Source organism: Vicugna pacos, chromosome 33, assembly GCF_048564905.1.
Source record: "Vicugna pacos chromosome 33, VicPac4, whole genome shotgun sequence".
Lineage (NCBI taxonomy): Eukaryota > Metazoa > Chordata > Mammalia > Artiodactyla > Camelidae > Vicugna > Vicugna pacos.
Window position 1 is genome coordinate 20093518 of NC_133019.1, and position 115684 is coordinate 20209201.

The 115684-nt window shown below is 41.2% G+C and overlaps 2 protein-coding genes across 4 annotated transcripts; both read left to right on the top strand.

The window, feature by feature from the left end:
* The first annotated feature begins 6395 nt into the window (after positions 1 to 6395).
* SLC35F2 (solute carrier family 35 member F2) lies at positions 6396 to 58199 on the top strand. 3 transcript variants are annotated; one of them, XM_031676116.2, is made up of 8 exons: positions 6396 to 6564; positions 41354 to 41529; positions 46244 to 46371; positions 50101 to 50260; positions 51264 to 51420; positions 51970 to 52022; positions 53239 to 53393; positions 56966 to 58199. In XM_031676116.2, exons 1-8 carry the CDS (start codon positions 6449 to 6451, stop codon positions 57149 to 57151), a joined length of 1131 nt encoding a protein of 376 aa, XP_031531976.2. In that variant the 5' UTR covers positions 6396 to 6448; the 3' UTR covers positions 57152 to 58199. The 3 variants fall into 3 exon arrangements, with proteins under 3 accessions (XP_031531976.2, XP_072810032.1, XP_072810031.1); XM_072953930.1 differs by lacking the exon at positions 6396 to 6564 and adding an exon at positions 33628 to 33702; XM_072953931.1 differs by lacking the exon at positions 41354 to 41529.
* Positions 58200 to 102602: 44403 nt separating this feature from the next.
* On the top strand, positions 102603 to 107166 carry SLN (sarcolipin). The gene is made up of 2 exons (XM_031676111.2): positions 102603 to 102697; positions 106553 to 107166. Exon 2 carries the CDS (start codon positions 106628 to 106630, stop codon positions 106721 to 106723), a length of 96 nt encoding a protein of 31 aa, XP_031531971.1. The 5' UTR covers positions 102603 to 102697; positions 106553 to 106627; the 3' UTR covers positions 106724 to 107166.
* The last annotated feature ends 8518 nt before the right edge of the window (positions 107167 to 115684 follow it).

The following is a 115684-nucleotide window of genomic DNA, read 5'->3' on the forward strand; positions in this document are numbered from 1 at the left end:
ACTCAATGTCAAAAAAAAAAAACAAACAACCAAATCACAAAGTGATCAGGAGACCTAAGTAGAAATTTTTCCAAAGAAAACATACAGACAGCTAACAGGCACATGAAAAGATGCTCAATGTTACTAGTTATTGGAGAAATACAAACCAAAACCACAATGAGGTATCACCTCACAGGGGTTAGAATGTCTGTCATCAAGAAGTCTACAAATAATACATACTGGAGAGGATGTGTAGAAAAGGGAATTCTCCTACACTGTTGGTGGGAATGTAAATTGGTGCAGCCACTATGGAAAACAGTCTGGAGGTTCCCTAACTAAAAATTGAGCTACCATATGATCCAGCAATCCCACTCCTCTACATATCCAGAGAAAACAAAAACTCTAATTCAGGAAGATACATGTGCCCTAATGTTCATAGCAGTGCTATTTACAGTAGCCAAGACATGGAAACAACCAAAGTGCCCATCAATAGATGATTGGTTTATGAACTTGTGGTATATATATATAGTGGAATATTCCTCAGCCATAAAAAAGAATGAAATAATACCATTTGTAGCAACATGGATGGACCTAGAGATTATCATATTAAATAAATCAGACATCGAAAGACTATAATAACAGTTATATCTGGAATCTAAAAAATAATACAAATGAATCTATATACAAAACAGGAACAGGCTCATGGGCATGGAAAATAAACTTTGGTTACCAAAGTGGAAAGGGGGGCAGGGCTAAATTAGGAGTATGGGATTAATGCATACAAACTACTCTACATAAAATAGATGAGCAACAAGGATCTATTGTATAGCACAGGGAACTGTATTCAAGATATTGAATCACTTTGCTATCCACCTGAAACTAACACAATATTGTAAATCCACTATGATTCAATTGAAAAAATGACTTTATCTTAAACATTGATTCTAGCTTAAGGGAGTCAAGCATTGATACCTGCTTTAGAATTTTTTTTGTCTTTTTGATCCTTTTCAATAAAAAGTTGCATTTCATTATTAATATGATATTTTTAGTATTCAATTATACCTCACAAAAGAACACAACTTTAAATCATAGACACTTAGAACTATAATCTTACGTGTTTTGATTGATGACAATCTTATGATGACACTCTTAAATATCCGTAATGACTTTTATTATGTTGTGTTTGATGAGATTTAAAAGTATGTTTATTTACAATTATTTTTGTAAACAGGGGAAGAAAAGGTAGTGGGAAAGAGGCTCATGCATGCTTGTCAGTTAAATCACAGAGGCAAGCTAGTGACATTGATTTCAGAGCCAGTTACCATTTTGAAGATGATGGGCAAGTTGCTTAATCTTTCTGAACTTTAGGTTACTCATCTCAAAAAATAAGCCTGGCATTTTGGAAAGCATTTGTGGCCGACTCTATTTTTCAAAGTCGGCTGCAACGATGGCTCCCATCCCACACAGTCAGTCCCAGGTGACTGCGACACGTCTCCTATGGAGAGGTGGGGGTTGCCTTGGTCTATTTGAACCGGTTTAACAAATTACCGTAGACTGTGTGCCCAAAACAACAATCCTTTATTTCTCACAGTTCTAGAAACTGGAAGTCCGAGATCTGGCTGCCAGCATGGTTGGGTTCTGCTGAGAGCCATCTTCTGGGTTGCAGACTGCTGACTTCTCCCTGTGTCCTCACATAGTGGGAGAAGAGCAGTCCAGCTCTCTGGTTTCCATGAGCGCTCCAGTCTTATGACCTAATTACCTCCCAGAGTCCCCACTGCCAAATACCAACACATCGGGAATTAGACTTCAACATATGAATTTTGGAGGAAAATAAACAGTCAGTCTATAACAGAGTCTATACTCAATTCTCTTGTATCTGGAGGGGTACGGTGAACACAATGCTGTGTGACTTCCAAGGTTAGGTCATGGAAGAAGACACTGAGAAAGAAAAAAAAAAGGCAGTCTTTAACATTTGGAAGCTGGCCTGCCACTCACAGCTAGGCCATATCTTTCTCTTATTGGACATAAACAATCTCACAGAGCACCACTTTCAGACAAGATTACTCTGAGACCATGATAAAATGAGACAAAACCAGGCCACTTCATAATTTTATCTAAGCACAAAACATGGTCACCTCACTATGGTACCCACAAAATACCAACTCTCCTTCTCTTTTGATCAAAATGTTTGACTGCTACTTCTTTATCAGTTGCAGTTATCCTCGCCCTAGTCTGATTTATTGAGATACCAATCAGAATTCCTTCCAATCTGACAGCATTCAAGCCAGGGTGAATCAATCTGTGCTTCCTTAAGCCACTAAACCAAAGCCTGAATCCTAGAATAGGTTCTCTCTAACGTCCTTTTCCTGAGACATCCAGTAATTCTCCCATGGGTTTGTTCTCCCTCGCGGCAAGGAGTAATAAATTCAACTTGCTTAACTACATGTATATTCATGGTAGTCTTTGGCTAGAGGACACCAGCAATGGTTTGGCTTTTTTCTCTTAGGACACTTGCTTGGAAGGGAAATTGGCTGCCATGTTAGCAGACTACCCTAATGTCACCAGGTGGTGAGGAAGACAGCTGTGGGGTTGTCAGCACGCGGTAAGAGATCGCATGGCACTAAGTGGAGAGAAAGATGCTGCAAGCTTAATGCTCCCTCATGTCCACTCCCTTGCCGTCTAGCTGCAGCTGCCTTCCGACTACAACTGCATGAAAGGCTCTGAGCCAGAACCGCCTGGCTCAGACCTTCCAAAATTTCTGATCCACAGAAACCACAGGAGATATAAAATGATTAACCAATTTTTTGAAGCCACTAAGATTTGGGGTGATTTGATATATAACAATAGATAGCTGGGACAGTAATGTAATTGAATTGATGTGATTGAATGTAGTTGAAAATTACATCAAGTATTTGGCTCATGGTAGGTGAGTAGGTGCTCAATAAGTGGTAGCTGTTTTTTGGGTACCTGTGAGAAGTAAGATTATTACGTGCAAAAATCTCCAACACTTAAACAATTTTTTCCAGTAAATTTCCTTTGACAAAAAACTTGTGGATTGTTGCCCACAGATCCACTCGATGCATTTTAATCCTGATACCTAAATAATGTGGACTGATCAATAATCCTGTGAGGACGTGAGCTCAATTTGGAGCAATGCCAGAGCAATACTCCTATGGCTACTTTTTGAGCATTTCCTGTTTAGAAAATACATATAACTTTGTCCATAACTTTAGAATCCACGTCAATGGTTGGCTATTTCCTGGCCCCATTTTCCTGTGGGGGTAATTTGTTGAATATGTTGAGTCAAGCAGACTTATTGAGAAATGCCTTTTTTTTTTGGCACGGGGAGGTAATTAGGTTTGTTTGTTTGTTTGTTTTTAATGGAGGTACTGGGGATTGAATCCAGGACCTTGTGCATGCCAAGCATGCGCTCTGCCACTTGAGCTATACCCTCCCCCCAAAAATGTCTTAATTGAGTATTTTTCAAATTGTAACAGTAATATATGCCCATAGTAAAGATGTATAAGACAATCCTCTCTTATTTCCCTCCACAAAACCCCCTACTCCCACCACCCTCATGACTTAAACCAGTATCATAGCCTGGTGTGTATTCTTTTACACCCTTCTCCTTGCTCATATAAACATGAGAGTATAAGATATGGATATAAACATCTGTGTTTCTATAAAGATATTAAGTTACTTTGTTGGTGGTTTTTACTAAAATGGAATCATACCAGACAATTATTCTATAACTCTGCAACTTTTTGCACTTGACAGTGGTCATGATCTCTAAAGTTAGTGTTTGTACACCTGCATTTGTTTCTTATGGCTGCTGTAGCAAATTACCACCAGTTTAGTGGCTGAAAACAAAACAAATCTATTCTCTTACAGTTCTAGAGGTCAAAAGTCTGACATCAGTTTTACTGGACTATAGTTAAGGCTGAAGTCAGCAGGGCTGCTTCCCTCTCAATGCTTTAAGCTTCTGCTGCTCTTATTCCTTGGCTGGTAAAGCCTCCTCTATTTTCAACGCATATCACTCCGATCTGGGCTTCCATCACCGGATCACCTTCTCTTCTGTTGTAAATCTCCCTCTGCTTCCCTCTAATAAGGACGCTTGTGATTACCTGATGGCCCACCAGATAATTCAGGATACTCTTCCCATTTAATCACATGTGTGTAATTTACTCACATCTGTAAACTCCTTCTATATAAGGCGACATTCTCAAGTTTTAGGGATTAGGGACTGGATATTTGGGGGGGGCATTATTCAGTCTGCCACAACACCTAAGCTCATCTTTTAACCTCATGTATTTATACAAACACACTTTTGTATCACACATGCTGGAGGAATTTTTTTTAAGTGAAGTTTTCTTTTTTCCTATTTCTGCATCCCTTAACTTTTTAAGGATTACTTTTGATGACCCTGGATGAACTGCCACTTTTTAAAAAAATATTTTATTTTAAAAAATTTTTGGTGGGGGGGAAGTAAATTGATTGATTGATTTTTTAATGGAGGTACTGGGGATTGAACCCAGGACCTCAAGCATGCTGAGCATGCACTCTACCACTGAGCTATGCCCTCCCCCGCCTCCTATACCCCCACCAACCCCTACACCTCTCCCCCAACCTGTTTCCTATGACTTAGACATTTAAATTTCTTAGCACTTTATAGTTTGTCGGTATGTATAATATTTGTATTAATAAAGCTGTTTGTTTAGCAGAAAAAAAAATGCTCCATGCCCACATAACCATACACATATTGTGAATAAGAAGTGAATCTGATTTAGGGGAGACTTGAGGATTATTGCAGCAAGAGGACGGAAACTCTCTCCTGCGGGGGTGGGGGAGGGGAAGTGGAATAAAAAGGTGGCTTGATTGGATAGTAGACTAGAGAATGTTTTCCCTGAGGCGAGGCCTGTTAAGGAGGGGTTACACCGCTGGCTCAGGCAGAGGTGGGTGAGCATTTCTAGGCCTGGAAGAAGATAGGAGTTTAACCAGTCTGGTTAACAGGCATTTTGCTCTGATTGGTCAGTGGGGACAAGCAGTTCAGCCAATCATTTTGAGGCAAAGGATGGGAACTTGGAAGGTCTGTGTCTGGCCTTGTCCTAGGTGAAAAAGACGGCATCTCTGGGTCTCACCTAGTCATACGGAGTGTTTTTTTGCAGTATGCCACTTCAAAGAAGACAGAAGGGTGGGCGGTTTCTTAACCACTACTACTTTCCAGGAGCACAGGGCTCAGGTAAAATTAACATTATCAATGTAGGAGGTTTAATAGGCTTTACAAAAATGACGTCATACTAAATGTACTTTTCTACATCCTTTTTTTTTTAACTCAAAAATACCTAGAGAAAGAAAATCCTTCCAAGTTCTGGTACAGCTCTTTCCCGTTCTTTTTAATGTCCTCATGTTTGTTTCCCTTCATCTCACTTAAACAGTTAAAAAGAAAAAAACATTTCACTTAAATTTGGGAGTTTCTGTAGCTGCTAAACTTGGGGTTCCTAAAGCTACATTTAATTTTGCAAAATATATTTTTTTTCTTAGAATCTTCTCACAACCTGCCCCCCACCCCGAGCCTACCCTGGGAAAGAGAATGTTCGCGACACCTTTCCCTTTGTCTTCCCGGTCGAGCTCCTTTCCGGAAGCAGAAGTCTACCAGACCCACCCACGTTCTTCTGTCAGTGAGAGTCGGGAACTTTTAACTCCAGTTCCTCGTCCCTCCTTGGTCCGCAGAAACATCATCGGAAGGGGGCCCTAGGGGAGCGCCAGGGGTCGGCATCGTCTCCCTCGCTAGCACTTCAAAAACACCTCTGAATATTGAAAGGCAAACCGAACACATCTGTAAGGAACGAGACATACCACAAAGACATGTTTCCAGGATCCTTTTAAGGATAAGAAACAATAAGATTTTACCTATGTTTTTTGGGAAAAAAGAAACAGAACTAAAGCGCCTTAGTCCTTAGATGGGAAATACCTTTTATAAGTTAGTCGAAGGGAGGGAGATTCTAGGTCACGGGAGGGGGTCAGCCGATCCTCCCCAGTTAGCAAGGTTCAGGCAGTAGCTAAATGTTGGTTTAAGACACGCTGGCATAACCCCGAGTCACCTCATTTACTGATTTTAAATAAGGAGCCATAAGAATTTGAAATGCACATTGGGTGTCACCCTAGCCTTGAAGGTCCACTGCCAAGGCGGAAAAAAAAAGGAAAAAAAAAGCGCCCTTTCTCCTCCTGGTCCTGGCTCCCGGAGGTGCCAGGCTGTAATCTGCAAATGTATTGTCTGGCCCCAGGGGCTTGACAGTTAATGATTTGCCGCAGACCGAGCCCGCGGGGCAGAGGAGAGAGGGGCGCGAGCGAGCGCGGGAGCGCGGGCGCCGGGGCGAGCCGAGCCTCCACCGGCCGCACAGGCGCCGCCTCCCGTCTTCCGGACCCGACACTTCGAGGGGTTCCGGGCGCCGGAGACCGCGGGGCTCCCATGGAGGCCGCCTCGCCGGGGGGACCCGGCGCCCCGCCGCCGCCGCCGCCGGAGCAGGGAGCGGCGCGCGCATCGGTCGGCCTGCTGCGCCGGGTCAAGGGCAAACTCTGCACCTGGTGCGTAGGGGCCGGCGGGGCGGCGGGGCGCGCGGGGGCTCGCACGTGGCGGCCGCGCGGGCGGGGAGCTGGTCCGGGCGGCTCGACACGTGCGTCAGGGATGGTGCTCTTTCCTAGCTTTAGGAAGCGCTCGGTGCGCCTTCCCGGGCCCCCCCTCTTAGAAATCTTGGGAATGCATTTCCGAAGATCTGGGGGACATTCACCCTGTTGGCATTGTTGGGTCGATCCCCGGGGGCCTCCCAGCCGAGAGGGGACGAACTGCCCTGGGATGCTGTGAAGGAGGGGTATCCACCCTTGGGCTTGGGAGCGGCGAGGGCTCCCCTTCCTGGCGCCGGCGCCCACCTTCCTCCGCTGCCGAGCCCGTCAGACCCGGCGGGCGATCCTCACTAACAGTTGCGTTCATCCCAAGTAAGAAATCTGGGCTGAGTTTTGTGGTGCCGCCCGAGGTGGTCCAGAGCTCGCCTCCTTCCCGGGCCCCGCGAAGCGATGTAGCCGCCTTTGGGGCTGGGATCCAGGGAAGCCTGCTTCTGTTGTCACTGTGCTCTGCGGGAAGAGGAAAAGTGCTCCAGGGATTGGCAGCGGCCCTGGGACGGGGAAGGCATTTCTGAGGTTACTGGACGACTTGCATTCTGGAAATTCAGACAACTCAGGACCTATAAATAATGAAAGCCAACCTTTATTGAGCATTCACTGTGGCGGGTACTGTGCTTAGCAGTTTGTATGGACAACATCATTTAACCCTGAGCACTTCAGGAGATGGCACAGTTGTTACCCCTACTTTGCAGGTGGAGAAACAAAGAAGGCTGGACAATTTCCCCAAGGCCGGTAATGGGTGGCGCCTGCCAGCCCTAGTCGAAACTGGCCTTAACTACTCCTGGCCGCTGGCACCCCATGAAACACCCCATGAAAATTACATATATGAGCTCTTTTTTTCATTAAGATTTTCAGTCCCCCCTCTGGCAACTGTCCAGACACAAATTCTGGTTAGCAGTTTCTCCTTGTCTAACCCAGCAATCAGAAAAATGTAGTTTACCAGATGTCCAATTATATACATATAATTTATTATTTTTTATATATTTTATATATAATATATAGAATTCTTTTTACATTGCAAAGAGAATTTTCTGTTAAAGGTTGTGAAAACCATGTCTTAAGAAGTCATACCATTTCCAAAACTAGAACAGTAATGGTGTATGTATTTCTGTCATGTAAATAAACATAGTTTTAAACAGCTGCGTGCGGTTTAAAGGGGAAATTTGGCCAAAAATCACGTTGTATCATCCAGCTATATACAGTATGTCCTGCAGTCAAATGCTCTACCCCCTGAGCTATGTATCCCTCCTTGCCTTACAGTATGTCCTGATAAAGTTAGTCATAAGTTCTCAGCTGGGAGACAGTGTGGTGTGAAGGCTAAGGGTACAGATTCTGGACTCACAGCTTGCTTGTGCCTCTTACTGGGTGACGTTGGGCAAGTCACTTAACTTCTCTGTGCCCCAGTTTTTCTACTTGTAGAATGGGGATATCAGTACCTATTTGTCAAGGATGTTGTGAGGATTAAGTGGCTGACTACACAGGAGTGGCAGACAGCCAGGCTCATGGTACTACTCTGTTCAGGTCAGTTGTCCCCCACCATCTGGCCCCCATTCCTGGATGATAGAAAGATGTGTTGTTGGTCCAGGAGGTGGTAGCAACCTTGTTGATGGGGCAGGAAATATGGCAGTTCAGTTTAGCAAGACATGACAAGGATTAGCAATGAATTTTTTTTTTCCCTGAACGCTCTAATATTTTCAAAATCTGGTAATGTTTTTACTGGGAATCCCAGTCAGGAATATCTAGTAGCTTCCTAAATACGAGATTTCTTCTGTCTCTGGACACCCCTTTTTTTGTACTTCCTGTGTAGATTTTCACTTTCTTCCCTGTGGTATAGCTGTTTGTAGACATGTGACATTTCTGATAGGTGGAGTCCTTAAGAGCAGGAATCAAGTCTTTTAAATTTTTGTATTTCCCACACCCCCCATAATGAATGAATGCCTTAAATGAATGAGTGAATGAGGGAGGACAAAGGTTCTTGAGGCTCCCTTTCCTTTCTGCCATCCTTACATTCCTCCCTGTACTGATCTTTATTGTGAGGGTCTTGGGCTGGACTTTTTCTATTTTTCTGGTTGACAGGGCTCTTTTTTTCATTAAGATTTTCAGTCCCACCTCTGGCAACTGTCCAGACACAAATTCTGGTTAGCAGGTTCTGCTTGTCTGACCCAGCAATCAGAAAAATGCAGTTTACCAGATGTCCAGTACTCCTTACAGTCAGTATTTTAAACCCTCAGTATTACAGCTCATCCCCTAAATTTGACTTTAGCTCCATGAGTCCCTGACCGTGGCCAGGGGACCACAGGCGCTGGAGAGGGGTGGTGAGAAGATATGCTGTCACCATACGGATAGGATGTAAAGGGATACTTTGTGACCACACAACTGTTTTTTACTCCTTTTACCAAAAGAGGGCCATAATAGTTCTTTTGGCAGCTGAGTACTAAATAGCAGGGGAAAGGTTTAGGGCCTTGACCTGGTTCTGCTTTCATTATTAGAGGGCTATTTTCCAGGTAACTCAAACTCCTGATGTACCTGCCTCAGTAATGGATTGATAACTTTTCTCTGTGATTAAGAATATATGTTCACTCCATCCGTAAAAGTTTATTGAGGACCTACTACATGCCAGGCACTCATGATAATGAGCTCTCGGTGTTTCCAAGTGGACTCTGCTTGTAATTAGGGCTTTTGTCATTTATTACTGTCAACTCAAATGACAAATACTGTGATAGCAGGAGATGGGTTTCCAGGAGTACTTGAGGACATTTATTTAATTGTATGTATACCATCTGGCAGATTATATCCTAACACATATGCTCCAATTCAAATATGGGAAAAAAAGTTGTTTCTCATCATGACTGTCAAGTTTATATCTCTAGCAAAAATTAATTATTATTTCACAGTTTTATCCTTTCCCATCAAATAGATGGTAAGCTTTCTGAGGGCATAGATTTAGCACAGTTCAGGACATGTATTCATTCATTCATTCATTCTTTTATTTGACAAACCTTGACCCTCTGTGATGGTCTAGGTTCTAGACTAGTCTCTGGGCTTTTAAGATAGATAGAATATAGTTCCTGATCTCAAGAGAGCTCATAATCTAATTATAGTAAGGAGTTATGATAAGTGCTATAGAGATGAGCACAAAGTGCAGGCGGCACAAAGGAGGCCGGAGAGCAAGTCTACCAGGGCGAGGTAGGGTTGACGAGCTTGCTAGAGAAGGTGATCGGGAATCTGAAGCAGGAGTGGGAGCCTTCCAGGTGGACTAGGTGAGGATGGACAGTGCAGGCGTAGAGATGCCAGAGAGTGTTTTGCTCAAGGACCTGCAAGTAGTTTAGTGTGAGGGGGCACGAAGGAGGAATGAACAACCGTAGTTGGTCGGTCTGCACGTGCACTCCTTGTTACTGACTAGTACAGGGGGCCTGGCCCTTTGCATCCTCCTTTCTGCTCGTTTTCCTCATTTCAAAGGTTAAATCCCAGAAACTTTTTTTTTTTAAATGGAGGTACTGGGGATTGAACCCAGGACCTTGTGTGTGCTAAGCATGTGCTCTGCCACTGAGCTATACACACCCACCCACCCCGGCCAAGGACTGGAAACTTTTGAAGGAGTCGTTTAGTGACACTTAACTGTATGGCCTTCATCTCTTCACTCAACAAACATCTACTGAGTACTCACCATGTGCACAACACATCCCTGAGCTAGGATGTAGCCCTGCTGAAGAGTATTGTTCTGTAGTGCTAATTCAGTCAAACATGTAAGTTGAAGGACCTTTCTGTGGCCTTTGCAAGTGGGGCATTAGGGAATTGTAGATCCTGCCAGTCCCCAAAATATCTCCTTCCCTCCCCCTTTTATTTGTGGGATTATTTAATTAATATCTGCCTCTTCTACTAGACTTCAGGAGGTAAGGAGTCCAGTCTAGTTTTGGTCACTGTTGTGTTCTCTGCCAGGCGTAGCACCTACCTTGTAAATAGATACACAGCGAACATCAGATGATTGACTAAATGAATCCTTAATTCCAAAGAGGAATTTTATAATAGATTACGTCTCTTCTTTTTAAAAAACAATTTCCATTCAGCACTGTATGTTTGTGACCCAGTCATGCTGTTTGGTTCATCTAGTCCAGTGTTTCTCAGTCTCAGGTTATTGACATTTTGGATCAAATAGTTCTCTGTTCTGGGGCGGGCCTGTGCACCCTAGGGTGTAGCAGCACCCCTGACCTCTGCCCTCCAGAGGCCAGTATAGCACTACCCCCAACCCCTTACCTGTGCGTTGACCATCAATAATCTTCCCAGACATTGTCAGGTGTCTCCTTGCAACAAAATCACCCCTGCTTGAGAACCACTGATCTAGCCTATTGCCTCCAGCTGTCTGCTGCAGAGCATTCTGTGGTTCCAAGGTCCTCCAGTGACGGACACTCAGATGGTTTCCAGCTCCCAGCCACAAACAACACTGCGATGAGCATTCCCATGCATGTCCCCTTGTGCACAAGGAGACCCAATGGCTAGGCCCGGGTCCAAGTCCCTCCAGGGGACTTTAAGCAGAAGGGAGGCGATGAATCCCAGAGTGGAGAATCCTTGGGCATTACAGAACCCCTGTTGATTGCTGTGGTTCGACACCCTTTTTCCAGGCAGTTCAGTGACCATGGCCTTAGCAGCAGCTGCTCTGGGAGACGGAGCAGGCAGACTCTCTAGGCTGTAGTCCAAAAACACTAGAAGCATGGAGGGGGTGGGTGGAGGAATGGCTCCTGGCTAGCAAGCCTGAACCTTTTAACTTCTCAGTGCTGCAGGGAGTTGTTAAAGGGATAGGCAAATGCAATGTAGGGGAGCGGTAAGGGTGGGCCTGAAAAACCTTCCACTTGGCCTTGGGCTGTTCTCTGCCCCAGGGTGTGTGTAGTCCTCTCCCTGCCCCCAGACCAGTCTAGACGGCCTTCAGGCTATTCCTGCTTATCTCTGCCCCTTTCTTTAGGCTGATTTGGAGGAATATGAGATGGCTGCCAGTGCATATTTCTCATCTTGACAGCATTTCCAGAATATTTCTGGAGTCCACCTCCCCTTCCAATCCGTATTGTCACTGCTTCAGTTCAGGCCTTTATCATCACTTGGACTCTTGTCATGGCTTCCATCCGTGCCTCCATCTACCCTAAATGGTCTCACTACACAAGAGCCAGAAGGATGCCAGAGAAAACTGCAGGGTACCAGTAGCTGCCGCCAGGTGGGGATTGACCCTGTGTCAAGGCATCCTCCTAACATTTAATCAGTGTTTACAGAAAGTTGTTTAAGTCCCTTTGACAGCAGATAAGTAACTTGCCTTTGGGGCACATGGCTGGTGAGAGGCTGAGCTGAGATAATTTCATTTGATTTCTTTTTTTTTTTTCTTTTCATTTGATTCTGAACCAGACCACTTTGCTATCTCAGAAGTCTCAGTGTACCACGTTCAGGCTGAAACCTTACGGCTTCCTCCTCAGCAGCTGTTTGCCAACTGGGGGAGCTCTTGGGGTTCCCTGGGGGTTCCTGAGGGGCCATTATGGGGGCAAGTTGGGAAACAGAAGCTGGTGTGCTTCTGGACTGGCCTCTGGCCCCCACCAAGTCTGTCACTTTGCCTGTTTTATAGACAGGCTTTTGTGTAAGATAGTTGAAGAAAGGGTCTTGCAGCTAAAACAGGACTGAAGAGCCGCTGGTTACTGGATGGAGCTCAAGCTGGAGCTATTGCTTCAGCTTCTGGCTACTCTTTCCCTCCCTCCTCCCCCGCCCCTCCCCTCTTCTTCCTCTGGACCAAAACACAATTATTGTATTTTTAGTGGTCTTTATTGTGGTAAAATATACATAACAATCTATCATTTTAACCATTTTAAAGTGTATAACTCAGTGACATTGTGTTCACAGTGTTGTGCAGCCATCACCACTCTTCCATTTCTGTCAGTGGGTAGAGACAGCCCCAAACTGGAAAGCCCACCAAACGTGTGTGCACGCCCCCTCCAAATGTGTGGGTCCTTGACCGCTGACTGAGAAAGAATTCTCAATAGAGGAAGAGGGGCAAAGTGAAAAAAAGAGCTGCTTTTAATTGCTCAGAGAGGGAGGGAAAGAAAACCGTCGAGTGGGGAGCCGTCAGCCAGTTAGCGGGTTGAGACAGCTCCAGCCCCTGATGGGCTGTGGTGTCTTTAACTGGAAGGCTTTGCCATCATCATCTTCCTTCTGGTGGCTTCAGTCATCTGTCACTGGCTCTTTCCTCCCATGGAGCTCAGCCCTAAAGCAGGAACTTAAGCAGGAACAAAGAAGGATGCCGGGCTATGTCCTTGGAGTGAATGCAGCAGCTGTGGGTCATAAATCGCCCTGTTGTAGGACTGTGTCCTCGGGATTAAGGAGCCACTTGTGGGATAAGAGAAATGTCCTGCCTTTCATCAGCCTGACACTTTCTTCCCCTTGTTGGAGGGCAGTCAGGGCCAGTCAGCCTGTCTAATCACCTCTCTCATTTCCAGAACTTGTTTATTTATCCCAAACAGAAACTCCGAACCTGTTAAACACAAACTCTGCATCCCCCATCCCCTCAGCACCTATAACCACCATTCTGCTTTCCGTCCCTACGAATTTGATCCCTTATATAAGTAGAATCATGCAATATTTGTCCTTTTGTGAGAGCTCAAGTTTCTTTCTTTCTTTTTTCTTTTTTTTGGATGGAGGTACTGGGGATTGAACCCAGGACCTTGTGCATGCTAAGCATGCGCTCTACCACTCAGCTATGCCCTCCCCGACTCCTCAAGGTTCTTGACATCAACTATAAGGCCCTCTGTCACTGGCCCACTTCCCTCCTCAGGCTCATGTCCCAGAGTGCCCATCTCTCACGTGGCAGCCCGGCGTGCCTCTGAGTCCCTTGCTGTCACACACCATAGTCAGCGTCTTTCCACCTGGAGCTCCCTCCTTGAATTCTCTCCTGTCTGACCTCTCCTCTTGGCTGCTGGAAGACTCCTGTAGGCATCACTGAGTCAGGCTGTCTTCTTGCCTGGCTCCTTGCTGTCTCTCTGTTGGGTGCCCTTCCTCTACACCCTTCAAGTTCCTGTTTCCTGGCTCATTGCTTTCACCATACTGTGATGTAAAAGGTCGTTTTCACTAGCCAAGCTTGCTTGTAAGTTTGTTAAAAAGCTATAAAACTTCCTTATATTATTGTTTACTGAGGAGCATCAGAGAAAATGAATCATTTCACGCAGGTGAATTTCACAGATAGCTTACGACTCACTCATTGAAAGTATTAAAATTTACTTTTAAATCCAATTAAATGGCACTGTTTATGCAATGGGTTACTTCTATTAATTAATTTATTCATAATTTGGGGCAACAGTTCTTCAATATTTATTTGGTTTATGCCAAACAACGTTCTAAGGTAGGCTAACTCACTGAATTACTTAGTGGGTCCATTTGCAAATAATCCTAGAGATTTTACCAGGAAAAAAAACCCTATTATTTAGAAGTCTTCATGGCATATTTAACACAGGTATATGAGACTACTTACTTTTGAATCAATAAAGTTCATTCAACGCTTTTATCACCTTTTCTTCATGATTGAGGATCATTATTATGAACTTTAATTATTTTGCTGACTAGTAGGCTGCTCAGAGGCTATTTAAGTTAATTTTTTGTCTTATTTTTTTCTGACTTTTTTCTCACAGTTGTCACACATGATTTTTTCTGTGTTACTGGGCATATCTCTGAAAGTCTGCATTCTTTCTAAATTATAACTTCTACACTCTTAACACTGTAGATGCCAGGTAACTCAGTTTCTTAGAATTGCTTGTGATGAGAGTATAAATAGTCCCTGTAGAAAGATTTAAATGGTTTTTTTAAAATAAATTATAAAAATTTGAAGCCCACAGATTTTGGAGACTTTTGTGGGGAGTGGAATGGTTACAGGAATCTGTGTTAATTAAAGTCATCAGATAAGTGATATGTCACAAAAACTTGGTTATTTATGTTAATGATGCAGAGAAAGATTCTATGAAAAACCACCTTTGCGCCCCACACTTCTCTCTAGTCATTCCTTGCAAACCAGAGTATTTACGAGATGTATCTACTCAGTCTCTTTGGTCCCAACAAATCCTACTGAGAGTTTGAGGCCGTGTGACTTAGAGCTCCCCAGAGTAGGACTGTGCAGAGGAGTTTAGAAGAATATATTTCTTAAGCTTTTCACAGTGGTGTCAGGCCAGAGATTTAAAAAAATTAATAATAAGCCAATTTTTGTTGAGTAAACTTTACTTAGTATACCGAGAGCAACCTCAGTATTCCAGGACGTCATGTGAATTTATTGTAATCCTGACAATGAAACTCTGCAGTAAGTGTTACTATCACCGCCGGCCACACTGGACACATTTGGAAGCTGAGAGGTTAAGTCTTCTTCCCGGGCAGGATGAGTCACGCAGTAGTAAGGAAGGCAGCCGGGTCTCACTCCTCCCCCAAGTCAGTCTGGCCCCAGAGCCTGGGCTCCTGCCTCTTGTGAGCCGGGCAGCAAACAGAAAAAACAGGCCTTGGACGGTTTACCCCCTGAGGTTTTTGTTTTGTACTGTTTGTATCCCCAGGGGTACCAGAGGGTATATAAATTCACAGGATAAATGTAATGCTCTTCCTGGAGCATCCTTTATTTTAGATTCCAGTTGCATGGAAGTGGATTAATCGTCATTCCTGGCTCAGGACACCTTTTCACCGTTGGCCCGTGAATAAGTTAGTTTTTGTTTTTTGATGCAGTAAGTTCCCATACACCCCCAGCCCTAGAGCTGGAGTCGTGGTGGTAATTTTCATCTATCTGTTGGCCATCCCCTATTCCATCTCCTTTCTTCTCCAACCAAAGACGATCACCATCCTGAATCATCCTTTCGCCATTTCCCTGCTCTCTTTTTTTTTTTCAAACAAAAATTATGACATGTTCACTTGTGCATTCTGCTTTAATGTAACTCTTGGTTTATAAATGATCTAACTGAACCTTATAGAATCATGCTGATTGTGGCAGCAGCAAGGAACACGATTAAAAAGTGTCTGCAAAAGTAAAGGGCTGGGTCAGAAACAGGAGAGGGAGAGAAAAGGCTCAGAGGCCCCTCAGGTGAAGGTTCGTTGCCAGTGGCCCCTTGCTCTCATTTTTATGTAGTTTTGTACTTCTATATATTCCTTAAAAAAGTTTATTATTATTATTATTATTATTATTATTATTATTATTATTATTATTTTACCTTTTGAAAAAGGGTATCATGCTGTTTATAATCTGCTGGGATTTATTTACGCCTCTTTATCACATTGCTAGGATTCACCCATATCGTTGCTTGGTGCTACAAAACACTCCCTTTTTCTCTGTAAAATATTCTTTTCTGTGATCATATCACACTTTATCCATTCATTCTGCTTGTAGGCATTTGGGCTTTTCCCCATGTGTTCTGCAGCACAGGTGAACAGGGCTTCTAGGAACATTTTTCTCCACGTCTCCTGTTGATCATGGGGAAGAGCTTTTGTGCGCACAGGCACATATACCTACGTCTAGGAGCTGGATTATAGGGTATGTGGTTGTTCAGCGTCATAAAGTAATGTCAGACTTCTTCCAAAGCAGTTGTATCAGTTTTCACTCCCACCAGCCGAGTATGAGAAACCCTGTGAAACAAGTATCCTCTTAAACACTTGGAATTATAAGACTTCAACATTTTTGACAGTCAAATGAACGTAGAAGAGTATCTCTTAATTTGCATATCCCTGATCACAAATGGAGTTGGGTCTCTTTGTTGTGTTTATTGGCCTTACTGGTTTCCACTTTTGAGACATGCCCGTATTTCCTGTGAAATACTCATCTTCTGTGATTACTTTTAGGTTGAGAGTCATTGAGAGTTGGCAGGTGTAAATTGGGAGCAAATGAAGCAGATTAAGGCGGGGATGAGCTTTTCTGGTTTGAGGCCTGTGGAGTGTTGAAAGGCTAACATGACTCACAGGAAATCTCCCTGACGCCTCCGTTTCCCTCCCTGGCCCAGGCCCGGGGAACCTCCTAATTCAGGCTTAGACTCCTGTTTTCTTTTGCTGCCTGGTTGGGTGTTTGAATAGAATATTGGTTTGATCGTTGCAGAGAAATCCAGCTCACCACTGTTGTACGTGAAAAAGAGGATTTATGGCTTCACAGAATTCAAGGAGGGTTAAAGTGCCAAGCCACAGACAGCAGAGACGCAGCTGGAGCCAGGAACCCAAACCACAGTGGGGTTCCCTGCCCGTCCCTTTATTTGCGCGTTGTTTGATTTCATTTGTGTGCTGTCAGTTTCATCCTTCTAACTGCAGACCAGTGATCTTCATTTGAGGATTCCATTTTACAGTTCAGATCGCACAAAACAAAGCAAAACAAAAACCCTCAGGTTTTGAAATCGGTATTTTCGTTTTGATGACCCACAAGGGATGTACATTTAGATTTTCCAATAGTTAAAAAAAGAAAGTTCTTCGAAACTTCCTATTCAGCCTCAGCCTGAGTGGGCAGGCGTGGCTTCTTGGCTGCCTGTTGAGAACAGGGTTGGTCTGTTTTCTTCCATGCCTTGGCCTGACTGGGCCGAGCAGAGACAGGGTTTGTACGCCTATCCCAGGGTCATAAACTCTAGTCGTCCAGACTCTGGAAACAGCAGCGCCGCATTACCCAATACCAATCCCATCCCATCCTTCTGAATCTGCCCTTCTCCCATCCCTGCACCCAACCTGTTGGTCCTCCTGGAGCTCCTCTTCCTGGCCTTTGGGGTGTGTTCCCATTGGTGCCCTTCTTAGAATTCTCATGCAAGGTCTGGTGGGGGGAGGACCCTGGAGGTAGACGTCACATCCTCTGCATACTGCCCACATTTCAGTGCTGTCCACCCCCCCCCACCCCGGTAGGCTGTAGGACTCGCTTCTCTGACCTGAGTCCAAAAAGAAGAGGTGAGTTGAATGAATATGTGTTTCAGACTTTCTCATTGCAGTCAATCAACACTTGGAGGACAGGGGAGGGCATAGCTCAAGTGGTAGAGCATGTGGTAGCATGCACAAGGTCCTGGGTTCAATCCCCAGTACCTACATTAAAACAAACAAATAAACCTAATATCCTCCTCCTCCACAAATACATATATATATATATAAATTAGAAGACAGAGGAAGGGAATCATAAATAGATTTCTTATTTTCATTAGAAAGCTCCTTATTAAAATAATTAATTGTAGAACATATAATCAAATGGTTATGTTAATGCCCCTTGTTAGAGATGCTGGGTAATTTGTATCAATTGATCTCCTTGCAACATTTCATAATCCTCAATTATATATTTTATTTTTGTTCTTATCAGGAAGGCAGTGTATAGGATGGGAAAAATACAAACTTACTAGTCGTCTGACCTGAGGCAAGTTACTTAACTTTTCTGAACAGCTAAAACCCAGTTTCTCACCTGTTGGATTGTACTTGTGATCCCCTTCTCACAAGAGGTTTTGTGAGACTTAAATGAAACGACATGTGTAAGCACTTAGTATGGCTCCTGGCACACAGTTATTTTTACTAAGCCACCTCACTTTTGTTAGGATAATAAGGATTTTTTTGAGTCCCTAATGGATGCTGGTACTGTCACCCCCAACCATGGTTTCAGTTACACGTGGACAACTGAGGTCTGAAAATATTAAAGGAAAATTCCAGAAATAGACAACTCATAAGTTCTAAACTGCGTGCAGCTCTGAGTAGTGTGATGACGTCCTGTGCCCTCTGCTCCATCCGACCTGGGGCTTGAATTGTCCCTTTGTCCAGCGAGTCCTGCACGTTCGTCACTTAGTAGCCATCTTGGTTATCAGATCGACGGTGCTTGTGTTCATCTGAGTCACCCTTATTTTACTTAAAAATGACCCCCAAGTGCAAGAGTAGTGATGTTGGCAATTTGGATACACTGCAGAGAAGCCATAAAGTGCTTCCTTGAATTGAAAAGGTGAAAGTTCTCTACTTTAAAAAAAAAAAAAAAAAGACTGCTGAGCTGCTGAGATTGCTAAGATCTACAGTAAGAATGAATCTTTTATCCGTGAACTTGTGAAGAAGGAAAAAGAAATATGCTGGTGTTGCTGTCATACCTCAAACTGCAGAAGTTATGGCCGCAGTGCATGTTAAGTGCTTAGTTAAGATGGAAAAGGCACTCAATTTGCACCGTAAGGTATTTTGAGAGCCAGAGAGAGATCACATTCACGTAACTTTTATTGTAGTATGTTGTTATAATTGTTTTGTTCTATTATTACTGTTGCTAACCTCTTAACTGTGCCTCATTTGTAAATGAAACTTCATCCTAGGCATGTATGTATAGGAAAAAACATAGTATACTTAGGGTTGGGTGTGATCTGCGTTTTCAGGCTTCCACTGGGATTCTTGGAACGTGCCCCTGTGAACGCGGTGGTTACTGTACTTCCAGTGCACCAGTGACTATGGGCCACACTGCTTGGGCTGCCCTCCGGGTTTTGCAATATCGGACAAGTTGTTTAACATCTTGTGCCTCAGTTTCTTTATCTATAAATAGCAATAAAAATAGTACCTACCAATCATGGAGCTGTTGGGAGGATTAAAGGAATTAGGACTATGACATTGTGAAATTGTTAGAACTGTGCTTAGTACATAGTGTGCACTCAGTAACTGTTAGATACTGTCATTATTGTTACTGTAAACAACAACATGGTAACAGTAGTAATAGTAACAGTAACAATGATGATAACAGTGGTAGATATTGCATGGATATATATATATATATATAAAAGGGGGAGGCACAAAAATATCCATGACACAGTTTCCGTGTTTGTAATCTAGTGATGCGAATGAGACGGACATGTACCCCCACACAGAATGCAGACGACGGGAAGGGGGCTCACAGTGCAGATGCCGCAGAGATGGGAAGGTCATCATTCTAAAACCGGGGACCCTTACTTTCTTCCCACAATTGTTTCCTTTTTGTGGCAGAGCAGAATAGAAAGAACACAGGCTTTAGAATCTTATTTGGATTTTCATCCACTGTTACTGTTTATTTGCCATATGAACTTGGTTCAAGGACTTTGAGCTTTGGCAAAATGATACCCACATTTTAAGGTTGTGTCAAAATCCAGTAAGTGAATATCTGTAGAAGCTTGGTACAGCGACTGGCTCTTGTCTTCCTTTTATTGTACAGAGGATGAGTATTAACGTGTTACCCCTGTATTCTTGACTATCTGTGAGTCGTGCAGGACATGATATGTAAGAGGATTTACAAGTTTTCCTTTTTTTTTGGTTTGCGTAAAGCTAGTTTGATGGTTTCTGGCTTGATGGCGTGGTTTTGTTTTCTTCCTAGCAAATCATGAAATTGTTTAAATCCAGGATGGCTCCTGATCAGCTTTGCCTGCAGTTACTTAATAGGCTTTTTTTTTTTTTTTGGTATTCATCCTTTTTTTAAATTGAAGTGTGGTTAATTTACAATGTTGTGTTAGTTTCAGGGGTGCAGCAGTGTTTCAGTTATATATATATATGTGTGTGTGTGTGTGTGTGTATTTATATGTATTATTTTTCAGATTCTTTTCCATTATAGGCTGTTACAAGATAACTGACTACAGTTCCCTATGTTAATATAGTAAGTCCTTTTGTTTAATAGGCTTTTTATTTGATGTGATGATCTTGAACTAAGGCCATTCATTGAGATGAATGTAAATAGTTATAACATTATGATTCAAGTATTGCTTTATTTTTTCATTTTATTTAAAGATTTTTTTTTTGGCGGGGGAGGTAATTCGGTTTGTTTGTTTGTTTGTTTATATTTATTATTGGAGGTGCCAGGGATTGAACCTAGGACCTTACGCATGTACTACTGTGCTATACCCACCACCTCAAGTATTGTTTGAAAGTGTCCTATGCACCTAAGTTGACTTGTGTTAGTTTTCTATTTTTGTCATAACAAATTACCACACATTTAGGGACTGAAAACAACACAGATTTATTATCTTTCAGTGCTGAAGGGGTGGAATCTGACCCAGGACTCCCTGGGCCAGAAGCAAGGTGTCAGCAGGGTTGTGTTCTTTCCTGGAGGCTCTAGGGAGAGTGGATTTCTCTGACTTTTTCAGTTGCTAGAAGGTGTCTGCACTCCTTGGCTTATGGCCCCTTCCCCCATCTTCAACGCAACCTTGCATCTGGCTTGTCTGCTGTAGGCATACCTCCCTCAAAATCAGCTGGGAAAGGTTCTTCCTTTCCTTCTTTTCAAGGAAGAACCTTTCCCAGGTCCTTTGTTTCCCCTTTTTAATCAGAAAGAGTAGCTTTTTAATGTATAATAAATGATTTAGTACAGAAGTCAGGTTTGTCTTCAGATGAGAGAAATGTTAAACAAAATACAAACTAAACAGCATCCCAGGAGCAGTCTTATTGTGCTGAAGCACACACGTTACGGCATTCCCCTGGTACGTCACGGTTTTGAAATTATGTGGAAAAACCATTCCCAATAAATCATTTACACAAAATTCAAGCAACCTGTTCAAGAACTGGTTGCGGGGCTCAGTTCAAAGAAGTGTTATGCATCTTACACTGAACTTAAGCACTTAGCTGTTACAAGGAGCATCACTGTAACCTCACATCCTCAAGTACCATCCATGTTATGAATCCAAGCCAGTCCAGGGGCAGGGTGTTAGAGAATGTGGTTCACTAATGGAAAAGCCTACAATTCAATTTAAAATTTCTAACTCAAACAAGATCTAAACATAAATTCTCCTTTATTTTTGTGATTTTAAATGCCCTTTTGGTTTATTGAGTAAGCTGAATGCATTTCTTGGTAAATATTACCACTGGACAAAGGATCTAAATGTTGAGGTTTTACTAAATCAAAGTTTTAAGTTGATATAATGTTCCTACTAAATCATGTTTCAATTAGATCTTTCCAATATCAGGGAGAAAATGAAAGACAAGGCACTTAACTGTAATCACATCTGCAAAGTCCCTTTTGCCATGGAAAAGGAAAAAGCTGTTTTTTCCTGAACTCAATACTTCTGACATCAAATGTGTGTGGGGTTTTCTCACATCAACCAATTCTCCAACCCTCCAGACACAGATTGGGTGTCCAACAACTTAGTTATGGCACCAACTACCTGGGGTTAGTGCAGACCCCGCAGATTAAGGGCTCAATCCCACAAGATCGCCTCCCCCCGCCAACGCCCCCCCCCCATTTCAGACAACAGTCGAGAGTCCTTAGGTTGCCACCTGGTACTTCTGATTGACCAGCTATAAAATCAGAGGTTTCCATGACCTCCTCCTTGGGTTTGATAATTTGCTAGAGCATCTCACAGAACTCAGGAAAAGTTTACTTATTAGATGACCAGTTTATTATAAAAAGGCACAACTCAGGGACAGCCGGGGAGAAGCTACGGGGGAGGGCACGGGGATGTTCCATGCCCTCTCCAAGCACCTCACCCCTCCAGCACCTCAGTGTGTTTGCCAGCCTGGAAGATCGCTGGATCCCTTGGTTAGGGTTCTTAATGAGTGCTTTGTTATGTACTCGTGAGTGATTAACTCATTGGTCACTAGTGATGAACTCATCCCCAGCTCCTCTCACCTCCCCGACGGTGGAGCTGAAGGTTCTAGTCCTCTAGTCAAAAATAGGAAAAGATTATTTGTTTCTTTTCTTGTTAAGTTGTATGAGCTCTTTATATGTTCTGAAGATCAAGTCTTTGTCAGTTTTATCTTTTGCAAATATTTTCTCCCTTCCCGTAGGCTGTCGTTTTGTTTTGCTTATGGTTTCCTTTGCTGTGCAGAAGCTTGTAAATTTAATTAGGTCCTATTTTTAATTTTTGCTTTCATTTCATTCATTGCCTGGGTAGACTGCCCTAGGAGAACATTGCTGAGATGTATGTGAGATAATGTTTTGCCTGTGTTTTCTTCTAGGAGATTTATTGTGTCTGGTCTTTTGTTTAAGTCTTTAAGCCATTTTGAATTTATTTTTCTGTAAGGTGTGAGGGAATGTTCTAACTGTATTGATTTACATACAGCTGTCCAGTTTTCCCAATACCATTTGCTGAAGAGACTGTCTTTATTCCACTGTATGTTTTTGCCTCTTTTGTCGAAGATTAATTGACCAAAAGTTTGTGGGTTCATTTCTGGGCTCTGTATTCTGTTGCATTGGTCCATATGTCTGTTTCTGTACCAATACCAAGCTGTCTTGATGACTGTAGCTCTGTAATGTTGGGAAGGGATAGACTGAGAGTTAGAGATTTGCAGATACTGACTGCTGTATATAAAATAGATAAAAATGTTTATACTATATAGCACAGGGAAATATATCCAAGATCCTGCAGTAGCTCACAGTGAAAAAGAATATGAAAATGAATATATGTATATTCATGTATGACTGAAAAATTGTGCTGTACACCAGAAATTGACATAACATTGTAAATTGACAATAACTCAATAAAAAAAAGTACAAAAAAACCCAATAAGGAAATAATATTTAAAAAAATAGCAAAAGGTGCTCCTTTCACTCTTATCATTTAGGAACTTACAAGGGCTTTTTAGGATCTGATCAGGAACCAAGACTAAAGTATGTATTTCTTATGTCAAGATAACACCATGCTAAGTGACCTGTTCACAGGTTCCAGGGTACTATGGCATGAACAGCATTTTGGGAGAGATGTTATTCTGTCTGCTACATTTGGTGATGGAATCTAAAATTGGTTCCAATAAGAAAAACAGTTGTAGAGCCCAAAGACCACCTGGATGCTGGTAGTAATGTAAGCAGTAATTCGTAAAATGTCAAGGGAAACTTTTCTCAACTCATCTAACCCACTTTTTGCACATAGTGTTTGAAATAATCAATCAGGACTTGCTCTACTCTTTCCAAATTGTGCCACAGGTTTGAAAGAGACTTGGGAGCTGCTAATTTCTTTGGATGAGCTGCATCTCTGGGCTCCAGTCATGCTGGAGAGTTCACAAAACCATTCCCTCTGCTGGGACTGTAAGCAGATAGGGTAGGGGGTCCCTGGAAGAGGGAGAAGTAGGCATGGCTTTCTTGACATAAGAGAAGTCATTTGAGGCCTAAGCCATTTTGTGATCTAAGCCTGGCCACAGTGCCCTTGAACAGGTCTCAGTACTTAGTGATCTTAAGGGAACAAAAGAACAAATGACTGTTATGGGCAAAAGAAATAACAGTAGCAAAGAATCAATCAGTAACAAAGACTCCCAGTTCTGTTTCAATGGTAACGATTAGCCTGAAGTGCATTCTTGGGCTGTTTTGCAAAAACTCAAACCCCGCCCCCCGCTTCAACCACCAGCTCAACTGGAACTTAAGGAATGGTGATGGTCACCTTTTCTGACCCTCGTGATTTCGGTCAGCTGAAGACTGGACTCTGTCAGTCTTTGTCCCAGTTCTGTGCTGAATTTGCCTCTTCTCAGCCCCTTCATGAATATGCATGTTCCCTTAGCTTCCCACTTCCCCAGTTTTGCTGTTGGGAAGACACTGCTTTGGGAAAGATCCCTGGTGTTCTCCTTACTTGCTGCAAGTAATAAATCCTTCCTTCTCCGACTCTTCGGCTCGGTTGTGTGTTTTGGCTTGACACCCACTGAGAGGTGAACCCAGTTATCGGCTAAAAGGACAGGCCTTTCTCTTAACCTGAACAACTTGACTTCATTCTTCAAGTGTCAGATGAAATGTCGCTTCGTGAGGAAGGCCTTGCACGAAATCTCGGGTTAGGCCAGGTCCCATCCCAGGTGTTCTTTACTGTTTTCTTCACCGCTCTGTTGTGAATTCCATGAGGGCAGGGTCTTCTATCTACTGTTTTTCTATATTGGCAGAGCCTGGCACAGTGTCAGGAACTAAAACAAAATATTTAGTGAATTGAAAAGGGCATCATTAAGAAGATGGTAATAAAGGTCACCGTGGGCTGTTGAAATTGGCGGCCAGATTGGACGATTTCCACTAAGCAGCCTCCAGGCAGGAGTGGTGTACCACTGCCAAGGCCACCCCTCTCCTGGAAAGAGACACAGGTATAAGCTTGATTTGATCATCCCCGAGAGAGATCGGCTGCCTCGGAAATGATGCCCCTCAAGGGGCTAGTCTCTCCCCACACTTCTCTCCTTGTGGGAGGATATGTGTGTGTGTGCGTGTGTGTTTCTGCATAACTCTAACTTTCTAGAGGATTTGATATTGGTAACCTCCTCTTTTATTGGCTCTGCGGAGTGATACTGTGATGATCAAAGCTGCCAGGTAATTTGCACCCCGGATGTGCTGACTGACACCTGTGATTTCCCCAAATGTGGAAAACTCGGTTGCATAATTTGTGGTAATGGGGCACTGTGTTCGTACCTTCCGGGGTGGTGGTGGGGAGCTGCCAGGTACTGCAGAAGGTTGTATACTTCAGTAGTGTGCCAGGATTTATTGAGTGGATTTGGCACGTTATATTTGCACACGAAATTCCCCAGTAAAATGTAAAATAATTACAATTCTATGAACAATTTAATTCTATGCAAACCAAGTCCACAGTTATTATGAAATATTTTATCTATTAGAAAAATATATGGGCAAATATAATATCGAAGTCATAGTCAATGACCAGGTAAGAAGTCAAGCATGTGTAGGAAGAGATGGCATTAGAATTATCCAACCCGTATTTTTGCAGCTTCATCCGTTTTCATCAAATATTTGGTTAGAGGGAAAAAAAAGAAGAGATGGCGCCTCTACTTTGAAGTTGTTTGAACAGAATCAGGCAGGAGGGAACCTCAGGGCTTAGAGAAGCACTCCACTTACTGCTGGGGTTTGTATTTTGTACCCAGTTCTGCCACTTTTGAACAGCAGCAGTTAGGTGACCCTTGTCAGCTCTCTCAGTCTCGGTTTCTTCGTCTGTAACTCTACAGCCCTGTCCTATGGGTAAAAAAATCAAATAAGAGAGGGGATAGAGAAGATTTTGTAAGTTGCGAGGCAATATAAAAAAAACATAAAGTAAGGTACTCTGATGGGGTCCATTAGCATGAATGTAATAAATAAATAAATAAAACGTGACGATGATGGATGCCCCATTGTGAGTCCAGGGAGCTTGAAGCCAGCAGTTCGGAAACCTTGAATCGTCAGCTGAGAATCGAAGGTCATAAGGAGGCTGGGGGAAGAACAGAGGACAGAAGGCGAGCTGTGAGTCCAAATTAGCACAGGATTAAAGGGAGGCTTCAAACAAATCTTCTAATGTTATCCTGCATGTTCCCTTTTGGTCCCTTCACTTACCAGGTTTTTAAAGAAAGAACATAGATTTTTCTTCAAAAGATAGATTTCCCATTGTTAGAAAAGCTTGGTATGTGCCAAATGGATAAAGAAGAAAACAACAAAAGTCCTATTATCTCACCCAGATTGTCCATCAATTTTAAGCCTCAGTCAGGTAATTTGATCCACTGACCAACCTAGTCACTGACTTCTTACGTCTTCCAATAGCATTTCCTTTGGCTCTAGGCCCTCTCTTGTTTCTGCAGAGTCAGACTAGAATGAGACAGTTTTCAGGAACTAACAGAGTTGTAAAGGCCCGGAGGCTGAAGTTCATTCTGGTTGAAAACATCCTCAGTTACGACTAAGGTGATTGGATGTAATCCGGTGGGTTACTTCTTGGATCTAGACCCACGCTAAGCTTGTCCTTCTCCAAACTTCTGTTGTAATCATCATAGAATGCCACCAGATTGGTTAACTCCCCCCTCCCCTGCTAGTCTGAGACGTTCAAGATGACATAGAGTGAAAATGAGTAGAGGAAAATGTTTTGCCAATTTCGAAGTGTTCTATTCCATTATTCTATATAGTAGTTATACATACAAGAAAATATAATGGATGTTATCATTTTGGGGGGCAATTTTTGGACAGGCTTGCTTCATTACTTCATTAAATAACAGACTCTGGTTTTGGCAAAACTTTATGAACAGGCTTCTAGCGCTGTAGATAAGAACGCTGGTATCTGAGCTTCTAGGTTCCTGTTCCTTGGTGGAATTTTTCACCTCTGTTGTATCTGGAACATCACAGTTCATTTGGGGGTGATCCGGCTATAGATAAAGTGGCTCTTGCTGTTGAGACTTAGATTTCAAATGTATTCATTAATAATGAGAACTGCCACTGTTAAATTTGACAGCTGGCCACAGTAAGATCATCCCAACTGAAAAATTCCCCCGGGGGTTACAAGACCTGACATTGTTTGGTGACTCTAGAACAAGAGGACAGAAGAAAGTACGTCTTCCCTGACTTCACGAAGTCCCTTCTGCTCTTAGTAGCTGGCTCCTGAGCGGTTAAGATCGACTCGTTAATGGACTCTTGCCCCTGTATAGGACTAGAGAAACTGTAATAACTTGGCAAGTTTCCTTTTTCTAGAATTTCTGTTACCTGTCAGAGCAGACCATGATCACTCTGTCCCATTTCAATATCCATTGCAACTTAGTTCACATTTTCATTTTGAAGCTGAACGCTTTCTGGTGGTGTTTGGACTGACACGTTTCCGAGTTACACCGCAGAATGATTTCTTTCTGTAGCCCATAAATTGTTCCCTCTGCTGCAGGTAGGCTTCAGAAAGGCCTCCTTCCTCTTGCGGCAGTTTCACCTTTGCAACAATTCAGCCAGCTCATGATGATTCACGTACTGGATAAATAAAGACGAATAGGACCTTGTTTCTGACTTTAAGGAGCTTCTAACCTGCCTGGGGAGCCAGACACATCCTGAGCACAGTGGGAGGCATTGCTTTAGATCAGCAATCTTTAGGGTTTTCCTTCGTTATAAACCCCTTTCATTACTTCTCTACCAGGAATTACATATTTAGAAACTCCTCCAAATTGCATTTGCTAAGTAATAACACATTTCGTTTTCTCTCTCTTTTTTAACTAATCAGACACTAGAGCTTCTGATTAGCAAGAGGAAATGAGTGGTACCACACTTGGGTGGTATAATTATAGCTGCAAGTAAGTAAATGGAATGTTTTGGTTTGTCTGAACAGCCTTTTCATGGGTAAATATAGGCTCTCTGCTAGGCTTAAAAAAAAAACCCAAAACTTATGGGAACGTTTGAATAAAAGTAGAGACTGTGACCTACTGTGATGTACTTATTGTTCAGTTTCAAAAACTATCAACTCATCTTATTTCATTCATATTTCTCCACTTCACTGCTTCTGGATTATCTTAAAGTAAATTTTAAACATCATTATAATTTCATGCATAAGTATTTCAAATATTAATCTCTATAAGGACTTAAGAAACATAGTCATAATACCATTATCCCACCAAAAAATTAACAATAATTCCTTACTATCACATCTCTTGTCCATGTTGAAATTTCCCCAATTATAATTTTTAAAATAGTTTGTTTAAACGAAGATGCACATAAGGCCCATACAGTTCAACAAGTTGTTCTGTCTACATTTCTTTCTTCTATACGTTTCCCCTTCCTCCTGCTCTTTTTTCTTGCAGTTTATTTATTTATTTATTTTAATTGAAGTATAGTAGGTTTATAATATTGTGTTAGTTTCTGGTGTACAGCAAAGTGATTCATACATATATATATATTCTTTTTCATATTCTTTTCCGTTATCAGTTATTACAACATACTGAATATAGTTCCCTGTGCTGTACAGTAGGACCTTGCTGTTTATCTATTTTATACATAGTAGTTTGTTTCTGCTAATCCCAAACTCCTAATTTATCCCTTCCCATCCACCTTTCCCCTTTGGCAACCATAGTTTGTTTCCTATATCTGAGTCTGTTTCTGTTTTGCAAATAAGTTCATTTGTATCATATTTCAGATTTCACATATAAGTGATACCATATGATATTTGTCTTTGACTTACTTCACTTAGTATAACAATCTCTTGGTCCATCCATGTTGCTGCAAATGGCATTATTTCATTCTTTTTTATGGCTGAGTAGTATTCCATTATATTTTTATACCACATCTTCTTTATACATTCATCTGTTGATGGACATTTATGTAGGTTGCTTCCACGTCTTGGGTACTGTAAATAGTGCTGCTATGAACATTGAGGTACATGCATCTTTTCGAATTAGAGTTTTCTCTGAATATATGTCCAGGAATGGGTTATATGGTAACTCTATTTTTAGTTTTTTAAGGAACTTCCATACTGTTTTCCACAGTGGCTGTACCAATTTACATTCCACCAGCAGTGTAGGAGGGTTCCTTTTTCTCCACACCCTCTCCAGCATTTGTCATTTGTGGACTTTTTAGGGATGGCCGTTCTGACTTGTGTGAGGTGATGCCTTGTTGTAGTTTTGTCTTGCATTTTTCTCTTGAAGTTTATTTTTGAAGAAACAGTTCATTTGTTATGGAGAGCTTTCCACATTCTGGGTTTTGCTGATTGTATCTTTCTGGTAGGTTTACAGTATTTCCTTCCCAGAATAATGTTTTTAAATGCGTAAGATAAAATACGTAGGCTTGTAATGGAAACCACTTACATCTATTTAGATATTAAACTATTAAAAACACACGATGATGTTAATATATGTGCTTCTTTTCTTAAAAAAACACACAGTAAATAACAAGATCTCACAATGGGTCTTTAACTACCATAATTTTAGAATAGTAATGATATCTTGAAATTCCAGTAACGGTTGTTATATGATATGAAAATACCTATATTCTTTGGCAGCAAAGTCACAGGTTACTACTATAATTTGTTACCTGCATTCACCATTGAAGGGAATGTTAAAATTCAGTTTAATGTTACTGAAGATCAGGATGTATTTTTTTCCATCCAAGTTTCCCAGAATATTTTCATGGACCTGATCCATGGACCCCCGTTAAAAATCCTGTGGTCCTACATTTTTGGCAAGACTCTTTCATAGATATTGTGTACTCCCTTCGGGAGGTGTATGATGTTTGCTTGTCCCCCCTTTTGTTATATTAGGAGCTCTTGAGGTTTATTGCCTAGATTCATTATTTTATTAGGGGTTGTAAAATGATATTCTATTTCTGTCATTCCACTTTTATTTCTTGTACATGTATTTCTACAAGGACAAACTCCCTGCCATCAGCTCAGTGTAATTTATATAGAAAGGGCAGGATAAATGTTTGCTTCTTCCCCTCTGTTTACCAGTTTTCAAAATAGTGGGTTGGTTCATTAGCATCCTCCAAGGATGGCCAATGAGTTTTCTTTCTTTTTTTCAATACTCTTTTTTTTTTTTTTGGTGGGGGAGGTAATTAGGTTTATCTATTTATATTTAGAGGAGGTACTGGGGATTGAACCTAGGACCTCATGCATGCTAAGCATGCACTCTACTGCTTGAGCTATACCCTCCCCCCCACCGAGTTTTATTTCTTTTTAATTGTAAGTATTGCTATTATTTCATGGATTTAAACACATTGGAGGTATTTCAATCCATGTAGTTGTTCTTACTGATGCCTAGAAAGTCTTTTTGTTACAACCTCACTAAGTCTTTCATAGCTTTCTCGCCATTTGTGACAAAATGTTCCAGGCTTATTTGTACATTTCTTGCCCGAAGTCTGAAATCAGCCATTGTCCACGGAGCTCGAGTTCTTTTTAGTGGGAAATAGCGTTCTGTCGCCTCGTTCGAGGCATACTGGGGTGTTCATGATTGCTGATAGGTTATAGCTTCAGAGTTTTTCAGTGGACAGTCATAGGAAATATACTAAAAAATATAAAATGCCCTTCGAGTTAATCCTAACTTTATTAAAAGTTCAGAGCCCTAGAATTTTTCACATAACTTCTTCAGTCTTAACATCTTCATCTCCTCTTTCCTGTACTGAAAATCAGTACATTAATACAGTTTCTTGTTTGCTTTGATCCACAGTTTGCACACGCAGTCTCAAAATAACAGCAACACCGCCTCCAAATAGTTTAAGACATTTTACAATTCTCACTGTTCCTATGGTATGTTCTGCTAGGAATGTACTGTCAAGTTAGTGTGTTTTAAAGTCACTTGAAATAATTCCTTTCTCTTTGGTTTTGCCAGCAAGTTAAAACATCCTTATGTTCATTTAAAATTTTGTTGTTAAGTTTACAGGTAGCTTTTTTTAAATTTAATTTTTGTTTTATAATTATGTAAGATAAATCTATAAAACGAGATGTATTCAGACATAAAATACCTCTTACTTTTTCTCTCTCCTGACCTGTAGGTAACTTTAAGAACAGTTTTCATTTTGTGTTTCCACTTTAAAATACTAGATACAGGTAAATGTTTACATTCCAGACCCATTTTCCTCCACATTTGCTTCTTTTTTTAGTATATCCTGGCAGTCATTTTATAAAGTACACAGAGATATTTGCTTTGCTTTTTGTAGCTGCACGGCCCTCCTTAGTGCTTTTAAGCTCGTCCCCTGTTGTTAGATAAACAGGTATTTTCCTTTCGAATTTTACTATTTTAAATAGTGCTTCAGTGAATAGCCTATATATACACCTTTTGTATTTTTGCCAGGTTATCTTTGGGATAGATTCCTGGAAAAGTTACTAAAATTGCTAGAAATTGCACACCCCACCCCACCCCCACCCCCGCCATAAAGACTGTATCCTTCTGCATTCTTACCAGCAATGGTCAGAAGTACGGTTAAGCTTCCGAAAGGGTCAGAAACAGCTTCTGAATAGCTCACAGATTGCTGTCACCAGCTCCATGGATTCCTAGAGCTGAGAAATCTCAGAATTGGAAGCACCGCCCTGGGGCCTTGCAACTCTAAGTGTGGCCCAGGAACCAGCATCACAGGCATCCTCGGAGAGCTGGTTTGAAATGCAGAGCCTCAGTTTCTCTCCAAACCTACTGAGTCAGCATGTGCGATTTAACAAGATCCGCGGGTACCTGGTGGCACATTAAGATTTGGAAGCTGTGGTCTAGAGCTGTGCTCATCAGCACGGTAACTGCCAGCCACACAGGCTGTTTACATGCAAATGAATTACAGCGAAATAAAGTGAAAAATTCTGTTCCTCCTTCAGACTACTAGCCACATTTCAAGTGCTCAAGAGCCACTTTTTAAACATTTCCAGGAACTTCTGCTGCACAGGACTGGCCCTTGGCCGCACCCGTCCAGTGTGGGAGTCTCTCACCACATGGCTCTTTTGATGTAAATCATAGCCACATAACATTAAAATTCAGTTCTTCATTCAAGTGCTTAATTGCTCCATATGGTTAGAGGCTGCTGTATTGGTTGGTTATACAGAAGGTTTCCATCATCACAGAGAGTTCTGCCGTACAGTTCTGGTCTAGAGGTTTCCAAAAGGCTGCGTGAGCCAGAGGAAGGAAGGAAAGAAGATTCGTGGGGTGCCTAAGGTGCACGGCACTTCACACAGGTTTTATCAGTTAACCCTTAAGCCATAGAAGTGGTATTATGTCCATTTAAAAAAAACCAGTTTCTGAGAGGCTAACTTACTCAACTTCGTAATACTGAGAGAAGGGGTTAGGCCCTCTGATTCAAAGTCTAGAGTTTTTCCTTTCCCAAAGGTTATATTTGGGGTGAGATGTCTACCAGCCTCTTATAAAGCAAAACAAATGGCAAGAACCACTGTTTTTTCACTTGCCTGCACTTGCTCCCCTTTTCCATGTTTTGAATTTAAATCCAGACCCCAGTTTTGTCTAACTAAGCACACAATTCCTTCTGCTGTAACGTTCCTGGAGTTCACTTCAGAGGGTTTCTTATCGGTAGTGTTTGTCCCCCTTGCCTTTTAACATTGCAGCATCTCGATAATTAATTGCAGCATTTACTCATTCATTTAATGAACACCGAGCTCCTCCAAGGTCAGTAAGTCATAACCCAGCGGGGAAAAAGATTGCCTTTCCTTACTTACCTTCCTTTTGAGGCAATCGTATGTACCTCTACCCTTTTATTCTTTGAAATTTGGCTCTCTTGGCCACTTTGAGTTTTGAATACGCCTTTATTACATCACAATGTGAGTTCTTCAACACTGCTAGCTACTTGTGCTTGTTAGAATTAGATGATACACTAATGGCTAAATTTTTGAGTCACACAAACGTAGATGAGGAAAGGACATAACAGATCAGCAAGACTGCTATTCTTTGTGTGCGTGGCCAGGGGAAGGAAGGGTCAAGACTGCCTGGGAAATGTTCACAAAGGATGAGACACTTGATCACTATTGAAAGAAGAACTGTCATGTATTTTCTAGCTTCCTGTCTAATTTACCCATAGATAAAACACTCTACCTGGCCCTGAGTAATCTACATGCTGAATGTGAAGCTTTAGTCTAAATGACTATTTCTTTTCAGATTTGTAACAGGATTTTTATAGAAGTGTTCAAGTTATTGTTCTGTCCCAGGTATTTACAGATGGCAGGTGTGATGGATTTAAAAAAATCTCTCCAAGAAGAAGGCGCATAGACGTCTTTTAGCTCGACTACTAGATCTTGCCTTGAGCTGACAATGTGCACGGGTCTGAGACAGACAGTGAACAAAAATGTCTGATTTGCATTCAAATAGTGCATTTTCTCCATCATTTGAGACTTTTTTTTCCTTCAAATAATTCAGTGGTTTGTCATCTTCATTGTAGGTTAGGTTCATCTAGGGGGCTTTTAAAATAGACTGGGATCTGGCTGCTACCTCCTAAGAATCTGATTCAACTGGTTTGGGCTGGTGTCCTGGTGTCAGTGTTTTTTTAAAGCTCCCAATGATTTTAAAATGTACCCCCGGGTAGAAGACTACAATCTAAGCTAATGAAAAAGAGCTGGAAAAAAAAAAAAGTATCAAGCATCGTGTCGTGTGTATATTTTATGTAAAGTTAGGTGTGTGAATTGGGCAAAAATCCATATTACAGCCTTTCCTTCATTCCTGAATCTTCCTGGAAATTGTTCACCTTTCTGTTCTGTGATCAAGTGTCTCATCCTTTGTGAACATTTCCCAGACAGTCTTGGCCCTTCCTTCCCCCTGGCCACGCACGCCAGTCTGTTTTGACACTTTCCCATTTTATTGTGGTTTCTGGGTTGTGAGATCTGTATCCTCAGCTAGACAGCAAGCTCCTTACCATGTTCACCAATGGCAGATACCCTGGAAGTACTCATTCTGGGCCAGGCACTGTGCTAGTCACGGAGAACATAATGTCTCTGGCCTTCTGGAGCTTAGAGTCCTGGAGGAAGAAGACCCACAAACAGGACGGTAGGTGCCAGGAGAGAGGGCTGTGGTATTTGTTCAGGACACACAGCAAGAGCCTGCTGATGTGGTCCAGCGAGGAGTCTGGGGCCGGGAAATACATGGGTCTTTAAAAGTCTAAATTCCTTGTGCTTAGCGCATATTCGGCACCCAACAAACTTTAGTAAGTGCATGACTGAAGCGTTTGCTGTCTGAATAAATAAATAAAAGAAGATATCGTTTTGTTGGGAAGCACGTGCATGACTGTGTGTTTTGGAATGGAACGGATGTTAAGATGCCTACTTCAGGTTTTCTGGAAGAAAGAAGAGGGAAACAAAATGCTTTAAAATCTTTTCTTCTTTCATTCCTTAAATTCTTGAATTCATACAATATATCCAAAGAGTAAACGTGGTCAGAAGTGACGTTATTCAGTTTATTTGCTGGGTTTTCCCACCCGCTACCCCCAGTGACCCGTCACTTGTCTGCTCTGCGTTCTGGTGGCCCGGCTCCCACAGCACGAAGCTACCCTGGGGAACATGTCTTGGGGGTGGGTCATATCCTCCCATTGAAATTCACTTCAAAAACGGGGACAGGATGTGTCCCACGGTGAGATGCACGTTGCCTCTGGCAGCTTCCCTTAGAGAGGAACAGGTTTTGTTGCGGCGCAGAGAGAGTGCCTGGGTTTAATTCCGAATCCACGTGAACTGGGACCTTGTGAAATCCAAAAGCTTCAGTGTGAGGCCACAAGTAACAGAAATTGTTTTGAAGCCTCTGGCAGCTCTCTCTCCAAGTCTGAGTGGTTTTCTCTGCTTCCTCTCTTTTTCAACCTCCACCCTCTCCAGCACCCCCCCCCAACCCCGTTCACTCTCTCTCATTCTCAGTCCCCTCCTCTCCCATTATAGACGAGGTCATTACGATGTGAAGCCAAGAGAAATGCTTTCTTGTAACTTTAAATCTCCATACTCAATTTATGCAATTTATGACTTTTTTTTTAAGAAGATGGTTATACTTTGTAGTTGGAGGACAGCTTGCTTAATTATGCTATTTCAGAATGCAAATGTGAGCTCACTGGAGGGGTTTTGTCAATTTGTGAACAGGGCTTTGTGCCTCCAGATTTCTTATTCTCACATATTTCAAAATTTTAATTGCTTTTGAGCCCATTATGGGGTGTGACAAATGTTCTGCATCTGATGAAGTTATCAGCCCCTCGATTAGCTTTTCGGTGCCCTGTCCTTTGGACTTCCGAGGCCCCCCTGACATATGAGGAAGCAGTGTTAACACTGGTAGCAGAGAAATCAGGCTGGACCCTTTCTTTCCCGACAGCAAGGAGAGGTGCGGGGAGCCTTTGAAAAAGGTGTTTCCTAATATAAGCTGTGTGATAAAGTCATGGAGAAGTGAAGGAGGGCGGAGAGATGGAAGTGGGGAAAGGCAAGTGAGGGAGGAGAGCCAGGAGGTGAGAACATACCAGCTGTGAGGGACGGTCTCACTTACTATCCCAAGGCCGTGCTCCATAGAGGTTGCAGCAGGTGGCGGGAACATTTGCACATGGACTCTGTTCCTGTATGACCTTAGGCGGGACACTCCCTCTTCTGGACCATAATCTCTTCAACTTAAAAAAGTGGGCATTAGCACCGAAGTCCAGCAATTCTGACACTTTGTTCCAGGGAAAAGAGGACGAGACATTTAAAGAAAGGAGAAGGTCTTTTTTTTTTTTTTAAAGCAAAATTAACCCCCCGACCTAGTCTTTTAATAACCAGGAGCACCGTCTTCCTCTGCCTTTTCCTGACTGTATGACTGAGGGTGAATTACAGGACCACGCTGAGTCTCTTTTCCCCCATCTGCAACAGGAGTGCAGTTTTCTCAGGGTTGATGTGAGGATTACGCTGAGTATATGTATGATAATGGTACTAATTAAGCAATGAAATACTAGAAAATTAGAACCATTTCCTTGGCCACGTACCTTTCCCCACAGTGATTCCTGAGGGAACTGTATGGCTAGGGACAGTGACACAAAATGAATGCACGTTTTCACTCTTTGTGTTTGGCCCGTATCCCTCTAAGGTTCCTCGTACACCCTACAGACCAGGTGGTGAATTTCTCGTGCCTCTGCTAGGGTGGCCTGACATCCAAGCATCAGTGCAAACTTTGCTGCCTCCAAGAAGGAGACATGAGCACAAGAGAAAGAGGGAGCAACTCATAGATCCAGTTTGCCTCATCAGCCTGTGGCAGGTAGAGCATCTCTAAAAAGAATACCACCTCTGTGGGAGCAAGTCCTTAATCTTTTGCTCACCTGGGTGAAAATTTCCTTCAGTAGCGTAATGAAATATCTTTGGATCTGGCCAGTTCCTGATACCAGCTGTCCCTCTTGAAGGGTGGAGGTTGCTTCAGTTCCTTCCTTTTGAAAGTAGTAAAATAAACTACACGAAATAAGATAGCCCTTTGAAGAGCATTTCAGCAAAGTAAAGTTGAAGACACTTATACCCTAAAACCAATGATTCTACTCTTAAATAGATCTCCAGAGCAAATGATTCCTTTAAACTTCATGACACACACATACAAAACAAAACAAAACAAAACAAAACAAAAGAATACTTTATGACACAAATAGAAACTCATTATATTTGCAGGGTAGTCTGAGTTCTCTGCTTCTGGAGGATGTCTGGGTGGTACCCATCAGGCTGAGTGCCGAGATTATATTTTAGCACATCAGTAACCCAGTTGTGCTGGTTTGCTAAAAACCACAAAAACTCTTAGATATGTATGTCAGGAGACATACATAAGAATATTTGTAGAGGCATTGCTTACAGGAGCAAAGAAAAAATTGGAACATAATCCCAATATTAACAAAGGAATAGATAAATAAAGTGTGATATATTCCCACAGTGGAGTACTATACAGCAGTGAGAAGGGATGCACTAGAACAAACGTATCGATAGAGATGACTCTCTTGCACCAATGTTGCAACATGTTGCAAAAGTACACATGCAGTGTGCTGCTGTTTCTATAAACATTTAAAATAGGCATAGCCATTGTATATATTGCTCAGGGATTCTTACACAAATATTAAAATATATGGACATGCACAGAAAGATAAATAAGTTCTAGAAAGTAGTTACCTCGGGAGGGCTAAGAGATTGAAGAGAACACAAGAGAACACATTGATGTTACCAATGTTTTATATCCTAAGCTGCCTGATAGATGCATGAGTACATGTTGATTATGCTTTATACTTTGTTATATTTTAAATATCCTGCAAGGAATTTCAAAACGTAAAAAATTAAAGCTTGTACAAATGCAGTCCAAGATGAGGCTGGAAAGCTAGGTGGGATCAGATGGTAGGTTGCCCTGGTATGCCATTTTAAAGTTTGGCTTTCATTTAAGGGCAAAGGGGAACCACGGAAAGGTTTTAGACACGGAGGTAATCCCATTAGAGTAACATTCAGAACAAGTTGACTTTTGCTGCAGTGTGGAGATGGGATTTGCGGAGAGGAAGAATAGGGGCCGAAGAGCAGTTAGCAGGAATTTGCTACAGTCCAAACTAGTGCACTTCCTCCTTGAAAGGCCACTTTCTCTTGCTTCCAGAGTGTTTTCTCCTGTTCTCACTCCCTGCCTCTCTGGCCACGCCCCTCCATCCCCATCTCTAAGTCCTCTTCCTCTTCTGCCCCTTAAATGTTGCTGTTTCCCAAAGTGTTTCTTTTTTTTACCCTCTTTTCTTTTCAATTTTTAGGTATATGTGTTATAGCTCTCATCTATATCCCAACTTCAGGTACCACTTTTATGATCATCATTCCCAAATTTATTTCTCCAGCCCAATCTTTTTTTCTGGCTCCAAACTGTCTACTGGACATTCCTTCTTGACTGTCTCATAATTAAACAAAATCCAGCATGTCCAAAATGGAGTTAATTCTCTTTTTCAAATGTGCCTTTTTCCCCCTCTTTTTGTCTTTGAGATCTTGATTAACCATTGTTATCTATCCAGGTGTCTGATCTGGAAAACTGGGTGTTACTTTAGACCAGTCTGTCTCTGTCAACTTTCCTGTTTAATTGACTTTTCCATGTCAGGAATGGAGGGCAAGGTTTTGATGCTGTTATGACATATTTAGGGACCCAGGGATGCTTAATTCCTGCCTTGATAATCACTTTGCTCCCTCCTATTTAGAAAGTTCCAGTGGTCTTCCCATGAACAAGATAAAGATGCCAACTTTAGAACCTGCTTTAGATCTCATCCAGATCAGGCTTGTATCAACTTTCCATCACCATCCACTGTTTCTGTCTCCTGCGCCCTGTGCCATAGCTGCCTGAAGCCACCTGAGATCCCTGAATGCACCATGTTGTCTAGAGCTCCGTGCTCTTCCTTCTGCGTGGGGTGCCGTTCCTTGTGTGCTTGTCTAGGGAACTCAGGAAGTTTTTGTAACCAGCCCATTTTTGACTTGCCCTCATTACTAGTTTATATGCCTGCTTATCCCCAGTGATCTCTGAGCCTCTGTCCGGGGCGCAGAGAATTCCTATTCAGTTTTGTATCTTCACGGCCCGGCACATGGTAGATGCTCTGTGAGTGTATATTTAGGGTTGTCTTACCAGCAAACGTCCTCTTTTTCTTTTTGCCTTTGCTAGGATTGTTTGAGGTTAGTTGCAAAGTAGTAAAGCAAATATTCCAAAGAAAAGAGTACACTGTAAACTCTTAGAACAGATAGTTCTTAAAAGTTACAGTATTCTCAATCCTGGTCCCTGAACCTTCCAGGAACTACCCATCTTCGTCATCTCTTTTAATTTCTTTTATGTCAGTCTTCACGTTTTCTCCCCTCTTGCCTTCTGCTCAGCTCCCAAACATGCTTAGGTTTCCTTGATCCTTTAACAAGATTATAATTAAACACACAAACAAAAAACTCATCAACATTACTGCTTATTCTTCAGACTCTTTCCCATCCCTATTCTCCGTTTCATCATTTTAAAAAAAATGAGCTGTTTATGTCTGGTGCATCCACTTGCTCATATTCTATTCAGCCCACTGGCATCTGGCTTTAGTCATTACCACTAGCAAAAGGCTTTCCTTCAAAGATATCTGGCAGCTTCCAGCTTGCCAGTCCAACGTGACTCTTTAGCCATGACGACACCTTTTCTCTCTGCAGTTTCTGACACTGTGGTGTTGATGGCCTCTTCCTTCTTGAAATGTTTTTCTACCCTTAGTTTCTGTACCATGGCACTCTCATGATAATGTCTTGTCTTTCTCTGACTATTGCACGTCATTGGGTAAATGGTGTAGTGTCTTATATTTGGGGTAACCATACATTTGGGCATATGCGGTAATTGCTTTATCCATTTACATTCATTTGACAAATATTTACTGAGTGACAACAAAGTGCCAGGCACTGGGTATGTAGTAAAGAGCAAAACAGATATGACAGATACGATCTTTTTGAAGTCCAGAGTTTCAACCTTGTATTTGTTATCTGTTGCTATGTAACAGATTACCACAAACTTCGTGGCTTAAAACAACACCCATCTGTTATCTCATAGGTTTTATGGATCAGGGTTTTGGGCACGGCTTAGCTCTGCCCTGTGCTTCAGGGTCTCCCACGAGGCTGCAGTCACGGTGTCGGCCAGGGCTGGAGTATCATCCAAAGTCACGACTGGGGAGGGACCTGCTTCCAAGCTCATGTTGATGTTGGCAGGATTTATCTCCTTGGAGGCTGTTGGACTCAAGGTCTCAGTTCCTTACCGGTTGTTGGTTAGATGCCACCCTTAGTTCCTTGCCATGTAGGTCTCTCTATACAGCAGCTTGTTTGATCAGAGCCAGCAGGGAAGAGACTCAACAGAGTTGACTGGCGAGATGGAATTTACAACCTCAGGTAATGTATTCATGGAAGTGGAATCTCATGGTTTTTTTTTTTTTTGAGGTTTTTATTTTTTAAATTGAAGTATAGTTGATATACAATATTATATAAATTACAGGTGTACAGCATAATGACTCACAATTTTTAAACGTCATACTCCACTTACAGTTATTATAAAATGTTGGCTGCATTTCCATGCTGTACAGTATGGTGTTCCATTATTCTTCCTGTATTCTGATGGTTAGAATCAAGTCACGGGTCCAGCCCTCATGCAAGTGGGAGAGACTACACAGAGCAGACCTACCAGGAAGCAGAGATTCACTGGCCCGTCTTAGAGTCTGCTTGTCACAAACCTCTTACTGTCTTTCACTTCGATGTTCCGGCCACCTCCATTTCTAGTGCTCTTCAGCTGAGCTCACCACTCTCCCCTTGCCCAAACCTGCCGCTCATCCTGTCTTCCCTGTCTTGGTCAGCAGCCTCATGCCCACTTGGTCATCTAGTCCCGACATCCAGAGATCATTTTCAACACCTCCTCCCGAGATTTCATGGGTCTCTAGGCTCTGTGCATCTCACATCATTGTCTACTTAACATTCACACTGACGTGGCTTCAGCTCAGCCATGGATCATTGCAGTAACCTTCTCACCTTCCGTCTTTCTTCTCAGAGTCACCAGTTACTTTCATAAATCCTTCATGGCTCCCAGCTTTCTACAGGATAAAGGTGTACCTTCACGATGTGCTCGTCCACCCTTTTTACAATCTGGGTTCAGCTCGCTTCCCCAAGCTTCTTGCTCTGGACTCCTTGCTGTTGCCCATATGCCCCAGACACAGGCCACTTGGTGTTTCTTGAACCCACACCACATGTTTGTGCCTCTACATTGGGTCCTATGGTTACATCTTCTTGGATTCCCTTCTCCCTACTTCTTCCTCTAGAAACCCCTTCTGTATGTGCTTACAGGACCTAGCTGAAAAACCCCCTCTTCTGTAAAACCGTCTTCTGCTGCCCTCTGCCTGCTAAGCCCCTCGCTCAGAATGAACCAGCAGCACCCGTGTGCTCTCCCAGCCCCTTACTTGCACCGCTGCTACAAGACTGTTCCTGTGTAGTTTGGCGTCTGCAGTTTTGTATTTGCTGTTAAATGGCTTTCTTAAAATGCCAAAGGGCAGGGTCTAGATCCTACTCTTTGATGGATCCAAAGTGCCAGCCTCTGGAGCAGTGATTCACAGTCTTGGCTGCATTTGGAGTCACTTGGGGCACTTTGAACTTCACCAGTGCCTGGGACCCACCCCTGGAGGTGGCAATGTAATTGATCTCAGGTGCAGCCTGGAATGCTGGCAGTTTTAAAAGGTCCATGATTCTAACATGTAGGTAACACTGAAAGCCGCTGCTTCCAGTTGAAGAAACCAAGTCTCTGGGAGAATGAAAGGATGAGAAAATGTTAAACATTTAATGGGTAGGAAGACTTTAAAACTAGAGGTAAAGTTGAGTTTTAAAAAATCACACACACGCAATTCAAATAGTACATGACATAGCTAAGCAATCAAAATAATCTCCAAATGGATCAGCCAATGGACTGGGGGATTATGTATTTTTGTGGTAACGAGGAAGAAATCAGAAATGTAAAGAGAATAAAAATGTAGTCTCAAAGTCTAACACTGTAATATTTGTGCATATGAAGAAGCCGATAAAATGAAATAAGGAACCACCTGGAATTATTAGCTTTTCCCTTTTTGTCTAGCACTACAGAGTGTGTGTGTGTGTGTGTGTGTGTGTGTGTGTGTGTGTGTGTGTGTGTCCAGGACATAACTTACTTTCAAGTTATTCTGATTTCCTCCTTTATTTTCTAGGAACATTTTGAAAACAATTGCCCTGGGTCAGATGCTGTCCTTGTGTATATGTGGGACAGCCATCACCAGCCAGTATTTGGCAGAAAGATACAAAGTGAACACCCCCATGCTTCAGAGCTTTATCAACTATTGCTTGCTGTTCCTAATTTATACAATGATGCTGGCATTCCAATCAGGTATGTCAAATGTGGAAATTACCTCTTCGACAAATGATCTTCATAAAATCTTTTGGCTCTAGACATTTAAAAAATAAAATATGGGGCAAAACCAAGAACAGGAAACTATTGCCGTTTTTATAAAAGTTATTAGAACAGTATGACACCTCTGAATTCTACAGGAGTAGTGACTAGAAAGTTATGTATAACTCTCTGAAATTGTTGGTCAAAATAAGTAGCACCAAAATGTAATGTAGGAGCGTTTTTTTTTTAATTAAGTGCCATTACAAGTTAGGTTTTATATTTTTTTCTCTGTAGTTAATCTTTTTCCTTTTTTTTAAAAATAGACTCTTTTTTTAGAGCAGTTCCAGGTTCACAGCAGAATTGAGCAGAAAATACAGAAAGTTCACACATAGCCCTCCCCACCCTCACATACATACTCCCCTACCCTCAACATCCCTCATCAGTGCGGTATATTTGGTACAATCGATGAACTAACATGGACACATTATTATCAAGTGGTTGATAAATTTAAGAGACAATTTTAAAAACACTTAAGTCAAGAACCTCACTCTCCAAAAGTGGAGAATATTTTCAGCTAAATGGAGCACCAATTGCATGTAAACTAAGTCTATGGTTTTTTTGTTTCTTTCTAAAATTTGGGGGGGGGGTTAATTAGGTTTATTTATTTATTTTTAAATTATTATTATTATTTTTTTAGTGGAGGTACTGGAGATTGAACCCAGGACGTTGTACCTGCTAAGCGTGTGCTCTACCACTGAGCTCTACCCTCCCTCTAGACCAAGTCTATGTTGTGAGAGAAACAAAACAAGAAACTGGCAGAGAATTAACATCACTGGCTGGTTAAGTTGTTTTAGAATTATTATAGAATTATCATTTCTAGCTACACATAAATGGGAGAGACTCAGTTCTGACTAATATTATTTTGCTGGGTATCATAATAATTGCTTTAACTCGTTGAAGCCTGCTAACAAATCAAGTGAGCATTATTATTATCTCCACTTTCTAGACCAGGAATCTGAGGCATGTAGCACTTAGGTAATTTATTCACTGTAAATCATAAAGGTGGAGCCAGATTCCTATGTAGGCAGCCTGGCCCAGAGCCCATGTGCCCGCCACCATGCTGTATTAGGGGCTGCTAGTCATGATAACACCATCTTTCTCACAAAGAAAAGCGTGGTATTTTAAAATAAATTAAATAAGATTGAATTCAAGAGTGTGAAGACAATGAGTAACCCGAGCTGATTGGAAGGGTACAATGCTCCCATTTTCCTCACATTTAAGGCATATAATAAAACCACCAGTGTGACATTTGCTAAACCTCTTTTAATATGAACCTCAATGCACCAGTGATGTTCCTGTGTATCAGGATAAATAACTTATTTTGGAAAGAAAATGGAAAGCAGTTGGGGGAAGGGGAAAATATCTTAAGAGGAAAGCACGAAACTTGGTGAGAACTTTAGGAGTTGGAAACAGAGCTGGTAAATGGTTAATGGCCTCAGACTTTGCTCCTCTCTGTAAGCACTGGCCTTCAGGAAGTCAGTGTGATTCATAAATATATCAGTGAAGCCCCCCAAGGGGTGGTTGCTAGGTACCTTCCATGCCGTCTCATGTTGAGGAAGATTAACTGTGTTTTCAGGATGTACCTGCTAATTGAGTTTTTTTTTTTAACATTTAAAAAATTGAGTTATAGTCAGTTTACAATGTTGTGTCAATTTCCAGTGTAGAGCATAATTTTTCAGTTATACATGAACGTGCATATATTCATTGTCACATTCTTTTTTGCTGTGAGCTACCACCAGTTCTTGTATGTATTTCCCTGTGCTATATAGTATAATCTTGTTTATCTATTCTACATATGCCTGTCAGTGTCTACAAATTTCGAACTCCCAGTCTGTCCCTTCTCCCCTTCCCCCTTGGCAACCACAAGTTTGTATTCTGTGTCTATGAGTCTATTTCTGTTTTGTATTCATGTTCTTTTTTCTTTTTTTTAGATTCCACATATGAGTGATCTCATATGGTATTTTTCTTTCTCTTTCTGGCTTACTTCACTTAGAACGACATTCTCCAGGGACATCCATGTTCCTGCAAATGGTATTATGTTGTCATTTTTATGGCTGAATAGTATTCCATTGTGTAAATATACCACATCTTCTTTATCCAGTCGTCTGTTGATGGACATTTAGGCTGTTTCCATGTCTTGGCTATTGTAAATAGTGCTGTTGTGAACATTGGGGTGCAGGTGTCTTTTTGAAGTGGGCTTCTTTCTGGATATATGCCCAGGAGCGGGATTCCTGGGTCATATGGTAAGTCTATTCCTAGTCTTCTGAGGAATCTCCATACTGTTTTCCACAGTGACTGCACCAAACTGCATCCCCACCAGCAGTGTAGGAGGGTTCCCTTTTCTCCACAGCCTCTCCAGCATTTGTCATTTGTGGACTTTTGAATGATGGCCATTCTGACTGGTGTGAGGTGATACCTCATCATAGTTTGATATGCATTTCTCTGATAATTAGTGATACTGAGCATTTTTTCATGTGCCTATTGATCATTTGTATTTCTTCCTTGGAGAATTGCTTGTTTAGGTCCTCTGCCCATTTTTGGATTGGGTTGTTTGTTTTTTTCTTATTAAGTCGTGTGAGCTGCTTATATATTCTGGAGATCAAGCCTTTGTCGGTTTCATCTTTTGCAAAAATTTTCTCCCATTCCATAGGTTGTCATTTTGTTTTATTTATGGTTTCCTTTGCGGTGCAGAAGCTTGTAAGTTTAATTGGGTCCCATTTCTTTATTCCTGCTTTTATTTCTATTGCTTGGGTAGACTGCCCTAGGAGAACATTTTTGAGATGTATGTGAGATAATGTTTTGCCTATGTTTTCTTCTAGGAGGTTTATTGTATCTTGTCTTATGTTTAAGTCTTTGATCCATTTTGAGTTTATTTTTGTGTATGGTGTAAGGGAGTGTTCTAGCTTCATTGCTTTACATGCTGCTGTCCAGTTTTCCCAACACCATTTGCTGAAGAGACTATCTTTAATCCACTGTATATTCTTGCCTCCTTTGTCGAAGATTAGTTGACCAAAAGTTTGTGGGTTCATTTCTGGGCTCTCTATTCTGTTCCATTGGTCCATATGTCTGTTTTTGTACCAGTACCATGCTGTCTTGATGACTGTAGCTCTATAGTATTGTCTGAAGTCTGGGGGACTTATTCCTCCAGCCTCTTTCTTTTTCTTCAGTAATGCTTTATTAATTATAGGTCTTTTGTGTTCCATATAAATTTTATTATGATTTGTTTTAGTTCTGTGAAATATGTCCTGGGTAATTTGATAGGGATTGCATTAAATCTGTAGATTGCCTTAGGCAGTGTGACCATTTTAACAATATTGATTCTTCCAATCCAGGAGCATGGGCTATCTTTCCATTTTTTAAAGTCTTCTTTAATTTCTTTAATCAGTGTTTTATAGTTTTCCATGTATGTCTTTCACCTCCTTGGTTAGATTTATTCCTAGGTATTTTATTACTTTGGGTGCTATTTTAAAGGGGATTGTTTCTTTATTTTTCTTTTGATTGATTGTTAGCCTAAAGAAATGCAACTGATTTTTGAACGTTAATCTTGTAACCTGCTACCTTGCTGAATTCTTCAATCAGCTCTAGTAGTTTTTGTGTGGACCTTTTAGGGTTTTCTATATATAGTAACATGTCATCTGCATATAGTGACACTTTTACCTCTTTTCCAATTTGGATCCCTTTTATTTCTCTCTCTTGCCTGATTGCTGTGGCTAGGACTTCCAAGACTCTGTTGAATAGGAGTGGTGATAGTGGGCATCCTTGTTTTGTCCCAGATTTTAGTGGGAAGCTTTTGAGTTTTTCACCGTTGAGTACTATGCTGGCTGTAGGTCTGTTATATATAGCTCTTATTATGTTGAGATATGTTCCCTCTATACCCACTTTGATGAGAGTTTTTATCATAAATGGGTGTTGAATTTTATCAAATGCTTTTTCTGCATCTATTGAGATGATCATGTGGTTTTTGTCCTTTCTCTTGTTGATGTGGAGATTTAATGGTAATTATTTAGCTATGATTCTTATTACTTTTATTTCCTTGCAAGTTAACTTACCCATAAAGCCTTATATGTGCCAACTCTATATCTCCTTGTGATGCTAGAGTCTCCAAAGAAATGAATCACAGTTAACTTGAATAATAGAATTTAGGGGATAAAAGGTGTTTCTTCAATGGTTTCACCAAGTCTTTTTTCCAAACGTCTCACTTAATTTTCTCATGAAAGCACACATTTTCCAAAGGAATGATTACATGCAGAGTTTTCTTTGAAGAAGCCCATGAATGCAGGGAGGTGAAATAACCAATGAAGTTATAAGAAAACGTTTCCTTTCCAAGGACCATCTGGATGTTATATTTCTGTTGCAATGGGAAAGGGAATTTAACCACTTTTCTCTTACTTCCTTGTTTCTTTGGTGTTTTCATTGACCACTTAGTCTATGATGACACCTTAGCTTGGGCCACATACTCAAAAAAAAAAAATATGAGTCTGCTGGGCTGTTGCAGGCATTTGGGTTATGAATGAATTATGAGTAATGAAAACTAGGAGGGGGCCACATTCAAAATACATAGTAAATCCGTCCTTTGAATCTTGACCTCTAAATTAATATGCATGTTACCATTTTCAAGTCACATGTACTAACCCAGATTTCTTTCAACCAGGGAGTGATAACCTTTTATCCATCTTGAAAAAGAAGTGGTGGAAGTACATTCTGCTTGGACTAGCAGACGTGGAAGCGAATTACCTGATTGTCAGAGCGTACCAGTACACAACTCTCACCAGCGTCCAGGTAAGAAGGAGTTCTCCGACCGGCTTGGATTTTACAGCTTAAAGAGAAGAATCTGAACTCACATGTGTTCACCTGGCTGTATTAAGAACCTGTTCACTTGAAGAAGACCTAAACATAGCTGGGTACTACCTGGCTTCCAGTGGAGCATATGCGCTACTGAGTAAGGCTTCCTGGAATTAGTGAAAATGTGCACAAGTTAATCAGCTTCCAAACTGCTAATGCTACAGCAGAATAGGACAGTTGCTACCAAAATAAACATAAATATTTAGTTGGCAACGGATGCTGTGATGCTGATAAGACTTCTGTTTTACGTGGTGCTTAAACATGGCATACAAAGCAGATGTACCATTGTGCTGCAGAAAAGTTGGAGGTTTGTTTGCTGAGGGGGAGGTAATTAGGTTTCTTCATTGGTTTCTGCTTGGAGGAGGGACCAGGGATTGAACCCGGGACCTCGTGGGTGCTGAGCATGCGCTCTACCACTTGAGCTATACCCTTCCCCCCAGAAAAGTTGGAGGTTTGCAAGTAAAGCAGATATTCCAGACAAAGGAGCACTTGGAAGGAATCTGTTCTAAGGACAGAGGCTAGAGATGGTAGCCAAAGGTAAAAACTTACATCCACATTTCATTTTTAGGTTTATTCTCACTGGATTGAAGGGAAAAATGTTCCCACATAGCAGTACTTTTCAACTTGGTGAAGTTGGGGAAGACTGATTAAGCCGTTTTAATGTTAGCAAACTATGGGACGTATCATAACACTGACTCACCATTGCTAGCAAGAAAAATGTGTTATAAATGGAGGCAAAAGTAAGATTCCAGTGCCTGGTTTAGACGTCACAGAGTAATGAATTGATGACTTTTTTTTTTTTTACATTTTTTATTGATTCATAATCATTTTACAGTGAATTGATGACTTATGATGCATTACTTTTTTATATATAAAACAGAGATAGTCTTATCTTCAAATTTTAGGAGCATGGAAAACTTGGAGTGAGATTAGATTTATTTTAAAGAGAAGGATTAATGAAAACTCAGGATTTTTCCCATGTGAATATGCATTAAGTGCTATGATTATCAGAATGCCTTTTATTAAATATTTTCTTTTCTGTAACGTTATGCGAAGCACCGTTCTCAGCAAATGTCTTGGGTTTTGACTGGTGTCAGTGAAAAAGCCAAGAAAGGACACATTTGTAAGACAGACATCATAGGAGGCACATGAAAAATCCAGAATTTCATAAAAATTAAAACCAGGAGTTACCTATAGGGTGAAGTTCAGCACAGATAGTATTAACTGTACTTCTGGCGATGAAAAAGAAGGGTATAAGGCTATAGAAAGTGGCATTTGTCTAGTCACACCTGTCCTCATAATCTCACACACAGTTTAATTCCTTGATTACAATTTCCAGAAACTTTGATCTCTGACTAATGATAATGACATTAAAAGTTTTGAATTGGTACAAGGTCTAAACACAGCTTAACAAACCCCTTACCGTCGGGTTTTTGTGAGTCAAGTTCATGCCTTATACTGAAAACAATTTTAGTCTCTTAGAAAAAACCCCGAAGCATTTGGTTGTCAAAAATGATGTACTCGCGGTCCCGGCCAGCCCTGTTATAAAAGGGCGTCTAACAACTAAAACTCCCGCCAGCAGCGGAGAGTGCCTGTCGCTGGAATTCTTCAAGCCGATTCCTCTCCCCTTGAGTAAATTCGAAAGGGTGAAAGTTTAGATTGGATGGTCTTTGAGCCTCCTTCCTTCAAGGAGTCTCTAATTGCAAACAGGAATGTCGTAGTTCACGGTGTGGCCACTGACATCACATGGCCTTGGTTTCTGCTCACGTCTCTTCCCACTTCCCTGCCCCGTCCACAAGTTCCCTACTTGCAGCCAGCTTCTCTCTCTTATGTCGCTCTAGTCTTTCCAGAACGCACCCATCCCTTTTTGAAGTGGGTCCCTCGCTCCATCCCCATCCGTTCTCTAGGGCCCAGTTCAGTTTCATGTTCCCCTCCATCCTCCACCATATCTCTGATAAAGTCTGGCTCACTTTTATGCCCATGCCTCCCCTCACTCCAGGGTCTGTCTTGGCACCTTGCTTGCTGTGACTGTACAATAGGTTTTAAAGATCAGATCAAACAGGGAGGCTCTTGGAACTAAAAGGCTCATCCAGAAGGCATCTGTCACCAAGAATACATTTTGGAAAAGTTCAATGTAGATAAATGACTGAATGTGGTAAATACCAGATGAGAAGGCATGGGATTTCAGAGTGGGAAGGAGCTTGTGAGGTCATCTGGTCTGATCTCTTAATTTCACACTTTGACTTAGAGGGTGACTGGCTGGAGATCGCACAGCCGGTCAGTGGCAGGGCTGGGGGGCTGAGGTCTCTGGAGCGGTCACTGTGATGCCAGTGCCTCCCTCACACGGCCACTCATTGCCCACCAGAAATGGCTAAAAGTGGAGCACATTTGATTTTGATTTTAAGACACAGTTTGAGGATAGGGGGGCTGCAGTGATCATTTTTAGAGGGATCTTTTCTCCCCTTTTTTGGTTCAAGGAATGTCGTTTAGACTTTGTCACTTTGTTAAGGCTGGATCCTGTTGGTGTCTTCCAGGACACACTATTATCATTTGCATCTTTTGATGGTTTGTTATTCAGGCAAGCTTGATAAAGCACTTAAGAGATTAGAGCTCTTCAGCTGGAATAAACGGCACAAGGCAAGGTGCCCATTCCTACATGTGACATTGCAGTGAAAGGCAATCAGCAAACAACGGTGGATCAAACAGGCTGCTGGAGATTCAGGGGCCTCTCTTGTCCAAAACGAAACAGATACAGGGTGAATCTGGGACAAGGTTGAAAAAAAAAAACAGAACAGGATGAGCCAGAAAAAACCATCTTCAGGAACATTATTAGTAAAAGGAATAGGCTTTTCCTTGAATGCACTGTACAAAATTTGTGACTTTCAGAATCGAGTGAATGAAATCTCTTTTTCCTTTATGTTTCAAAGATTTTTAGATTTGCTATAATTTTGGCACTCTTAATCCCCTTGCCTTTCAGGCTGGCAATATCAGGGGGGTAGCAAGTGTTTTCTGGACCCAGGATCAACAGGTGATGGAGGAGTATATGATGAAGATGAGCAAGTGTATTTTCTGTGAGCAATTATCTGTCTTACATGGTGGGGTTGGCACCTCGTCAGGGAGATGGTGTCTGTCCGCTCGCTCCTAATAACCTGTCCTTCTTTGTAGCTCCTAGCCCAGTTGCAGTTAAATATCTGGTTGTGTGATTCTTCTGTGTCTGTCCAGCCTTCTGTATACTTCTGAGGGCAAGGCTTGTGTCTCTGTTGTCTCACAGTGTCTGTCACATGCCACGTGCTTAAATATTTGTTGACTGAGTGAATGGGTGCATGCCTACTGGACTTAAACACAGGTGGGAGTGTGGAGGTAAACTGCACAGGCTGTCAGGCGGAATTCCTGGGTTCACTAACTGGCTCCCCCACTTTCAGCTGTGTGATTTGGGGCAACGCGTTTAGCCTCTCTGTGCCTTTTCCTCGTGTGTGAGATGGAGACTGTAGTTCCAATCTCATGGAATTGTTGTGAAGATTAAATGAATTAATCCAGGCAGAGTATTAGCACAGGGCTGGCAATAAAATAAATGCTTAATACACACTGACTCCTGTTATCACTGAATCACCCATCTTTTTAGCTAACAAGAGATGTTTTAAGCTGTTTATTTCTCCTTCCACGCAGCTTTTGGATTGCTTTGGGATTCCTGTGCTGATGGCTCTCTCGTGGTTTATTCTTTATGCAAGATACAGAGTGATCCATTTCATCGCTGTGGCTGTCTGTCTGCTGGGCGTAGGAACCATGGTTGGTGCAGACATGCTAGCAGGGCGGGAGGACAGTGCAGGTAAGACTGGGTTACCTGGGTCCGGTTTGGTTGCAGAGAAAGCTATGCTCATGTCTTCACTTGGTTATTTTGCAAACAGATAGCAAAAGGCAGAAAACACGTCCCGATTAACCATCTTTAAAATTTTTATTGTTCGATTTGCTTGCTTCTGGTCCTGTAACCACCGCCACAAAGCAGTCTTTATGTTGCTACCTGCCCGCTGTCCTTGCCGCCTTTTTTGGTCACACTAAATAGTTTGTGTCATGAGAGACAGGTTTCCCTATATATTTGCAATAATATTCTTTTGACTCCTTCTTTTAGTTGCTGGAAAAGCTACCGTAGATTCTCGATTTTTTGTTTTTATCAAGGAGACTTTGCGAGGGGAGGGTACAGCTCAGGTGGTAGAGCGCATGCTTAGCGTGCACAAGGTCCTGGGTTCAATCCCCAGTGCCTCCTCTAAAAATAAATAAATAAACCTAATTGCCCCCCAAAAGTAAAAAAAAATTTTTAATCAAATTAAAAAAAAAGGAGACTTTGTGGTCACTAAATGACTGATCTCTCTTTGAGTCACTCTGTAGATGAGAACATTCTGATATTCTTTATGTCAAAGTTCAGACAATTGATAGCATAAAATCTAAATAAGGCCTGTGAATTCAGTCAAGTGACTTCAGTGTCTCCTTGGATTAAGAAAATTACCTTGCTCCCCTAGCTTACTTTCCTATGGTTTCAATGAATTCCCATTCAATAAGTCCCATTATTTTCTCATGTCGTAGAATCATTTTCTGAGGCCTTGCATTACGGTGCACACCACCATCTTCCAGTCTGTTCGTCTCCTGAGGAATCAAAAGCAAAATCACAGCTGCGTTGTGCCAGAAAGTGAGAGAAGCAAGAGTCTCTAAAAATCAGGGTTTCACCTTCTGTAAAATCTTATTTAAATGAACGTGAGCCAGTCAGCTCCTGGAAGCCAGCTGGAGAGTGTCCCCCAGTGACGGTGTGTCCCTTTTTGTGGCTTGTCCCCCTGCAGGTAGTGATGTGCTGATCGGTGACATCCTGGTCCTCCTCGGGGCCTCCCTCTACGCCGTGTCCAATGTGTGTGAAGAGTACATCGTGAAGAAGCTGAGCAGACAGGAGTTTTTAGGAATGGTGGGCTTGTTCGGAACAATAATCAGTGGCATACAGCTGTAAGAGTCCAAACTTTTCCTTACAAACAAAACAAGCAAATATATCATAGATGATTAACTTCCAACTACTGATATCGCTTATTTGGCCCAAACCTGATTTGGTGAAATCAGTTAACTTGCTAAATACCTATTAGAAGGCCGTTGAAACGTCAGTTATGCCTCATTTTCTGACACGTGTGGGACGCCGAAGGCTCCTGCTTACGTCGGGGTAGGCTTCACATGACCAGTGAAGACTTTCTTTTTCAGTTATTCCTGGAAAGTATTAACTTCCTATTCAAAGGGGACACATAGGATCAAGTTCTCCTCCTGTAGCTGACCACGACTGAAGGGCGTTTCTGAGGGCGTCAAACGTGTTTATTAAGGACTCCTTTGGTTTTATTCTTTGTCATTTTAATTAAAGATAGTTACTTTCATACTCTAAGAAAAAATTCAGAAGTCAACATAATTCATCACCGACTGAAGTACTTAAAGCTCGAAGCAACTTAATTGCTTATAAGATAATGAAAATCAGTGTAAAGATCTCTCTGTGACCTCTTGTTTTCATTACAGATTGATTGTGGAATATAAAGATATTGGCAGCATTCCCTGGGACTGGAAAATTGGTATGTACATGCATAATAATTCTTTTTTTAGTCTTTCTCTGACATACATCAAGAGACAGATACTTCATTTTAATAATACGATTTAGGTATTTTTGTAAAATCACAGAGGAATTCAGTACACAGAGAGCTTGGTGGTTTACATTGAGTTTCCTCTGCAAACTTGTAAATGAACCCCCATAAAAGTTAATCCTTAATCTTCACCTTCAGGGATGGCCTTTCTTTACTAGGAGTTCTGAGCAAGACTGGCCTTTGGTCACGTTAGCTCTCAACTAGGCCTGTATTTCATGGCCTCAGATTTCATGAGGAGTTCGTCTGCTTGGCAGAATTTGTGAAGTATTAACCTGGACAATCCGATGGTGTGTAGTTAGCACCGCCTTCCTCTGCTGCTCTCATCTGCTCGTCCTGGGCATCTGCATGGATAAGTAACACGGAGGAAAACAGTGCTGGGGCAGTTAGGAAGGATTTGAACCTTATTTAACGATGGGTGGAAAGAAGTTAAGAAGCACATTAAGTGTCATTGAGTTCATTTACCAGGCTTGGATGATTTAATTCAAGTAAATAAATTAGATTGTGCGCGCGCGCGCGAGCGTGTGTGTGTTTGTGCTGAGTGAGCCTGGAGAAGTGGTTGCAAACCTTAGGTGGCAGCACCTGGATGACAAGCTCTGTCCTGAAGAGGACAGTTGTGTCGTGCTGTCTGGGAGCACTGAATTTCATGAAATGAACCAAAGATATGGACCTAACATCTGCCTTTGATGCCCTAAAAATGCTTCATGCTGAATCCAGTCACACAGATCACATCCAACCAGCCAACTAGATAAAAGCCAACAAAGGATAACGAGTTGTTTTTTGTTTTTGTTTTTTGATTCTGATTCTGCTTTCATTGGTCTTTTGTCATAGGCATCTCTCTGCCCTGGGCAGGTGGAGAGCATGGGGTGATGGGAGCTTTGACTTACTCACACACAAGCCAGCTTTTATGGCCTTGACCATCTAACACTCTGTTGGATTTTTTAAGTTCTTCATCTACATCACATCTCATTATTATTACCTCCTCTCTCCAGAGCTTTGTAAGTCTCATTTGCAATGTGTACTGTTAACAAAGGGGCTTTGTGGATTACGTGTTAAAGGATCAGGGAATTTTATGTGTCAGCCAAGCCTTAAAAGCACCTTTGTCTTTTGATTTCTTCCGGTAACATTGGATATTCCATTTCCCCCGCAGCCCTGCTCTTTGTGGCATTTGCCGTCTGTATGTTTTGCCTGTACAGCTTCATGCCACTGGTGATTAAGGTCACTAGTGCCACTTCTGTCAACCTGGGCATCCTGACGGCTGACCTCTACAGTCTTTTCTTTGGCCTCTTTATGTTTGGCTATAAGGTAAGCAAACAGACGTTGCTCAGTGAAGAACACTTGTTTGGTCTGAAAGATGTAACAGATTTAAGATTTTAGATCCCAAATTAAAACCTCATCTTGGCAAGAATTTCACTGGACACCCTCACTCCGGGCAGATGACATCTTAGTGTTATGATAAGAGTCTTTTTTCGAGGGGAGTGATAGGTAATTAGGTTTATTTATTTATTATTATTTTTAATGGAGATACTGGGGATTGAACCCAGGACCTCATGCATGCTGAGCTATACCCTCCCTGCTATAAGAGTCTTGCTTTGAGGACTGCTGCCTTAGAAATCCATCTTTCCTTGGTATAGAGCTTGTTGACCTGCCTGCTATTACAGTCTTTTGAACAAATAGTTAGAATGTTGCCTTATTGCTTGACAATTTTCATTTTAGAAACTATTTATTTTTTTCCTTATACAATTTTGTATCTGGGCAGAAATTGCTTGGCACTGGTTTACACTGTTCCCAGGAATTGGCCATGACCTCATAATGCCTAGATCGGTGTGTTCTCAGAAATTTTTGCTTAAGAAGCATAAACCATTTTTGCTTTGTAAGATTGCATATCACAGGAACCAGCTGTTACTTTTGCAAACTTGCTGGTTAAGGTATTCCCTGAACTAAGACCGAAGAAGTATTTATAGCTTTTTGGCGGCATCATTAAAAAGTAACAAATGTCAAAGTGAATCAGAGCAGAGAAGTGATCCTGAGAGACCTAGATTTTTTTTTTCCCCATGAGAATACCTCTTGCTGTTCTGTGGTGCTGTTCTTGCATTTCATATCACCACCACTAGGGGGCAATGGCATTTTTATTCTGCAGTTCAAGGCCAGTTGACAGCTACCCACACCCAAAGGATGCTTGAGAGTTCTGCCGTGTAACATGTGGCTCTGCTCACCTGTGCTTTTTTTTTTTTTAAACTACACATATTGATTTAGCTTTAGTAGTTTAATTTTTACTTTTCCCTCATAAGTAAAATAATATCTAAGAATGAAGTAAGGCTAAAGGAATAAAAGCTTCAAAGTGAAAGTATACTTGTCATTACCTATTGCAAGCTCCCTTAATGTAGATATTTGCTCTTTAACTGCCCTTAACTTTAATATGAAAAGGCCTTTTTGGGTGTCATTTTTTGGCCACATGACTTTATACCATTATTCTCAAAATTGGAACATGCAAACTGTAAATTCATCTGCAGTTCCTTTGCTTTGTGTCTGTCCCTGTAGGTCTAGAAGCTCACTCTTAACTCAAGTCAGATTTTGTTGTTTTTGCCCAAAGGCTGTTTCAAAACTTGTAAAGAGGAGGTCTGCCGTGATCCTCAGAGTAAATTACAGAGGTGGGAAACCATTCAGAGCATAAAGAAGATAGTTAGAATCTTAGAAGTGATTTTTAAAGACAGAATCATCAGCCCAATATACCACCGATTTAAAAAAAATGTAGTATCTAAAATAACCTTGGCTCTGATATTTCAAAACAAGCAGTTGAAAAAGAGGTTAAACGTTTCTGCATTCATTAGTGTTAGCCTCTGCCTTCTCCGGATTGATCTTGAGTAAATACTCATTGAACAGAGTAGCCACATAGATCCAGATGCAAAGGGTAGAATTTTAAAAGAAGAAAAAGATAAGAGCCTCTAAGTCAGGAAACTTATGACCTCACTCCCTCAGAGTCTCTCTCTTCCAATAAATGTGCCTCCGTTTAATCACCTGTCTTCTTAAGAGGAACAAGATGCACTTTCTTATAAACACTTAAAACCGTCTAACCAAACAGGACATGTTTTGAATAAGTTACTGAGGTCTTCCCACAGGTGACAGCGAACATTCTGTAGGAGAGCATGATTGACGTTCCTGGTTTTGACTTTAAAACTTTAGGGCACTCTAAATACCTTTCACTTCCCTTAGTCTTCTCTGAATCATTTTTCCTCCCAGCAAACATTTAGTCAATACCAGCCGTGTGTTGGGTGCTGTACTGAGACTGGACCCAAGAATGAGAGCCCGTAGGGGAAGTCAGTTTGGCTGCTGGCTCTGCTCGGCATTATCAGTGGCTTTGCACCATCACTGACTCTGGTGGAGGCCTTTGGCCTTGGGGAGGGCTGTTTCTCTTCCACTCCTTAAAAAGTTCTGAAGGTTTAAGGTTAAGAAGTAATCAAGCACCTATAAAACATTAACACATTGACGCCAACAGTGACCCACAGACGCCCACGGCTGGAGGTGACCAGCAGTCTACCTGATACTCATTTCAAAACCTATTAGTTTTTCCTACTTTTGGGAGTATTTCATGCTTTTTCTCTCTCTTTAATCTTCTTTCTCTTCTCTTTCTTCAACTCCTTCTTTTTTTTTTTTTTCTGTCATCCCCTTATTAAGAACTCTTTGTATCGGACATAGTATGAGGTCTACGTTAATTTTAAAATATTTATTGGCTTGAATAAAATAGCATGCCCCATTCTTAATTTTAAAATTAGATTAGCAGGATCATTCATAAATTGGATTTGCTTGTTCCCAGAAAAATCCTGAGCATTTAATTATGCATTAATTATGCTACACAGTTTTCCTAATTTTTTACTGCACTGTTCTTGCTCAGTCTGGCTGTTTCTCTTTCTGTGTTTTATTTTTTGTGCTGTTGGAAACAAATATTTATTTTCTTAATACTTGAACTTTGGTCTGGATCCTCAGTTCACATACAATTAAATATACAGAGTACTTAATATTCTTTACTTAAACTTTGGGATATGTCAGAATGTCATTTTCAGTTAAAAATGCACCATGAATTAGTGTTCTGTCTTCACTGCATTTTGCCCTGGGTGGTTGTTTTCCATCCTAAAGAAGGGCAGGTTGGGGAGAGTCAGCAGGAGTTCCCTGCGTCCTTGTGTTGTGTCTGTCAGAATGGGCTGTTGCTGTAATCGGTCCTTCTGGGAGCAGAGCGGGTAGGAGATGCCTCCCGCAGGGCTCCACTCCCTGGGGTCGTCCTACTGGACCTTCCACCAGTCACCTCTTTGGGCTTCAGACTCATCTGAAAAATATCTTTCCAGTTCAAAAAATCTAAATCTGCTCGTTACATCATAAATTTTACTGTGTAACACTTGCCTATAGAGACAACTGATTACATTTTAACTGAATGAATTTTTTTGACTAGCAGCACATAAGAGGGGTTGTTGAGAAGTTGTCCCATCTGTGAACCCACATTTTATCATAGAGCCTGTGTTCCTGTGTTGTGAGCTGTGCCTAGGGTCCGACTCGGGGTCTCTCATGGTACCATGGTGACCCTTTTGTCTCTCCTCTAAGTAAAGGGGACCAGTTGCGAGTTGGGGTGTGGCTAGATTATCACAGAGAAAGACAAAATCCATTTCCTAGAGTTCAAGAATCCGGCTGGCTGATGGGCTGGGGGATGTTGGCAGAGCCCACACCAGTGCACACCCATGGGATGGTTTTTGGTCATTAGCATCTCCTTGGGCAACTGTCAGAAAAAAAGATTCTGGGACGGGAACCCTCAAAGCCCAGCTGGCAGAAGGCAGCAGCAAAGATGTGTATGTGAGGGAGCCCTTCCATAGCCTGTTCTCCCCTCCTAGTTTTCAGGACTCTACATCCTGTCCTTCACCGTCATCATGGTGGGGTTCACTCTGTACTGCTCCACCCCAACGCGCACAGCAGAGCCGGCTGAGAGCAGTGTCCCGCCCGTCACCAGCATTGGAATTGACAACCTGGGACTGAAGCTTGAGGAGAACCTCCAGGAGACCCACTCCGTGGTCTTGTAGCTGGAGAAGAAGGGACACACGTACACCCGAGGCTTCCTGAGAAGCTGGGAGCTGCCACCTGGATAAAAGCAGAGCCGGCAGCCTGCTGAGGGGACACTTGGAAAATGATCAGACTCAAGAGTGAACCCCCTGTAGCATTGGATTGGATCCAGTGGTTAGATTTTTACAAAGGTACAAAGGAATACAAAATCATGCTTCAAAAACAGAAATACCAAAATAGAGCAGAAGCTGTGGCCAGGATTATGTTTCTGTGTGTTTGAGGACCAGTGCTTGTTAGCATCAAGGACACAAGGTGCGGGGCCCACACCGGATCTCAGGTACAAGTGGGGAAGCAGGATGGGGCAACATACCCAGGTGTGTGCCAGCCTCAGGAAAGGGCCTGAAGCGGGCTGTCCAGGCTGGCTGGTGGTCAGCAGGAGGGGCAGCCCAGGGAGGTTTTAGAGTAGGTGTCCTCAGTTGGAGGCATCTGAGTTTTGTTCTGCTGAAAATTGTCCACAAGCCTCATGGCCTTTAGGCCACCAGATGAGGTCTGGTGACTGACTGTACATGTCGACAGAAATTTTGAGATACGAGCGTGAGTACCATGGAAGCTGTAAGGTGGAGGACGGTGTACTAGGAAACTTCTCCCAATGGTTTCTATGCTACTTCTTAGCAAACAACGTGCCGTGAGATTTTTATGACACTACTTCAGTGCAGAGTGTTGCTATGTAGCATCATTATGATATCAGCTACCAGTATGCACTTGACAAAAACTCTATACGTAAACTTTTTTTTTTGGTAAAAAAATATAAAGAAACTGAGGGTAAGTTTTCAAATTATTAGAAGATTTTGATTTCATGGAAATATACTTACTGTGTGGTTTCCTTGACTGCCTACTTCCCCTTGTGGATTTTAAGTGACTTAATGTATTTGATTGCTTCATATCCAACTTTTCGGAATCATGTCTTCTTACAGTGAAGCAGCTCTATTTGGGGCTGAGCCGAAATGGAGAGGAAATCAGAGTGGACTCCCAGATCATGTGCCAGAATAAACATTTAAAAATTTTGAATTGCCTTCATGGGTTTTTTTTTTTTTAAACTTTTCTTGAGTGAAATAAACTTTCCTTTCCTGCAGCCAATTAAAACTGATGTTTGGTTTTCTCTCCTTACCGTTAACAACTGTCAACGAGTAGGAAAAGGTTATGTTAACGTGTGTGGCTTTTTGGGAGACTTTCAGTTTGATTACTATACTGATTATTTCGTAAAAATATCTTGCTTAAGAATAAACCTGTATACATGGGGACAGTGGTGCAGTAGAGCATCTCCGGTGACTGCATCCCACGTGTCTGTCGAGGCTGAGCTCAAATGTCATGGGTCCCCACTCCCCTGGGTTCCCAGGGTCCTTCTTGTTCACAGCTCCCTCGTAGCAGTTACTGAACTGAAGTGCTTACCATTTGCCTGGCCCTCCTCGCCACGGATTATCATCTTTCTAGTTCTTTGGGCATCTCACTCCTTGGGTATCATTAAGTGAACTTTGTCTTTGGTCCCAGCTGAGAACGTTTAATGGGGAGATTGATCTCAAGTAAGGCCTTTCATGCAGATACATGCAGTGGTGAGTAAGTCATCCTACCCCTCTCTGCTCTTTCTCCCCATCACCCTTAATCCTGGTGTTTCCCCTTGCCTGCTCCCTTTGGAAAGGGGCAGAGGAATTCCACCCAAATTAAAAGTCAGACTTCAGTGTTCCAAAGAAGCAATGCTATGAATGGCATTCAGCAACTATATAGTAGTTAGGACTGCAAGGCTGTGCATCCTGGTTTAAATAAGTTGTGAAGACTAGGAGTCTAGCCAGCCTGCATAAGACCACTGCCACGGAAGCTGTGTTTTCAGACCCCTGGTGTACACACAAGCTTTTGCAACACAACACATCCTTAAGCTGAGAACCGCCTATAAATTCTTTCTCAGCCTATTAGAGCAATATTGATTTTTCAATATTTTTTGTAGACGCACCATTAAAAAAATCCTGCTGAATAATATAATAGAATGGCTAAATCATTCCCTAGTGTTTTATAGCCGTAACAAATCGCACAATTGGACTGTAGTTAACACAGGGAGAAGAGAGGGCTTTGCAGGTGCCATTTTTACTACTTGCATTTTAAATCTAGGTTCTTCTGTGGACCAGCAGTTAGCATTTCTCACCTTTCTGATAACCGGTGTCTCAGAGAATTGACATGTAGTCTCGGTATTTCCAGCAGGTGGCGCTTTAATAATTATAAAAAAGACCTGTGACTTAAAAACAATAATCTTTCATTTTATAGCACCTCCATAATGTTCTGTTAAACCAAAGTGGTTTTTTTTTTAATTGAAGTATAGTCAGTTTACAATGTTGTGTCAATTTCTGGTGTACAGCATAATGTTTCAGTCATGCATATATTCATTTTCATAATCTTTCTCACCATGAGCTACTACAAGATCTTGAATATATTTCCCTGTGCTCTACAGTATAAACTGGTTTATCTATTCTATATATACCTGTCAGTATCTGCAAATCTCGAGCTCCCAGGGTTTTGTTTTAAAAGAAGGTATGATGATAACTGTCCTCAGCAGGGATTGCTTTTGATTAACAGTTGGAAGAATGCGGGTCTCAGAAAAGCTGAAACATCCTTTGTGGGTCACAGAGTTTGGTGACTAAAGTGAAAACAGAATCCAGGATTCCTTTCAGTTCAGCCAGCAGCTTGAAGTCCCCGCTGCCTCTTGAAACAGCGAGTCCTGAGAGGGGCCGTGGTTCTTGTGGAAGTGCTGAGTCAGCGGATGGGGATGCACCCCCAGCGAGAGGAACTGGGAAGATTTTCCTGTAAAAACCAGCTGGATGGTGCAGTTTTCTCTGTAGTTCTGGAGCCTCTGTGCATCTGGAGCATCTCTGCGAGGTCTTCTGTATGCAGAGTCACGAGCCTGTTCTGTCATAATTACGGTGATGTGCCATTTTCATCCCCATTTAATCACTTAGTTATCTGGACGTAACCTCAGTCCCCGAAAGATACCAATAAATCAGGGAAATTCAGTGGACAGCCACTTAGCTGATTAAAAGGCCAGAGATTTATGAGGAAATTAGGTAATGCTGAGCATGCAGTTCTCCAATAGTCTTTTCATAAAGAATGTTTTCAGAAGTCTGGTGATACAGATGTGGTATGTCAAGAGTGAAATCCCTTCTGAAGAGCAAACGTTTACCTGTAGGGTTTAATCTCCCAAAGTTTCTTGTCCCAGTGCTTTCTTTCATCCTGAACTTTATTCCTTTTTTCTTTCTCTTTCTTTCTTTCTTTCTTTCTTTCTTTCTTTCTTTCTTTCTTTCTTTCTTCCTTCCTTCCTTCCTTCCTTCCTTCCTTCCTTCCTTCCTTCCTTCCTTCCTTTCTTTCTTTCTTTCTTTCTTTCTTTCTTTCTTTCTTTCTTTCTTTCTTTCTTTCTTTCTTTCTTTCTTTCTTTCTTTCTTTCTTTCTTTCTTTTTCCTTGCACTTTATTCCTGCTTTAAATATTGTCCTCTTCTAGCAATCTGCAAGTGCAGGCCCTTCTGGAGAAGGAACTGGAAAGGGGAGAGAAATGAGATCAAGGAAAAAACATAGGCCATTTGAGCAATTATTGGCTCCAACTGACCATAACGAGCATTCAGGTGGTGCCACATAGTCATCACTCCATCAGCCGCTCACAGCCTGCCCAGCGTGGAGGCCAGCTCGTAGACACCAAGCGAGATGGGGAGCACTTGAAGAGTTAGCAGCTGGAGTTTGGAGTCCCATTTTCCCTGACCCCGGGTGTTGCTCTGTTTCTGCTTGGTGACAGTGCTTTTCGACTTTTGCCTGAGTATTTCACGGTCTTTCAGATTCCTATCCTGACTTTGGTCTTGTGGTCCTGTGTGGGACCTTATCCACCCCGGTCCACATGAAAAGCCTGCTAGTCCAGTGTGTGCACCTTTACGTGAGGGGACACACACACAGACACACCACCACCATCACCACCATCACCAACTCCTGTGCACCTCCACCCCCACCTCCCCCACCCACATCTTATTTTTCCAGAAATTGCTGCTGTTGATCTGCCCGTACCGCAGACACACATCTGCAGGCTTTCCTGTAGAACGTCATTTTTCTAGTCCAGCTGTTGGATTAAATGTACAGGCATTCCTCATTTTATTGTGCTTTGTGTTCTTGTGTTTTGCTGAGATTGCGTTTTTTTTCTTTTTTTTTTATTGAAGGTTCGTGGCAACCCTGCACAAGCAAATCTATCTGTACCATTTTTTCCAACAACATTTGCTCACTTCATGTCTCTGTTACATTTTAGTAATTCACACAATATTTCAAACTTCATTATTACTGTATTTGTCGTGGTGATCTGTGATCAGCGATCTTTGATGTGATTATTGTAATTGTTTCAGGCGCCATGAACTGTGCCCAAATAAGACGGTGGAAGTAATTAATAAGTGTGTGTATTCTGACTACTCCACAGACCAGCCATTCCCGTGTCTCCCTCTCCTTGGGCCTCATGCAACATATTGAAATTAGGTCTGTTAATAACCCTACAGTGGCCTCTAACGGTACAAGCGAAAGGAAGATTCATATATCTCTCATTTTAAGTCAAAAGCTACAAATGATTAACCTTAGTGAGGAAGGCATGTTGAAAGCCAGGCTTCTTGCAACAGTTAGCCAAGAATGCAAAGGAAAAGTTCCTGAAGGAAATTATAAGTGCTACTCCAGTGAACCAATGATGATAAAAAAGCGAAACAGCCTTATTGCTGATATGCAGGAAGTCCTGGTGGTCTGGGTAGGAGATCAAACCAGCCACAACGTTCCCTTAAACCAAAGCTCAACCCAGAGTAAGGGCCTAACTCTTCAATTCTATGAAGGCTGAGACAGGTCAGGAGGCTGCAGAAGAAAAGTTTGAAATTGGCAGAGGTTGGTTTGTGAGGTTTAAGAAGCCGTTTCCATCACAACCACGTGCAAGGTGAATGCTGAAGCAGAAGCTGCAGCAAGTTATCCAAAAGATCCAGCTAAGATAATTCTTGAATGTGCTCCTTTAAGCAACGGAGTTTCAATGTAGGTGAGTCAGCCTTCTACTGGAAGAAGACACCATCTAGGACTTTCAGAGCTAGAGAGAAGTCACTGCTTGGGTTCCAGGCTTCAAAGGAGGGGCTGACTCTTTTGTTAGGGGTCTTTAAGTTGACTTTAAGTCGAAGCCAGTGATCATCTAGCATTCCCAGAATGCTAGGACGCTTAAGAATTAGGCTCGATCTACTCTGCCCGTGCTCTGTAAATGGAACAACAAAGCCAGGTATCTGCAGGTCTGTTTACAACATATTTTACTGACTCTTAAGCCCACTGCTGAGACGTTCCCCCCGCCAAAAAAATTCCTTTGAGAATACTTCTGCTTATTGACAATGCACCAGGTCACCCAAGAGCTCTAATGGAAACGCACAGTGAGATTCACATTGTTTTAATGTCTGCTAACACAGCATTCACCCTGCAGCCCATGGATCAAGGAGTCATTCCAACTTTCAAGCCTTATAATTTAAGAAATACATTTTGTGAGCTATAGCTGCCATAGACAGTGATTCCTCTGATGGATCTGGGCAAAGTTAACTGAAAACCCCCTGGAAAGGATTCACCACTGTAGACGTCATCAAGAACATTCATGATTCCTGCCATCAGGTCAAAATAGCAACACTAACAGGAATTTGGGAGAAGCTGATCACAACCCTCTTGGATGACTTTGAGGGGTTCAAGATGTCAACGAGGAAATACCTGCAAATGTGGTGGAAACAGCAAGAGAACTAGAATTCGAAGTGGGGCCTGAAGCTGTGGCTGAGTGGCTGCAGTCTCATGACAGAGCCTTAATGAATGAACGATAATGCTGGAGAGGCTGTGGAGTCAAGGGAACCCTCCTACACTGCTGGTGGGAATGCAGTTTGGTGCAGCCACTGTGGAAAACAGTGTGGAGATTCCTCAAAAGACTAGGAATAGACTTACTATGTGATCCAGGAATCCCGCTCCTGGGCATATACCCAGAGGGAACCCTACGTCAAAAAGACACCTGCCCCCCAGTGTTCATAGCAGCACTATTTACAATAGCCAAGACATGGAAACAGCCTAAATGTCCATTGACAGATGACTGGATAGAGAAGAAGTGGTATGTTTATACAATGGAATACTACTCAGCTATAAAAAATAATAAAATAATGCCATTTGCAGCAACACGGATGGACCTGGAGATTGTAAGTGAAGTAAGCCAGGAAGAGAAAGAAAAATACCACATGATATCACTTATATGTAGACTCTAAAAAAAAAAAGGCAAATGAACTTATTTACAAAACAGAAACAGAATCACAGACATAGAAAACAAACTTATGGTTAGCAGGTGGGGAAGAGGGTGGGAAGGGATAAATTGAGAGTTAGAGATTTGCAGATACTAACAACTACTATATATAAAGTAGATAAACAACAAGTTTTTACTGTATGGCACAGGGAACAATATTCAATATCTTATAATAACCTATAATGAAAAAGAATATAAAAACAAATATATGTATGTATACGGAAGCATCATGCTCTACACCAGAAACTGACACAGCACTGTAAACTGACCATACTTCAATTAAAAAAGGAGAAACAGGGCTGACACTCAAGAGCAACCACTTGACAGTGCTTGATTTGGTAGCTCTCAGGCCTGCCAGAGAGTGTCTCCAGTCTCTGGGAATTTGAAAATTAGTTCTGAGCTTCAGTTTTTGGCTGCTTCCCAGGCACAGGCCTGCTACCCAGGGGACTATTAGAAATGCCAGCCAGAAGAGTTAATGTGCTGCTACATTAAACCCTGAGAGAGAGATGGAGTTCTTTATCTACAGCTTAAAAAAAACAAAACAAAACAAAAAAAACCCCATAAACCTGAAACAAACAACCCAAAAAGCCCTGGGTGACCTGAAGTCCACAAATAGATTAGCAGACCTGACCGGAGACCTCTTCTGGAGGAAGCCACCAGCCTTGGGGTCACAGAGCCGCTGGCAGAGTGTCTGCGGGCAGGGCTGGGTGCACATAAGGCCCTGACCGCCCCTCTGATAATGTTTGGGGCCCACTGTCCTCTGGGGTGCAGGCTCTGCTCCTGGGGTACGCTTCGGCTATTTCAAGTGTCATTCTCACTACTTCCCTTGTTATCCTGAGACACCCAGCGGCTTCTGCTGTTGACAGTGAAAGAGGGCGATCCCAAAATAAAGGAAGCCTCAAGTGACTTGTCATTGTTAATGTCACAGATACAAGCTGCTCCATAAATGGGGGCACAGCTATGTCATATTTATTTTACTAATGAATTACACGAGCACTCACAGTCCTATTAGTAAGAATTTCTCTTTTGAGGGGCTCTCCCTATTCCCCCAAATTCCCTGAAGACCCAAGGCGGCTTCAGCAATTCCTAACGTTTGGGCGGGGGGCCTTCATCCAGCTTCTGTACCCAGGCAGGATGCACTGTCTCTGATTCATTAGCCTCTGTTGTTTCTTCTCCCCAACATATGGTGTAACTGCAGAGAAGCTGGTCCTCCAAAGTCCGCCGGAGGATGCCCCTCCTTTCCGAGTGAGGCCTTAGCTGACCCACATGTCCACAGACGATGTGCTGCTTTGATGGAGAATGAACGAGGCCAGCCTGCTGGAGCTGACCAGGCGTGTTGCAGTCCAAGTGCTTAGCATCTGGGTTTACACACGGTCATCTCTTAAGATGTCAGCACTTAAAAGTCCAGTCCAGAGCTACTGACTTCCTCGCCTGCCCAGAGGTCCCAACTTTTAGGGGTCAAGCAGTTTTAAAATTTTCAGTCCTCAAAATGGAACATTTCCCCTTCCGATCAAGTCTTTCTAAGGGATGGGACACTTGGTACGTGGAGTGCCGTGAGGGTAACTCACCTTTTTAGGGATGATTTGCCAGGAGATTCCAACGTATCCACACCAAATTCTGAAGCAGTGACTATATTCAGTGAATCTAGGCTGTCCTATTCCCTTCTGAGGGGAAGCTTTCTCAGTGAAGCGAGGGCAGTTTTCTGGTACTTTATGGGCTGAAAAAGAGAAAAAACACTGCACAAATTTGTTATCTAAAAGGTCACTCTACTACATTAAATTGAGGATGATTTACATTTAAGAATAAACTATTAAGTTTGAAAAATCTGACTATTTCCTTCAGAAGTATAACACCTTCCAGGAATCTTTTCCCTGATGTGATGATGTGATTAATAACTATTTGTGAGTTTCTTTTTTTTTTTTTTGTCATAGCAATAAAATTTGTTGCCAACAGTATTATTTCAGTTTTGGCCCAATGGAATAATTCCTTTGTGATTTTTCTCACAGCAATAAAATTTATTTCCAACAGTGCAACTGTATATTTTATTTTATTATCTTCCTATTTCATCTTAGTTTTATGCCCTCAATCCCTTGGTGTAGCCAGTCCTGCCTCCCAGTCACTCCCCAGTCCTCATTAAAGACTTTGATTTGACACAACACTGTAAAATGATTATGAATCAATAAAAAATGTAAAAAATAAATAAATAAATAAAGACTTTGACATCCGGCTGCCCTCTTCCCACCCAATTTCCTCCATCTCTTGGGTGAGCCGTGACCATGAAGATGAATGACCTACATTCGAACTTCACAGTTTCTTCATTTCCTCATGCCAATGCCTGTTAAAGGTAAATTAAGGAATGTCTAACAGTTACTCCCATATTACCTCTGTGTTTTGTAATCACTTGGAAGTTCTCTACCTTTGTGTCTCAAATTCCCATATTCTATATTTGGAGCACAATTTACATCTTCAAATTCTGCACACTTGTTTTTCAAGCTCTCCTGAACTCATTCTTTAATCACTTAAAATTTCCCCTCTGAATTCTTTCTCTTCCCTATCCCACTTAGAGTCTGTGTTTGACCTCTTGGATTTCTCATTTCCTTGCACCCACATCCTGCCCAGCAAAACCCCAATGCTAGATCAGTGGTATGATATAGCATCTTTCATGACTTCCCAGACTGAGAGATACGCATTCATCCCAACTTGACGTTCCTGAGCCATAATCTGGGCAATCCTCAAGTACCTGCTTACCATTATCTCCAGTCTAATTTAGGAAAAATGTGTTGGAGAATCTCCAGGTTGCGAGTCTGGGTTATCTTCTGTCCAAGTCAAGGAGATATGTGATACCAGATAAAGGTACCCACAGTTCCGTAGCAGAAGCCACCCAGCACATCCATCATATCCTGTGGTTCTTTGGTTTCCCTAGACCTTTCTTCTGGTTCCTTCCTCATTTCTTCCCCCAGCACTTCCAATACCAACTTGTTTTAGGGAGAAAAAAACATACTGATTTTGAAGTTCCTTGCATCAGCAGCATTCCATTCAGAATTTCCCTCTGTAGGTCCTGGATCTTGGTCAACACACTGAGCAGCATCCCCAGGGGCCTCCGGAGTCCATGCTGGGGACATCATATATTACGCCTACTGTTTGGTTAAGGGACATCACACACTGTTGATCCTGCATCTCTATTCCAAACTGTCCTGATGGTAGACCCTTTGCAATGTGGCGCTTCATGCTTTCCAACAACTACGTTTTCTTTTTTTAATTGAAGTCTAGTCAGTTACAATGTGTCGATTTCTGGGTACAGCACAGTGTCCCAGTCATGCATATACATACATATATTTGTTTTCCTATTTTTTTCATTAAGGGTTATTACAAGATATTGAACATAGTTCCCTGTACTATACAGAAGAAACTTTTTCAAAATCTATTTTTATATATAATGGCTAACATTTGTAAATCTCAAACTCCCAGATTTATCCCTTCCCACCCTCTTTCCCCAGGAACCATAAGATTGTTTACTATGTCTGCAAGTCTGTTTTTGTTTTGTAGATGAGTTCACAGTGTCATTTTTTTTTAGATTCCACATATGGGTGATATCATATGGTATTTTTCTTTCTCTTTCTGGCTTACTTCACCTAGAATGACGACCTCTAGATCCATCCATGTTGCTGCAAACTTTCTTTTGTCAAATTGTTTGTCATAGATAATTACTCCAAATGAAATGATTTTAGCAAGTGACCTGCAGTTTGTTTTTTGGCCTTGGAGAAGTCCGGAGCCCTCCGAGTCCATGTTCAATGATCTCAAGACTGACAGGCACATGGAAAATACCACGGAGGCAGGAAGTATTCTTATATTATTTTACCTCCTACCGAGAAGATAAACGATTCACCTATCAAATGAGTGGCACATAGTGAATGTGTAACAAGCAACTGCGTTCCTCCATCCAGAAAGTCCTACTGCGCTTCTGTTACTTCCCTACCTTCTAGCAAGCTAAGGACCAGCTCAAGAAGTGTTCTTGTGTTAGATCTTATGTACAACTATTCAAGTGGCATATGTACCAGGTCTCCCCACTTCTGTGCTAAAAGGTGGGGTCCTGCTACCTGGGGTCCTTTGAGATATGTCAGCCCAGTGGCTTTCCATTTACAAGAATGTTTATTGCAGCTTTAATCATGATAGCAAAGTGTTGGAAACAATTGGTCCATAACCAGGAGAATGGATTTATAAAATTTTGGTATCTTTGCAAATGTAACACTACTGAGCAATAAAAAGGAGTGCACTATTGATAAACGTAATAACATGAATACAAAAACACTATATGAGTGAAAGAAGCCAGAAACAAAAGAGTACCTGTTTCATGATTCCATTTATACGAAATTCAAGAAATAATTGATGGGAACAGAAATCAGAATGGTGGTTGCTTCAAGGCAGCACAAGGGCGATTGGAAAGGACATGAAGGAACTTTCCAGGATAATGGAAATATCCTTTATCTTGCCAGGGGGTACTGGTTACATGGGTATCTGATAGTCTTTTTATTCCCATTGACCCTTTTTAGTCAAACCTATCTCATCTTGCATTGCTCCTTGTTCTATATGACCCACCTGGGTTCTACCTTCTACTTTTCAGCCGTGACCTGTCTTGGTACTTTTCAGGATGGGAAGCCATGGTGGGTATGAAGGAAGAGCTGCACAGCAAGATGGCACGGGCAGCTCCCTGTGGACCCCGGTATGGCGGTAAACAGCACACTGTCCGGAAGCGTGGCTGTGGGATTGCACCTTCCAAGCTCAGAACTCTAAGGGTTAGGAGCCTGCTGCCAAACAGAGAAGGAAATCTGGGTCTGCTGTCTGTAAGGGGAGAACTTGGCACTCCAGAGAGCAGCTTCCTCCAAGGACTCATTCCTGATTTAATGAAAGCAAACTACATAGGTACACATTTTTTAAATTATAACTTTAAATAAGTAAAAATCCTAAAGATCTGTGTGCCATGTTAGGTAGAATAATGGCCTCCCAAAGATGTCCAAGTCTTCATCCTTGGAACCTTGAATATGTGACCTTACAAAGTAAAAGGTACTTGATAGAGATGATCAAGTCAAAGATCTAGAGATAGAGAGATTACCCTGGGTTATTAAGTGAGTCCAGTGTGATCACAGGGGTCCTTCCTTATCAGTAAAAGATGGAGGCAGGAGAGTCAGGGAAGATGTGACAATGGAAAAAGAATCAGAGTGATGCAACATGAAAAACACCTGACTAGCCATCGCTGACTTTGAAGATGGAAGGGGGGCCATGAAAAGTAGAAGGTGGGTAGCCCCGAGAAGCCAGAAAAGGCAAGTAAATGGATTCTCTGCTGGTGATTCCGCAAGGGGACACAGCCCTGCCCACACCTTAATTTTAGTTCAGTGAGAACCATTTCAGATTTCTCGTCTCCAGAATCATATGATGGTAAATTTGTGTTGTTTTAAGTCACTAAGTTTGTGGCAGTTTGTTGCACAGCAATAGAAAACGAATACACTAACCATTTGTGGCGAACATACACTTGCATCCAGTGGTCACAACATGGAATAGGAGTAAAGGGGGCTGAGAGTCGCATCCTGGGTTCTGTTCTCATCAAATAGCTAAGTGCCCATGGAAGATTATCGTGTTCAGGTCTCTGGGCCCTGATCCTCTTCTGTAAAGTGGGGATGATGGCAGCTTCATCTTTAAACTATTCATCTGAAATATGAGCTGATTGGTAGGTACCCTGAGCCCAGGGAAGCATCAGACTGAGGGAAGGGTGTGGGCTTTGGAGTTAGTCAGACCCGTGTTCCAATGCCAGCTCTTTCACTTTCTGGTTTAAGTCTTAGGCAAGGCACTTAACCCCTTTGAGCCTTTTCTGCATCTGCAAAATGAGACGGGTAATCACGCTTATTACCTCCTGGCTTTGTTTGGAGCATTAAATTGGTCAACACACGCTGAGCTCTCAGAACACGTCCTGGCAGACAGCAAGTGCTCAGCGCACCGTTTGTTGTTTTGTTTGTTTATTATCTCTGTGCCATTAAGTTATCATGTAGAGATGGCCTTTCGCTCCCTGGTGGCTGTACTCTAATAAGTATGTACTTCGCAGATTTCTCTGAGGACTAAAGAATGGTGTCTGACACTTAGTAAGTATTAAAAAAAATAGCCCCCTTTTCTATTCATGCTTGTGGATAATGTGAGCAAATTTCTTAGAAACTTGGATGGGAATTGGGCAGTGAGTATTCAGGTTTTGGAGAAACACCTGGATTTGAATCTGATATATTCTTTGTGACTTTGTGTAAGTTACTTAACCTCTCTGAGCCTCAGTATGCTCACCTCAGTAGTTCCACCTCCAGGATACTTTAAGATTTAGAATGCAAAGAGCTCAGCATGGTGCCTAACATGCAGTGAACACTCATAAAAGGTAAGGCCATTATCTGACTTTGGTGGTGTACTTTATGGTCAAAAGGATACATTGTACATAGCTGATGCTCAGTAAGTTTCTCTTGAATTTATTTAACTACAGAAAATAATCTTTTGGGGGTGGATTTTCATCCTGGGGGCTCATTTGGTGTTTTAAAATAAGCTTTCCTCTTATTTACAAGAATGATTGATTATCATGAAAAACTGAAGAGGTCAGTATAGGAATAAGGAAGTCAGAAGGAGCACATGGTTCCATGGCAATGAGGCCGCGTCTTTGAGCTCCGTAGTCTTTGGGAAGAATGAGGGCCCTTCTCTCCTGATGAAAATTGGTCCCACAGAAATAGACTCATAGACATAGAATACAGACTTGTGGTTGCTGGGGTGTGGAGGGTGGGAAGGGATAGATGGGATTTCAAAATTGTAGAATAGATAAACAAGATTATACTGTATAGCACAGGGAAATACACAGAAAATGTTATGGTAGCTCACAGAGAAAAAAATGTGACAATGAGTGTGTATATGTCCATGTATGACTGAATAAATGTGCTGAACACTGGAATTTGACACAACGTTGTAAAATGATTATAAATCAATAAAAAATGTTTAAAAAAAAAGAAAAAGAATATTGGCCCCAGAGATTCCAGGAGTGCCTGGCAAGAAGAGACTGCTGACTGGAGGCCAGAGCTGAACTAATCAACTCCCTGCATTCAAAACAGTGTCCGAATGCTGAGTCCCCGGGCAGATTTCAGGGGTGTAGGACCTTTGACTCTTAACTTGGGAATGGCAGGACCACAGGCTCACCTCTCACAACTACAACAAACCACAACCAACTGCTAAACAACCATCGGGAAAAGAAGAAGAATAAGGAAGTCACAACAAATTCCCCCAAATCCTACTAACCAGAGAAACCATCAATAATTTAGAGAATGTTTTTCCAGATTTTTATGCGTCTAGACATATGATTGAAGTTTGCACGCATACATGAACACAAATCTGCATGTATGGAACTATATAGTACACAGCGTTTTTCAATTTTCTTTTTTTCATTCAACGAATTGTCAGAGATAGCTTTTGAAGGCAGCAAATATTGACAAATTCACAGAGTTAAAGAGCGTTTCCTTGAAGAGATAACCTGAGACCTGGTAAATCCGAGCGTTGGACACTAGGTGGCGGTGTTGAAATGAAAAGTTTGGAAGATGAATCCTGGCCTTAACACAGGAAGGGGAGGCCTGTGGGGCTTGGGCTGAATCCTGTTACAGACATCCTGACAGTGAACAGCTGGTGCGAGGACACTGATCTGATTCAGGTCGCATTACTTTGGAGGCTCCGCGTTGCCCCGGCTTGGGCTGCCGACATCAAGCCCCTAAAGATTCATGAGGCTGCATTCAGATTTGTTTCACCGTCCATCTGTGCAACTGAAAATCTGCCTTCTGGGGAAGGAGTAATTTACTTGCCATTTCTTTCACAGTCTCTCCCCAACCCCCATACCAGATACAACAGATGGGTTGACGCTCTCCCCTCCTCCCCACCCCAAAAAGCACGCCTGATTCTTGCACGGTATCCATCACGCAGAGGGAGCCCTGCTCCATGGCAGTTAGCCCAGGTGGCGCTTCATTTTGAGATTCCAGCTCCCAGAGACCTTGCTCCATCTCCCCTGGGAACTTTTATTCCCCACAGCAACTGGGTCCGCTGGGAGAGAACAGCCCAGATCTTCAGAACCACGGCCTTCCTTTCTTTTTTTTTTCCTTTGTTTTTTTGTAGATATTTTCTACTTCCCATCCCAACACATGCCACACACCCACACACACCCACACACACCCACACACCCACACACACCCCACCCTTGGTACTTGTGCAATACTGGGAAGAGTGCAAGGTACAGGTCTGGAGTTGCAGCTCAGCTAGTAACCGGCCTCGTGGTCTCTGTTATATCCCTTACTCTATTTCTCCATCTCGGTTTTGTTAAATATGAGTAATAACAACACTAGACTCCCTCCTGGGGTTTTAAATATTAGACGAGATGTGTGTGTAGGGCCCTCCCGGCCCTACCCCTGCAAAATGAAAAAATGTTCATGAAAGAATTTGGTAATTTCTGTTTTAAAATTAGCCGTCATAGGAAAAAGCAGAACTTTATGAATTTCTTCACGTTTATTTTGTGACTTAGTTTGTTTTTATCTTGCTGCATTGACTTCTCAAACCACCCCATGGGAGAGGCCCCTACCAGCTGAGTACCATCAAAACACCCTGTGATTCAGGGCACGGGGTTTTTTTCCGAGTCAGAGCTCAGCCATGTCACATTCACTGACTAACTCCACGGTCTGTTACAGCCCTGAGTCATGGACACAAATTTCATCTCACGGGAAGTAACAGAAAGGAAAGATAAGTGGCTTTGTTCACACAGACGCTATGAAAAGACTCAAGTGACACTTGCTCTAGAAGCTGACCCTTCTGACTTTAGCTGGAGAAACGGTCTTAATTTCAGTGCCTGAATACGGGAAGCTTACGGAGATGTTTTGGGAAAGCACGTTATTGAAGCATTAAAGGCAATCTGGCTCTCTTCCCGGGGAACAAGCACCCAAAAGGAGAGTTACCTAGTGACCTGAATCAAACGTTGTCACTTTGATAACATTTGATTCTGTTGAATTCAATTCAGTGTATTTTGATTCAATTCACAGCTTTTGCATACCTACTGTGGCTAGGGTATGTGAAAGATAAAGAAATGAATGTGAATGATGCAACCGACAAGGGATTGATTTCCAAAATATATAAACAGCTCATACAGCTTAATATAAAAAAAAAACCAAGTAACCCAAATCAAAAAATGCGCAGAAGACCTAAATATACATTTCTCCAAAAAAGACCTACAGATGGCCAACAAGCACATGAAAAGATGCTCAACATTGCTCATTATTAGAGAAATGCAAATCAAAGCTACAATGAGGTATCACCTCACACCAGTCAGAGTGGCCGTCATTAAAAAATCTACAAGTAATAAATGCTGGAGAGAGTGTGGAGAAAAGGGAACCGTCCTACACTGTTGGTGGGAATGTAGGTTGGTGCAGCCACTGTGGAAAACAGTATGGAGGGTCCTTAAAAAAACTTACCATATGATCTAGCAATCCCAGTCCTGGGCATATATCCAGATAAAGCTATAATACAAAAAGACACCTGCACCCCAATGTTCACAGCAGCACTATTTACAATAGCCAAGACATGGAAACAACCTCAATGTCCATCAACAGATGACTCGATAAAGAAGCTGTGGGTATATAAACAAACAAACAAGTAGATAAATACAATGGAATACTACTCAGCCACAAAAAGTAATAAAATAATGCCATTTGCAGCCACATGGATGGACCTGGAGATCGTCATTCTAAGTGAAGTAAGCCAGAAAGAGAAAGAAAAATACCATAAGATATCACTCATATGTGGAATCTGAAAAAAAAAAAAGACACAAATGAACTTATTTACAAAACAGAAATAGACTCACAGACACAGAGAACAAACTTATGGTTACCAGAGGGGAAAGGAGGTAGGAAGAAATAAATTGGGAGTTTGAAATTTGTAGATATTAACTACTATATATAAAATAAATAAACAAGTTTTTTTCTGTACAGCACAGGGAACTATATTCAATATCTTACAGTAACTGCCAATGAAAAAGAATATGAAAATGAATACAGGTATGTATATGCAGGACTGAACTATTATGCTGTGCAATGGAAATTGACACAACATTGTAAACTGACTGTATTTCAATTTTTAAAAAACGGTTTAAAAAAAAACTGAATGTAACTTCATCTCCACCTTCAGGAGGTATAATCTAGAATAGACAAACAGAAACATGACTCTCTCTCTACGGAGGTCCAACAGGCCCAGGGACTTTGTACATTTTGTTCATCACCCTTTATCCTGTGCCTGGAACACAGAGGAGCTCATTATTGTTTTGGGATGGATAAATGTACAGTCCATGCAAGGCAGAATGTGACAACTGCTATCAAAGAGTGATGCTGGAAAGCAGAGGGACAAGAAGTAATGCCAATTAAAAGGAGAAAGGGTGAGAGCTGAGGGAGAGAAGTCTTTGAGCAGAGCTCTGAGGGATGGGTGGAATTTTGATGGGGAGAAGAAGGGTGACAGAGATTGACCTCTTGTCCAACAGGGAACATGATGAGCACAGGCAAGAAATTAGGGACAAGGGGAAGCCAAACCGCAAGACCAAAGACAGCACATACAGCCTTTCTGTGGCAGGCACTGCTTTAAGCACTTTAAAAGCATCAGCTCATTTAATTCACGGTAACCCTGTGAGATATGTGCTGTAATTATCCTCACCTAACAGATGAGGAAACTGAGGCACAGAAAGGTCGAGTAATGCCCGAGGTCACACAACCACTAAATGACAGAGCCAGCACTCAAACCCAGGCAATTAGTCTCCAGAGATTGTGTTTACTGATCGCGGTGGATTGCAAAAGTGGGTGCAGATGGTTTTTCCCTCTCTGTGTCCAAGGCCTTGGACTGTGACTTTTGTGGTTCTTTCCATCAAGAGGTGAAGTCTACTTCTTTACCCTTTGAGTTTGGACTGATTATATGACTTGCTTTGGTCAGTCAGATGCAGCAGAAGAAACAGTGTGTCAGTTCCAAGCTTAACACACCTGCTTCTGCGCTCACTGTCGGATCTTGCTCGCCACCAAGCGAACAGGTGAACGAGCCGGAGCTAGCCTGCTGGTTGCTGAGAAACACGTGGTCCAGGTACCACCTTTATTCCAGCTGATTCTAGCTGGGCATCCCAGCCAATTCCCAGAGCCACCCAGCTGAGCCCATCCCAAATTGCCAACCCACAAAATCATGAGCTAAATAAATTGTGGTTTGTTAAAAACAAGACAACAGGCCCCAAATGGAGTCGCTTACATCAAGCCCGAAGTCACCAAACTGAGACTTAATTACACTTTCAGCTCCCCCGGAAATGGAACCTTAAACCAGTTAACCAGGAATCCCCTGATCAGCACTAACTGGGTATAATCCGCCTGTCAAGCCTGCCACCCTCTAAAGGAAACCGATATCCCCATAGCAAATCTGTTGTTTTTTTTTTTTTTGCCTAGTATGCCTACTTTGTTCCCACTTCCTTCTGAATATAGAAGTCTTTCCATTTATTTTTTTTATTTTTTATAGAAGTCTTTCATTTTGTACAGCTCCTCAGAGCTCCTTTCTGTCTACTAGAGTGGCTGCTGCCTTATTCATGAATCACTGAATCCAGTCAATAAGATCTTTACATTTTACTCGGTTGAATTTTTTTCTTTTAACAGGCTGTTTTAAATCCCTAAGATTTAGGATAGTTTAAGCAGCAAGAGCTAATTGATACTTGACTACACTTTGCTCTTCTAAATTACTCTCTACTGACTTCAGACAACACATTTTACAGATGATTCTGCACGTGATCTTGCAGTTACTACAGGAGATGGAACAAAAAAGCAGAGATTGTAGGAACTTAATTAGTTAGCTCATGATCAAATTGCTAATTGATGGAAGAAAACAGGATTCTAATGTATCAGGTTTCAAAAATCCAAGGTCAAAGGAGACTTCTACCAGTGCCAATAAGGAACAGAAGCGACTTCTGGTTCTAGGTGAGATAGTGAATTAGCAGGGCTCTCGGCTCTTTCTTCTAAATAAACCATAGTCATACCACAGAAATGAGAGAAAAGTGCTGGGATTTGAAGTATGGGGGCAAAATCCATGAGAAATCCTAGGGGGAAGGTAACATGATGATGACCTAGTGTGGGAAGGAAAGCTTAGCCTGGGGCAGGAGAAGGAAGACTGGGCTACAGTAGAATGGGGGAGGGGAATTCCGAGTTATGCTCTTTTGTCCACTGTCCACAGTGGGTCACTGAAGGCTCTGTTGTAATGTAAAATGGAGACATAGCAGCTCCAGTCCAGGACTTCAGGAGTCAGTGATTTGGGGGGAGGGTATAGCTCGGTGGTAGAGTGCGTGCTTAGCATGCACGAGGTCCTGGGTTCAACCCCAGTACCTTCATTAAGATAAATAGATACATGAACCTCATTTACCTCTCCCCCACTAATAGCAACAATAATAACAATAACTAACAATAATAATAATAATGTCAGTGGTTTAACAGCAGGGCGATGTGGCCGTGTGAGGAGCAGATAATAGTGATGCAGTCAGATGACTAAGCTTATGTGTGTTCCCTACTCTCTCCCATCTCCTCCTCAAAAGAAAAACAAAACCAACAAAAAGCACTGTTTTTCTTCATTACTACACTCACACTTTACTTCTGACCCAGTCTACCTAGAGTTAGCCTCAGAGCCTACAAGTTAAAGGGCTCAGTCCCACAAGACTTCCCTTGTCCCCTTCAGATGCCAGTCACAGGTCCTAGGTGGCCACCTGTACTTTTGATTGACCAGCTAGAAATTAGGGGTCCCCGCAACAGCCTACTCAGGTTCAGTGAGTTCTCAGAACGGCTCGTGGGGCTCAGGGAAACAGCTCGCCCACTAGATCAGGGGCTTGTCAGACAAAGACGCACCTCAGGAGCGGTCAGAGGAAGCGGTGCGTAAGGCGGGCTTTGTGTGGGAAGGGCATGAACCTTTCCTTGTCTTCTGGGGGGATCGGCTAGGGGAGTACCTTCCCAGAACTTTCACGTGTTCTCCAGCCCAAAGCTCTCTGAACTTGGGTGACAGTGTTCAGGGAGGCTTCATCTTGTAGGCATGAATGATCCAATCATGCGCCACTGGTGAATGAACTCAATCTCCAGACCCTGCCCCTTCCCTCGAGGTCATGGGGTGGGGTTGGTTCTTCTGACTACCAGCCTTTTTCCTCCAAGTCAAGTCATCTCATTAAGATAAACTGAAATGTGATTGAACGAGGCTTGCTGTGAATAACAAAAAGTGTTTCTTACATTTTTGTCATTCTTCTCATTTTCAGGAAAGTCCAAGGATTTTAAGAGCTTTGTGCCAAGAAGAATGAAGACCAAATACGTATTTTTTTAATTATACATCATAATATCGCACCTCCAGGGTTGGACAGTTAGAATGCAGAGAGAAAAAAGACCTTTCAGGGGAGATATCTGAGGGGCTCATGTAGCTTCTCCAATAACTTGGAGATTAGGTCAGGGTCACCTGGTGAAGGTACAGAAAGTAGAATAGCCCCTCCCCCCCAACTCCCCAGGAATAATACAAGCCAGAGTCTAGGCCACAGCTCCTCACTTTGGGTCCAACACCCGGGGAAAATGAACTCAGCGGCAAAAATATCGAGATAATGGGAATCCAGTCTGAGAGAAAGGCCACCCAAATGACCTTTGCTAGAGAAAACAGAATTAATGTAAAATATGGACTGAGACTTTAAAGTAAGCTTAATAAATACCTTCAGAGAAATTGGAGATGATATTGGTAATCTGAAGGAGGGACAAAAAACAATTAAGAAGAACCAAGTAGCTATCCTGGTGTTAAGGAGAAAACCCACAGGCCCCAAATGGCGTCACTGTGTTAAGCCCATGATACCAAACCTAGATTTTTTTTCTTTTCTTTTTTTAATTGAAGTATAGTCAGTTACAGTGTGTCTATTTCTGGTGTACAGCGTTATGTCCCTGTCATACACATGCATACATTGATTTGTTTTCACATTCTTTTCATTAGAGGTTACTGCAAGATATTAGATACAGTTCCCTGTGCTGTACAGTAGACTTTGTTGTTTATCTCTTTTATACATAGTAGTTAATACCTGCAAAACTTGAACTCCCAATTCATCCCCGCCCCTGCCTTCCCCCTTGGTAACCATAAGTGTGTTTTCTGTGTCTGTGAGTCTGTCTTTTTTGTGAGGACTGGAGTTGCATACCTGAAGGATTCCCTCCCTGCTGTTATCAAACACTTTGTTTGTTTGTTTGTTTTGCTGGGGCAACAGTCAATAGTTTTATGATGCAAAATAAGATTATTGAGTGTCAGTGATTTTCCTAAAATTTTTTTCCCCTAGATATAAAAACTTTTATTATTTGATACATGATACTAAACCCAGATTTAATACCGACCTAATTGCAGCTTCAACAGTCACCAGAAATGTAATCTTAATCAACCAGTCTGGAATTTTCTGGTCAGCACCAGTGAGGTCATCTGCTTCAGGGGCCCTCTGCATTCCCAGAGAAAGAAGAGGCATCTGCATGATAAAACCCTCGCCAAATTCCTTCCCCACAAAAAAAGATGTCCTGGCCTAAAAATAACCTATTCTTTTCTTTTGCTAACAGCTCCCTCGCCACCCCCCCCTTCTTCCAGCAAAAACCTTCCCTTTGTGCAACTACTTTTAGTTGCTAGATGGGATGCTGCCTGAACTCATGAATCACTTAATAAAGCCAATTAGATCTTCAAATGTATTCAGTTGAATTTTGCTTTTTAATACATATGAAAATACAGTAATTGAAAACTGGATTCAATAGACATGACACCAGGCAGAATGAATATGGACAATAATTACTGAGCTGGAATGTCAGGTCAAGAAATTCTCCTAGAAGCATGGAGTTAAGGCTTTGATTCTACTCTAGCTTGTACCAAATCCTGGAGTGTTTGGTTGAAATAAATTTCTAGGTCTAAAACAGAGCCCCTCCTGCCCAGGGGGAGAGGGGGATGGTGGTGGTGGTACATATCAGCAAACTGAAAGATAACTTTCACAGCCCTGTAAAAGTCCCACGTGACCAGCAGCCCAGCACATCCAATCAGCCAGTCCCCAAATGCCGAGCCAAATCTGGGCTGTATGCTATTCCCTTGTTCCTTATTCATTTTCTGTTTTTTTCTTTCTTTTTAAAAAAAATTTTATTTTATTTTTGTTTTTTTTGGGGGGGGAAGGGATAATTAGGTTTTTAAAATTTAGTTATTTTTCATGGAGGGACTGGGGATTGAATCCCGGACCTTGTGTATGCCAAGTACATGCTCTGCCACTGAGATATACCCTTCCCCCTTCATCTTCTATTTTTTTCTTTCTTGTTCCTTATTCTTTATACTGTAAAAGCTTCCTGCTTTCTGCTCCATTCTGTACTTCTCTGGACCTTTGGGAATGGAGACTGCCTGCTTCATGAAGTGTCAAAGTTTGCATCACCTAAATTGCCTTCTTTAATCATTTTTAACAGTTTATGGGAGCAAATTCTCTTTCTCTCTCTCATTTGTATCTCCTCTCTATTCCTTAGATAACAGAAACAAAGTGTTTCTATACACTCTGTTCTGAACCTTGTTTTTTCATTCAACAATATCTCCCAGAGATGATTCCATCACAAAATAAGAGGTCTTCCTCATTTTCTTTTATAGTTGTACTGTAAAAAAAAATCACATGGGCTTGCTTTAGTTTATCCAAATAGTTCCTTACTGATGGATATTTGGATTCTTTCCAGTCTTTTGCTACAATGAATAGCCTTGTTCACTACCACTTTTCATCAGTAAAAGTGCTAAAACAAGAAAAAGACACAAGAGACATAAGGATTGGAAAAAGAAAAAGAGATAAAACCAATCTACTCGATAAAGTAAAATTCATATTTTATGGCAGGACAATAAAAGTGTAAACATACAAATTTTCTTGGAGTTTTGAATCCTCCTTCCTCACCTTTAGTGTGTATTGTTCATCTGCTTAACCAGACGGCCTTGGAAGATGATGTTCTTAATCTTGTAAGGGGTCATGATGACCCACCACTCACTTTGTATGTTCAGATCTGCATTGTGTAAATGGTCAATACATCATTTTGTCAGAGCAGGCAGATGGGTAGATATGAGCAGAGAAAGGGGGACATAGACCAAATGGCAGGAGTTGGGCAGAAAGGAGGGGCACAGGCCAAATGCAGGAAACACACATCATGTGAGCACCAAGGGGTCCCTGGGCAGAGAAGGAAAAGCAGGAACCTTTGGGCTGATAAGGGGTCACACCTTTTGGGGTGATGAGTGGTCTGGAGACCAACAAAAAAAGGTGGGACAAGGAAGGAATCTTCAGTGTCTGAATGTTACCTTTTGCTCATTATGTCTTCATTTCAATAAAATTAGCCTTGCAGATCAGAAGTACCCATCATGCACAGATGACATGACACTTCTGATCCAGACTAAATAAGGACAAAAATTCCTCCTCCCTTTGGGAAGGTGGAGTTGGGATGATAATCAGGGAAAATGACCCCAAACCCTTCCCTCCCTGATGAATATTCCACCCATTCATTTTTACACCCTATGTGACTCACTTGCCAAAGAAACACAGGGCAGCCGCTCTCACCTTTAGAGTGTGCTATCCATCCTTTAATACATCTTCACTTTACTTTTTCAACCACTACGTCTTTGAATTCCTTCTGGGACAGGACAAGAACCTGGAACACCAGTCGCATCCACTGGCAACAATTTGATGTATAGTCCTTTGTCTCAAAAACATATATAACTGTGCTTTGGCCTCTAATGGGAAAAGCTGTCCCTGGAGCTTTCTGAACGTCTGTCTCCCAGGTTATATCTTCAGGTTGGCTCAAATAAATTTTTCCATTTCTTTTTTAGATTGACTACTGATTAACTATTTTGTTGACATACTCAACGTGGAAATATATTAGAACTAATAATAAATACTTGACAAAATTGTTGGATACAAGGTCAAGTTATAAACAAATCAACACTGTTCCTCCAGGCTAGTAATAACACAGTTGAAAATAATACAGAAAATAAGATTGTGTTGACAATGGCAATGACATTTGCACAAGAGGATGGATAATTAAAATAAGTGGATACAGACTGAAATAGAAGCTTTGATGCAGGAATAGATGTATCTTAAAAAAGGTGTTAAAGTGATAGAAGAAAGAGATTGAAATTATATTAAAAGTACATAAACACACAACACCACAGACTTCACAAGGATATATGCCTAGTTCAGAACATTATAAAATACATTATTGTTTGTGACTTTGAGGGGTCAGAAATGAAAGCAAACAGTAAAGAGATAAAATAGGGCCGGAGAGATGTTTTGTGTGCACTGATGCTAATGTGTTAAGAATTAGGATTACAGTTAATTTAACTCATCATCTAAGGTCAAACCAAACCAAACCAAAACTCATAAATAGACATCCTTGCAAATCCACAGGAATGAAGCCCACATTATACCTGGCAAGCGAAGATTACATAAATGGATCGTTAGAAATTGCATGGCATGCTGAGAAGTCGTATGACAGATTTTCTAAGCATGTCATTAGTTTGTCGAAATTAATTAACCAATTTGTTAAATCAAAGTCTCTGTGCCTTAACTGAAGTGGCAGAGGTGGTACCAGGGGATCTTGCTTTTCCTGAGACTTGATCATAAGAAACTCACTGGGTTTTCTCATATGGGGTCAGGTTAGCAAAATGTAGGAGTTTTTTCCACTATCATGTGGTGACTGTCACTCCCCAGGATTTAAGGTGCTGTCTGTGATGTTGAGTCGCAAAGATTCATGATTAGAATATTTCTTTTTTTTTTAATTTCTTTTTTTTTACATTTTTTATTGATTCATAATCATTTTACAGTGTTGTGTCAAATTTAGAATATTTCTGTCTAGTGGAATATTCCAGAGAAACACCACCTCCTGCAGATGGAATTCCCATCAGGGCCCCTCTGGGTGATGGTGTTTAGAATGTGCATAGTCCTAAAGAAGATTGAGTTTCAATTGGCTTAAGCCATTTGACTAACATAATGAGCTCTAGGCGCTGTGGTCAAAACAAACGTATCCAAGGCAACAGCATTCCTTTGACTCAAAATATATTATTTTTAGAAGGAGCCTATTAAATGGTCAGCCTGTCTAGCTCTCCATGGAAGCTTGACACTACTTAGCAGGATTCCATTAATTAGACATTTAATTATGATTGAACATCCTTGTCTGGAAAACTCATTAAGCCAGCACCAGGAATCACATTACCTTTTTCATGTATTAATATATATTTATTAACTCAACAAGTTTTTACTGAACACCAGCTATGTGCCAAACACTAGCACAAAGTTGGACAAGACAGACAACTTTCCTACTCCATGTTTTGCTATCTGGCTAGAGAGAGGATCTGACATACAGATAAAGAAGCGTATGGCACTGAATGGCAAGCGTGTGATGAAAATAAAACAAGATGGTGCAATAAAGAGCGTTGGGGCGGGGAGTGGGACGGCTGTAGGAAGTAGAGCGGGACGGAAGAGATCACGTTTAAACTAAGCTCTGAAAAGCAAGGAGATAGTCATAGGAAGTTGTAGGGGAAAAAGCATTCAAGATGGGGGCGATGGCTGGTGCAGACACTCAATGAACAGAACACGAAAATCTTGTGTTAAAGGAAGGAGAAGATCTTACTTGAGGGGCATGTATTTGCTAGTCACTTGGGTTGCTTTTTTTTTTTCCATTTTGCGATCCATGTTGTTTGTTCATATTATTTATTTATTTATATTGTTTACCTTAAAAAGTGGACGCCTTTTCCTTTTCCTGTAGTTTTCAGGTGTACCACCTAGAAATTAATTCCTTGTTGGTTTTATACGTTGCTAACATTTTGTGATCTGTCACCCTGCCCCTTGGTGGGGTGGTGCACTTTGCTGAACAGAAATCCTTACTTTTGATACAGTCACATCTCATCAGATTTTCTCCCATGGGTTTTACTTCCTAGTTCTTGTTTAAGAAATCTTTCATAATGTTTATAAAATACTAAAAACCTTTTTTTCTTATTTGCTTTATAGAGTTACCTTTCACATATTTAACACATCTGGAATTTACTTTAATGGTATGAAGTGTGGACTCCCGTTAAATGTTTTCCCATATCATAAGTCTTGTTGGGGAGGGGGTAATTTCCCCCTCGACCTGTCTTGAGTTCTTGTGGCTGCACTGATAATAAAATTGACACAAAGCAGATTAAGAGGAGAAAAAGAAACAATTTTACTTTATGCACGTGGAGGTACCATAGAAATGGGACCTAAGAATTGGCCAAAGCAGACAGCGTTCATACTTTTTAGACAGAGAAACAATAAAATTGTGAGGAATTGCCAGGACAAAGAAACCCAGGTTTTTGTTTTGTTCTTTTTCACGCGGAGTCCAGAAAGATACATGCTTTATATATACGCTACCCCAGATGATCCTCCCAGCAGTTTTCCAAGTGGAGAAATTTAGGCTTTGGGTACCCAGTTAGTGAAGACTCCAAACAGAACTGGGGCTTGGGGTAGTAAATTAAAGAGCAAGGCTGGTTTGTGTGGGCTTCTTGGCCCCAGCTCCTCATCTTTGGTGATAAGGGTGTCTTCTTACCTCCAGGTGCTGGGAGCGCACCTTTCACACGAGAGATTTATTTCCTGCCTTTAGGGAGGTAGAAGGGAGGGTCAGAGTGTCCCTGTTTTGTTGGCCATTTAAGTAACTTTAATTTCAAGTAATCAATATGCCGCTGAGGCACCACATGGGGCGGTCTCCTCTGGACCACAACAAGCCACATCCTTCCCTCTAATTTGATGATACCACCGCTGCTCTAAACCGAGATCTGGGCATGAGGGTTGCTCAGTGCTACTGGCATGTTTCAAAAGTCATGAATTCATGCTTCTAACGGGTAGGTCAGCACCACAGGGATCTTCCTTCCCCCACCCCTCTTCCTTGTGCTACAATTTTACCTCCTTTCTTACACAGTGACAACTCCAGCTTTTTCAAACATAATAACATTTACTCACTTACTCAATTCTACAATAAAGCTAAGTTAGATCCAGAATTGTTACATCCATACCCTTGTGAAAAATAAATCTATTAAAAAAAAGAGTTCGGGATCTGTTTGCCGTGTTCTTTCTGTCTCATTCATTTGAAATACAAGTGAGCTCATTTGTTTCTTTCTACACCCAGTTTTAGGTTTCACCCCATTCTTGTTGATTTAATTTTATTATTTGAACATGTAGAAGATTAACATTGCTCCGAAAGTCAAAACTATATACTCAGAGAAGCATCTCTCCCTCTTCCTACCCATTCCTCCTTTCTCTTTTTGAATATAGAGATGGTCCCCAACTTATGTTTCCATTTAAAAATTTTCCATGGTGTGAAATCAGTATGTATTCAGTAGAAACCACACTTCAAATTTTGAATTTTGATCTCTTCCCAGGCTAGCGATGCATGCTATGAACTCCCATGATGCTGGGCAGCGCAGTGCAGTGAAGTGCCTGGTCAACCCTGTGATCTCCAGGGAGGACAACTAATACACTTACAGCTATTCTTTTTTTTTCTTTTTTTTTTTTTTTTACTTTCAGTACAGTATTCAATAAATTACCTGAGATAGTCAACACTTTAGTATAAAATAAGCTTTGCGTTAGATGGGTTTGCCCAACTGTGGGCTAATGTTAAGCAATCTGTTCTCAGTATTCAATACATGACATGAGATAGTCAACACTTTAGTATAAAATAAGCTTTGCGTTAGATGGGTTTGCCCAACTGTGGGCTAATGTTAAGCGTTCTGAGCATGTTTAAAGTAGGCTAGGCTAAGCTATGTTGTTTGGTAGGTTAGGTACATTAAATGCAATGTACAACGGGCTCACTGGGATATGACCCCATTGTAAGATGTGGAAGATCTGCAATCAATTTCATTTTTTGTTATTTTTCCTGTGTTTCTTTTTGAAAAATTAGATACATGTGTTTTTTTTTTATTTCCATCTTTCAACACAAAAGTTACCATACTATGCATATTCTTCAGTGTTTTGCTTTTTCCATATATAATAATATATTTTGGAAATCACTTCTTTTAATGCTGGCATTTATTCAATGCTATTATTATTATATTTACTATGTTTCTTCACTATTTGAAAGCATTTGGTGTTAAGGTATTAGGTATTAAAGTTTGTATTATTAGTTGTAATAGTTATCTCTGTTTCTTTTTAAAAATTGAGATATTATATAAAATTATATTAGTTTCAGATGTGCAACATAGTGATCTGATATTTGTAAATATTGTGAAATGATCATCATAATAATGAAAAATACCTAATAATGAAAAATAATGAAAAAAAATAAATCTTTTCTTGTGATGAGAACTTTGAAGATTTACTCTTTATCAACTTTCAAATATGCAATAAAGTATTATTAACTAGAACCACCATGCTGTACATTACATCCACATGACTTATTTATTTTATAACTGGAATATTGTACATTTTGACCTCTTTCACCCATTTTGTCTACCCCTCATCCTCTACCTCTGGCAACCAGCAGTCTGTTCTCTGTTTCTATAAGTTTGTTTGCTTTCAGGTTCCACCCATAAGTGAGATCATATTTATCTTTCTCTGACTTGTTACACTTAGCGTATTGCCATTAAAGTCCAGCCATGTTTTCACAAATGGCAAGATTTCTTTCTTTTTTGTGGCTGAGTAGTGTTCCATCATGTATATGTATATAGGTATACACATGTACCATATGTTCTTTATCCATTCATCCCCTGATGGACACTAGGGTTGTTTCCATGTCTTGGCTTTTGCAAGTAATGGTGCAATGAACATGGGTAGGCAAGTAATATTCCTCTTTGTTTCAAAAATCTTTTGTGGTACTCTTTGCTTCTCTTTTTAAAACTAATAATATACTTTCAATTTAAAATGACATCTTTTTTGTCAGAGGTGATCACCCTGTTTTCTGTTTTCTCCTCATCTCTTCTCCTCCCACTATTTTTGTTGCATTGCTTCTATTTTGTTCACATACTATTCTTCCACCCATTTCTTAACCCTTGTTTTATTCTTAATTCTACAATGAACCACATTAAATACTCATCATCAGTCCTTCTCCTGAAGTTTTTCTTAGTTCTCTCTTGGTTGAAACTTCCCTCTAGTATTTTTTCAAAAGGTCTTATGTGCATTTGAAGGACACTTTGACCATATATAACATCTTTGGTTCTGCCAGCCTTCCCATCTACCCTATTAACTGGTTCCTTCAGTCTCCCACAAGACTGAAGATTTGCTGGGGCCACCCTGATTGCAAATATTCTGTCCCATCATCAAACCTGTGTCAGATCACATGTTCTACTTTTGTGTTCGATATATGGTCACCAAACCTTTAATCCTAGTGTTTTATATGAGAATTAGTGATAATAAAGTTTCATGTCAAGGCTTTTGCGTTGGGGTGGGAGGAGACTGACCCCAGAACGTCCAGACTTCATCATCATATAAACCTTTTGTGGAGGCTTAATTTAGACAGGGTTTCCAGAATATAAATAGATAAGACATTAGCTGTGGAATGCCTCTCCGGTGAGGCTAAGGTGGGGAGGAAAAAGAAGGCTTTCACAGTTAAAAAAAAAAACAAAAACTCCTGGGCTTCCTTCCCTTGAAATAGCTGACAGTATATTCCAAGCCCCTTTCCAGAATTTACTCAAATAAAATCTATCTATAATCTCTTCAAAGCCTGTGAGAGTTTGAAGGAGGTTCAAGTGTCAAGGCTGAAAGGGATCTTAGAAGTGATCTGATCTACGTTTTCTTTCTTTAACAGATAAGGAAACTGGGAGTGCTGTCTGGAAGGGGAAGTATTTGAAACTTACATGTGAAATTTCACGCTTATTAAAATGTTTTGAAAAATAAACTTGGTGCAGAAAAACGAACAAAGAATTATAAAACAGTTTTACATTTTTGATTCAGATTAAGAAAAAAAATTTTAAGAAGAAAAAAAAGCATGATAAAATTGAAATCCTTATGTTACCCTCTCTTATTCCTGTTCTTTTCTAGAGGAAACCATTATCATGAATTTGGTATCTATTCAGCCCATGCTTTTACACTCTTGATTATATATATGTATTAAATATTACATAATTTTTAAATTTATAGAACTGTTAACATGATATATAATATTCTGAAATTTGATTTTTTAAAACTTTGAGCACAAAGAATTATTTAGTGAATCTCCTTATCTATACGTCTGTGTCTACAGCACATAAACCCCATCATTCCAGTGTCCCTGGGGCTATTGGCAAATGAATAACCCCGCACAAGTGTTCTTGTAATTGGAACACACTGTGATAATTAGCAGTGGTCAGTCCGTATCAGGTGTCAGGACGCTCTTGCCTTCTGGAAGGAGTTTTGGATAAGCAGTCAAGTCTACTGCTGGCTCTGTTCCTGACAGTATGACTTTGGTAGAGGGACTGAGAAGTGACAGGATGAGCACTGGATATGACACCAGAGACCTGGCTTCCAGCTGTACCACTAATTCCACTTGAGCCTCAGTTTCCTGATATATAAAAAAGAATGACGCTACTTTGCAGGGCTGTTGGGCTTAAACTGGACAGGGGTGAAAATTCTTTGCAAGACACGCGATAAAAGCAAAATATTGCTATTACTAACTTCTATAAAGCTTAGTTTCTGTATTTGTAAAATAAGGATAGAGCAAGGTACTGGAAGCCCTTTCCAGCTCCAAAATAGCCTGTGATTCTGCGACTGGAGGGTAAAGATGGATCTCCAAATCAAAAGAAGAAGCAGGTGGCCACCACTGGAGCAAAACATTTTACAAAGCAAATAAGATAATACAGTATCCCTTCCTTTCTCTCACTATGACTTCTTCCATTCCTCCCTTCCTCCTTTTCATCTGCTTCTTCCTTCCTCTTTTTTTCTCTTCTTCTTTTTCTCTGTTCCTTTGTCCTTTTTGCATTTCCCCAAACTTGCTATACTTCCTGAAGCACGTATTTCCAGCCTTCCTCGCTAACTTTTATTTGTTCTTTGGATAGTCTTTGTTTGTTTCTGGAAAGCTTCCTCTTGTAGGCTTTTCCTGATCTCTCAGATTTTGAGCATAATAACCTTCCCACGTTCTCCCATAATGTACTCACGACCTTCATCACTGCGATTATCACACTGATGCGAATGGTCTTCAGCCCTAGTAGAATGCAAGCTGGGGGGCATGGACGGTTCTTGAATCCTTCACTGCTTTATCCGCAGAGCCCATTCCAGTGCTTGGAACATTGTGGGCACTCTAGATCTGTTGAATGAATGAATGGACAAATATTCAGGCAGGATGCCAGGCAGCATGGATACAGAGATAAGTCAAAGCTTTAGCTCTCAAGGAATTAAAAGTCTTATAAGGAGGACAGACATGCAGTCAAATAACATCCATGCTGTGTTAGAAGAACAAGCAACAGGAATCTGTTCAAAATGCAAATATATAGATAGAAAAGAGTTTGAGTGGGTCAAAGGAAGCTGTACAAGAGATAGGTGCACTGGATCTTAAAGGCGAGCGGAAGTGTGTCAATCTGAGAAAAGTAAAGGATATGCCAGACAGAGCAGCAGCTTATTTATTGAATACTTGAATATAAATTATTCAACAAGTATTTTGTGCACCCTCCTGTGTGCCACGCACTGTCGTCGGTATAGAGGGCAGAGCAGACACAAAGGGAAACAGTCCTCCAGGAGTCCCTTCCCACCTTCCGCAGAGGTCTCCTTTCTGCCGGATCCGCGTCATCCTGTGTGTCTGAAGCTCTTCTGCAAATATGGGTGTTTACTGCAAGTAAAATCTTACAGGGAAATTGGCATGCCTTTCCTGGATCCAAGAGAGCAAGCTCTTGGCTGTTTTTGTGCTGAGGAGGACGTGAGGGTTTGTGTTTCTGTGTTTTGATCAAAGGCACACAACTGTTACATGAGAACACCTTGGAAGTGTAATCTGAGTTCTCCAAGGCACCAAGGCCTCACCATCTGCTCAGGCCACAGCTTGACTGAGGACTATCTTTGGCTGAACACCCCTTGCTTGGGTCAGATATTAACACAAGCATCTGCCAAGGGGAATAACAAGGTAAGAAAAAATATAAATGAAATAAAGCCTGGAAGAAGTCTCATAAATCAACACACACCATTATGCAGAGCTTTTAAGGAGACAATCAGTAGAAAGAAATATCAAATTACACCAGGTGAAAGATAAACCATTGAAGGGGACGTTTGATGACAAAACTGCAATTTCCATTTCCAGCAAGTTTGGACACATTTACAGAGAGCTGGAAAGGAAGTGATCTTCCTTATTGTCCGGTTGAGTTGTGCTGATTTACCAAATTAATTCACCTTGGTACAGACAAGCACTCCACTCCAGGTGACTGAGCGTAGGGGCTGCCATAAGACTCACAATTTGAGAGGGAAAGAGAAAGAGAGAAGTTATGACTATATTTGATCATTTGAAAGCATTTATCTATGTTTTCAAACATTTTGTTGGTTTTAATTTTTTAAGTTATATATGCAGTGTCGTAGAGTGACTTACAGATCTACAACACACAACAGCAATCCTACACTTCCCCCAGAGGCAATGATCTTCACCTTTTTGCAGATGCATTTCGTTTACTTACATATTTGAAAATAATCTGTTTGTATTACTCCTCGAGTTTTCAAATTTTCAGCATTATATTGACTTCTTACTATGGTAGAAAGAACTTACTTCTCTTTACTACTCCTCCCCCCAGATCCTAATAGAGTTACATTTAAATTTAATTTTATTTAAATATTTAATGTTTATTTATTCATATTTATATTTCAACATTCATTGTTTACACTAGGGTGATGGGAATGCTGTTCATAGTTGAGTCATATAATAAATTATGACTACTTTTCATTTTCTGCACAAAATTTAAATTTTTCCTGGGAGTAAAGCTGGTCATCTTTTTATTTGCTTGTTTTTCTAATACCACGTATGAAATCTCACACTTTGCTGATTCTCTAAGACTCCTTTCAAGACGTTCAGGAGCATCAGGTTTCCTAGTGGTTTGCATTTTCCTGAAGCCATAACCCATGGTCATCTGACACATTCCAAGGTGGACCAATTGTCATTTATTCCAGGTACACAGATTCCACTTTGGGCTGTCCATTCATGATTATCTTGGTAGTCCCTTGACCTCTTCTGTTTTTCAGACCCTATGTCTTTTTTTATGGGTGACCCTCTCATTTTGGTGTCGTACGTTGTCTGGGGCTGAATCTATGGGACGTAAATTCTTTGAAACCGAGCATGTCTGAAAACATCTTTATTTTACTCTCTCTCTTGACTGATAGCTGACTGGGAATGGAATTCTCATTTGGGTATAGTTTTTCTTCAGAATTTTGAAGTCATTGGAAGCCTTCTAACTTCCAAGATTGCTGATGACAAGCTGGAAACCAGTCTAATTTCTTCTTCTTGGAATGCATTCTTCTCTGTGTATAATTCCTGCTTCCTTCAGATTGCTTTTCTTCTGTGTATTTTGGACTTTAACTTCCATATTCTCTGATAATCTTTAAGTATGTAGGACTAAAAGTGGCTAAGACGCTCTGACTACATGAGTGGGGCTTGTTGATCGTGCAGTTCTATGTGAGATGAGCTGTTGGGGACTCTTCATTGGGGAAATTCCAACATCAGTATCCTTTCCCCTTGAGCTGCTCAGATTCTTCAGAGAAGGCTCTTCCAATCCTTTGCCCAGAGCTTCATGTGAAGGCTTAAGTTTCCATTCTTCTGGAAACCTGAGGAGGGGAAGATGGCTGGGGTGGGAGATGGGTTCACCGTCCAGATGTACATTCATTTTAATCCGCCCTTTCAGAAGGATACTTCTGTCTCTAACTGAGCCTGTGGTGTCCCAGTTTAGAGACTCTCTCCAGGAATAAAGGAATAAACCCCCAGTCTTCTGCTCAGGGTGGGGAAGAGTAGTTGTCAACTGTGTCAACGCTGGGGGGAGGGTGGGATCTTGGGACCTAACAATTTCTTGAAAAACTTTCAGCTAGTTATCCTTATCTTAGCCACTTCTCTCTTCACCCCCACTGCCACCAACCTGTACAGTATAAATCAGATTGGCCCTTGGCTCTCCCTGTTACCAGTTTAGGATTCAACTTTCTTAGTTTTGCTAAATCGGTTACCATCATCCTTTTGCATTATAGCTTCCAAAATTTGCTTGCTACTTTCTCCTTTTTGAGTCTCATCGTCCTTATGGCTTTTGCCTTTAGAAAAAGAAAAACAAAAAGCCGCTCTCTACTGTCATTTTAGTAGGGTTTTAAGAGGGAGCAAAATTAGATGCATATGTTCAATCTGCTGTCTTCACCCAGAAGCCCAGAAACCTTTTAAACTGAGGTAAAGAGATGCTATTTTGATGACTGTGTCTTGAACATCAACTGAAGCCAGGAAATCAGCAAGCAGGTAGTGTAAGGGTTCAGAGCTTACAGCCTGGAATCAAACCCAAGACTGAATCCTGTGTCTGTCACTTGCTGGGTTTCTGACCTTTTGATATTTACCTGACCTCTCTCAGCCTCAGTCTTCTTCATCTGCATGATGGAGATAATAATATGACTAACTTATGAGATTAAAATTCATATACATATAAGATATGCTTCTGACATTGTCTAAATTTTAGAACATAACAAACACTCAATAAGTTGATGTAACTTGGGTGCCCATGAAGGGACAGTCAGCAGAGAGAAACTAGTCAGTGGCTTCATGATCTTCTGACTCTATGTCATTGTGTATCTGTGTTCGGCACTAGGTACATTATGGAGAACAGAACACATGGAAGGCTAGCCTTTGAGGAGTTTAGAGTCTGGTGGAGAAGAAAAATAATAAATAAGCACAAGTAAATATATAATTAAAATGGGTAGTAAGTGCTATAAAGGGAAAGAACAGAATGAGAGAGAATGACAGGGGAGCATTACTTAGGCTTAGTCTGTTGGGAAAAGCTCTTAGTGATGGAGAGTATTGCTCATGCCATATCCAGGTTAACGTCAAAGTGCCTCAGTAAAACGCACATACTTTTTACCTATTAAAAGTAAATTAATATTAATCCGTAACATATAGGTCAAGAGGGGTCAGAGGCATGACCTTGCTATTAAGTCATTTAACTTCTCTTAGCCTTAATTTCCTCATCTATAAAAAAGAGATGGGCCAAAACGATCTCTTAACTGACAGCTTCTGCAAGTCTATGCAAATTTAGGACAGAAAATATAAGAATAGCACAAACAAGGTTAAATATAAAGAGAAGAGTTTTTTTTTCGTTTAGTCCCCATTATTATCATTTTATTACTGAATTTTTTTTCTTAGTAAAATACAAAAATTGTTTATATGTGACTACATCAAGAAATAAAAAATCCCACCTCCCTTAACAGCCCGTCCATGGAGACTCCACAGGAATAACTACCATAAATTCAAGTTTTTTCCTGTAGTCTGCCCCTGCTCCTTTGTTCTGAGTATGTGATATTATGTTCTCAGATATGAAAAACAAAATCTTCATAGTGTAGCTAATTTTCCCCTCTTAACCTTGTGCTGCAATATGCATGTAATACTTTTATAATCAGAAAAATTAATTTTATTTAAATAAAATATTGCTAGTTGCAATGAATGATAACAAAAATATTTTAGCTCTGTTTTATTCTTAAAGAGAGAGGAGAGCTATTCATTGGATTTAAAAGTTTGTGTGGGAATAGTTCTAGCTAGTAATCATATTTTGTTGCAGCCAAATTGCCTGTGAGATTTATTCCATCAGTAGCTTTAAAAAATATGACAGCCGGAGCATATTCCAATCTTTGGTGATCTTGTAAAACACTCACAAAAGGAAGTGGTGGCGTTTACCAGCAAGATCTTCCTCTGTGATGAGTTCAGGAACAGGCTTCAAAAACAGAAAATTTCTCTAACATTTTTTAAAATTGAGGCATAGTCGATTTACAATGTTGTGCTAATTTTTGGTGTACTGCATAGTAGGATTCATATATATGTATAATATATATATTCCTTTTCATATTCTTTTCCATTATAGGTCATTACTCCAACACCTCTTAATAATTAGTAGAGTTGAAGAGTTATCAGCCTTAGAAAAGGGATGGCAGATAGAATATTGTGACTTATCTCTCTTCTTGTCTGGCATTTTTCTTTTTTTATCTTAGTATTATTTTGTCTTTAATATTTTCTAGGAATTAAAGAAGGTCGGTAGGAAATGTCTGTATCGCTACATTCCCACTGAATGGGAACGTTCCCACTGTAATCAGATTGTATCTGGACTCTTCTAATTCTTTGAGAAGTTCATTACGTGATGTTGTTGACGAAAATTTAAGGGGAATGAGGATGTTCCATGAGTGACGTGGGTTGGATCAAAGCCTGGGTGCTATGGATTTACCATCGAGGTTTGTGAATTCCACATTCTGTTGACCCTTTAACTGCTTGTGTGGCTCATTTAATTTTCCTCATTTGAAAAATGGAGATAATAATACAAACGATATTTATTCCTTCAGGAAGGGTGAATCTCAAGTGTTTTAAAGAAGTCACATACTTTGAAAATATTAGATGTCATGATGATGACAGTTATCACAGTGGTACACATAATGACACAAAGTGTAATGAAAAGTATATTTATATATGTTTTTTTGGGGGTAATTAGGTTTATTTATTTGTTTTATTGGAGGTACTGGGGATTGAACCCAGGACCTCATGTATGCTCGGCAGGCGCTCTGCCACTGAGCTACACCCTCCTCCCAAGATTTATTTTCTTTGTTCTCAAATGTCACCTGTGTTTAAAGACAAGGGAGGGGGATAAGGATAAATGCAGCAAGATTGGCAAAATATTCATAATTGCTAAAACTTAGGATTTGTCATATGATTTCTTCTACTTTTGTTAAAAAAGTTCCAGAAGTCTAAAAGAGGGGAGCATCACTATAGATAAGACAGAGACTGAAAAAAATCGAGGAGAACACAACGATGAGTGATACTAATAAAACTACAAAAGATTAAATGGACACTTTTCTAGTAATATAATAAATTGCCAAAATAGAAAGACCTACGAACTAGGATCTACAACCATGAAAAATCATGGAATCAGTAGTCAGATATCTCCTCCAACAGCAGAAATATCCCCAGGCCCATAGAGGTCAATTTGTCTATTTTATATATGCCGTTTTGGAGAAGAAAGAGAGAAACCTGCTTATCCAGCTAGCATAATCGAGATGCTAAATCTAAAGCGATTAATTATAAAACTAGATCACAGCAGCTGTTTTATTGGGGTAGGTGGGAAGGAGTGTAGGACTGAGAAGGGTGGTTCAATGCGACTTCAGCTTCATCTGTATTTTAAATCTGTTAAAGACATGAAACAATATGAAAATGTAACCAAGCCGGATCCTCTGGGGCTTTCCTGGGACAGACTCCCCCTCATGTCCTCCGCCTGCTTCTTGTCTGTAGGAAAACTTTAGCCTCCTAGGCTTTCCCTGAGTTACAGAGAATACATTTAATCAAAAAATTGAGAAAATGCAGAAATAAAGGAAAACAAGCAAGCAAGACAAAATAATAATAGTTTAGTCATTAAACAAAGTCAAAGACCTTTAGCTCCTCCCAGGACTATGAATAACATCCTAAGCCACGTCCTTTGAGCTGTTTCCACCTCCGTGTGGAAGAAGCTGACTGTGTGCTGACCACAAGCACGTGGACCCCAGGCCGGCTGAAACTCGCAAGTTGGAGATGTTGACTCCTGATCACCTCTCCACCAGCCAATCAGGTTGGGTAAGAGCTCTTCCTGTCTGCACCATGATGGTTTGACCGGCTTCTGACCCAGATGCCAAAAAACCATACAAGAGCAGAAAAGAGGCGGGACCCCAGTTCCAAGAAGGGCCCCCACATTCGCATTAAACCAATGCGCTAACCTTGTCCTTATAATCTTGTCTTAATCATCCCCTGAGCAAGAAATTGATTTGTGAACTAAGGTCCCACTTCTTCATTCTCTGACCGTTGAATAAAGCTTGTACTGCTTTAGTCTTCAAGCTTTGGGTTTGTTTTTGACTGTGTGAACCCTAAGGGAAAAAGAACTTTCTCTGCTGAGGCAAAGGGAGCCTTGGCAAGGCTGGGGCCCAAGGTGGGGTCCATAAAACCTAATTTAGTAACAAAAGATACTAAGATTTGTTAATTTTGTGTGGTAGGCACATTGAAGTTATTTCACATTTCTAAATTCTAAACTTTTCTCAAAAAAAAAAATCTACAACAGCACATTACAATGGTTTCTTGCTCAACTTCCACAGCAGAGAAAATTAGCCCTTTAAAGGATATTATGTGCCAACCTAAAAAGCAGCTGTCAGACCCAGTCAATGGTAGGAGGCCTAGAACATACTATTCTTAGATCAAGAAATCCTGAGTAGTTCAAGTTACTACAGATCTTGTAAACATCGCTGTCTTTTCTCATGTAAATTGGTGAAAAATCAGAGCATTTTATTTTTGAAACATTGATTTGCCTGTGACTCTCCAGAGCTGAACAGTTATTAATGAACTACCTTCCCCTATGTGTATGTTTATTTAGCAAGCTTTTATGGAATGCCCACTGCACTGCAAGCACTACATGCCTAGCCACTGGGTCTGCATGGGTGAGAGATACAGGCCTTGTTCTTAAGGGGCAGGGATGGACAGAAAGGTCAGTACTGACAATACAGTGAAAGCAGTGGTGTCTAGGGCTATGTAGATCACAAAGGTTCATCCATCCCAGCCTTGAGGATCAGGGAATGTGACTCTTGAATCAAGTACTGTTATTAAACATCAAACAAAGATGGGGGGTGTTGAGGAACGGGGGAAAGGATGGTATAATCAAAGGGACTGGCACAGGCACACAGGGAGAGAACGTCCAAGACCTGCAGATTTGGGATTGCTGCAGAGGAGGTCAGAGAGCTCAGGAGCTAGATCACCGTAGGGCCTTGCCTCTGCAGCTAAAGATTTTTTTTTTTTCCAAATTGAAGTACAGTCAGTTACAATGCGTCAATTTCTGGTGTGCAGCGCAGTGTGCCAGTCATGTGTATACATACATTTATTCATTTTCATGTTCTTTCCCATTAAAGGTTATTACAAGATATTGAATATAATTCCCTGTGCTATACAGAGAAAAATTTTTAATCTGTTTTTATATATAGTGGTTAACATTTGCAAATCTCAAACTCCCAAATTTATCCCTGCCCACCCTCTTTCACCCAGTAACTATAAGTTTGTTTACTGTTTCTGTTTTGTAGATGGGTTCATTAGTGGTCTCTTTTTTCTTTCTTTCTTTTTTGTTTTTAGATTTCACATATTAGAAATATTATATGGTATTTTTCTTTCCCTTTCTGGCTCACTTCACTTAGAATGACATCTCCAGGTCCATCCATGTTGCTGCAAATGACATCATTTTATTCTTTTTTATGGCTGGGTAGTATCCCATTGTATAAATATACCACAACTTCTTTATCCAGTCTTCTGGCAATGGATATTTTGCAGCTAAAGTTTTTTTTAATTGAAATATAGTCAGTTTACAATTTTGTGTCAATTTCTGGTGTATAGCACAGTCATAGAAGAACATACATATATTCATTTTTATATTCTTTTCACCATAGATTACTACAAGATACTGAATATAGTTCCTTGTGCTATAGAGTATAAACTTGTTGTTTATCTATTTTATGTATATTAGTTAGTATCTGCAAATCTAGAACTCCCAATTTATCCCTTCCCATCCCTTCCCCATCAGTAACCATAAGTTTGTTTTCTATGTCTGTGAGTCTGCTTCTGTTCATTTGTCTTTTTTTTTTTTAGATTCCACATATAAGTGAGCTCATATGGTATTTTTCTCTTTCTTTCTGGCTTACTTCACTTAGAAGGATAATCTCCAGGTCCATCCATGTTGCTGCAAATGACATCATTTTATTCTTTTTTATGGCTGAATAGTATTCCATTATATAAATGTACCACAATTTCTTTATCCAGTCATGTGTCAATGAACATTTTGGAGCTAAAGATTTTGAACCTAATCTGGGAGCTACAGGAAAGCACAGAAATAAAAAATAATATGCTTTCTATTTTAAATATTTATTTATTTATTTATTATTTTTTTTATTGAGGTATAGTCAGTTTACAATGTTGTGTCCATTTCTGGTGTACAGCACAATAGTGCAGTCGTACATACACATACATATATTCATTTTCATGTTCTTTTTCATTACAGGTTAGCATAGGTTACTGAGTATAGTTCCCTGTGATATGTTTTCTGTCTGTAGTGCAGAGAAGCCAATTTTCACTGGGACTCCAATGGAAAGACAATTGGTAGATAGCACCACATGCTGGGTGAGGGCACGGGTGTGGTAGGAGGATCTCAGCTCGTGCCTAACCTGCGCCCAGGGCTGTCCTTCAGGATGATGAGTGCAGGTTTATTCACTGCCAGAGCGAGCCTGACAGCAGCTGGTGTGCTCTGGGATCTTAGGCCCCTCCTGAGAGAGAAGTTTTCTGATGGGAAATAAAAACTCAGCTGTCTTTTGATGTGCTGTTAATTACCGAACAGTTCAGGGAGATTCTAGCCGGACACACCGGCGTGAAACGTTCTGTCCTGTAGTGATTTGATCAAGGGTGTTTTCTCCTAGGAGAAGGAAGGTTTGCTGTTGCACCGCATCTTAGTAGACTGTGAGATAACAAGAAGCCTGTTCTGTGAATCCCCAGGCCGAACCTGCCCATGAGCTTCTCTGTCTGGGAAGACACTGGGGTGACAGTGAGGAAGTGCTCCTTTAGCATCCCTCAACAGGGCGTCACACATAGGAAGAGGCCCACTTCCCCAACCCAACTCCTCACCTCGCTCTAGAAGTAGGAGTCACGTTGGTGCCTCCAGTGTCGATAGCTGTGGTACCAGCAGAGGTACCATGTCTTGTAGGCATGGTCGATGCCCAAGACAAGCAGTAATAGTTCTTGGCAGATATGATTGTTCACAAAGAAGGCAGCAGGGATGTCTTGTATTTGTGCTGGTACTCAGTGAGGGTGGGTGACTTGTAAGTGCCTGGTGAGTGACGTAACATCGAGCAAAAGAGGGATAGAGTAGAAGAAGGAAAATTAGCATGTTAGCACAAAATGTGTACCCCTATGAAGACACAGATATAAAGGTGGGGGCCTCTTTTTCTGTTCTACACTGGCAAATGGGGAGCAAGAACCAACAAAATCCAAGCTTTAGCGAATAGGTCTGAAACACCTCTGCCAGATAAGCTGCCCAAATTCCCGGAATACCAGCCCCTGGCAACTCCACATTCACTTACTGTAAAAGTGTAAAAGGTTAGGTTACTCCTCAGGCTGCAGAACAAGTGCCCAATTGCCCTCCTCCAAAAGGAAACCTAGCCTGTGTCTTGCATCCAGCTAATCTTCTTCCACAATATTGCAGCTAAGCACTTCTGTTTTCTCATTAGCTTCACAGAGATCAAAGAGAGATCTTCATGACTGTCTTCTCCCTGCTCCAATAGCCAAAGGCTAAAGCCAAATGGGCTCGTTTGGAGAGAACAAGAAGCAATTTTGTCTGATCCATATTATTCTTACTAAAACAGCAATTGTGTTATTCTAACCGACAGCTTCTCAAGAGAGATTCAGCTAAAATACCCTTGATCAAATTCACTAAGGGACAGAATGTTTCGAGTGGGTGTGTCTGGCTAGAATCTCCCTGAACTGTTCAGTAACAGCACGGCAAACGACAGCTGAATTTTTATTTCCCATCAGAAAAATAACACAGGCCATCTGAAATCTGGGAGTGTTTTGAGGGCAGATGGTTTTAGCCTAGTAGTAAACACATTTTTGGCTGCTTCTTATTTCTTTTTTCCCCTCTTCGGCAGCTATCTTTAATGGGCCGAGAGAAAGCTGTTTGCTTGCAGAATCTTATTATAGAGCAGAAATACACTTGTTCCAGAGAAGAGGAATTTAATTGGTTCCAAGTCAAATGATGTTAACAGGTGTCACCTCACCAATCCAGGACTTAAAATGGGTTATTGTAAACAGGACTAATACGTATTTTTCTGGCTCTTGCTCCCACCTATTATGCAAGGCTGCATGCCCCTGCAGTGCTCCTCTCGATTATTTCTGGCAGCCTTAGGGAGTGGGTGACATGTGCTCGTGCACACGTACTGTCGGCGACCACATGGCGCCTGCCATTTTCTTGCCCTTTAGCCCAAGCTCTGTCTCTGCTGTCATCTGCCACACAGCTTAATATAAACTGCAAGGAAGTCTTGAGTCGTATTTCTGCTTCTGCCAGGCTCCGTGACACTTCATTGGAAGGATATTCCATTGCTGGTTCCACGGATGCACTGAGGTCCACGAGATGGCACAGGTAGATGGAGAATGTCTCGGTCCCTTTCAGTGTTCCACACCGTTGAGGTTAACTGTTCAAAGGGTTATGGAGTTTGTGCCCATGGCTCTCGCTTCCTCTAGGACTCGGACACCAAGCTGTAGGGAGGCAGGATGGGTAGCATGTGGGTGTGGTGGTGACGGACCGTGCCTCTCAGACATGACTGCACCGTCACTGAGATGTCCCCTAGCTGCTGTCCTCTGAAATCATAGTCACGTCTGCCCAGAGGCCACGCTTCCCTGGCTGCTCTCAGTCAATAATTGAGCATGGGAGGAATACAAAGGTCATCTCATCCTGGGGGACATGGGACATTGCTGACAGATGGCTTTGATTTGAGGTTTCCTAACAGCCTTGGCAAACTTTCCTTCGAACTTAATTGTAGTCTAAGATGCTTCGCACAACCTCCCTTCCCGTTTTCCTATCTCTTTCTTTTGCTGTTTGGTGACTGTCTGTTCCCCCCCCCCCACATTTTCTCTCACAGGCATTTCCCCCAGTACGTCTTTTTCTTTTGCACATTTAGTCCTGTTCTGGCATCTTGCTTCTCATAGGACCTAGACTGACACAGTGCATTTGTTCTGTGCATTGGCGTCATCATCCATTCTCCCTGTTGCTGAACCACGTGTACCTTCTCCAGTCCTTCCCTTTAGAGGAGTTTTCTCTCCCAGGTGGCTTCTGCGTCCTTTTATGAGTAGATTTGATATTGACCTCCATCTCCCCCACTCAGTTTGCCTGGAATGCTCAGAGACGTGATGTGATGGAGGTTCACATGGAGCCCCTTTGTTACATAGTTTAGGGCATCTATTATGATTCTTCACCAGTTTGATGCACAGTTAGAGAAACAAAAGAAAAACAAGAAACTATCTCTGCCTTTGAAATTAAAATTCAGTTAGTGAGACAAAAATCGCACATGTGCCACAAGTGGTTAAAAATACAGATAATAACTATTAATGTTTCAAGGACATGGAGACAGCCTCAAGAAATATGGTTTCCTCTTTCTCACGTGTTTGGGATAATGAAAGAGAAAAGCAGAAAGCTGCTCCATGACCATCTGGACGTGAAGATGTGAAGGTGAGGGGGGTACCATGACCATCTTACTCATCACCGTGATGGGCTGAGAGCTTATCGTCTGTCATTAAGGCCTTGCTGAAGTCTCCCATTGTGTCAGAGACTTGTCGAATTCATGGACTGACACGAAGCGTTCACTTCTGGCTTCCTCACATAAAAAGGTGGATGGAAATCGGAAATAAATTACACAAGTTAGTTTGGCTCTTAAGCAGGCCTAAGAGCTCAAAATCGATTTTGCACTTAGGAACGTATATGGTGGTGGGGTGGAGGGAACAAATGCCAGTTAGCTCCTCAGTACCACGGTCAATGTGAGTGTTGTTTTCTTAACGCTTTTGGCCCTGGGCTGAATGCTAGATTAGAGGCATAGGAATAATGTCAAAGATTATTTAGTGTGTCCTCCTGAGGATGGAAGGACTGACACTTGGAGAGGAAGTTGATACAGGATGTTAAGTCACAGGAATTGCTCACAGAAAAGAAAATAGCAGCAGAACAAAGTTAGGTTGATGTAAAGAGAGAATTTTCTTTAGTACAGAGGTTTGAAGTGTTACTCCACCTACAACAATGTTGTTCCTGTTATTGTTTTTAAATAGGCTCGCAGAGCCTCAGGGTTAAACTCTGCCTTAGGCCCTTGAATAGCCAAGTGACTTTGGGTCGCTTGCCTGTCTTTCAGGAGAGGGTTAGGTCAAACTAGTGACATGACACCCGCTCTCATGACATCCCAGGATAAACCGCTCATGTTAAGAAGCTCCTGAAGTCTCCGTCTGGGAATTTGCCAGAGCCCTGGGCACAGCAGCCCCTGGTATAATGTTGGAAAAACTTAAATGGGAAAACCAAGCAGACAAACTCAACTGACTCATGAATAAGCAGTAAGATTTTTCCTTTAAGTTGCATTGAAATTGACCAGTTCAGTTACACTGACAGTATTGCTGAGCTGTTTGGTGATATGTTAACATTTCCCCATTGTATTTAACATTTTAAATAGTGTACAGCTAATTCCTATTCCAACGTAAGCAAAATGAATGCTTGTCCCACAACAGATGGTAGGTTATGAATAATTTGATTCTTACAGAATCAGATTTTTTTCAAGCATCAGATTCCTTTACCAAAAATATCTTAAAAACTTGAAATGGTGCCTATACAACCTCAAACATGAATGAAAAATAATATAAATTACTTTTCTTTCTGGGTGGTGATATTAAAGGTAATTTAATTTTTCTTTATATTTTCCTATTTTTACATTTCCTACAATAAATATAGAACTTTTTAACTGGGCAAAGAAATAATTTTGAGTGGTTAAAAAAAAAGAATGGGTGTGGCTTAGTGAGTAGAAAACATTTCTAGCATTTGAAATTCTATGGCAAGGGCTTGGAAACAAAAGAAAGAAATCTGATTACATTCAAGGAGTCTGCCAAGGTTTGACAGCACTATAATTACTATGTACTACCTGTCACTTCAACAAGATGTCTTTTTACATGTGACAATAGGTTGTTGTATTAAGATTCCCCATCACTGGGTTTATGTCAAAATGAAGATACGGAATGGAAAGTCCTTCCTTTAGTAATATTTCTGGGGCATGAGGAATGAAGGGGAAAGCTTTGGCTATGAACACAATGATGTAGGGGATTTTGTTCATGTCTTCTGGGCATGTATTATTTTGATTGACCCTAACTGGGGTATTCAGAGGGGAGATGTGTTCCATCATCTAATAAAGGATTTGATGAACGAACACAATCGCTGGGGGGGGGAGGGGTCATGTTCAGTTGGTGTGTGTTCAAGTTAAACACTTGAGAGGCTCCGTTTACCTCCAGACATCTGGAATGTTAGTTACAAACTCATTTTAACAGTCTAGTTTTAGTCATTGTTTATATTTGCAAGTTATACAATTTGATTTCTTTCTGATATACTCTGTAACTCGTGTTTTTCACTAGTTTTGACCAGTTTTCCAGCTGCCCTCAATCTGTTCAAATGACCGAGCTCAGCTGTATGAGTTTACTGCTGTATGAGTACATGGACAGAGATACATACCCATGGCTCCCACAGCTGTTTCAGATGAAACTGTATATTAATGTGTAAACTTGCAACATACAGCTTAGCCGGAAAATTATGTGGAACAGGTGACTGGGGAGATAACTTTCACCAATTGGACTAAAGTCAGTTTTGAAGGGGCTAAAGATGCCTGCTGAATTCTGGTTCTTGTGTGTGTAGTTTGGGGTATACGTGTGCAAGGCAGGGAACTCTTCATGCTTCACGAAGCTGAAAACGCAGGTGGTTAAATGAAGTCACATTTTACACCCTCACATGCCAAGTAGGGGAGCAGTCAAATGCAGCAATGGTTTGCTAATATTAGTCTATCACTCTCGGTTTACGATGCTTTAAACATATGTTAGAGATATTCGTGAAGATGTAAAAGATGAATTTAAAACCTACATCAATTGCACCAAATGTCAACTGGAAAGAAAAGACTTTAAGTCCCTGGGCTGTTCATACAAACTGGCAGCCAACGGAACCGTCTTAGTCAACACATTTCCCCGTCCCCCTAAACACAAATAGCCTCCAACCCTTGGAGGTTGTTCCTTCGAGATGTTTCATCAGTGACATCACAGTGATTGCCACCTCCCTTGGACTACTTTAGGCCCTGCCCAGAGTCCAGGAGTCCAGACAGCCTGGGAGACGAGCAGGAGTTGGAACCCGAGTTGGAGAGAGACAGGAGAAGCCTTCCGCAGCCCAGTGTGTCCTTGACCCTGTTCAGGTAACAGCAGGATCTTTATGCCTGGCGTTCAGTGTGCATATGTGTGCAAGGTGCAAATGAGAAGGGCAGAGGAGTATGTACATTTCTTAATGAGACAAGCAATGCCTATTGTACCGAGTATTTCTTTTTTCACCATTTAACAATTTTTTTCATTTTTAATGGAAGTTTAATTGATGTACATTACATGTTACAGGTGTACAACATACTGATTCATGATTTTAAAGGTTATATTCCATTGGCAGTTATTATAAAATGTTGGCTATTGTACACAGTATTTCTTAAAGTAGAAAGTCAATGTTATTGATTCTTGTTTTCTTTATCTGCACCTCATGGTATGCATTTTCTCCTTTCCTGTTAAAAATTTTTCCCCCCACACATCGTAGAGGAAAGTATGTTTTCCATCTTTTCAAAGTCTCCATTCAAAGAAAGTCAAACAGTTTATTCAGGGATTTTTGTTTCTATTTCACCATACAGCAATCACTTTGGATCACATGGTGTGATCTTGACTTCACGAAAGATTTAAAATGAAGCCAAAATTGTCTTTGTGGATTAACAGCAGAAAAATGGAAGATTTTAGAAGATAGAAGCTAATCTGAGTTTTTGCTTAATTTTGGCATAAATGTGTGTGAAAGGAAAACCTACCCCTTAGAGTTAGCATATGTATTGATTGGGTTGGATTCATCAAACATTCTCACTTGAATTCTGTGTTTTACTAATTTTAAAAAGTATTTAAAACAACAAATATTTAAGTGCAAGAAATAGTAAGAGGTAAATCATAGGAAATAAGTGTGATGGGTAACCTGTCAATTCAGAGACTATCGGAAAAATTCTGGAGACTTGCATAAAACTTACCATTTGAACGATCATTTTAAGTCAACACCTGTATAAATATCACCCAGGTCAAGAAACAGAGCATTGCCAGCACCCCAGGAGTTCATTCGTGATTACGTCCCCTTTTTGCCACACCAGAAGTAATTAGCATCTTGATTGTTGAGATAATCTTACCCATGCTTTTCTTTATAATTTTACCATCTATGTCTGCATTGCTAAACAATATGATTGCGTTTCCTGTTTGAGGCTTTGTAGAAATGGAGTCAGATTCTGTGGGGTTTTTTGTAAGTTCCTCTTTGGCCCAATAATTGTGTTTGTTAGATTCACCCATCTTATTATATACGTATACAATCATGTATTTTCTTTGCCCTATAGCATTCAAATATATGAATATACCACAACTCACGTCCATTCTATCCTTGGTGGACGTATGAGTTGGTTCCAGCTGGGGAATACTGTGAAAGTGTTGCTATGAACATTTTCGTGCATGTGTCCTGGTATATATGTGTTTGAGTTTCTACAGTAGAAGGGAAATAGCTGGATTAAAGGGAATGAGCATTATAAACCTTAATAAAAAATGTCAAATTGTTTTCCCAAAGGTTGAAAATTTACACGAACTTTGTTTAGCCAGGGCAGATATCTGCAGTAATAACACATTGCTGTAATCACTCCTACGGAGCATCCACAACTCCAGCAGCTATTTCCAGTCTGCCAGTTTGAGCTCTGCCTCTCACTTGCTATGTGTCATTACACAAACAGCTTACCCACTCTCTGTAAGTCAGTTTCTCAGCTTGGGAGAGAGAAAAATCACGATAAAACCTGCCTGAGTTGTGAAGGTCACGGAGTTGTGAAGGTCACGTGAACAAAGCTGTGGCAACATTTTCTGAGTATGTTCCCATTGGGCCACTATCCATAATTTCTTTTATTCAAGAGTTTAAGCAAATAAGCAGATTTGGTGGGACAGTTGCTATGCCCTCCCCGAATTAAGTTGCTTTAATCAGTATAAATAGGGTCTCATATTTTTTGCATATCTCTGTATTTCTTCAGAACTTACCCAAACAAATTGTCATTTGGACCAGGATTTAACTTTATTAATAAATTTATAGGGAAGAATCTGCTTTAGATTCTCATTTCTTTGCTTCCAGGCTCCTCACCTGGATCTGTCATCTTCCTGTTCCCCTCTGCTCCTGTTTGCATTCTCGCTACTTCTTTTGTCCTTCATTTTCCTGTTTATTTTCAGCTTCAAGCAAATCTTTATAAAGATTTTCATTGGAAATTTACCATATCCCTCATGCAGAAGGCAAGAATAGAAGTGAGAATTAAAAGGAAAATGAAACATAAATCAATTATCATTGGCCATACTTTAAACCAAGATTCAACAACCTACTGGTGGATACAATCTTATTTGAACTTGTCTATTATGCTGGCAATTACATAATATGAAAAGTGATCATTCAGCTGGTTTATACAATTGGTAATTTGGTCCACTAATAGTAAAACAAATACAGTAATTATAGTTAATAATTCAGTGAGGTTAAATGGTTAAAAATACCATCTTGCGAACAACCCTTCTTGCCCCCTGAACCTCCACCCTTAGCAAATAAACAAAACACTCTTTCCCCCGACTTTTTCACTCCATAGTGGACTTTTGTCCTCAATATCTAGAATTTTATCTTTAAACCTTATACACAGCGCCAGTTATGCCGCATCACTGGAAGTAAGAATCTTATCGACTGCATCGCACACGTTCACAAAGTGTGATTTCTCGCATGTACTGTCTGTGCAAACTCTAAAGATACCACCCTTGCTTTTTGAAGTGTTTACAATATAAGCACATCCTGGACTTGACTAAAAATAGCTGGCACAGGCCCTTGTTGAAATAGAAGTACCCATGAGGTTAACACTTGCTCTTTGGACTGAGTGTCTGTTATGTGAGGGACTTTTGGTTGACCCCAGAGGCTCTGTGCCCAACGCAGGGCTCTTAAGAGGGCAAGCAGCTGCTGAAAGTGCTTCATGCTTGCACAGGGTTAGACGAAGACAGGTCAGCCTGAAATCTGAAAAACTACGGCGCCCTGCTTCTACGTGTAAGTCAAAGCAAGGGCAACATTAAGCCATAACATTTCGTTGTTGTTGTTTCGGTGAACTTGCTTGCTATTACTCCAACTTAGCAAAGCAAGCACAGACACACACACACACAGAAATTGGAGAGAGCAAAATTTAATAGTTTTTATTTTATCAAAGCATCAGGGGGAGGGTGTAGCTCAAAGTGGTGGAGCGCATGCTTAGCATGCATGTGGTCCTCGGTTCAATCCCCAGTACCTCCTCCAAAAAAAAAAGTAAACAAACCTAATACCTCCCCCCTCCAAAAAAACCCAACAAAGCATCAATATAATTATCACAAGAAAATAATCAGGGCTATGTTTGTCTTTTTGACATCAGGCCAAAAAATCCAGGCTCTCTGTGTAAGTCTGGGTTCTTCAGAGGAAAAGAGCCTATGGGGGGCGGGGGTGATGTATGTAATTGGCTCATGGGGTTGTGGAGGCCGGCAAGCTAAGAATCTGCAAGGTGGCTGGAAACCCAGGGAGGAGCAGCTGCTCTAGTCCAAAGACAGTCTGGAGGCCAGAAAGCTGCGGTCGAGGCGCTGGCACAGTGACTCCTCCTGATGCCTCTCTCGGGGGCCTGCACGTGGCCTGTTTTCTTCCCATGTCTTCACATGACTATTATATTTTAATGGAGGTCCTGGGGATTGAACCCAGGGCCTTGTGCATGCTAAGCGTGCGCTCTACCACTTGAGCTATACCCTCCCCCCTTTAATGACCTCATTTCAACTTAATCATCTCTTGAAAGGTCCTATCTCCAAATACAGTCACACTCCAAGATGCTGGGGGTTGAGATTTCAACATATGAATTTGTGGGGGGATCACAATTCAGCCTGTAACAGGTTCCTCTACTACAATGCTCCTATTTCCTTTGAGGAAAGAATGCTCACGGATGTCCTGTGTTTTCTCTGCTGCTTTCTGTCAGGAGGTAAGGACAAACAGGAGGTCTCTGGAGTGCCGTCAGAAGTCTGCCTTCAGTTGTCACTGAGCCCCTCTGAGAATGGAGCGATCCACCCGGGAGCTGTGTCTCAACTTCACCGTTGTCCTGATCACGGTTATCCTCATTTGGCTCCTTGTGAGGTCCTATCAGTACTGAGATGCCACAGCTCCTGGAATTGACTGCAACGCTCCAGAGCTGTCTTCTGTGTGCCCTGAGCTCCCACTCCTGTCATGGGATGCCTTTTTCGGCACCTCACGGCACTTCTGACCTGCACGCACAGCATCTGAGGTGCCGCCAGTGTCAGGATCGATCCTGTGACCTCTAAAGATGCTGCTCTCAAGGGCTGCCAAGTGTTTGCCAGGGAGTGTTAGATTTATCCCCCAACTCTTACTGCAAATGTGTTAGACAAGCCACAAGGGTAAAAGTAAACTGGATTCACGATGCCATAGAATTTTAACAAGCCCCTGATCTGTCTCACCACACATCCCTTCAACCCACACTCAGCAAGCAAACTGTAAATCAACCTGCCAGAAGAGAGAAATGTTAAAGGAAGTCTTTGTCAGCCCCTCTAGCTATCATGTGAATAAAGTAAGTCAACCACAAAAAATGACTTTTAGAATTTATTTTAGCATCCTGCATTTGACCCTTGGCTGGGATTGAAAGTGACAAATGCTACAGTATCTGTGGCATTTGAGATAAGCCAAGATCCTCCAACTGCTGAGGATTTGAAACCAAGTCAATTACGGGTGTCACATTTCAGATGATTCCATCGGTCAATGCTCCTCAAACTTTCCCTCTGAAGTAGTCCCAAAGGGAGAAGGAAAATAAATCCATTTCATGAGGACGTCTGAAGCACAACCCGAACTGTCCACTAAAAGCACAACGTTTCTTTGAAGTCTTGTGTTTGACCATTAAGATTCATAAAAGAATGTATATTTTACTCTGTAATATTTCCATGTTAGCGTTCATATAAATATTTAAAGTTATTTGTCACCAAGTAAAACTAGAACATGAGTCATGACCCCAAGAGAAACATGTTCCAGTTTGGTTATTGTCACCATGCAAATCGGGCCAGTCGTTACTCAGTTACATTTTTAACAAGGAGGGAATAGAAAATATAACATGTATGTTTAAAAAGGAGCCATGAAATAGACATTTCTTAAACATGTCGCTTGCACATCCCGTACTAGACGAATCCATTCGATCTTTTGCTGATCCTGACATAATCGTAGAGAAAGGAACTGTTAAGCCTCGTTTTTCATAGCACCCTTCATAGAGGCATTGCCCGCTGAAATTAGCCTGTCGCTGAGGCATTGCCTACTTGGCATTGTGACACCTGGCTGCGCAGTTTATATACTCAGGGGTGATTTTTCAAAACACTTATCCTGGGTCCTCCTTGGACTGATTAAACAAAAAAAAAAAAAAATAGGGGGGAGAGCCCAAGAATCTGCATTTTTTCCAAAAGTCTTTTTGATAATTATATTGTGAGAATCAAACTTTGACCTGATTGTGAATCACCAGGAGCTCCCTTTTAAATGCAGGTTCTAATTCAGTTCAAATTCTGATTCAGTCTGAGTTGGAGCCTGAGATCTTGCATTTTAAACAAGCTCCTAAGTGGTGCCAACACTATGGTCCATGGTCTCTGCATACTTAGCACATTAGAATCACCTGGAATCTTTAGACAATGACCCATGAATGAGCCCTATTTCCAGAAGTTGCCAATTGTTCTGGGATTGAATCTGAGCATTATTCATTTTTGGAAGGACTCCAGGTGATTCTAATGTGTAGCCAAGATTAAGTACCCTGGTATAGTTAAAGGAACAAAGGTCATTATTTTGATGGACTTCCACCAAATTTGGGGACTAGCAGCGTATGGTCCTTGATGTCCTGTTCCTAATGTCAGAGTTGGGCTACACATATGGGTGTGCAATTGCTAACGATTTAGTGTGCAGCATGCCTGCCATGGTCATATGGCTCCAGGGCCCTTTGGTAGCGGGTTACTAGTCTTTTCAGTGGTTTGAGAGGGTGTGTGTGTGTGGTGGTGGAGAGGGGGATGGACAAAATAAGTGACAATGTTCCCTTCACCTAAGTCTGAGTCTTGGTGCCAACATTTATGCCAGGTAGCATTTACTGAATCTACTGCATGTGAAGCCTCGTACTAGGCACTTTCCATACATTATGCCATTTCGCCTACGTGGGAACTGAGGATCGTAGACTTCACTAACCAGATGTGAGTAAGCAGATGTACGCTTGGATGACAAACTATCGCCTTAGTTTCCGTCAGGGACTGCACGCAAACCATGCTTCACTGTAGCTCTCCAAAGCATCTGACTGCACGTCTTTATCCTCACATTCTTCAGCATCCTGGAACACCAGCCTGATTAGATAAAGAGAGCAGCTGTGATTCTCTGCGCAGTTTCTCTTTGCTCGTCATTCCTCACCTGCTTTTCTCTCTCTGACTTCCTAAGATTGGATCTACTGATAGGACCCAGTTGCAGACCACATTTTGGGTCGTTTTTGTGGAGGCAGGACAACCATTAGCTGGGGCTAGTAACTACGCCCATTTCTCCTGGGTTCAGGAGTCCTGGTCATTGGGGTTAAATTCCAATCTCACTTACAAGTCTCCTTTTGTGTACAATCTTCCCTGGGACCTGGGGTTCCCTGAATCACCACAGTGTGACCTCAGTGTTGTCCCTAGTCACCCAAGTGCTGTGTAGGTCACCCCCAAACAGGATGCTAGCTCTCCTCTGGGACCAGAAATGTGAATCCAGATTGTTAAATAACGTTCCAGCTAGTGGGCTTGGGTCTACCTAGCTTCTTTTTCTTTAGTTCATTTATTCATTCATTCAGCTTATGTGAAACTACCATGTGTCACGTATTGTACTAGACATTAGGGATAAAACGGAGAACGAGATAGACAAACCCCGTTCTCATGTAGTATATGATTTAGCGGGGAAGATAGATGTACAAACAGGTGGTTATTATGGCATAAGTTCTTTGACAAGAGAAGGGTAGGGTGGTGCTGGAGGAGATTCCAGGCAGAAGAAACTGCATGAATCAAGAGCCAAAGGTCAGAGAGCAAGATAAATTCAGGAAATTGAGTGTATCTGCTAGTTGAGGCACGGAATGCTTCTCCAACCACTGGCAGAAGTAATGCCACCTCAGGGCAGATCTCAAGATTCTGACTGCATCTGTCTGATTTCTAAGTTGGATCACCTCTGGAATCCCTCGCTGTCAAGCCTCCTACCACCAATAATTTTCTAAACCATGCCTGTGCTTGCACAGAGATTACACGCTGGGTCTTGGAACACCTAGCCATCTTTATCTATAGCAGTTAGATTGGTCCTCTCCATTAATTATCTTTCCCTTTAAGCAGCTCTCTGTTGAGTGAGGGTCTCTTCTTGAACTAAGTCCTGGGACGCCAAGATCCAAGTACATCTTGTAGCTGAGCTGCTCATATGACCATGCCAACAAACCATACGAATTTTAGAAAGAAGACATCTTACACTGCTGGTTAACACTTTCTTCCAGTCCTCCCTAAACTTACTACTAACTTGGACATCTTTTGGAACATCTCATTTTTATCTAACAACTTTCTTACATTGAGAAAGACACACAAGCTTTTATGAGTTTCTGGCAACTCCAACACCATATCTGGTCACCAGCTCCTCTCCCTAGGACTGCCATATAGTTAACCTTTTAGGCATAAGACATTACCCAGATTTGTTGATCTAAACCCCAACTCTAAGGAAAAGCCCAGAGGTACTCCACCCTGATGAGTTTTCAGAACCACATTCCATCTTTGCTCCACTGACCCAGACAGAAGTGCGTGAAAATTGTTATGAAACTGTAGCACTACCATCGTTTTCTTCGAGCTTGAAGCTCTCAAACAATCCAGAAGCCATCTGAAAGGGACACCCCCTTTTCACGTCTACTGCTTTCTTACTGCTTAGCTGTCCCTTGTGCTCCAAGGGACATAGAACCTGCTGCCGTTCCCACCTGCTCCGCAGGCATCCTGGTACATGATCCATGCCTTTCCTATGTGGGATCCCAGAGACTGCCTCGAGCAGGCAGGGTTCGTCTGTTACCACCTGGATCCCCCACTACCCAGAATCCCACCTGGAATGCCTAGAGGACCCCCAGGGCTTAGAGACAGAAGAAACCAAACTGTGTCTGCTCCCCTTTCCTCTGAATATGCTGTTACCCTTCTTCTGGGTATATTTTATCACTCTCGTGCTTTCAGAATGTCTTTGAAAAACGTTTGGCACACAAGACCCTTCCTAGCTCGTCCATGTGGCTTCTTTTTTGTTTATTTATCCTGCATGTCTCACCCTACACCTCATTTCCAACCGTTTCCTGCTATTTGTAGTTATCAAGTATACCACGCTCTCTTATAGTGCAGTGAACTTGCACGGCTGTTCCTCTTGCCCGAACGTTCCTCTTTCTTTCTCTGACAAATCAATTTGCGATTGCCATTAGGAGTTATCACCTCTTACCGTTTGAGACTTACCCCCAGACAGTTCCCTTCTCTGAGCCTCCTTCCTAGCGTGTTCACAGCTCTTATCACAGCACATGGTTTGTGTATCCCTCTCAGGTTTGTTTCTCATCTGAGGACTCTCTCCAATGCTACATCTTCGTTCCTACCTGGTCCATGATCATCATTAGCTAAGTATCTGTTGAACATAATGCTTGGCTAGACAGAAAAACCTTTGGAACAGACATGTGCCCACTTCTATTACTAGGTGCTTAAGCTGTGCTACCACAGTGTAACGGAGAGGGGGCACAAAATCTGTAGTTCTAAACGTCCTATTACTGTAATGAACAAACTTCTTTTAAACTATGGGTAGTTGGAATAGCTTTTTCAAAGGCAGTTTATTTCTTTGTGAAATTTTCATAGCACTTACTGCTTTTGATCTATATCTCTCACCACCCTTAATAGTCTGACAGTGTTTATGAGTGACATTAAGCCCAATGTGTTGAGCATATTTTTAAGTTTATCTACAAACAAGGTGACACTAGAGAAATTTCCATTTTTCAAGCTGCATAAACTTAGGGTTAAGCTTCACTTACAAATAGCATATTTATATAAATCTTATTGTACACCTACTGTGTGTTAGAAACGTATTTTATTTAATTCTCTTTTATCGTGTGATGTATTTTTTTTATTCATACCATGTACCTTAAAAGGGAGAAGGCTGAGGCTCAGAAAGGACAAATGACCAGTCCCCAAACACAGAGCTAATGAAAGGCACAGCTGGGAGGCAGATCCAGTCCTTTCCAACTCAGGTCAGGCAGAGCTCTTTCCAATCCTGATGGCTGCCCCTCTGTGCTGTCAGACAAGAGATGCTAGGGCAGAAGGCGTGTTCTTTTACGCTTGGCTGAAAGTGCCAAAGATATGGCATATAGGCGAGGCCTCTAGGCAAATAGTTTAATTGCCCTACTACTCAGTTATATGGGGTGTACAACTTACACAATGCGACTTTCCAAAAGTCTAAAACAAAGCCTTGGAGTCATCTTTTCTTTGTCAACCAACAGAGCAGTAGGTAAGAAGGAACAAGAATGCTGATGGCTAATTAAGCTGATAGAAATCATTGTTGATCAAAATGTCTGTCCCTTGATGCCAGGGTAGTTGTTGCCTGCTCTGGGTCCATCATGTCCCTCAGTGGCTAGGCTTCCTTTACATATATATATATATTCACCCAGTGATCCATTTTGGTGGGACACTAGTCAGACATACTGAACAAGCACAGAGATAAATGCTGATGGGGAGACATTTTATAGGGTATACACTTTATCAATTATATCAAATTGTCACACAAAGATTTTATGTGTGGTTTTAGCAGGAGACTTAAAGCAGTGACACATGTCATGAGTAGTTACACTCTGTGACAACTGCACTAGAAAATTTTCTTTCCATCCAGAACACTGAGCAAAGCTAGAAGTAAAACAGTAGCTTTCTTTGATAGGAAGACTAACATTTGGGCAGTAGTACAACTGAATTAGCAGGATGGGTCTTAGTGGCCTGATCCAGATTCTTGAGTCAGGTGTCTACCACTACTGGTACCTTCTTCTCAACCCGTCGTAGGTGTCTTTTTCCCTCTGCTTGGGTGTTGTCTTTTCCAGGATGCACAATCTCCTGGGTGTTGTTCCTGCGGCACTTTCACAATCTGTTATCAAAAGCAGACCAGTAGTCCAAGAAAACTTTGTCTTCTTCACAGAGAAAGTGATCCAATATCTATTTTTGCATTGCATGACCTTTAGCATTAAAACTCATTTACTTAAATTCATCCCAATTGTACCCAGTCCTGATCATACATACAATTATTTTTAAAAGATTCCCCTTTCCCAAACATTTTACAATTTTCTGTGTCCATTTTAGTTTGTCCCTTAAATAGCCAGCTTCAGGACAAAATCACTTTATTTTTCCTTAATAAAAAAAAATTCCATTCTTTATACTTTCTCTTACCAGCAACATATATCCTAATTTACATATACAGTCTTTTTAAAATCTTAATTTCTAAAAACATATGTGACTTTGTAATAATTTTTCAATAAAGCACAAGATATATAAATAGTCTAAAACATACTTTGTGCAACGAGAGGTCAAAAGTATGTAAACACACTTCTTTAGCAATTAATGTTACAGTATGTTATTTTACTTAAAAATAATCTAGATAGTCAATGAATTTCTATCATTTAACCTAATTTAACAAAACTTTAAAGCTTCAAGTTACCAAAAATATGGAGAAACTGGTTTTTGTATATATATTTTTATTGACATATAGTCAGTTAACAATGATGTGTCAATTTCTGGTGTACAGCATAATGCTTCAGTTATATATGAACATACATATATCCATTTTCATATTCTTTTTCACTATAAGTTACTACAATATATTGAATATAGTTCTCTGTGCTATACAGTATAAACTTGTTGCTTATTGCATTTTGTGAGACTCCTGCTGTATTTCGAAGCAAGAGACACTCTCCAGAGTTCAGTAGGTATTCTGCGATTCAGTGCGTTTGTAGATGTAATTCTTGGTGTATTTGTGGGAGAGGGCGAGCTGTGAGTCTCTCTACTCTGCCATCTTGGCACCTCCCTGGAGAAACTATTTTAAGTACAGTGACTATAAAACATAATTATTCTCAAAGAGTTCACTTGAAAATGTTTATCCTATTTATCTATATTTTATTTCTTGTGAAAATATCATCGTACCAAGTTATTTTTCTGTTTGACAATTTTGTAACAGAGATAACATGAGCTTATTGACTTTCAGTAAGCCTAGGTATGATAAAAGTATTATATTTAATGTTGATGACTCTAAGGACATATGTGTATTAATTAAAGCAAAAACTTAAACTAACTTTAATGCCAAATATTAATTTAATGTTGAATACTTCCCAGATCCCATGAGCCTGAAATTTTGGGGGGGTTAGTTTCTATTGTATTTTTTAAGAATTTATTTAAATGCTTATTTGTTTAAGCCAATTACATAGAGCTCATTTATAAATTAATTTCGGAAAATACCACCCAGAGATTGTACACACACACACATACATTCAGATAGACACAGATATCTCAGTTTTATTTTAAAACTTAGTCACAAATTAGGCATTCCAATATGAAACTCATCAGTTTATAAATAACAGTTGGAATAAATAAAGTTTATTAGCTTGATTTTAAAAAAGTCTTCTCCCCTCGCCCCTTTTTTTTTTCCATTTTAGGTTCTACTGATCGAGCCAAGGCTCTAGTCTCAGGTGATGTGGGCTGTGTTTACATTCCAAGGACACAAGAGTTATAACTTAAAGTTTTCTACCAGAAAAGATGTTTATCAGGCCAGAATTCTTTAACTGTGTGTACAAAAACCAATTTTGGAATGTCAAAAGAGACCCATCATGGCCATTTCTAGGCAAGATATGTACTTGCGAGTATTGGTTCCACGCCAATTGCACATGAAACTAGCTGGTTCCAGGAGTGACTACATGTTGAGGAGCTTGTAAACTTTAGAAACATGATCTCTATTTTCTTTTAGTTTTATTTTACTACAAAATTTAAACAGTTTCTGAGATAGCATACTGGGTCCGAAGTGTGATATATAGCTCCTCAAGGTGTCACCCTTGAGGTGGTTCAGCTCTTTTGTGTCTTAGGTTTTCCCACTAAATCACCATGGGGGCTTGGAGCACATAATCAATTTGTGTGCATCATCAGGTGAGCTGTAAACCACTTAGAGTGTTATGATAGAGTCCCCTATGGAACTTCTCCTTGTCACAAGGATCAGTCCTCAGCCACTTCCACTGATTTCTCAGATGCCTGAGAACACCTTGCGGCCAGAAAGAGCTAGTGTCCCTTCTTTTCAGAGGTGAATGAATTGTCTCTCATTTTGCTCTCAAACAGTTTGTTCAGACCATATACACAAATCTCTGCAATTTTAAGCCACATTAAAAAGGTCAGCCAACCCAGTTCACTCAAAGTTTTTTCTAGTCCTATCCTGTCAAGGAAATTCCCTCTAGGTCCCTGCTTAGGAACAGTGCTGATACCCTCTTAAGATTCCAGTCTTCAATGGAATACTACTCAGCCATAAAAACTGACAACATAATGCCATTTGCAGCAACATGGATGCTCCTGGAGAATGTCATTCTAAGTGAAGTAAGCCAGAAAGAGAAAGAAAAATACCATATGAGATCGCTCATATGTGGAATCTAAGAAAACAAAAAACAAAAAACAAACAAAGCATAAATAAAAAACAGAAATAGACTCACAGACATAGAATACAAACTTGTGGTTGCCAAGAGGGCAGGGGGTTGGAAGAGATAGACTGGGATTTCAAAATTGTAGAATAGATAAACAAGATTATACTGTATAGCACAGGGAAATATATACAATATCTTTTGGTAGCTCGCAGAGAACAAAATGTGACAATGAATATATATATATGTTCATGTATAACTGAAAAATTGTGCTCTACACTGGAATTTGACATAACATTGTAAAATGATTATAAATCAATAAAAAATGTTAAAAAAAAAAAAGATTCCAGGCTTAAGAGCTTGAATGAAATTCATAGGCCTGTCAAACTTCAGATAAGGAGGTCTGTCCAGATCCAGGAAGCACAAAGA

What these genes read in the sequence shown, in the direction of transcription:
- SLC35F2 (XM_031676116.2), top strand. Translation starts at nt 6,449, where the DNA reads ATGGAGGCCGCCTCGCCGGGGGGACCCGGCGCCCCGCCGCCGCCGCCG. An exon ending in GATGCTGGCATTCCAATCAG is followed by an intron (nt 41,530 to 46,243) that starts GTATGTCAAATG and finishes TCTTTCAACCAG; the next exon opens with GGAGTGATAACCTTTTATCC. An exon ending in CAACTCTCACCAGCGTCCAG is followed by an intron (nt 46,372 to 50,100) that starts GTAAGAAGGAGT and finishes CCTTCCACGCAG; the next exon opens with CTTTTGGATTGCTTTGGGAT.
- SLN (XM_031676111.2), top strand. Translation starts at nt 106,628, where the DNA reads ATGGAGCGATCCACCCGGGAGCTGTGTCTCAACTTCACCGTTGTCCTG.